The sequence below is a fragment of the Wolffia australiana genome, chromosome 7 (assembly GCF_029677425.1).
Source record: "Wolffia australiana isolate 7733 chromosome 7, ASM2967742v1".
NCBI classification, from domain to species: Eukaryota; Viridiplantae; Streptophyta; class Magnoliopsida; order Alismatales; family Araceae; genus Wolffia; species Wolffia australiana.
Window position 1 is genome coordinate 4,375,906 of NC_135841.1, and position 144,179 is coordinate 4,520,084.

Here is a 144,179-nt window from a genome sequence, read left to right on the forward strand (position 1 = left end):
GAGAGTGGCATTAATGCTAGCTCAATACTATGGCTATAGTAGCATCGGCTCAAACACACGGGAGACAGCTTTTCCACCTTTATTTTATTTGGCCTTTGCTGCTTGTTGGTCATTTTGATGACAATCAACTTTAGTACTATGATGCAAGCTTTTGCTTGTTTATGCGCAGTGCAGCTTTCACTTGATAGTTTGGTGGCGCTTATCCACTACCCATGTGCCGTCCTTAGTAGACCGGCAGCTTATTCCCCCGACGAAGTTATGTATCCTTCATGGGTCAGGGAGCTTCACTCACGTCATAATAATACTGCCAATGAGCTAACACTAACCCTACTCTCCACTAAAGCTAAAAATTTTCGTGCATGTAAGTGCTAACTCAACCCGAGGTGGATGGTGAGGTGAGAGAAGTATAATGGTAATAGATACGACTGTCGTGGTATGGATCGTAGTGCACCTAGCTAGGCTTACTTCACCTAGGATTCCCTAGCTGGCCACTCTTGCATTTCTACCCTTTTGAAAAGAATCGAATTATCATGCATATCATTGGACAATCATCTCCTAAGATCATCAAAAATCCATGGTTTGTGGATGCAAAAACGAAAAAAATTTCATGGATAATGCATGTAAATGCTCCCCTCCCCCTCAATAAAAGGCATGTTCCTACATGACAAATCATAAATGAGAGAAAGGAGAAAGGAATACCAAACCATGGCCGGAAGGGCAGCGATCAGCATGCGTGTTGTCCAGTGGCGTGTTAGGTGGGCGTGGATCGGAGTGGCTGCACGAGAATAGAAACAAAACGCAGAAACAAAAACAAAACAAGGAAAGTAATCAAGCAGAGAATATGAAATGTAGTAAAAACAAAAACTAATCGGATCATGAGCTATCATGCGATGGCTTTTCTAACGTAATATTCATGGGGCTGTGAAGATCTTCTTCTTCTAAGTAGGGTTTGAGCCGTTGCCCGTTCACAGTGAATCGTCTTTGAGGCGTAGGATCTAAAATTGTAACGGCTCCATTCTCAAAAACCTGTTGAACAAGGAAGGGACCATCCCATCGCGTTTTCAATTTACCTGGAAAGAGTTTTAGTCTAGAGTTGTAAAGCCATACTTTTTGATTCTCCACAAAAATTCTTCTCCTCAAGCTCTTGTCATGAAACATCTTCATCTTGGCTTTATAAATCTTTGAATTCTCATAAGCCTCATTTCTTAACTCTTCCAACTCATTCAATTGAAGAAGTCTATGCTTGCCGGCTCTATCCAAATCTAGGTTGAGTTTTCTAATAGCCCAAAGGGCCTTGTGTTCTAACTCAAGTGGTAGGTGACAAGCTTTGCCAAAGATAAGCGGAAGGGAGACATGCCGAGAGGGGTTTTGTAAGCTGTCCTATAAGCCCATAACGCCTGCCTAGCTTCCTGGACCAATCTTTCCCATCTGGACGCACTATTTTCCTCAAAATTTTCTTCACCTCTCTATTGCACAATTCAACTTGTCCATTGGCTTGAGGATGATATGGGGTAGTGACTCGATGATGAACACCAAACTTTTTGAGGAGATTCCTAAAGTTGTAATTTGTAAAGTGTGAACCTCCATCACTAATGATCGCTCGTGGGCATCCATATCTATAAAAAATGTGTTTTTCAATAAAATTGGTCACTACCTTACTGTCATTGGTTTTGGAGGGAATGGCTTCTACCCATTTGGAGACGTAGTCAACAGCCATCAAGATGTATTCATAACCGTTAGAACTAGGAAATGGACCCATAAAATCAATTCCCCATAAATCAAATATTTCCACTTCTAAGATGGGTTGTAGGGGCATTCTATCTTTCCTATTGATATTGATGGATGCTTGGCATGCTAAACAACTGTTATAAAATTTCTGCGTCATGAAATAATGTAGGCCAAAAGAAACCCGATTCAACAATCTTATGAGCTGTTACCTTGGCCGAGTAGTGACCCCCTCCTGGTTTTGCATGGCAGAATTCTAGGATGCTTCGTTGCTCGCTCTCGGGGACGCATCGTCGGAGAATTTGATCTTGTCCTTGGTGAAACAGCTCCGGATCTTCCCAAAAATAAAATCGCGCATCCTTGAGTAGCTTTTTCTCGTGGGAAGTCCAACCTGTAGGAATTTGTCCTGAAACTAAAAAGTTGACAATATGTGCATACCAAGGAACGAATGTTCCTTGTGCAGTTAGGACAAATTCATCAGAAATGCATCATTAATTTGTTCAGGTGGGCGCCTATGATTCGTGAGAGATGGTGGCTACTACATTTTCACACCCTTTCTTGTCTTTGATTTCCAAATCAAACTCCTGTAACAAAAGCACCCATCTAATCAATCTCGGTTTAGCCTCTTTCTTCGTTAACAAGTATCCAATAGCTGCACGATCAGAATAAACAGTTATTTTACTACCTAGTAAATAAGACCTAAACTTTTCTAAAGCAAAAATAATGGCCAGCAGCTCCTTTTCGGTGGTGGTGTAATTCAGTTGTCGTCCACTAAGGTCCTGCTGGCGTAGTAGATCACCACGGGTTTCTTATCAATTCTTTGGCCTAACACTGCACCTACTGCAAAATCCGAAGCGTCGCACATTAGTTCAAAAGGAAGGGTCCAATCGGGCCCTTGCAGGATAAGCGCATTAACCAAAGCTTCTTTCAATTTATAAAATGCATCTTTAGCCTCTAGTGTTAGTTCAAAATCATTATTTTTAGGCGATAAAAGGTTTGTAAGAGGTTTAGAAATTTTAGCAAAATCAAGGATAAAACGTCTATAGAAACCCGCGTGGCCGAGGAAACCCTAAGGGTTTTTAGGTTGGTTGGAGGTGGAAGGCCCTGGATGATTTCGATTTTGGCCTTGTCCACTTCCAATCCACGGTTGCTGACCGTGTGTCCCAGCACTACTCCCTCCTGCACCATGAAATGAGATTTTTCCCAACTTAGGACAAGGTTGGACTCAATGCACCTCTTCAATACTTTGGTGAGGCTTAGGAGGCAGTTCTCAAAGGTAGATCCAAATACTGAAAAATCATCCATAAATATTTCTAAACATTCGCCTACTAAATCAGAAAATAGGGCATTCATACATCGCTGAAATGTGGCGGGCATTGCATAACCCCAAGGGCATACGCCTGAAGGCATATGTCCCTACGGGACTCGTAAATGTTGTCTTCTCTTGATCATCAGGATGGATGTTTACTTGGTTGTATCCTGAATAACCATCAAGAAAACAAAAATATTGCTGCCCTGACAGTTTTTCTAGTATTTGATCTATGAAGGGTAGTGGGTAGTGATCCTTCTTTGTCGCCTTATTTAATTTCCTGTAATCAATGCACACCCTCCACCCTGTGGTCAATCTTTTCTGCACCTCTTCCCTTTTCGTTTCACTTCTACGGTAATTCCAGATTTCTTTGGTACCATGTGTACAGGACTCACCCATCTACTGTCGGATATAGCATAAATTATTCCTGCATTCAACCACTTAATCACTTCTTTCTCAAGAACTTCTCTCATGTAAGGGTTGAGTCTCCTTTGATGCTCTCTACAAGGTTTTGCTTCCTCTTCTAAAAATATCCTATGTTCACAGATCAAAGATGGAATTCCTCTAATATCATCAAAGGTCCAACCTATGGCATTTCTATGCTCCTAAGTACCTCTAGCAAGTCCTTTTCCTGTTCAGAGGATAGTGATGAAGATATGATTACGGTAGGATTTTCTGCTCATCTAGATATGCATATTTGAGGATGAGGGCAAAGGTTTCAATTCTGGCCCTACCTCTACCGAAGGGGGGTCTATGATCTCTCCCTCTAGCTCTCTACCCTCTACTTGTGACAAGTATTCTTTAACCACATCCTCTCCTTCATCTTCTGCACACAATTTTAACTCCTCATTGCTTCCTACAGGACATTTCATCATTTTCGATATATCCAGTTGAACTCTCTCCTTTCCAATTTTAAACTCAACCGTCCCCTTCTCCCAATCCATAATCGTTTTTGCCGTAACCAAGAATGGTCTACCTAAGATGATAGGAGCTAAACTAATGTCTCCGATATCTTTACATCTGTCACTATAAAGTCTACAGGATTTCACAATTCTCTACAGTGATCATGACATCGGTTAACCTTCCTCGGGTTGCCTAACAGTGCCGTCAGCTAAGAGTAGGTCCATATGAATTTCCTCCAACTCTCCAAACCCACTCTCCTCATATAATGCGGTCGGAATGATACTTATGCTTGCTCCCGAATCTAATAAAACTTTAGAGAAGGTGTTTCCTCCTATTTCGCATGTAATGAAAGGGGCTCCGGGGTCTCTCATTTTGATAGGGATGGCATTAAGAATGCTAGAGGCATTTTCAGATAATTTAACCACTTCCCTAGGCTTCTTAATGGTGCAAGAGTCCTTAAGGTACTTCTTTAGGGAAGGTGCACACCTAAGCATATCTTCGACAGTAACAGTCATGGTGGCTTTTCTAAAATTCTCTAGCAGTCGGTTTTCATAATCAAATATCGGTTTTTTTCTATTTAAAGCGGAAGGATAGGGAACATGCTGCCCACTCGTAGAAGGTAGAGGCTCCTCCACGTAGGGGGGGTCCTCTCCTTCTCCCTCTTGTGGTTCCCTTCTTAGAATTCTCTATAGAAGTCGATATGGATCCTGAAGTTCTTTCCCATTTCTCAATTTTGAGATGGCTAGAACCTCAGGATCATCTCTATTAAATCTCATCATGAATGGAATGCTGCACATGATGCAAGTTGCATAGATTGATGGACGGTTTCGTGGGAAGTTTATAAGATGTGCAAGGAGAATCTAACGGTATACCTTGGTGTTCAGATTGGACAGGTCTGAGGCTTTCTAGCATCTTCCTCATCTGCTCTTGAGCATCCAGCATTTGCTTCGTTTGAAACTCCATCATCACTTGCATCCGCATCTCCATTTCTGCCCGCAACTTTTGATTTTGCTTTTCGATCATATCTGAAATGACGGGAGTTAATGTGGAGAAATCAGGTTGAGTTTGCGATGAAACCTGATACTGTTGTGGAGGCCTGTGCTGGAATTGTTGTCTCTGCTGGAACGGGGGTTGAGCTGCCGGCTTGTTTCCTTGGTGGAAGGCCTCTCCGTTTTGGAAATTTGACCGCTTTTGACCCGCCCACGGTTGTTGCGGCTGGTTGAAAGCCTTCACCTCTTCTTCCATGGCTTGGCAAGCTCCATCTTCATGTTCCCTGCTAAAACAGAGAGAGCAGATCTTAGCTTTAATGATGGGAGAGTTACCTAGGAAGACATTCTTCAAGGTAGAGGTGAGCTCCTCCAATTTCTGGTTGGTCTCCCTTAGGCCCGCTTGTAGCTCTCCCTCCTTGGCGTTGACTTGCAGAACTCCTGCTCTCTTGGGCTGCACATTCCTCCCATTCTGATTGGCTCCAATCTCCTGCAAATCAGTTTCTGCAACTCTCTCCAAAATATCAAAGACTTCATCCTCATATGCAGTATAAAACGTTCCACCCGTGGCGAGGTTTACCTTGTTTTTCATAAAATCAGAGAGAGACTCATAAAATATCTGAGCTAGTTGACATTGTTCAATTCCATGGTGAGGGCACTTCCTCAACAGATCATTGAACCTCTCCATGATTCACTAAATGCCTCACCATCATGGGGGTGGAGGTTGTGAATTTCGCTTCTATAAAAGTTAGTTTTGGAGAGAGGGTAAAATTTCTGCAGAAATTTTCCCTGCATCTCTTCCCATGAATTAAAAGTGATTCCTAAATTGCGGTACCAGGAAAATGCTTTATCTTTTAAGGTTAGAGGAAAATATTTCATTTTTAAAATTTCTGTAGATATCCCTGGAACGTTTTGAGATGAACACCTAATGTGGAAATCATCAAGGAATTCTAATGGGTTTTGAGCAGGCAGTCCATTAAATTCAGGTAAGGAATGAATTAATGCATTGTCATATCGAAAGGAAATACCGTCACCGATGTTCAGATTTACATCGGTTTGACGCAAGCTTCCCGACGGTGTGGACCTATCCAGCATAGTCCTCCTCCTCTCATTCTGCTGGTGCATCTCTTCAGCCATATTTCTCTGCTGAATTTCTGGTTCTGTCACTGTAGAATCCGGAGTGGCGTCTCTAATGTCTTTTTCTGCAGACTTTTCACCAGCTCCTGAGCGTGTTACTACCATAAATCTACAGCAAACGGTTAGAATAACAATGAGCTGAGGATTGTCAAGTCCTGCAGCTCTAGAAAAATCAACAAAAATGACTGTAGATTTAGAGAAATGACAGTAGATTCACAAAAATGACTGTAGGTTTAGAGAGATAACTGTAGATTCAGAGAAAATAGAATTTTCTACTGTAATACCGTGCTCCCCGGCAGCGGCGCCAGTTGATAAGCTCAATTTTACTGTGTTTTTTTACTGGTTATTTATCAGTAACATGTGTGAGGATTAAGCTTATTCAACGAATTTATAAACCTCACAAGTTAGGGCGAGTGAGGGTCGATCCACAGGGAGCAAAAGAAAACAGCAGGAAATTCCTTTTCAGTACGTTAAAGTGCAACTTAATCAAGCCGTCTATAGAGAATTTCTTCAGACAGATCCTTTGCCCTTTGGGGCAAGGATCGAACACCTGCGTGCGAGGATAACCTGCGCGCGAGGTGTTGCGTTAAGCGGCCTCTGCGCTGCGCGACTATGCGGCGCGCGGCGCTGCCTATGCGGAATGCCTGCGCGCAAGCGTGCTGCGCGCGGCTGCGTGCTGCGCGCGGCTGCGTGCTGCCGCGCTGCGTGCTGCGCGCTGCGTCTTGCGGCGATGCGCGCAGCGCTGCTGCGTGCTGCGCGGCTGCGTGCTGCCGCGGCTGCGTGCTGCGTCGCGGCTGTGCGCGCTGCGTGCGCGGCTGCACGCGCCTGGCGTGGCTGCACGCGGCTGCGCGCTGCACGCTGCTGCGCTGCGGCTGTGCACGCTTGCTGCGGCGTCTTGGCCGCGCTGCAGCGGCTGCAGCGGCTGCGCGCGCTGTGTGTGCTGCGTACAATTGCAGCGGGTGCACGCGGCTGCGTGCTGCGTGGCTGTGCACGGCTGAGCGGCGGCTTTGCTGCACACGGCGTGGTGGAGATGCGGAGGAGTTCTGTTCTTTTGGAAGATTTGGGAAGACGATTTGAACAACAAAGGAACAAAGTTTAAACTGAAATCAAATCTAAACGAAACAATCCTCGGTTGGGAAACATTGGAAGATCTTGTGACTCTTCCAACCCAACCAAAATTGTCTGAGAAGAGAGGGATTACAGGGCTGAAGCTTGCGATTTCCCACGTCGGGTGTCACGTCCTTGCGGCGGCGTGGTTCTTCAATCCAAGCTATCTTCATCTGTTCTTCCTCTCCAACTCCAAAAGCTCATCAGCTCTGGAGGGTGCAGAAATCCTCTTCTCCAAGCCCTAGTTTCCTTAGAGAAAATTCTGAACACCTAAACTCCTCTCTCAAGAGAGTATTTATAGGTTTTCTCTTAAGTCATGCCCAGGGGCATTTTCGTAATTTTTGCCACTTCGAATTTTTGCCCACTTCTGTTGATCCTCCTCTCTTCCTTGATCTTCTTAACCTGTTTCTGAATGTTCACTAGCCATAAAACGTTAAATATATTCCACTTGATTCAAAGAATCAAGTGGGGTTAGTGATTTCATAAAACAATACATATGCATGAACTTAGCATGAATTCACAAGATAATTGTAATGAATTTAAACTTGAGAACTTGATTATTTGATGACATATTTTAGAGTCATCATATTGAAGTCATCCGCTCTATGGGTCAAGTCGTCATTGACTAAGTCAACTGAGGCAACTGGGTTGACTCGTCCCTCGACGACCGAGCATACCAGTTCAGCTGGGTCGTGGTTGATCGAGTCAACTGGTTTGGCTCAATCACAACTGATCGAGACAACTGGGTTGACTTGGTCATGGTTGACCGAGGCGACCGGCTCGGCTCGATCATGAATGATCAAATCGACCGGTTTTACTCGGTCATGATGGACGGGGACATCTGGTTCGAATCGGCCCTATTTAACCGAGTCAACTAGGTTTGACTCGATCATGGTTGACTGAAGCGAGCAGGTCGGCTTGATCACGAATGATCAAGCCGATCAGGTTGACTCGGTCATGATGGGCTGGGATCTCCAGTTCGAAATTGTCCTATCTACTTGAGTCAACTGGGTTGACTTGGTCTTGTTTTACCGATTCTATCGGTTTGTCTTGGTCATGCTTGGCCGAGTGAACTGAGTTGACTCTGTCATGGATGACCGGGCTGACCAAGTCAACTCGTCCAGGAAAACCTGGTTCGATCGGGTCGACTCAGCCAAGAGTGGCCGGGTCGACTAGGTCGACTTGCCCTAGGGGGACCGAGTCGACCAAGTCTACGTGGCCTGAGATGGCCGGGTCGACTGAGTCGACCCGGCCTGGGTCGGGCAAGTCAACCAGATCGACGCGGGCTGGGGCGCCTGAGCCGACCTGGTCGCCTCGGCCATCACCCGCCGAGTCGACTCGGTCGGACGTGGCGCCCTTAGTCTGCCCTATGAGCGATGACAGGGCAGAAGAGTCCAGTTGGTCCAATAGGACCATCTCAGTGTTACCAGGTGGATTAATGAGGGCACAACTTGGGAGGGCCACGTCAGCGTGGATGTTTAAAAATGGGGGGGGAGTCGACGTGTCTCAATCGCCACCCTCCAATTGGTGTACCACTTGGCGAGGAATGGTCAATAATGTCGGGTGCCGAGAGTGCGGAACAATCAACAATGGCGGGCGGTGGTGAACTTACCGGCAGCATAGTGAATGCGCTGTCAGTTGCGTCAGGTGCGCCGCCCACGTCAGTAGAGTTATCAGATCTGACGGCCTCAGTTTGATCTATCAAGTTGGGAAATTTAATGGAGACCGTCGGATCTGACGTGGCTGAAGGGAGAGCTTCAAGGTGAGAAGATTTTTTAAAAGAGCCGTTGGCTTTTAAAGCCAATGGCTCTTTTTTTTGACCTTTGGTGCGGACCACCGAAGGTCCATCATCTGGACCGTTGTCGGCGCGACACGTGTCTTCACCGACGGTCCAGATTGACAGACAGATAACATTCGCCGCAATGATGGGGGTGGCGAAGTTAAATTTTATTGTGTTTGGGTTTTTTTTAAATATGATTTTTTTTGGTTTTTGATTTCTGTGCTCGTTAGATCCATCCAGACTGTCAGATTTGACACTCTGGATGGATCTCTTGGCTGACGCTTCCAGCTCTCCTAGGTCTGACGTGGCAAGCACGTCAAACAGGTTGTGTGCTGGCGGCGTCTGCCCACCTTGAGGTGTGTGCTGGCCGTTTGACGTGGTTGACACGTCACACAGCCAGCTACATGTGTCTGCTGACTCAGCGGCCTGCATTGGATTGCGGGCCGCGAGTTTTTGTTCCTTTTCTTTTTACGGCGAGGGTGAATTAAACATCAAAATTACATAAAAAAGAGAGAAGTTAAGAAAAAAAAACTATACCTTTATGTTCTACTCCTCAGTATGAACAATCCAAGTCCAAATTTGGTATAATTTGGATTAGGATAGTGGCTAAATATCGTGAAATGAAATTCCAAAATAAAACTTACCTCGAATCCTCAATTTCCTTCAGAATGAGCTATATTGATCCGTTTTCGGCAATCTATGAGTCGATTCCAATAGATTTTGGCCTTACAAATCCAATGAAATCCCTTTCAGCTCAATCTGAGGTTGGATGTAAATGTTATGGGCAAATTGCCTCCGACGGAGGGGAGAGAAGTTCCGCCCGAGGAGAGAGAAAAAATTTAGGTTATGGTTAGGGTTACGGTTAGGGTTAGGGTAAGGGTAAGGGTGAGGGTGAGGGTTAGGGTTAGGGTTAGGGTTATGTTTAGGTTTAGGTTTAGGTTAAGGGTTAGGGTTAGGGTCAGGGTTAGATTTTTCTTTAGGTTTACGTTAACGGTTAGGGTTAGGGTTAGGGTTAGAGTTAGGGTAAGGGTTATTGTTGGGTTGAGGTTTAGGTTAAGGGTTAGGTTTGGGTTTATGTTTAGGGTTATGGATACGTTTAGGTTTTGGGTTATGGTCAGCTTTAGGTTTAGAGTTAGGGTTAAGGTTAGGTTTAGGTTTAGATTTAGGTTTAGGGTTAGGGTGAGGGTTAAGGTTTGAGGGGTATAGGTTTATAGGGTTATAGGGTTTTAGGGTTACGGTTTAAGGGTTAGAGTTTTAAGGTTTGGGTTTTAAGGTTTGAGGGTTTGGGTTTTAGGGTTAGGGTTAGGTTTAGGTTTAGGTTTTGGATTAGGTTCTGGGTAAGGGTTAGGGTTTTAGGCTTAGGGTTAGTGTTTTAGGGTTAGGGTTTTAGCGTCATGATTAGGTTGTTAGAGTTAAGGTTAGAGTTAGGGTTAGGGTTAGGGTTAGAGTTAGGGTAAGGGTTAGGGTTAGGGTTAAGGTTAGGGTTAGGGTTAGGGTTATAGGGTTATAGGATTCTAGGGTTAGGGTGATGCCGGACATCGCCAAAACGTCATCCAGTCATCACCGAGGGTACGGGCTCGGTGTTGTATCAGGGACTAATCAGACTACGTCAGCTGACGTCGTCTGACGGATGCTAATGACAGGTAGGGGTGATGACGTGCAATGCGAAAGTCCTGTGTAGTACGTGCGTGCGCCGATGAGCGGTGGGTGCCGTTCTAGAGAATTGACATGATTGCTCTAAGTAAGGTCAGACGGACCTCCTGAACCTCGCCCGAGAAGGTCGAGGGCGAGTACGTCGCCGAACAGGGAAGCCCCCCTCTAGTGCTCACACACGTCGGGGGAACCCGACTCGTATTGGGCAGGTAAGAGTCTCGTTGAATTTTCCTCATTTTCTCAACCTGTCTCTCGCTCACCTATCTAACCCGAGCGCGGAAGAGGCGAACTGAAAGTGCACTTAAGAAAGTAAAGGACGTAAAGGAGAGTGAGTGAGGGGTACCGTTGTCGCGCTGGCGACAGATATGTGTAACCGGAGATCCGTAGAGACACGGGAGTCCTGAGTGACGGGAAGATGCCAGCAAGAATGTGGGCGCGGGAGTAGACGTCGACGGTGGCAGATCGGTTGTTGACAAGGGGCGTGATGTCGATGCGGTGTGGACCGCTGGAGCCGAGGACTTGTTCCCGTGGGCCGTACGCACGGGACAACTACTATTGGGGTAGAATCGCTCGCGGTGGTGAGTGAATGGTAGTGGGATAAGGTGTCCCGCGCGGGTAGGTTGGGTCGAATGGCGAGGTGAGAGGGGGTGAAAAGTGGACGTAATCAGGCAGCGGGCGCGGAGAAGGAGAGCGTGGGCGCAGGTTGCCCGGCAGTAGAGGGCTACGCGTGACCAGAAAAGAAACCGGCTGCGCGATGTGAGCGGAGGCGGGGTGAGAGAGGGTGCGATGGGGAGTAGGGGTAGGGAGATAGCAATGGCGGAGGCAGGAGAAGTGGAGGCGGGTCGTGCGGGGGAAGCGTGGGCGGCGACGAGTGGGTTAGGGAGGTGGTGTGGGCGTCGGCCAAGGTGTAGAGGACGGCGGGGATGGCAGAGGGAGGTGAAAAGGCGGGGCCGAGAACGTGCGGCGGTAGAGCAGGAAAAGAACGGGTGGGGGAGAGGTTGGCGGTAGGGGTGACGGGGAGCGCGTGGGCGGTGACAAAGGAGGAGAAGGAGGGCGCGGCGATGGCGGGAGGTGCGGGGACGTTGTAGTCGGCGGCGGAAACGGGGAAGGTGGCGCCGGCAGCGTTATAACCGCGGGTGGCGGCTGGGCGGCGGATGGCGACGGCCAGGCGGCGGTCGGCGACGGTCGGGCGGCGGGCGATGGCTCTTCTTCTCCTTCTCTCTTCTTTCCCTTCTTCTCCTTCTTCTTTCCCTTTGATGACTCTCAATAAGTCATCAAATATTTAGACTTTTAAGCATTAAAACATCAAGAATATCTAGTTAATTCATGTGAGTTGTCATGCATATGCATTATTTCTTAAAATTACTAACCCCACTTGATTCTTCGAATCAAGTGGATTATATTTGACATTTTTTGGTTAGTAAGTTCAGAAACAGGTTAAGACAACCAAGTAGGACGTCAAGGATCAACAGGAGCTGGCGAAATCTCAAAGAAGAAGAAAATTCCAAAAATGCCCCTGGGCATGTGTTAAGAGAAACCTATAAATACTCTCTTGAGAGTTCACTTTGAAAGGGTCCAGAATTTTCTCTAAGGAAGATAGGGCCTGGAGAAGAAGGTTTTCTGCAGACCCTCCAAGGCTGATGAGCATTGGAGCTGGGAGAGAGCAAACTGAGGCATACCTGCTCAAGAAGATCGTCGACTCGCCAGACACGGGGTGACACAAAGTCGGTGTGATTGCGTTGGTTCAGTTTGTACTCCTCTCCCTCTTAGACAATCTCTGTTGGGGCTGAAGAATCCTGCAAGGTTCTTCAGCATTTCCCAATCAGAGTTGTTTGGTTTTTAATTCAAAGATTTTCTTCTCGTTTAGAGTTCATTTTCTTTTCCCTCTTAGGTGTTTGATTTCATCGTCATTTCAACCCACAATGCTCAATCGATTCTCTACATAGTATTCTCTCAGGTTTCGTTCAGGCAGGTAGAGCATAGCGGGGGCGGCTAAGGTTTCTGTGTGCAGGATCGATCTGCACACAGCCGGTCGTGCGTGAGAACCGCGCGCGCGAGCAGCACCGTGCGCAGGGATCCCACGCACAAGCTACGCCCGCGCGCAGGCTGCGCCGGCGCACAGCAATAGCCGCGCGCAGGCCACGCCTGGCGTAGCTGCTACCGCGAGCGAGCACACCCCTGCACACAGGGCACCGCCTGTGCGCAGGGTGCTTGTTCTTTTGCCCCAAAGAACAAAAGCAGTACCGTCAACAAGAAAATTTTTGCTGATGGTTCTGCCCATTCCAGTCCTTAAGAACGCTATTTATAAACCTAACTAGAAACAATCTAACTAAAGAATTAGTTGAATCAATATTTGGAAAGTATCTCTGTAATTTGACTGAAGAATTCTTTACAAAGATTAACACTCAGAGTTAGAAACTTAAATAGACTGATTTGCTGGAAAGAAATTCTCTGCTTCCTTTACCGTCTCCCTGTGGATCGACCCTCACTCGCCCTAAGCTGTGAGGTTATAATTTTTTTGTATAAGCTCAATCCTCACACGCATCAACTGATAAGTAACCAGTAAAATCACCTAAAAATCGAGTTTATCACCCTTCTTCTCCTTCCTCTCCTTCCTCTTTTTCTTCTTCCTTTCTTCTTCTTCTTCCTTCTCCCTCATTCTTCTTCCTTTCTTCGTCCTGCTCGCGCGGTCGTGGCTCTTCAAATTCTCATAACTTTATAACTTAAAATTCAAGAGTACTGTTCTTGGGGCGCCCCTCCTCCTTATGTAGGATGGATGATATGGGCCCCCAATAACCGACAACACGGAAAAGGAAAAAAGAAAGGGAAAGAAAACAGAAGGCCTATTATGGCTAGCTAAAGTGCTAGGGGGGGGGGGGGGAAGGAATCCTCATATGGCTTCTTTCCCCTTACACAGATAAGATGAAAAAAAAGAAAGATGCGGCGATAAGATGAAAAACGTGGGCGAGCCGGTGAGCGATCCAGAGGTGGTGGCGGCGCGTCATCATGCTGAATATCAGAATTCGGGGTCGCGCGTCGCTGCAGCGGCTCATCGTGGTGGCTGTGTACGTGTCGGTGGTGGGCTCGATGACGATGGTGGCTCCTCACGCTCTGGCTCGATGATGACCGGCGGTGCTGCGCCATCAGAGGGTTTTAGGATCAAGGTCTTACGATTAGGATTTTAGGATTAGGGTTTTATGGTTCGGGCTTGAGAATTAGGAATTTTTGGTTTAAGGGTTAGTTTTAGGCTTAAGTTTAGTTTTAGGTTTAGGGTTAGGGTTATGGTAAGCATAGGTTTAGGTTTATGATGGCGTAGCCCTCTAATATCTAGTTTTTTTTCCTAGGTTGAGTTAAAGTTTCATGTTTAAATAAACCATGTACTAGTGGTCTTAAGAGGGGACCCTTTCCTAATGGGTTCCCCCTCTTTTAATCCCTCCTTAGGCCCCATTATTCCCCCTACATAAGGGACAGAGAGGGCGCCCGTTCTCCTAAGTCTATTTGGAATTTTTGGAAAAAAAGAAGTCCCATTCCGTTTTGAGAGTAGAGAGTAGGAGAGTGAAGAATGGACGGGACGGGGCTGACTTTGGCCACCCGTCCCGTTCTGCCCCCCCCCCCGTTCCGTCAGGACAGACCAACAGAACCCTAGGTGGCCGCCGCCGTAGGGGTCCTAGGTCGGAGGGGCGCTGCCTGGATCGCGGAGCCGCCGCCCAAGCAGGGGCTGCAGTTTCCTGACCCGCGGCCGCCATCGCGAGTAGCGGCTGCAGCCGCCGAGCGGCGGCTGCCGGTCCCCCAGCGGCCACAGGAGCCCACAGCTGCTGCAGCCCCCGGAGCGGCCACAGCCGCAGCTGCCCGCACTTGTCGGAGCGGCCGTAGCTGCCCGCACCCGCCGGAGCGATCGTAGCAGCCCGCCGCGGCTCCAGTAGCCTAGAGCCACCAGAGCCGCCGTAGCAGCCCGCAGTGGCTGCAGCTGCCAAGCGTCCTTAGCCGCCCTCAATGGCCTCGGCCACCGGATCAGCTGGAGCGATTGCAAAGGCCGCAGCCACCCACCGCCCCAAGAGCGGCCACAGCCACCGCAGCGGCCGCAACCACCCGCAGCTGCTGGAGCGGCCGCAGTAGTCCGCAGCGTCCGCAACCGCCGGAGCAGCCGTAGTCGCCGGAGCAGCTACAGCCGCCCTCAACGGCCGTGGCTGCCGGATCAGCTGTAGCGGTCGCAACGGTCGCAGCTGCCCGCAGCATGAGCAGCCTCAACCGCTTTAGTGAGCGTCACTACCGCGGCGGCCGCAGCGGCCGGAGCCCCTACAGTCGCTGGAGCCACGCACGCCGCCCGCTGCACGGGATCGCACGGTGCCTGTGAGTGTGCCGCGACCCGCGCCTCGGGCCGCTCCCCACACTGGTCAGTCCTCAGCCGTGTCGACTCTGCCTATTGGGCCTGAGCACTGTGGGTCGGTACCCCTATCCCGGCCCAAGGGGCCGACTCAAGAATCCTGCTCCCGCATCCCGAGGTGCCGCATCCTGCACCCCGAAGTGCTGCCGCCACCCTCCGAATCCCCACGAAGTCCAGCTGCCAGCACACGCGCCGAGGCGTCGCAACCGCTCTCAAGGAAGCCCAATCGCCATGCAAGCATCTCGAGGATAGCCCGAGGCCTGTTACCCCGAAGGAGGTCCATTACCGCGGCTCAATATCCTGGCTATTTCCGACCGCCGCCGACGCTCTCTCCGGCTGTCGCCGCCGCCGCCATTGCTAATGACCATCGCCGCTCGCCGCACGACATCGCCCATGGCCGTCGTATGCAGCTGCCAGTTTGCCACCGTCCTCGTCATCTGGCCGGCTGAACCTACCCGCCCACTAGTTGTCAAGTCCATCAACGCCTCAACGACGACCCGGTGGGTGCCGACCAAGTGGAGAACGGTCTCCCTCGGCTTCTGCGAATTGAGGCCCCGCGTAGGACTGACGTAGGACGACTATGGGATGGACGATTTAGGGCGGATGACGAGGCTATGGGTAGGAATGGGTAAGGGATAAAACAATCCACAGAAATCACGGTCGATTCTCGGACTTAAAACCGATGAAATCTGGTGGTGCAGCTCCGACCCTTATCGAGGGCGGGAGTACTGTCTTCCCCCACCGCGATGATGCCTAAGCACCGAAATCAATACCTCGAATTCACGTCGCGAAGAAACACTCGAGAAAAGGAGAGAAGAAGAGGAAATCCAGGTCTAATTCTGATGGCGGTGGAAACTTCCCGAGAAAATACTGAGCGGAGAACACGTCGACACCACAGGGTTCAGGTATACCTCAGCACCGTAGTGCGTGTAGAGGCTGCAGGTAATTCTGCTCGTGGCGACGAAGCGGCGTGATACTGGAATGGCGCTCGGCGTTGTCCGCCCTGGTTGGCGTTATGAAGCGGGGCGCCGGGTGGGCGCGACGAACTCCCAGCGGCGTATCTGGAACAGGCGCTCGCGCTCCGCACTCGGCGCTGCGGCGCCTCAGCTTCGCGCGCTCCGCGCCAGCAGCGCGGAGTGCGCGAGGCGGCGGAGCGCACCTGCGCCGCAGCGCGCGTGGCTTGAGCGCGCCGCGACGGCGCGCAGCGCGCGCGTCGCGGCGTCGCGAGGCGCCAGCGGCGCGGGATGGCACGCGGTGGCGTGCGGTCGCGGCGTGTGACGTCGCGGCGCTGCGCCAGCGGTGATGACGACGGCGGCGTCAGCGGCGGCGGTGGCGGCGGCGGTGGCGGCGGCAGCGACGATGGTGATGACGATGACGACGGCGACAACGGGGAAGGTTAGGGCAAGATAAGGGGTAGGGCAATCCTCCAAGAAGAGTTAGAAAGAAAACTCAATTCTTGAATTATGATTGCCTAATGAGTTCTTGAAACAAATGACCTTATATAGGCCTTGGAGGAAAGAGAAAATAACTAGAAAATAAGACACGCAAGGGAAAACGTGCATCACGTCACGCCAAAGGGCAGTTGTGGATTTGCCTTTGGCGTCGTGTCATGACGCGCATGGAGACGTACGCGGGTGGTGACGTGGCGGATGACGGTTGTGGCGTGTTGACTTCTTCGTTGACTCCTGTTGACCGAGGTGGGTTGACTTCTGTTGACTTCATCTTTGGATCCGTAACGTCTGTGTTGACCCCGACTGCCTGCGGTGACGTGTCCCGGGCTGATGCATTGGCGTCCTCGCCATCAAGGACCTTTCCGGGACTCCCACATAGAGCGGGGCGTCCAAGATGACTGTCCTGGGAGAAGGACGAATGGATGAGTACTCCCACCGCATGACGTCAACAACGTCCGTCCTGCATCAAACGGGTATCAGAGCTAACTGTGGGCGCTCACCTGACGCACGAATAGGATGACGACGCTCGTCACCATTCGAGTCCGGTGCCATTGGAGATGCGACTTGCTGTAGTCGTTGCTGCTAACAACACCCGTGGGCAAAGCTGCCATGGAATGCAACCAACTGCACGATTGAGGCCGCCGGGAGAGTTGCCGCCACCTCGTCCCGATGACGCCCTTGCCGTGCTGCTCAGTGCAGCCGCAGGCAGCTACAAAGGCAGACACTACCACACGAGGCCACCACTCCTCAAAGGCCTCTTCGAGTCCGCCAAGGTATTCCGTCTTCCACAAACTCGACGGAGTAGAGTTCTCCAAGAGGGGAAGGATTGATGGTGTAGCCCTCTAATATCTAGTTTTTTTTCCTAGGTTTAGTTAAAGTTTCATGTTTAAATAAACCATGTACTAGTGGTCCTAAGAGGGGAACCTTTCCTAATGGGTTCCCCCTCTTTTGATCCCTCCTTAGGGCCTATTATTCTCCCTACATAAGGGACGGAGAGGGCGCCCGTTCTCCTAAGTCTATTTGGAATTTTTGGAAAAAAAGAAGTCCCGTTCCGTTTTGAGAGTAGAGAGTAGGAGACTGAAGGGCGGACGGGACGGGCCGACTTTGGCCGCCCGTCCCGTTCTGCCCCCCCCGGTTCCATCAGGACAGACCGACGGAACCCTAGGCGGCGGCCATCGCCGGAGTCCCACGTTGGAGGGGCACTGCCCGGATCGCGGAGCCGCCGCCCGAGCAGGGGCCACAGCCGCCTGACCTGCGGCTGCTGCCGCGACTAGCGGCCATAGCCGCTAAGCAAACGCTGCCCCATGCAGCGGCCGCAGCCGCCAAAGCTGCGGCAGCCGCCCAGGCGATCGCAGCTGCCTGTAGGGCGCGGCCTCGCAGCGGCCTTAGCGCCCGCAGCCACGGGCGGCTGCAGCAGCCCGCACCCGCCAGAGCGGCCGTAGCAGCCCGCCGAGGCTGTAGCCAGCGGAGCGACCGCAGCATCCCGCAGCGGCCGCACCAGCTCGCAGCGGCCGTAGCAGCCCGCAGCGGCCGCAGCCGCCAAGCGGCCTTAGCCGCCCTCAACAGGCGCGATCGCTGGATCAGCCGCAGCGATTGCAACGGCCGTAGCTGCCCGCCGCCGCCAGAGGCCACAACCACCGCAGCAGCCGCAGCCACCCGTAGCCGCCGAGGTAGTCGCAACTGTCGGAGCGGCTACAACCGCTTTCAACGGTCGTGGCCACTGGATCAGGCGCAGCGGTTGCAACGGCCGCAGAGCTGCCCACAGCAGGAGCAGCCTCAAGCACTGTAGCGAGCACCACTATCGCGGCGGCCGCAGCCGCCAGAGCCACTACAGCCGCCGGAGGCGCAACAATCGCTGGAGCTGTGCACGCCGCCCACCGCACGAGATCGCACGGCGCCTGCGCGCGTGCCGCGACCCGCACCTCGCGTCGTGTCGTGCACTGGGCCGCGCCTCGGTCCGTGCCCCACACTAGTCAGTCCTCAGCCGTGCCGACTCCATCCATTGGGCCCGAGCACTATGGGTCGGTGCCCCTATTCTGGCCCAAGGGGCCCACTCGATGATCTGGCTCCCGCATCGTGAGGCGCCGCATCCCGCGCCACGAAGCGCCAACGTCCGCCTCTGAAATTACCGTGAAGTCTAGCCGCCAGCACGTGCCGCGAGGCGCCGCAACCACTCTCTGGGAAGCCCAATCGCTATGTAAGCATCTCGAGGATGCCATGACAGCCCTATGCCCGTTACGGGCCTAATTTAATGGGCCGCCGCAAATCTCAGTGGCCCGCTCTGACCCAAGCCCGAGGCCTGTTACCCCGATATAGGCCCATTACCGCGGTTCAATATCCTGGCTATCTCCGGCTGCCGCCTCTGCCGCCATCTTGGCCGCCGCCATCTCCCGCGGCCGCCGCCGCCATTGTTGCTGACCATCGCCACTCGCCGCACAACGTCGCCCATGGCCGTCGTATGCAACTGCCAGTTTGCCGCCGTCCTCATCATCCGGCCGGCTGAACCTACCCGCCCACCGGTCGTCAGGCCCACCAACAGCTCGACGATGACCCCGTGGGTGCTGACCAAGTGGAGAACAGTCTCCCTCGGCTTCTATGAATTGAGGCACCACGCAGGACCTTTCCGAGACTCCCACATAGAGCGGGGCGTGCCGTCCAAGATGACCGTCCTCAAAGAAGGACAAACAGATGAGCACTCCCGCCGAAGGACGTCGACCACGTCCGTCCTGCATCAGTTTAGGGTTAGCGTTAGGATTTGGTTTAGGTATAGGGTAAAGGTTAGGGTTAGGGTTAGGGTCAGGGATAGGGTTAGGGTTAGGTTTAGGGTTACGGTTAGGGATAGGGTTAGCGTTAGAGTTATGATTGGGTATAGGGATATGTTTTTAGGGATAGGTTTAGGTTTAGGTTTAGGTTTAGGTTTTGGGTTAGGGTTAGGGGTTTTTTTTAATTTTATAGGCAAAAAACACGGTGCCGAGTACGGCCAACCTTACGGTTGTGCCCGTAGACCAGTTCATCCGTGCCCTGGACGCCACTTAGAGGTATTTTATATATAAGTGGAGTGTTTATAAGTCTTTATAGGCATGGAGCGATTACAAATATCCCAATTACACTCGGATCCCATTCGTCCATGCCCATGTTCGGAAAACAAAAAGAGACATATGTGATACCGGGTAGCTGCTCGGAGATGTGCTCGTGTCAACATCCCACCGGAGCCCCCGCGATGATGATGATGAAGTTGTGGAGATGTTCTCGCCTCTGCCAAATGGTATCAATGTAGTGTGTGGCGAGGTCTTAGCCGAGGTGGGCGTAGGCCGTCCCTCTAGCTCTAGGGTTCCACACAATCCTCCATTCCTTCTGGCCTGCCCTTTTGAGATACGCCACGTGCGGAGGGTCGGCATGCCGAGACGGTCGACGCGATAACAGCCCCTAGCTATTAGATGGAGTGCCTGCCAAGAAAGAAATAGGGAAGAAGGGGTTCGTGCATGTACCGTGTGGTTTGCGAGGGCTTCTGCTGTCTGGTTGCCCTCTCGTAGCTAATGTCGATAGCTGGTTGTGCAACGACGGCACCGCATGATGTCCTGCCATACGCGATGGAGCCACCATTGGGAGCATGTACCTACACGAAACATGTCGACTAACACCTGTGAATGCGTGTAGGGGCCGGGGTCACCAGATTGTCATAGGGGCGTAGGAGGTTGCATGTGAGTGCTGATTTGCTGGCTTGAGGGGGAATGAGATGGTGGATGCGCCTGATCCACAACTTAACTCGACGCATGATATCCACGGCGCCAAGTCTTTTTGTCCAGTGGGCCGGTCAACGCCCAGAATCGTCCAGTCTTGCCTCTGCCTGAATTTCCCGCATCCTCTTCATGCACTACGGTGCCGAGGTATGCCTGAACTCTTTGGTGTCAAAGTGTTCTCTGTCCAGTATTCCAGAAGAAGTTTCCACCGCCGCTAGATTAGATTTGGTTTGGATTTCCCCACTTTCTTCCTTTCTTTTGAGAGTCTTCTTCGTGACACAAATTCGGGTATTGAATTTAGTGCTTTGGCATCGTCGCGGTGGGTGAAGACACTACTCCCACCCTCAACAAGGGTCGGAACTGCACCACCAATTTTTCATCGGTTTTAAAGTCCGAATCCGACCGTGTGTATTTCTGTGGGCTGTTTTTTCCCTCCTGTACCCAACCCATCCACTGCCATTCATCCATTTGTAACCTTCCCCGTACTCCAGTCATTGATTCCTTAGTCATCCTACGTCCTTACCCCTCAGCACCATGTAGTCCACGGTATCCCCCCATTACCCGTCGGCCGGAGACAACTACATATGGTGGTAACTCCGCCCACCCGCACTATTACAAATCGGCGCCCGCACCCGCACCAGCACAATACGAGGAGGCCCCGGCATCGTCTCTCGCGGCACCGAGATATGCCGCCGACTACCCTTACGCCCCACCTCTGGAGTACCCACCGGACGAGCCTACCCGACCTAGGAGGACAAACCCCTACCCCCCCACATACAGAGTACGCCCAGCCAACGCCTCCCCTAGCACCACCGAGTCACTACCAGGACTATGGACGTCCGGATGAACGTCCTACTATCCCCAGCTGCATATTATCCGGACCCCCAGGATCATGCTTACCGGCGTGACGCACCCCATCGACCGTCTGCTACTCACAACGAGGATAAACATGAGCAACGGAGAGAGGCGCACCGTGCCATGATCCAGAAGATCATCCGAATAAAGGTGCCAATCTTTGAAGGGTCACGGAACCCGAAGGACTACGCAGATTGGGAATCAGATTTGGAAAGTTATTTCCAATGGTACGACATGGATGATGATCTGTGCGTGTCCTATGCCAAGGCTCGCCTAGGAGGCCAAGCCAAAATTTTTTGGAAGAATGAAAAGGAGGCAGTGCGACAACGAGGAGATCCTCCCTTCACGTGGGATGAGATGTCACGAAAGCTGAAGGATAAGTATATCCCCAATCTCTATATGACTCGTCTCTTGTGGAAATGGATGGATCTTAAGCAAGGGAAGCACAAGGTCAGCGAGTACATTGAGGATTTTGAGGAGTATAGGATGCGGTGCAAATTTGTGGAAAGTTCACAAATACAGATCGCATTCTTTATCCACGAGCTCCGTCCTTATTTGGGAGCATGGGTTCTGACCAGAACTTGACGACCGTAGACCTCGCCTATAGTCTCGTGGAAAGCAATGAGCTTAGCCATGATGATATCGTTCCATTCCCTTCCGTCGTTCCACGAGCGACTACAGCTATAGCACCCACTTCATCGACTACGCGAGCTACATCGACTTGGAACCGCGGAAGCACGATAGTCCCGCACACGGGTACTACTTCAGCGACACCGGTCACTACACATGCAACCCCCACCTCTTTGGCAATATCCACTGCTAGGGCTCCGAATGCCCCTCGAGAGCCCATCCAGTGCTTTAAGTGTAAGGGATTCGGACATCGCCGTTCCGACTGTCCCACCCTCCTCGTCATGGATACACATGGGAATCCGGTGGAAGAACAAACCAAGAATGATCTCGAAGTCGATGAGTACCCAGCTGAATGCCCCCACGGCGAGGATGTGGATGATCCTCTTGGATATATCCAGATCACACCGATCATTCCACCCTCGACGTATCCCCTTGTCACATTGGGAATTCAGCAAGAGACCACCGGTTTGAGGAGCTCCAATATGGCCGCCCAAGCGGCCCCCACTCCCACTATCGCTACGGTGACACCCCAATCGATTAACGTTGCTCAGCGCACGTCCATCTTCTACACATACGTCAAAATTGGTGGGCGTATGTATAAGTTGATGGTCGATAGTGGGAGCTGCATCAATAGGATCTCGGAGGAAACCGCTACACGCTTCGGGTTATCGTTGATTCCACACCTTACTCTGTACAATGTGTCCTGGATAGACGCATCTAATATTCCGGTGAAGATGCAGTGCTACGTACCTATGAAGATGAGTACGTACGATGAGAAGGTGTTGTGTGATGTACTACCAATGAAGATTGGTAGTATTATACTTGGTCGGCCATGGTTATATGACCATGACATTCAGTTGGCAGGACGAGCAAACACATGCTCTTTCATCTACGGCATACGATGACTGATTTGGTACCTGTCGGTATGATAACCGTCATTGCCAACTCAGTCGGCGACGACCCCATCACGCACTACCCCTTCCGCCACCATCACCAATGGCTGCATTTTTCGACGAGAGCTGGAACAGGGCCGCAAGCACATTTTCGTGTGCTATGCTGTGACCCGATCCGACGGAGTCACCAATATAAGTGACAGGGACCTAGCACCGGAGGTCACGCAACTCCTTGATGAGTACGCCGACGTGTTCCCTACGGAGCTGCCGAACGAGCTCCCACCCCTACGGAACATCAAGCACGCCATCGACTTGATCCCGGGAGAAACCCTCCCCAATCTTCCACACTACCGGATGGACCTGGTTAAGTATGCGGAGTTATACGGCCATGTAAAAGAATTACTAGCTAAAGGCTTAGTCCGTGAAAGCCTTAGCCCTTGTGCCGTGCCCGCCTTGCTTGCCCCCAAGAAAGATGGCACTTGGAGGATGTGTTGTGACTCTCGAGCCATCAACAAGATTACGGCAAAGTACCATTTTCCTATCCCAAGAGTCCTAGATCTGTTCAACGAGATGGTTGGTGCATCTATCTTCTCTGAGATAGACTTATGGAGCGGCTACCACCAAGTACAAATCAGACCTGGGGATGAATGGAAGACGGCCTTCAAAATAAAAGATGGCCTATTTGAGTGGAACGTAAGGCCATTCGAATTATCGAATGCCCCTAGTACCTTTCAATGTTTGATGAATGAGGTACTACGACCTTACATTGGCAGGTTTGTCGTTGTATATTTCGACAATATTTTAGTATATAGTAAAACAAGGGAGGAACATGCCCAGCACTTACGACATGTGCAAGAAAAACTCTTTGCACACCCCAAGAAGTGCAGCTTCTTCACCGAGGAGGTCTCCTTTCTTGGTTTTATCTTATCCTCGCGTGGAGTCTCCGCTGACCCCGCTAAGGTCCAAGCTATCACTACTTGGCGTCGGTTAAAGGACATCCAAGACGTCCAGAGCTTCATTGGCTTAGCGACATTCTACCGTAGGTTCGTTCCTAGAGTTAGTGGAGTAAGAGCACTGATTACCGACCTATTGAAAAAGGACAAGTTTGAATGGACCACGGCCATTGAGGAAGCATTCGAGATCCTCAAGAGACTAATGACAGAGGCACCGGTACTACAACGACTGGACTTCAACAAAGTTTTCAAGGTCGCATGCGACGCCTCAGGAGTCAGAATTGGTGGTGTCCTTAGCCAGAACGGACACCCGATCGAGTACTTCAGTGAGAAGCTGAATGATACTCGACGAAGATATGACAACTACGACCAAGAGTTCTATGCTCTCGTACAGTCGCTACGCCATTGGCGCCACTATCTACTCCCCAAGGAGTTTGTATTATTTTCGGATCATAGCACCTTACGCCACTTACACGACCAACGAAAGGTCAGTGATCGACATGCCCGATGGATTGCCTATCTCTAGGATTTCACGTTCGTCATCCGCCACAAGAAGGGGAAGGACAACGTCGTTGCGGACGCCTTGAGCCGACGACCTCTAGTTCTCAACCTGATGAAGACCCAAGTTCTTGGGTTCGAACAGAGTTACGATGACTATGCCGAGTGTCCTGACTTCTCTAAAGTCTTTTCCTCCACGGATCCAGCCATTCCAAAGTCTAAGGACTTTTACATTGATGATGGCTACTTATTCTACGGCAAGAGACTTTGTATCCCTTGGACCTCTATCCGAGATTTTCTTATTTGAGAGACACACGCTAGTGGGCTTAGCGGTCACTTCGGGGTCAACAAGATGATCCTTTCACTCGAGCAGCACTTTTACTAGCCGTCCTAGAAGAGGGACGTTTGAAAGTTTATTTCACGATGTCTCACTTGTTCACGCGCCAAGGTCACCAAGCAGAACACGGGGTTATATACCCCCCCTACCAGTCCCAGATAGGCCATGGGAGGATATCAGCCTCGATTTTGTTTTGGGACTACCCAAAACCGCGTGCCACCACGATTCGATCATGGTCGTGGTAGACAGGTTTTCCAAAATGGCGCACTTTATTCCATGTTCAAAGACAACCAACGCATCCAGGATAGCTCGACCCTTCTTCGAAAACATCGTCAAGCTCCATGGAGTGCCCAAGAAAATCGTCTCCGACCAAGACGTAAAATTCAATAGTTACTTTTGGAAAACGTCGTGGGTCCTCATGGGCACACAACTTAAATTTTCATCGGCCTACCATCCCCAAACAGATGGCCAAACTGAGGTGGTTAACTACAGCCTCGGAAATTTATTGAGATCTATTGATGGCGACAGTGTAGAAGTGTGGGATCAAGTACTCTCTCGAGCGAAGCATGCCTTCAACTACTCGGTAAATCGCACCACTAGGAAGGCCCCGTTCGAGATCATCTATGGTCAACTTCCATGTCGACCCCTTGACCTCATGCCAGTAAATTCACAACATAGTATCTCAGATAATGCTTTAGAACTTGTTGAACAAATTAAGAGCATGCATGACATCATTCATTCATGCATTTCATCCCTAAATGAGCAATATAAGGCAGCTGCTGATAAGGCCGAAGGTCAATCTCATTCTCGAAGGGAGAATTAGTCATGATTAGATTGAGACCTGAGAGGAACTCTCCAGGGTCCCTATGAAGCTCCATTGATGGCGAGGACGCCAACACATCACCGTCGAACGCGTCGCCACGGTCAATCGGAGTCAACACGCCTAATATGGACCCAACGACACGGTCAACCGGAGTCAACACACCTGATATGGACCCAATGGCCAAGTCAACTGCAGTCAACCCGCCACGGTGAACCGAAGTCAACACCAAAGTCAACACGACGCACCCATCGACAAGCACGTCTCCACCCGCGCACGTCCCTACGCGCGGCATGACACGACGCCAGAGGCAGATCCACAACTGCCCTTTGGCATGATACGACACACGTCTTTAATTTCTCGTCTCTAATTTCTCGTCATTTACTCTTTCCTCCAAGGCCTATATATAGGCCATTGTTTTCAAGAAACATTAGGTAGTCATAATTTCAAGAATTGAGTTTTGTTTAACTCTTCTTGGAGGACTGCCCAACCTCCCATATCCCTCCTAACCCTAGCCGTCACCGCAACCGCTGCCATCGTCGTCGCATCGCCGGCCACCACCTCTCCCCTTCCATCTTCTTCTCTTCCCTCTCTCTCCCACCCTCTCTCTTTCTCTCTCTCGTCTGCCTCAAGCGCCCTTCCAAGGCCGCCGAAGGCAGCCTCACAAGACGCCCAGGGCTGCCGCCCAAGGCCGTTAAACGCTGCCGCATCAGGCCGCCTCGGGCTGCCGCCCAAGGCCTTCCAAGGCAGCTGCCTCCAGCCGCCTAGGGCTGCTGCCCAAGGTCGCCCAAGGGCAGCCGCCCAGGCCGCCTAGGGCAGCCTCCCAAGGCCGCCTAGGGCCACCCTTCCTGACCGTCCAATGGCCACCATCCTTGGCCGCCCAAGGACGCCCAAGGGCACCCAGGACCGTCGCAAGGCTCGCCCTCTCAGGCTGCCTAGGGGCCGCCCTCTCAGGTTGCCTAAGGGCGCCCAAGGACGCCCCTTGGCCGCCCCTTGGCTTGCCCTCTCAGGCCGCCCACGGGCCGCCCTCTCAGGCTGCCTAAGGGCGCCCAAGGACGCCCCTTGGCTGCCCCTTGGCTCGCCCTCTCAGGCCGCCCTGGGGCCGCCCTCTCAGGCCGCCTAAGGGCACCCACGGATGCCCCTTGGCCGCCCTCCCAGGCTACCGAAGGACCGCTCCCTTGGCCGCCCTCTTGGCCGTCCCCCTTGGCCGCCCTCTTGCTCAGGGGTCGCCCCTTGGCTGCCCTTCACAGGTTGCCCCTTGGCTGCCCACTCTCGCCGTCATCGGACCGCTCCGGAACTGAGCTTGGGCCACTCGCTCTCTGCCAGGGCTTCACAACGCCCGGAACGCCCAGATCCTCATCGTGCAGTGGGCTGCTCAACGCCCGGATTCGCCCAGCCTCGTCACGATTGGAATTTCCCGCACAATCTTCACGTACAACGATGCCGAGGTACGCTTGAACCCTTGGGTGTCGAAAATGTTCTCCATCCAATGTTTTCTCGAGAGGTTTTCACCGCCTTCAGAATTAGTTTTGGTTTGAATTTTCCACCTCTTCTCCCTCTTTTTGGAGTGTTTTCTTGCGACGTGAATTCCGGTATTGATTTCGGTGGTTAGGCATCGTCACGGTGGGGGAAGATAGTACTCCCGCCCTCGATAAGGGTCGGAGCTGCACCACCAGATTTTCATCGGTTTTAAAATCCGAATCCGACCATGTGAATTTTCTGTGGGCTGTTTTATCCCTCCATTACCCATTCCTTCCTAGCCGTCATCCTACCGTAGCCAGCCCCACTAATCCAATCGTCCATTCCTTAGTCATTCATTCTGTAGCCATCCTACGTCAAATTGGTATCAGAGCCTAACCTGTAAGCCCAGTCATTGTCGCCATCGTAGACGTCTCCATTCATCATTTGTCATTGCATGCATTTGTGTTCAGGCAAATGAGTCTCCGCTCCGATGACAGACCAACCCCAAGACAGTCGTGAGGTGTCCATCCCCGTCCATGAGTTGTCATTGTCTACCCCACTAACCTCCTCTCGAGGAGACATCGATCATGTATTAGACGCTGTCTAGAATGGTTTTCGTGATGTCAACACATGAATCACCAATATGGACAAACGTCTAACCAGTTCAATCGATGCGATGAGCGAACGGACTTACCAACTCGAGAATAGAGGTCTGGATGGACATCGCCGTGATTGCAAGAACCACTACCCACCTGATCCTAGAACTCGAGAGCGTGATAGGAGTCATCGCGACCAGGACAATCCTATACGACCCCAGGATAGATCCGGGAGCCGAAATCAGTATCGTCCCGAGCAAGACGATCAGATTCCTCCTGAGATTCGTACTCCGGTCCATGATAGAAATCATCGAGACGATTACTATCTGCCTGAGCCTAGGGCCCCAGGCCAGGATAGGAATTGTCCCCCACAGAACGACCCCTATCCACCTGTGGATGGAGCCCTGGTGCATGATGGAAATTGTTTACCCCGAGACAATTTCCATCCACCGGAGGAGAGGATCCTAGAGCGCGATAGGAATCATCTCCCACGGAATGATCCTTATCCGCCTGACAATCGGCATCGTGGATGGAATGGAAATCGTCTGAACAGGGACAATCCTTATCCACACGAAGATGTTGTTCCCCCTTGTGATCAACGCCATGTAGATCACGACAAACCAGTGGCAGCAGATTCAGCGTAGCGTCAAAGTCGATGTTCCATACTACGAGGACTCTAGGGACCCTAAGGAGTATCTTGATTGGGAATCCAAATTAAACAGTTATTTTAAGTGGTATAATAGGTTAGAGTGGCAGAAAGTCCAGTATGTCGAGATGAGATTAGGGGGACAAGCAAAAATCTTTTGGGAAAATCTCAAATTTTTGATGTATAACCGTCCTGAGGCACCCATAGATACTTGGCCCCAAATGAAGGACAAACTGCATGAGAAATACGTTCCACTAGCTTACATAGACAATCTCCTAGATCAATGGCATAAACTACAGCAGGGTAGATGTCCAGTTTCCGAGTACATTACCCAATTCGAAGAATTCTATATGAGGTGTCGAGCTGAGGAGAATCCCCGAGTCGTTATTTCTCGATTTAGAAGTTGTCTTAACCCTTATCTTGAGACGGAACTGCTAGTCCACAAAGCCGCCACCCTAGAGGAGGCTTATCAGATTGTAGAAGACCTAGAGCTTTGTCAGAATTTATATCATACTCCCGTGTACAATCGCCCTGTTCTCACCGATCGGTCGCACTTATCTAATCCTTCTTATTCCAACCGTGCGACCCAGCATAATCCTCCCTTAGCCCTCCCAGCACCACCACCACCAGTTCCTACTGCCACTCGTACTCCCACCAAATATCGTCCACCCCCACCGATTCAGTCATCTACTACACCAAATCCTCATACATCACCTTCTTTCGAGTCCACCGCTAGGGCCCCTCCTCAACCCAATTTCGCACAACTCGGTCCTTCCGGCTTGACTTGTTTTAAATGCTAGGGTTGATGTCATAGAGCTTCCCAATGTCCATCACGAGCCTTACACATAGGACAGGAGCCCCTCGATAGCAACCCCACCCTAGATGAGCCACCTATTGAGGAGGAGTATAGCGTTGAGAGTTATGTTGTCGATGAATTTGTGCATTATGATGGACTAGTGAGTTTCATTGGCATCACGGACTGCCCACCATCTCTTCCTCGTCGCGACCCATCTATGTCAGTTAGGGGAATTGTCTGCTGCAACCTTACTCAGCCTTCCACTGATAATTCTGCATTGAGGACATCCATATTTAACACATATTCTAAAATTGGTGATAAGATGTGTAAGGCAGTCATAGACAGTGGTAGTTGTATTAATGTCGTCTCCGATGCTATGACATCACGTTTGGGATTACATTTGATTGATCATCCTCGCCCCTATTTTGTGTCTAGGATCGATGCTACCTCAATCCCTGTGAAGAACCAATGCCGTCTCCCTTTGAAGGGTCAATCCTACGAAGAGGAGATACTGTGTGATGTCTTACCCATGAAAGTGGGCAGCATTATCCTCGGCCATCCTTGGTTGTATGATAATGATGTACACCTCTATGGACAGAGCAATACTTGTTCTTTCATCCATCAGGGCAAGAAGATCACACGGCATCCTTACACTCATAGTCCACAGAGAACATCACCAAAATCTCCATCCGTAGGCTTGTGCGTCATTAGCGGTTATCAATTTCAAAAGGAACTCGATAGTGAAATGACTATGTGCTTGGCCATTGTACCTGATCACTCCTCCGAGGGTTCCTCTACCCCACCTCCTGAGGTTTCTCAGCTACTCGAGGAATTCGCAGGTGTTTTCCCTAATGATTTACCCAATGCCCGACCTCCGATGTGTGATATTCAGCACGCTATTGATTTCATTCTAGGGTTTTCATTACCCAACCTCCCTCACTATCGGATGGACCCCTATGCAGTACAAGGAATTACAGCGCCAAGTCCAAGAACTCTTGGACAAGGGGTTCATTCGAGAGAGCCTTAGCCCGTGTTCCGTTCCTTCACTACTAGCTCCCAAAAAGGATGGGAGTTGGTGCATGTGCATTGACAGTAGAGCTATAAATAAGATTACGGTCAAGTATAGGTTTCCTATTCACCGCATCAACGACATGTTTGATATGATGGCAGGCTCAACAATTTTCCCCAGGATTGATCTTAAAAGCGGTTATCACCAAGTTTGTATCCGACCAGGAGACGAATGGAAAACCGCCTTTAAGATCAAAGACGGACTATATGAGTGGAAGGTTATGCCCTTTGGCTTATCGAACGCACCTAGAACCTTTCAGCAATTGATGAACCACATACTTAGACCGTTCATAGGAAATTTCGTCGTCGTATATTTTGATGATATCCTTATCTATAGCAAATCCACACCCGATCATCTCCATCACTTGCGTTTAGTTTGCGAAGTATTGAAAACCGAGCAGTTGTATGCTCACCAAAAAAAAAAATGTTCCTTCCTTGTCAGTCATGTTTCATTCTTAGGTTTTATCCTATCTGGCCAAGGTGTATCCGTTGATCCGGCCAAAATTGACGCTATAACCCAGTGGCCAACGCAAAGAAATACCCATAATGTTCATAGTTTTCACGGTCTTGCAACTTTCTACTGGTGATTCATATCCAACTTTAGCACCATCATGGCATCCTTGACTGAATGCCTTAAGGAAAATAATTTTAAATGGACGGTAGATGCGCAAAAATCCTTTGAGGAGATCACACTTAGAATGACTCAGGCCCCTATTCTGTGTTTACCTGATTTTGATGAAGTATTCGAGGTCGCCTGTGATGCTTCAGGGTTAGGAATAGGAGGAGTTCTAAGTCAAGAAAATCATCCCATCGCCTTCTTTAGTGAAAAGTTGAATGACGCTAAGCTTAAGTATTCTATCTACGACAAATAATTTTGGCGATTGTCCAATCCTTACGTCATTGGCGTCATTATCTACTCTCTAAGGAATTCGTCCTCTACTTTGACCATGAAGCCTTAAAGTATCTCCATTCCCAGCAGAAATTAAACTCTAGGCACACTAAGTGGGTCGAATTCATTCAGTCTTATACCTTTGTCCTTAAACATAAGAGGGGAGTCGAGAACTAAGTCGCAAATGCTTTGAATAGAAGAGTCCATTTGTTGAATATTATGAAAGTTGAGGTTATTGGGTTTGATCAGATGAAGGACCTATATCCTGATTGCCCGGATTTTGCTCCCATTGTACAGATCTTAGGCAAGTACCCGAACCCTAATAACCAAGATTATATCTTAGAGAATGGATTCTTATTTCATGATCGTCGCCTATGCATCCCACAGTCATCTCTTAAGGATTTTCTTATGTGGGAGACACATGCAGGAGGCCTTAGTGGTCATTTTGGGAGAGATAAAACAATTGCTATGGTTGAGCACAGATTCTACTGGCCATCCCTTAAGCGAGACGTAGCTAACATAGTCTCCCAATGTCGTGTATGTTCCCTTGCCAAGCAGGTTAAACAAAACACCAGCCTCTACACCCCTCTTCCGGTCCCCGAAAAACCTTGGGACGATGTGAGCATCGACTTTGTGCTAGGGCTTCCGGGACGAACCAATGCCATGATTCCATCATGGTGGTTGTGGATCGTTTCTCGAAGATGGCTCATTTCATTCCTTGTTTTAAAACTTCTGATGCTTCTCATGTCGCTCAATTATTTTTCAATGATGTAGTGCGTCTCCATTGACTTCCAAAAAGCATAGTATCGGACAGAGATGTCCGATTCACTAGCTACTTTTGGAAGACCCTTTGGCATCTTTTGGGGACGAAGCTCAAATTTTTCACAGCTTTTTACCCCCAAATTGATGGACAGACCGAGGTCGTTGGTAGGAGTCTCCGCAACCTATTACGATCGCTGGTGGGAGACAACCTCAGGTCTTGGGATTCTGTCATTCCGCGTGCCGAGTTTGCTTATAACGCATCAGTCAACCGTACTACCGGTATGAGTCCATTTGAGATTGTGCATGGTCATCTTCCTCATACCCCTACTGACCTCATACCTATGTTACCACATGCTAGAGTCTCAAATGGCAGTCATCAGTTTGCTGATCATATTAGAAGTTTGCATGAGGAAATCCGTACACATATCATAAATAGTAATGCCTTATATAAACAGTCCGCAGATTTGCAGTGTCGTTTTTTCAAATTTAAAGAAGGTGAAATGGTGATGGTGAGGATTAGGCCGGAAAGATTTTCCTCCAAACGGGCTACTAAGCTTCATGCTCGTAGCGCCGAGCCGTTTCCGATGCTCAAACGAGTTGGGGAAAATGCCAATGCCGTCAACATATCCTCCTCGTGGGGAATAAGCACCACTTTCAATAACTCGGATTTAGTTGCGTTTAAAGCCCCACCTCCTTCATCTAATAGCCCTGTTCTACCGTCGGACTTTCTGGTGAGCGAGTTTGGCTTGTCCACTCCCCCATCACTACCCTCTGACTGGCATGAAATCATCGAGGAAATACTAGACGAGGTAATCACCTTCACCAAAGGTAGAACGGTACGAAAGTTTCTTCTTCGTTGGCAGGGCAAAGCATCGACGACCGACACATGGATTACGGAGGAAGACCTGGCTTGCCTACGCCCTGACTTGGTGATCCTGCTGGAGCATTCAGACGCCTACTCCACTGAGTCGAGTTCTCCGCACCACGAGGGAATTGATGGCGAGGACGCCAACACATCACCGTCGAACGCGTCGCCACGGTCAACCGGAGTCAACACGCCTAATATGGACCCAATGGCACAATCAACTAGAGTCAACACGCCTGCTATGGACCCAACGGCGAAGTCAACCAAAGTCAAACTGCCACGGTCAACTCAAGTCAACACCGGAGTCAACACGACGCAACCGTCGACAAGCACGTCTCCACCCACGCATGTCCCTACGCGCGTCATGACACGACGCCAAAGGCAGATCCACAACTGCCCTTTGGCATGACACGGCGCACGTCTTTAATTTGTTGTCTCTAATTTCTCGTCATTTTCTCTTTCCTCTAAGGCCTATCTATAGGCCATTATTTTCAAGAAACATTATGCAGTCATAATTTAAAGAATTGAGTTTTGTTTAACTCTTCTTGGAGGACTGCCCAGTGATGACTCTCAATATGTCATCGATTATTAAGAATTTCTTGAGCATTAAAGTATCATTTGCATCAATTTAATCCATATTGGTTATATTCCATGTACATTATTTTCATACTTACTAACCCCACTTGATTCTTTGAATCAAGTGGATTAGATCTCACTTATTGGATTTAATGAGTTCAGATATGGATCAAGCATCAAGAGAAATGCATTTGACTAAGAGGAGCTGGCAAAAAACTCTCAGAAAGAAAAAGCCCTAAAAATCCCCAAGAGGCACAAATGAGAGAAACCTATAAATAGCCTCTTGAGGGTTCATTTTAGGTTGTCCAGAATTTCCAAGTGAACAAGCTAGGACTTGGAGAAGAAGGGTTCTGCACCCTCCAAGAGCTGATGAGCATTGGAGCTGGGAGAGAAGCAAACTGAGGAATAGTTGGAGCACGACGATCACCATCTCGCCGGAAGGGTAGTGACACCAGGTGGTGTGAGGGTTCTAATTTCAGTTCTAGTCTTCTTCTTCTCCCTTCAAAGACAGTCGAATGTGGGACTGGAAGATACTCAACAGTATTTCCAGTCGTTCCAGACAAGATTGTTCTTTGTTCTAGCTTAATTGCAAGTTCGTTGTTGTTCAATTCGATTTTTCCCTTTGTTTCACTCTTTATCAATCATCCACCCTCTGCATCTAGTTTGAAATCATCTTCTGTAGCAGCTAAGGCAACCAGCAATCAAGGCCACAGCCTAAGTTGCTAGCAGCCAAGGCCACCAGCAGCATAAGCTGCTAGAAGCCCAAGCCGCCAGCGACCAAGGCCTCAGCCTAGGTCGCCTGTAGGCCAGGCCGCCAACATCATTAGCTACCAGCAGCCAAAGCCGCCAGCGACCAAGGCCTCGACCTAGGTCGCTAACAGGCCAGGCCGCCAGCAGCAGCACCAAGCGGCGCCCGGCTGCGCCGCGAGCAGGCCTCGCCCGCGCGCAGCAGAGCTACGCCCAGCTGCGTCGTGAGCGAGCCTCGCCCGCGCGCAGTAGAGCTGAGCCCAGCTGCGCAGCGGGCAAGCCTCGCCCGCGCGCAGCAGAGCTGTGCTCAGCTGCGCCACGAGCAGGTCTCGCCCGTGCACAGTAGAGCTGCGCCCAGCCGAGCCCGCGCACAGGCCCATCCTGCGCGCAGCAACCGCGCGCAGGTGCATCCCGCACGCAGAGGCTGCCGTGCAGAGGACGCACCCGTGCGTGTAACCGCCGGGTGTTTGTTGAATTGACAGACCCACAGACGTGACTCTGTGGGTAAAATTTGTGAACGTCTGTGACTTAACTCTGAGAAAGAATCTATTAGTCCTCTGAGAAATCATCTTACATAACTTTTATGAGGAAATTCAATGAAATTTACTGAAGATAATTTCTTTTATTGTTAAGATGGAATATTCAGAACTGATAATCTAAAGTAAAAAGAAAAGATTTGCTATTGTTCACCTGCTCCCTGTGGATCGACACCTTACTCGCCCTAAGGCTGTGAGGTTATAAATATTGGTGCATACGCTCAATCCTCACACGATTAACCAGTAATTAACCAGTAAAATAAACCATAAATTGAGCTTATCACTCAGCCTCCCCTATCCCTCCTAACCCTAGCCGTCGCCGCCGCCACCACTGCCATCGTCGCCGCCGCCACCGCCGCAGCCGCGTCGCCAGCCACCACCTCTCCCCCTCCATCTTCTTCTCTTCCCTCTCTCTCCCACCCTCTCTCTTTCTCTCTCTTGTCTGCCTTAGGCACCCTTCCAAGGCCACCCAAGGCAGCCTCCCAGGACGCCTAGGGCTACCGCCCAAGGCCTTCCAAGGCTGCCGCCTCAGGCCGCCCTAGGCTGCCCTAGGCTGCCGCCCAAGGCAGCCGCTTGAGGCCGCCTAGGGCTGCTACCCATGGTCGCCCAAGGGCAGCCACCCAGGCCGCCCAGGGCAGCCTCCCAAGGCCGCCCAAGACGGCCATTTTAGGCCGCCCAGGGCCACCCTTCCTGACCGTCCAAAGGCCACCATCCTTGGCCGCCCAAGGACGCCCAAGGGCTCCCAGGACCGTCGCAAGGCTCGCCCTCTCAGGCTGCCCAGGGGCCGCCCTCTCAGGTTGCCTAAGGGGTCAAGGACGCCCCTTGGCTCGCCCTCTCAGGCCGCCCAGGGCCTGCCCTCTCAAGCTGCCTAAGGGCACCCAAGGATGCCCCTTGGACACCCCTTGGCTCACCCTCTCTAGCCGGCCAAGGGCCGCCCTTTCAGGCCGCCTAAGGGCGCCCATGGATGCCCCTTGATCGCCCTCCCAGGCTACCCAAGGACCGCTCCCTTGGCCGCCCTCTTAGCCGCCCTCTTGCCCAGGGGTCGCCCCTTGGCTGCCCTCCACAGGCTGCCCCTTGGCTGCCCACTCTCGCCGTCATTGGATCGCTCCGGAAATGAGCTTGGGCCACTCGCTCTCTGCCAGGGCCACACAACGCACGAAATGCCCAGATCCTCGTCATCTAGTGGCTGCTCAATGCACGAATTCATCCAGCCTCGTCACGATCGGAATTTCCTGCACCCTCTTCATGTACTACGGTGTCGAGGTACGCCTAAACCCTTGGGTGTCGAAAGTGTTCTCCGTCTAGTGTTTTCTCGAGAAGTTTCCACCGCCATCAGAATTAGTTTTGGTTTGGATTTTCCACTTCTTCTCCCTCTTTCTTGAGTGTTTCCTCACGACTTAAATTGGGTATTGATTTCGGTGTTTAGGCATCGTCTCGGCGAGGGAAGACAGTACTCCCGCCCTTGATAAGGGTAAGAGCTGCACCACCAGATTTTATCGGTTTTAAAATCTGAATCCGACCGTGTGAACTTTCTGTGGGCTGTTTTATCCCTCCATTACCCATTCCTTCCTAGCCGTCATCCTTCCATAGCCAGCCCCGCTAATCCAATCGTCCATTCCTTAGACGTTCATTCTGTAGCCGTCCTACGTCATCCATGCTTGTAGCGGCGGGCCTTTCCCGATAGCCCAAAAGATCAATGACAATGCCTACGTTGTGAGCATCCCGCCTACTTGGGGGATCAGTTCCACATTTAATGTCAGCGATCTACTCCGATACCAACCCTTGCCACCAGTTGAGGAACCTTACAGCCACTCGAGCCTTCGTAGTCTAGAGAGCAAGGTTAAACCAATTTCTCCTCCATTCCCTACCCTTGTACGGCACGAAGAGATAGAAACGGTACTACAGAAGGTAATTCATGCTAAGGGGGAGCGGGTAGATCATACTTTTCTAGATCACTAGTAGGGACGGCCTTCATTGGATGACACCTGGATTACTGAGGACAATCTACGATGACTCCGACCTAAGGTGATCCAGCCACCCGAGGACATCGTGGAGCTTCACTCGCCGGAGTCGAGTTCCTCCCACCCCAGAAGAATGATGGGGGACCATCCAGCTGACGTCGAGACGGGACGAGTCCAACCACGATGGGCTTCTCGCGCCGATGCTCACCATCCGGGGTATAAGTACTCTGTGTAAGCATCTTTATTTTTGTCTTTTTATTTGTTTTGTCTTTATGTTATTTTTGTTCTTGGATTCTATGGACTGGGCCGCTGTTTTGGGCCTCGTCCATGTTATGTTTTTTCTTGCTTGTAACCGTTGAAGAGAGGCCAAACCACGTCTCGCGACGATTCGTCCTCTCCATGATCTCACTTGGCACCTATCCTCACTATATAAGGGGATAGCATGCCCAAGTGAAAGGCAGACAATTATTGAAAGAAAATTCTCAAAGTTGTCTCCTCGTTATCCTAGCATAGATAGGAATTAGAGTGTAGAGAGAGAGGTGGTTGATCTCACCCCACGTCGAGATTACTCTGTGGGTTAGAGCCCACGCCTTCACATCGAGACCACTCCGTGAAGACATGTTTCAACGCCTCGTCGAGACTACTCCGAGGTCGCCTAAAGATCCAAGAAACTCGTCATTTCTTCAAGCCAGAAGACTCCTCCATTGAGATTACTCCAAAGGTGTTCGAAGATTCAAGAAGTGCCGTCGTCACTTTCCGCCAAGATCCCGCCAACCGCCATCAAGAATCCCCGACAGGTCAAGAACTAGCCATTCCCTTTGGCATTCTTGGCTGGTTATCCTTCAAGAAAAATTTTCTTGGAGGCTGCCGTCCACTCCGCGCCATCGCCATCACCTGCGCCCGCCGCCGACGACCACCGTCGCCGGTGTCTCACCCCATCGCCTCCTCAGCAAGGTCTGATCGTGCGCTGATCCGCCCTTGCCCTTGTGCCTGGCCACGCGCACCGCGTCCTATCACGCGCGTTCGTGTGCGCGCGGCCAGCCCTGCGCGACGTCCGCCCCCCCGCGCTGCGTGCAGCGTGCCTGATGTAGGACGTAAGCCCAGGATGTTGTCCCGTCGTCACCGAGTATGATGGCACAGCGACGATAACGGATGTGTATCGGGAGCGGCGATGTGTCGTCCGATGATATCCTAATGGGTATGTAACTACGTGGATGTAGGATTCCCTACGTGTCGTACGTGCAGGCTCCGACTCGAGGGAGGCGCAGAGCTCCAAGCTTGGACGAGAGTCGCCGGGTGACGGTGACGGTGGCCTCTCGAACCTCGTCGGAGAGACGGAGGCGTCTACGGCCGAACGGACTCAGTCCGTAGGGCTCGCACATGACGGACAGACTCGTCTGCACTGGTAAGACACTCAAATCGTAGTTTTCTCTCGTTTTACCACACTCACCTACCTAGCCCGAGCACGGTGGAATCGAAACGAAAAGATACTACAAGGAATAAATAAACGAGTGTTAGAGAGTACGGCGTACCTCGACGACAGGCTCGAAGTGCAGGAATTCGACGATGGCCGATGCCGGAGCGGGTTGGATGACGGGTGCTGGAGAGATCACGACGGCTCGACGGGCAGCGACGGTGCCGGAGCAGCTGGTAAAGATCGGTCGTTGAGGTCTAGGCGTCGGAGTGCCTAACTAATGGAGTGGCGGTGACGCGCGGATGGCACGGAGCGGTGCAGGGCAGCGTGGTCGTCGGCGAGCGGCGCGAGCACGGCGGCGGTGTTTTCGCGGTCAGACGTCGACGGTCACGGCTGGCGCACCACGGGGCGACGGCCTGGCGAGGGCATGAGCGAGCGGCGGCACAGTAGTGCGGCGGCAGGCAGCACGGCGGCGCGGCAGCGGCGAGGATGGCACGGCAGCGGCGAGGATGGCACGGCGGCACGAGCAGCGACGGCAGCAGCGCAGCGGTAGCGCAGGCGGCGGTGGCACAGCGGCGCAGCGGCAGGTGCGGCGGCGCGTGGCAGGTGCGCGATGGCGCGCGGTGAAGCGCGCAGGTGGCACGCTCGCAGCGGCGGGCGCGCGGGTGTCTCGCGCGCACAGACGGCGGCGGCGGCGTGCGCGATCGATGATGGCGCGCGGGGCGGCGCTTGACGACGGCGGTGTCGGAGCGGCGGCGCGAGTGGCGGCTGCGTGAGGGCGGGCGGCGCATGACGACGGCGGCGGCGGCAGCCCTCCTTCCCCTTCCTCTTCCTCTTTCCCTTCTTCCCTTCCCTTCCTCTTCCTTCTCCTTCTTCCCTCTTCTTCCTCTTCTTTCTGTTCTTCTCAAACGAGGAATATAGACCCACAACCTGTTCGATAAAATGCCTTACTGAAAGAAAATGGGTCTCCCTGACCTAGGGCGCCCTCTCTTCCTTTATAACGGGGAGAAGAGTTGGGCCCTAAGTGGGCCATCATGGGTCCGACTTGGGGGCCCTTCTAAATGGGCTCCCCTTAACACATACAAGACAGAACTGAAGAAAATAAAGGGGAAATGAGGGGCAATTTGGGGGAAGAAACGAAGGGAGAAGGGTGGATGGAGACATCCATCCCCTCGGTGGAAAAACAACGAGACACGACCATCGCGCGAGCGACGAAACAGGACAAAAACGGTAGAAAGAGACGGGGTAAAACAAAACATGAACGAAAGAGAACGGACAGCAAGGACGATAACCGGAGCAAGGCCACCCGGTCTTCAACGTCGTGGGCACGGGGCGTGCGCCATAAGTGCCTGATCGCGTGCCCTCTCGCACTTCTCCGCGCCCAGCCACGCGCCCCGCGCACCCGGCCACGCGCGCCGCGCGCCCGGCCACACACGTCACGCGCCCTCCGCCACGTACGGCATGCGCCCACCACAAGCGTGCATGTCCGGTCATGCCGGAACCTCGCCGCTCGCACAACCCACTGTGTGCACGTTGACCGTCCTCCTACGCCCCTCTGGTTACGCTCCGCCGTCAATTCTGCATACGGTGTCTCATACGGCTTGGCTCCAACACGACAACTTTGAGACCCGTCATCGCCTAGACCTTGGAGTTGGGATACGCCGCCGTGGATTATCGACTGCAAGGTACCAGGTCGTCTCCCCTCCATTATTTCCCAGCATCATTACATCTTTCAGTGCCGTCTCCCACTATCTCTTCCTCTGCCTTGGTTTGCTTCGATAATTGCCATAGGATAGCCACCGTGTCGAGAGATAGGACTTCTCGTGGTAAAGGCTTAGTCGTTGACTTATACGTTGAACACTTTTGGGTCGTCAAACACCCTTCACTCGTAGGCCTCGTAGCTGGTCTTCGAAGGGTCATTGGGAGTTTAATCAGATCAATATCTTTTCTAAGTAGACGACGTTGATCTTCCCCCCTCATTCGTAGTCGTCTCCTATTGCTCGTTAAGGGTTTCTAAACGTACATTCATTAATATACTAATTACAAGCTCATTCATCATTGTCCTGTGATGTCATACGAGACGTCTGATTCTGGCACCCCCATCGTATTACACACACATCGAGCAGCTCATGCCGATGTTCGCGACCCCGTATTCAAGTATTTGGCATGATGACTCGTAAGTATTCTTCTTTATTTGGTTTTAGTTTGTGATTTTTGGAACAATTGGGCTAGGACGTTGTTTTGGGCCACGTCCGTTATTTTGTTTTCTTCAATGTAGTACTTGTAAAGAAGAGGACCTCATCGTGCGACGGTTTCCTCCTCCACGAACGGCCACTTGGCACCCATCCTCCCTATATAAGGGGATGGCATGCCCAAGTGATGGATACACTTGAGAAAAAATGGAATCAGATATTTCTTGTTTCTTTCCTCCTTTGTTGAGAGAAATAGTTAGTTAGCGTACAGTAAGATCGTGGAGATCGTGCTTCTCGTCATCGAGCCGCATACACGTCAAGACCACTCCGTGTCCTGCCCGATCGATGAATGGTTCTTTACCCTTTGATTCTTGGAAGTTCTTTTTCAAGATCTGCATCTTCTTGGCGGTTAGTCATCAAGAATCGCCAGAATTCATTGTGAAAAGCTTAGTTCGTTGCACCATCATCATCCAAGCGTGCTGCCACACAAACGACCCCTTCGCTGTCCGACGCCATCTCTTTTTGACCGCCAACGACACCCGCCCTGCCGCCCTTCGGTCGCCCATGGCCCTGACTGGGCGTCTGCGCTGATCGTGCCGCCAAAGGCCGTGTCGAGCCTGACCGCGCACATCTGCGCAGCCCGCGCCATTCCTCGGCCGTGCTGCCCTATCAATCGCCCACGGCGCTGATCGCGCCGCCCACGATCATGCCCAGTTCTGTTCACGCACGTCCGCACGGGCCGCGCCGCTCCACGGTCGATCGACGCCCTGCCGCACGCCCGCGCTGCCCGCCTTGCTCGTCGGTTGCGCATTGCCCCGCTCTCAGGTCCGTGCGGACAACGCCGTCCCACGATAGTGCATAGCCCTGCCGCGCCCTGCGCTGGACACGATGCCCTTCAACCGCACACCACCCTACCGTGCCCCGCCTGACTGTTTTCGGCATCACGCGTCGCCCACAACAAGTATCATCGGGACGTGAGTTCTAGGTTCTATTTTTGATTCCCCCTTTATCTTTCAGTATCATTACTTCTTTTAGTGCCGTCGTTCGCTATCGTTTTCCGCTGCCGCCTCTATTGATATCGTTGGATAGGATAGCCACCACTTGTTGAGAGATAGGGTATTCTTGCGATAGACAACTAGGTCTTTGATATTAAAGGTGCAACGTCGATGGGCCGTCAAACGCCTCTCTCGATATATTCATTCTAGTAGATTCTTGGGGTCATCTAGAGTCTGCCAGCCTATTCCCCTCTTCGACAGACCGTCCTTATTGCTCCACTTGAGTCCCTTAAAATTTGCATCATTCATCATCTATAATTTCATTCCTCTCGCATCTCTGTGACGTAATACGTGTCGTCCGGTCCAGGCAAACATCGTATTACATCATATGGGTATCAGAGCCGGTCGTGTTAGCACTTGCTTAACACGGTCGGTAGTATATCATTTGAATTTTATTTCTATTACGCACGTCATATCTTGAAAATTATCTGCATTATAACTCATCATTTCATTGCATATCATCATACCATTTGATACCGTAATTGATTGTAAGCGAAGTTGACCATAGGATGGTTCGTACGCGAGCCCGAATGCGGAACACCAATGCGGTGGAACATGATGTGGATCATGAATTTGATCCCATCATAGGAGATCTTCCTCCCGAAGATTCTGTAGATACATCCTATCACGAGGAACTCTTAAAGAACGTGACGCAGGACGACAAAGGAAAAAGGGTGACTGAGGAGATGGATTGATGACGACGCATAAAGGGTGGTAGACCGGTTTGTAGGGAAGGATAAAACAACCCATAGAATTCACACGGTCGGATTCGGACTTTAAAATCGATGAAAATCTGGTGGTGCAGCTGATAATCCCTGATTTAGGTGTTTTTAAATAATGATTTTAAGACTTGTTTTATCTTTTCAATGTGTGAGGTCTAGAGATTATTCAACAATTAATTTACCTCATTGACCTAGGGTAAGTAAGGGTCGAACCACAAGGAGCAGGCTAGTGCAAATTTTTTCAATTCAGTAATTTCTGTTTTATTTTCTTAATTCAATATTTATTTTAAAGTTTAAACAGGTTTAAGATTGGATCAATAACTAAGATTTCAATTAATTATATTTTTTTAGTTTTAATTATTAGATTTCAATTTGAGATTTATTAATCTCAAATTGAAATTTAAAATTTAAAAGTTAGACAGATCTGGACTAAGTCTCAGATCTGTCCACGTTTTGTGGAAGCTAGGTGCTCCCGTGCGCAGCGCTATGTGGTCGCCGATCGCGGCTGCACGCAGTTGTGCGCGGTAGCGGCGACTGATCAGCGTGCTACCGCACGCGGCTATGTGCAATATCGGCCAACGGCTGTGTACAATGCGTGCACCAGTAGTCTGCCACTGCACGCTATGCATGGCGTGAGCGGAAGCAGCCTGTGGCTGCGCACAGCTTGTGCGCTGGTTGTGTGCGATGGCTCACAACTGTTCACATGTGTGTGCAGCAATGGCTGCAGCCATGCATAACTTGTGCGCTGGTTGTGTGCGATGGCGCACAACTCCTCACAAATGTGTGCGACGATGGCTGTGGCTGTGGTTAGTTGTCGTGCACAATTTTGTGCAACAACAACTAACTCAATTACACAAATCTAAGAACGGTTTTAAACAGATCTAATTGGATAAGTTAGAAATCTAAATTTCTAACTGATAAGCCAAAAATAGGGGTGAAAATTACGCAAAATTTTTAGCCCTTGTCGTTGTGAATTTTTGGCTTATGCAATAAAATTTATAAAACTCTACTCAATATGTATAGTGATAAGTATGAGTGTTGTCCAAGGGAGGCAAGTAAGAATTTCAATTTGATTTTATTTTTGGTGTTTTAGATCCTAATTAGAGTGAATTTGATCTTTAATGAGGATCAAGTCACCCTAATTAGGTGAGAATTTAGAGAGGGGGGTAGAAGAGATGAGATGAAAAGAAGAAATGTGGGCTCTAGATTGAATTAATTGATCCAATTGGATGGATCAAAGAATTCAATCAGAGAGGTTGAAAGAAATTTTTGATTTAAGTTTTGGTTGGTTTTGAGAATTTGCTAAATCAGAAATAAAAAGGGAAATCTTAATCTCCTAAGAATTAAAACTAAATTTTTAGAGTTTTCTTTTGGAATGCAATTGAATGCCAAGGTAAATCCCTCAATTTCTCCTCTCAATCCTAATCAGGGCTTGTACATGCCGCTCAAGCCAAGCGATTTAGAAGTTCAGATCAGAATAGAGATGAAGAAACAAACAACTTAACCTAATTCATTCAAAATGCATAAAAGTTCAAATACAATCAAGGAAAAAGTACCAGATAACTTGATCCAGGGTGGGACTCCTCTCTGTCTTGCAGCTGTGATAGAGAACCATCAAGAATGAGCTCCCCCTCTCGAAATTTAGCTTTTATACTTAGGTTATAGGGTAAAAATCACCATTTTACCCCCGTTTAGTACTTAATATTTATCTATCAATGTAGGCTAGATCTGAATGATCTAACCATACAGATAGAAAGAGGGGATCAAGGCGAACAAATCCAAAAAAAAATCATCTCAATCGGACTTCAGGATCAAAAGTTATTAATAAATCAATTTTAAACCAATTTAATCCATTGGATTTAAAATTGATTTATTTATTAGTTTCGTTTTTAAACACGCAATGACGTGTCGCTCTCTCATTGGCTGGCGCATTTTGAATCCTCCTTTTTGCAGAAAAGTCATTTAAAAGCCTGGAATTGCTTTTGGACGCCGCCCAAAAGTAATTGCGTATATGCCCCTGGTGCACTCTCTCTCCTCCGATTTCTCCTAAAACATTAAAAATATATATTAAAAATTGCAATAAAACCCTGAATGATTTTAAATAGGATCTTTACGCCTGCAGTGGCGACTGAGAGCTGTTTTCAGGGTCTTTTGCAACGAAACCTTGCAAAAAGGCCCCGAAAAGTCTAGAAATTGCATAAATACATTTTTTTCTCTTATAAATATGCCCTTTTTTCATAGAATAAATGCATTTCTTCTTGAAATAAATCCCAGAAAATTCCTAAAAATTCGTAAAAAATTCTTGAAAATTCTAGAAAATTCCCTGATTAATTCCCATGTTGATAAATGTCGAAATAAACTTTTTAATGTGCCATTTTCATCCAAAAATAATTATTTCGAGCTTCAATAAATCCTTAAAAATTCATATAATTAACAGAAAATTAGGGAAAAATCAGAAATTACTTGGAAGCATTATTTTTGTGTAAATATATGATAACAACCCAAATTTAAGCCTTTTAAATGCATAAATCATGCTAATAACATGAAATAAAGACCGAAATTAGGGTGTTATCACTAACCCAACCTGATCTGTCTCAAAATTGTCTCAAAAATTGAGAAATCAGACTTACCTTGTGTCACGCCCCTTCATGGCTAGGAAATGATCCTTCTTCTTGGAATCTTCTCAGCCTTGTTGTCTCACTTGGCTCAATTGCTCATCAGCAACAGAGGGACTATAGAACTTTTATTGCAAACAACACTCCACTCTTCCATTGGTTTTGAGAGAGTATTTATAGGATCTCTTCTCTTTAAACTCCTTGGATCATTTGAATGGTCTAGTTTGACTTACGATAGCCATTTGACTTGGTTCATTTGTATGCATAACTGCCCTTTGGACTTTGTCCAGGCGCCCCTCCTGATCCATAGCTTATCTTTGACTTGGTCCAGGCGCGCCCCTTGATCCATAACTGGTCTTTTTGACTTGGTCTTGGCGCCTTCCTTGATCCATGTACATTATCTCTAACTAAGTATCTGTACTTATTTAAACAAAGATGAGATCTAATCGCATGAATCAAGTGGGGTTAGTCAAAAGAAACATATATTGAATAGTAATACATAAAAAACTCATCACAATATATGCTTAAATAATGACAAAATTACATTTATGAAATACCCCCCAACTTAGATCATTACTAGTCCCATAGTAATGAAACATAAATAAAGATAAATGATGATCGTCCATTGACTCCTTGTTTTTGATAGCTCTTGCTTTTAGCTCATCAAGGGAAGTCCTTTGTCAATTGAACATGGTCAGCTTTCAGAGAAATTCCCAAAAGATATATTTCAGCCTTAACCAAAACTAATTGCACTTCTGATCTATGAAATACATATCAGTAAGTAAATGTATATGGAATAAGGTTGAGTTAACACCCCAAGCGCATTACTGAATAGGGCGTGGAGAGCAGTGCTAGTATTTTCTCTTTACTAACGGCTATAATACAATCGGCTCAAGCATATGGGAGACAGCTTTTCCACTTTTCTTTGATTGCACATTTTTCTGCATTTTTCTCCTTTTTGGGATGACATATCACTTTTGTGCAGCTTTTCTTTATTTCTAAATTTTTAGTTGCGCTTATCCACCACCCATATGCTGTCCTTAGTAGATCGGCAGCTTATTTCCCCAAATAGGTTTTGTATCCCTCCATAGCTTAGGGAGCTTCACTCACATCAATATTTAATACTGCCTTTGAGTCAACACTAGCCCTTCTCTCCACTAAAGCGAAAATTTTCATGCATGTAAGTGTGAACTCAGCCTGAGGTGGGTGATAAGGTGAGAAAAATATAATGCTAAGAATTGTGAAATCAAACTAGTATGAACATCCTTGCACTTAGTTAGGCTTATTTCACCTTGGGTTTTCTTCGGCCGTCAAGTCTTTTAACTCCAAACATCCTTGACAAGATTTTAAGTACTCAATCTATCATTACTTAGATATCAACAAAGATCATCATCCTTCTTCAGATAAATAATTTTATGATACCCCCCACCCTCTCTAAAACATGGCGTGTTCCTACATGCTTTATGAATAATATAATTAAAACAATGCGAGAGAAGGAAACTAACCGAGGATGTGAAGTTTGTGGAGATAGTGGATTGAGTTTGTGGAGATAGTTGGTGAAGATGTTGTCTCATCCGTTATTCAGTTGATGCTTTGGAAAATTAAACCTGAAAATTTAATGAAAGAAAACAAAACAAAAAAAAAAGAAAACAGTAAAAACTAAACCATGCTAGCATTATTTGGAGATTTATCTAAAGGTATATTGATAGGTCCATGTAAATCCTCATTTTGCAAATAGGGCTTAAGTCTTTGTCCATTTACTGTGAAGTATTTTTGAGATTGGCAATCTATAATTACCACTACTCCATTCTCAAAGACTTCCTTGACAATAAAAGGTCCATCCCACCTAGTCTTTAATTTTCTACGAAATAATTTGAACTTTGAATTATAAAGCCAAACTTTCTGATTTTCAACAAATATCCTTCTCCTAAGATTTTTATCATGAAATGCTTTCATTTTGGCTTTATATATTTTAGAATTCTCATATGCCTCATTCCTAATTTCTTCCAGCTCATGTAATTGAAGTATTCTATGCTTTCCTGCTTTATCCAAAGAAACATTAAGCTTCCTAATTGCCCACAAAGCTTTATGTTCTAATTCCAAAGGTAAGTGGAAAGATTTTCCATAAATCATTCGAAAGGGAGACATTCCTAAAGGAGTTTTATAAGCAGTCCTATAAGCCCATAATGCCTCTTCCAATTTCTTTGACCAATCCTTCCCATCAGGACGTATTATTTTTCTAAGTATTTTCTTGACCTCTCTATTACTCAACTCTACCTGACCATTAGCTTGAGGGTGATAAGGAGTTGTGACTCGATGATGTACTCCAAACTTCTTCAAAAGATTTCTGAAATTATAATTTGTAAAATGAGAACCTCCATCACTAATTATAGCTCTAGGACACCCATATCTATAAAAGATATTCTTTTCCACAAAATTCACCACTACTTTACTATCATTGGTCTTGGTAGGTACAGCTTCCACCCATTTTGACACATAATCAACTGTCATCAAAATATACTCATAACCATAAGAGTTTGGGAATGGCCCCATAAAATCTATTCCCCATAAATCAAAGATTTCTACTTCCAGAATAGGCTTTAAAGGCATTCGGTCCTTCTAATTAATATTAATCGAGGCTTGACATACTAAGCATGTGGTGTAAAATTTTTGAGCATCATGAAATAAAGAAGGCCAGAAAATTCCTGATTCTAAAACTTTATGAGCTGTTACCTTAGCAGAGTAGTGTCCTCCTGGTTTTGCATGACAAAATTCCAAAATACTTCCCTGCTCTGTTTCAGGTACACACCTTCTTCAGATTTGATCGATTCCTTGATGAAATAATTCTGGCTCCTCCCAAAAATAAAATCTGCTGTCTTCGATAAGTTTCTTTCTTTCATGTGATGTCCATCCTGTAGGTATTTTTCCTGAAACAATAAAATTCACCATATGTGCAAACCAAGGAAGCTCTGTTCCTTGTGCTATTAGAACATTCTCATCAGGAAAATAATCATCTATTAAAGATGGTTGAATACCACTTATCCTAGACAGGTGATCAGCAACTACATTTTCATACCCTTTTTTATCTTTTATTTCTAAATCACATTGCTGTAGTAATAGAACCCATCTAATCAATCTAGGTTTTGCTTCTTTCTTTGATAACAAATATTTAATTGTTGCATGATCAGAAAATACAGTAATTTTACTTCCTAAAAGATAAGATCTAAACTTTTCTAAAGCAAATATAATAGCTAGTAATTCCTTTTCTGTAGTTGTATAATTAAGTTGTGCATCCATCAAGGTTCTACTAGCATAATAAATGGCCACATGTTTCTTATTTTTTCTCTGGCCTAAAACTGCTCCTACAGCATAATCAGAAGCATCACACATCAATTCAAATGGCAAGGTCCAGTGAGGACCTTGCAAGATGGGTGCTTGTATGAGTGCTTCCTTTAATTTTTCAAAAGCAGCTTTTGCCTCGACATTTAATTCAAAATCATTATTTTTAGATGATCGAAGATTCGTAAGTGGTTTTGAAATTTTTGCAAAATCTAAAATGAACCTTCTGTAGAAACCTGCATGGCCGAGGAAACCCCTAAGGGTTTCTAGATTGGTTGGAGGTGGAAGGCTCTGGATGATCTCTATTTTTGCTTTGTCCACTTCCAGTCCACGATGTCTTACTAAGTGTCCCAGCACTACTCCCTCCTGCACCATAAAATGAGATTTTTCCCAACTTAGTACAAGGTTAGATTCAATACACCTTTTCAAAACTTTAGTGAGGTTTAACAAACAATTCTCAAATGTACTCCAAAAGAGAGAAAGTCATCCATGAATATTTCTAAACGTTCTCCTACTAAGTCTGAAAATAAAGCATTCATGCACCTTTGAAATGTTGCTGGAGCATTACACAAACCAAAAGGCATACGCCTAAAAGCATAAAATCCTACAGGACTACTAAATGTTGTTTTCTCTTGATCTTCAGGATGAATGTTAACTTGATTGTATCCTGAGTATCCATCAACAAAACAGAAAAAAATTTGCCCATATAATTTTTCTAACATTTGATCAATAAAGGGTAATGGACAATGATCTTTCTTAGTAGCTTTATTGAGTTTTCTATAATCTATGCATACTCTCCATCTATGCATACGTTTCTGAACCTCTTCTCCTTTCTCATTTACCTCAACAGTAATTCCAGATTTCTTTGGTACCATATGAACAGGACTTACCCATTTACTATCAGATATGGCATAACTAATCCCTGCTTTTAACCATTTCAAAATTTCCTTCTCAAAGACTTCTCTCATGTAAGGATTTAGCCTTCTCTGATGCTCTCTACATGGCCTAGATTCTTCTTCAAAAAATATTCGATGTTCACAAATAGAAGGTGGAATCCCTCTTATATCATCAAATGTCCATCCTTAAGCATTCCTATGATCTCTAAGAACCCTAAGTAGGTCGTCTTATTGAGTTTGGGAAAGAGATGCAGATATAATCACAGCTTAAGTCCTCATGGAATCTAAATAGGCATATTTAAGAGCAGATGGTAAAGGCTTTAGTTCTAAAGGAGTTTCTATTAAAGTGGTTTTTGTATCCACTTCTTCAATACTCAATAAGTATTCCTCTATTTCCTCAATATCTCCATTTTCTTCTTCATAGAATTTTAATTCCTCACTACTTCCCAATGGGCATTTTATCATTTTGGAAATATCAATTTTAACTCTTTCATTCCCTATTTTAAATTCAATAGTCCCCTTATCCCAATCCATAATTGTACTAGCTGTCACTAAAAAGGGTCTTCCTAAAATGATGGGAGCTAAACTGATATCTCCTTTCACTTTCACATCTCTAACAATGAAATCTACAGGAATTTCACAATTCTCCACATTAATCATGACATCCATCAATTTGCCCTCAGGTTGTCTAACTGTTCCATCAGCCAATAATAGATCCATACTAATTTCCTCTAATTCTCCAAATCCGTATTCTTCATACAAAGCTATAGGGATAATACTAATACTTGCTCCAGTATCTTGTAAAACTCTAGAAAATATTTTTCCTCCTATCTCACAAGTAATAAATGGAGCTCCTGGGTCTCTCATTTTTATAGGAATAGAATTCAAAATACTAGAAGCATTTTCAGATAATTTCACTACCTTCCTAGGCTTTCCACTAGTACATGAATCCTTAAGATACTTTTTTAATGAGAGAGCACACTTAATCATATCTTCTACAGCTACTGACATGGTGGCTTGCTTAAAATTTTCTAAAAGCCTAGTTTCATACTCACAAATAGGTTTCTTTCTATTTACAGCAGAGGGATAAGGGATGTCTTGAGTATGAGCTGAAGGTAAAGGTTCTTTCTTGGGAGAAAGCTCCTTATATTCATCCTCATACTCATTTTCATTTCTAGAATTTTTTAAAGATACATGAGGATCTGGAAGTTCTTTTCCATTTCTCAGTCTTGAAATTGCTAGAATTTAAAGATCCTCATGATTCTCTGCTTCATGAAAAGACTCTTCTATATGAAATAAATTACATGGATTGATACTAGGTTGAGTTGGAAATCAACCTTCTTGGGAGTTATAGTCAACTCCCTTACCTCCATGTTCAAGTGATCCCATTCTGAAGCTCTATAATAATCTTCTGGTTTGCTCTTGAGATTCTAACATTTGCTTGGTTTGGAAATCCATCATCATTTGCATACGCATTTCCATCTCTGTTCTAAGCTTTTGGTTTTGTTTTTCTATCATGTCTGAAATTACAGGACTTAGTGAAGAAAAATCTTGAAGGGGTTGTGATTGAACCTGATAGGGTTGTTGAGGTCGAGTCTGATACTGGAGTTTTGGTTGAAATTGCGGTTTACTTCCTTGGTTGAAGCTTTCTGCATTAAAGTTGTTTCTCTTCTGTCCAGCCCAAGAAGGTTGTTGTTGATTGAATGCATTAACTTCTTCTTCGACAGGCTGACAAGCTCCATCCTCATGATCCTTGCTGAAACAGAGAGAGCAGATTTTAGTTTTAACAATAGGAGAATTATTTAGAAAAGCATTTTTCAAGGTTGAGGTTAGTCAGATTCCTTGGTGTTGACCTGCAAAGACCTCCTCCCTTTGGTTGTGAGTTCCTTCCATTGTGGTTTGCTCCTATTTCCTGCAAGTCAGTTTCTGCTACTCTCTCTAACATATCAAAAACTTCATCTTCATAAGCAGTATAAGAGGTTCTTCTAGTAGCTAGATTTACTTTAGTTTTCATAAAATCCGACAATGATTCATAAAATATTTGAGCTAATTGACAATTTTCAATACCATGATGAGGATATTTTCTAATTAAATCATTAAATCTTTCCCATGCCTCACTAAATGCCTCATTTTCATGATAATGAAAATTATAAATTTCTCTTCTATAAAAATTTGTTTTGGAAAGAGGATAAAATTTTTGTAAAAATTTATTTTGCATTTCTTCCCAAGATCTAAATGTAATGCCTAAATTTTGATACCATGCAAAAGCTGTCTTTTAAAGTTAATGGAAAATATTTCATTTTTAAAGATTCGGAAGATAGACCTGGTACATTTTGAGAAGAACATCAATTATGAAAGTCATCTAAAAATTCTAAAGGATTTTGTTAAGCATGACCATTGAATTCTGGTAAAGAATTTATTAAAGCATTGTCATACATGAACATGACTCCTTCTCCCACATTTATATTTGTATCAGTTTGCCTTATGCTTCCTGATGGTGTTGATCTATCAAGCATCGTTCTCCTTCTATCTTGATGAGTATGTCCTTCTTCTGCCATGCTTTGCTTCTCTTGATCTTGCTTTGTGATTGATGAGTCTTGAAATGAGTACCTTGGTTGAGTCACCTCTCCTTCTATTCTTCCACAAGCTTTATATCTTGTTATTACCATAAATCTCAAACCAAGATGTTCGAAATAAAATGAGCTGAGGGGTTTTAACCCTTCAGCTTATAAACAGAAATAATTGAACATAAATATTTTTCACTGATTAACCGTGCTCCCCGGCAACGGCGCCAGTTGATAATCCCAGATTTAGGTGTCTTTAAATAAAATTGATGGCGCGTCACCACCGGACGTCATCGAGCCAGCAGCAGAGGAGCAGCAGGACTTCCCCGACCCAACACCCGAGGAGCCGGCACTACCCAGCTCGCCACCGAGACGAGTCCAGCCACCACGGCGAGCCGCCGCAGCAACACGGGATTCCGCATTCCGTTACTCGGCATGACGCGGACGCCGACCACCGGAGCACACCGACACCTTCGGCTAATTTATCTTATAGTTTTCCCTTTATTCGTATTGTCGTGTAGCGGGGGAAGGGCCCATGGGAGGAACCCTTTCCCCCCTTTTTCTTATGTTGGGCCTGACAAGCCCGTTTCCTATTTTCTTGCTTATTTTCTCTCCCTTTTATTTTGTGTTATTGGACTTAAGGAAGGGCCATCTTCACCCATATATAAGGGGAAAAGGTGGGCTCTTCCCTTACCTTTGACCTAAATTTTGAAGATTGGTATTTTGAGAAGAAGGTCAGGTCGTGGAGAAGAATAGAAGAAAGAAGAAGAAGAGGAAGAGGAAGAAGAAGAGGGGAGGAAGAGGAGAAGGGGAGAGGAAGGAGGAAGGGCAGCCGCCGCCGCACGCCCGCGCCGCCACGCCGCCCGCCACCCGCCCGCGCCACGCCGCCCGCGCTCGCCGCCGCGCGCCGCCGCCGCGCCGACGCTGCCCTGCGCGCGCACCGCTGCCGCGCCGCCGCGCCCGCGCGCGCCGCGACCGCTGGCCGCCGCGCGCCGTCGCGCGCACCGTCCAGCGCGCCGCTGCGCGCGCTCACCGCCGCGCGCCCGCCGCGCACTGGCGCGCCCGGTCGCGTGCGGCCTCGCGTGCCCGCCGCGCGCGCGCCATCGCCAGCGCGCCCACCGCCCCGCGCTTGTCGCCGCGCCACCGCCGCGCGCCCGCCGCCAAGCGCCACCGCCCGCGCCACCGCCGCGCCGCCAGCCGCGCCGCTGCGCCCGCGCCGCCGCCCGCGCGCCGCCGCGCGCGCCCACCGCCCGCGCCGTCGCGCTGCCCAGCGCGCCGCGCGCGTGCCTGCCGCCCGCGCGCCGCGCCGCCCGTCCGCGCTGACCACGCGCCCGCCCGCCGCGCCAGCGCGCCCACCACCGTCGACCACATCTCCCGCGCCGCTCCGCGCTGACTGCGACCGCCCCTCCGCGCAGTCAACCTCCGCGCACCCGACAACTCCCTCCTCCGGAACCAGTTGGTGCGAAAATCCGTCGCCAGCGCGAAGGTACTCTGCTTTCCCTAGCCTCTTTCGTCATTTATTTCCGTCAGTATTCTTTCGTATTGCCTCCACCGCGCTCGGGTTAGATAGGTGAGTGGGACAGATTGAGAGAACGACGAAACAAAGACGGCGTCTTTCCTGTCGATGCAGTCGGGACGCCCCGACGCGTGTGAGCATTCCAGTGGGAGTTGCCCCATTCGACGGCGTGCGTGCCCTCGACCCACCTCGGACGACTTGGAGGGCTGGACCGACCCAGCTTGGCGACCCCGTCCCCGCTCCGGGTTGGCTCTCGTAGCTTGTCGGCGCATTGCACGTACCGTTGTAGAATCATCGTCCTCGTCATCGTCATACATATATTTCTGTTCTCCGCATATCCATCGGTTGACGTCGTGGACGTAATCCGATCAGTTAGCGATACGACACCGAGTTCCTTCCTTCGGTGACGGTCGGACGCCGTTGAGACGACGTCCGGCATCAAAAATGATTTAAAGACTTTTTTTATCTTATCAATGTGTGAGGTCTTGAGATTATTCAACAATTAATTTACCTCACTAACCTAGGGTAAGTAAGGGTCGAACCACAAGGAGCAGGCTAGTGCAAATTTTTTCAATTCAGTAATTTCTGTTTTATTTTCTTAATTCAATATTTATTTTAATGTTTAAACAGGTTTAAGATTGGATCAATAACTAAGATTTCAATTAATTATACTTTTTTAGTTTTAATTATTAAATTTCAATTTGAGATTTATTAATCTCAAATTGAAATTTAAAATTTAAAAGTTAGACAGATCTGGACTAAGTCTCAGATCTGTCCACGTTTTGTGGAAGCTAGGTGCTCCCGTGCGCAGCGCTATGTGGTCGCCGATCGCGGCTGCACGCAGTTGTGCGCGGTAGCGGCGACTGATCAGCGTGCTACCGCACGCGGCTATGTGCAATAGCGGCCAACGGCTGTGTACAATGCGTGCACCAGTAGTCTGCCACTGCACGCTATGCATGGCGTGAGCGGAAGCAGCCTGTGGCTGCGCACAGCTTGTGCGCTGGTTGTGTGCGATGGCGGAAAACTGCGCACAAGTGTGTGCAGTAGTGGCTACAGCCACGCACAACTTGTGCGCTGGTTGTGTGCGATGGCGCACAACTGCGCACAAGTGTGTGTAGCACTGGCTACAGCCGTGCACAACTTGTGCTCAGGTTGTGTGCGATGGCGCACAACTCTGCACAAATGTGGGCGACGATGGTTGTGGTTGTGGTTAGTTGTCGTGTACAATTTTGTGCAACAACAAGTAAGTCAATTACACAGATCTAAGAACGGTTTTAAACAGATCTAATTGGATAAGTTAGAAATCTAAATTTCTAACCCAACCTGATTTGTCTCAAAATTGATTTTCACAATAACTGGTTTCTAAGAGCAGTGCTAACACCCCAAGCGCATTACTGAATAGGGCGTGGAGAGCAGTGCTAGTATTTTCTCTTTACTAACGGCTATAATACAATCGGCTCAAGCATATGGGTGGGAGTACTGTCTTCCCCCATCGCGACGATGCCTAAGCACCGAAATCAATATCCGAATTCACGTCGTGAAGAAACACTCGAGAAAGAGAGTGGATAACCAAACGAAATCAAATTTTGACGGCGGTGGAAACACTAGACGGAGAACACTTTCGAAACCAAAGAGTTGAGGCATACCTCGGCACCGTAGTGCATGAAGAGGATGCGGGAAATTCTGATCGTGACGAGGCTGGGTGAATCCGGGCGTTGAGCGGCCCACTGGTCGAGGAAGATTCTGGGCGTTCCAGGCATTGAACGGCCCTAGTAGAGAGTAGATGTCGTTGTCGTAGAGTCGGGTGTAGGCGAATACCCGCGCGCGCGAAGCGCACGTAGAATGCGCGGACCACACGGAGCGCGTAGAGAAGCGCGCGGCACTAATGAGTGGAGCGCGCAAAGTGCGCGGATGGCGTGCAGCGCACCCAGAGCGCACATAGCGCGCGTGGCTCAAAGCGTCAGACAGCGTCGACGACAACTAGCACCGCCGGTGCTGAAGTCTTGCGGAGCGACCTAGGCAGCCCTTGCTGGGGCGGCCCCAATCGGACAGCCGTGGGGCAGCCTTGGCAGGGGCGGCCTGGGCGGCCCTGGTTGGGGCGGCCTGGGCGGCCTTTTGGCAGCCCCAAGCGGGCGACCTGGGGGCGGCCTTGGCAGCCCTGGTTGGGGCGGCCTGGGCAGCCCTGGTTGGGGCGGCCTGGGCAGCCCTGGTTGGGGCGGCCTTTGGGCAGCCCGAAGCGGGCGGCCTAGGGGTGGCCTTTGGCATCCTTCGAAAGGAGAGAGAGAGAGAGGGAGTAAGAGAGAGAGAGGATGGAGAGAGAGGATGGAAAGAAAGGATGGAAGGTCAACGTCGCGCGGCGACGGCGACGGCGGCGCTAGGGCTGGTGAGATAGGGAGGCTTGGGCAATCCTTCAAGAAGAGTTAAATAAAACTCAATTCTTCAAAGATGACCGCCTAAGTGTTTCTTGAAAATAATGGCCTTTATATACAGGCCTTGGATGAAAGAGAAAATGACGAGAAATTAGAGACGAGAAATTAAAAACGTGCTTCATGTCACGCCAAAGGGCAGTTGTTGATCTGCCTGTAGCAACGTGTCATGACGCGCGTAGGGGCGTGCACGGGTGGAGACGTGTGCGATGACGGTTGCGGCATGTTCGTGGCAGAGATGTTGAGTTCGGTTGACTTCGCCGTTGTGTCCGTAGCGGAGATGTCGACCTTGGTTGATGGCGGCGGCGCGTTCGGTGTCGAAGCATTGGCGTCCACACCATCAATTCCTCCAGTGTGCGAAGAACTCGACTCTGTCGAGTAAGCGTCCGGATGCTCTAGTGGGGTCACCAAGTCTGGGCGCAGGTGAGCCAGGTCTTCTTTCGTAATCCATGTGTCGTCCATCGATGCTTTGCCTTGCCAACGAACAAGAAACTTTCCCACCTTCCCACCTTTGGTGAAGGTGATTACCTCGTCTAGTATTTCCTCAATGATTTCATGCCAGTCAGAGGATAGTGATGGGGGAGTGGACAAGTCAAACTCACTCATCAGAAAGTCCGAGGAAAGAGTAGGGCCATTGGATGAAGGAGGTGGGGCTTTAAACAGGACTAAATCTGAGATATTGAAAGTGATGCTTATTCCCCACGAGGAGGGTATGTCGACGGCATAGGCATTTTCCCCAACTCGTTTGAGGATCGGAAACGGCCCGACATTACGAGCATGAAACTTAGTAGCCCGTTTGGAGGAAAATCTTTCCGGCCTAATCCTCACCATCACCATGTCACCTTCTTTAAATTCGCGAAAACGATAGTGCAAACCCGCGAACTATTTATATAAGGCATTACTTTTTATGATACGTGTACGGATTTCCTCATGCAGACTTCTAATATGATCAGCAAACTCATGACCGTCATTTGAGACTCTAGCATGTGGTAACATAGGTATGAGGTCGGTAGGGGTAGGACGAAGCTGACTATGCACAATCTCAAATGGACTCATACTGGTAGTATGATTGACTGATGCGTTGTAAGCAAATTCGGCGCGCGGAATGACATAATCTCAAGACTTGAGGTTGTCTCCCACCAGCGATCGTAATAGGTTGCCGAGGCTCCTATTAACGACCTCGGTCTGTCCATCAGTTTGGGGGTGAACAGCCATGGAAAATTTGAGCTTCGTCCCCAAAAGATGCCAAAGGGCTTCCAAAAGTAGCGAGTGAATCAGACATCTCTGTTTGACACTATGCTTTTTGGAAGTCCATGGAGACGCACTATTTCATTGAAAAATAATTGAGCGACATGAGAAGCATCAAAAGTTTTAAAGCAAGGAATGAAATGAGCCATCTTCGAGAAGTGATCCACAACCACCATGATGGAATCATGGCATTGGTTCGTCCTCAGAAGCCCTAGCACAAAGTCGATGTTTACATCGTCCCACGGGTTATCGGGGACTGGAAGACGGGTGTAGAGGCTGGTGTTTTGTTTAACCTGCTTGGCAAGGGAACATACACGACATTGGGAGACTATGTTAGCTACATCTCGCTTAAGGGATGGCCTGTAGAATCTGTGCTCGACCATAGCAATTGTTTTATCTCTCCCAAAATGACCACTAAGGCCTCCGGCATGTGTCTCCTACACAAGAAAATCCCTAAGAGATGATTGTGGGATGCATAGGCGACAATCAGAAAATAAGAATCCATTCTCTAAGATATAATCTTGGTTATCTGGGTTCGGGTATTTGCCTAAGATCTGTAAAATGGGAGCAAAATCCGGGCAATCAGGATATAGGTCTTTCATATGATCAAACCCAACAACCTCGACTTTCATAATACTCAACAAATGGACTCTTCTACTCAAACCATTGACGACTCGGTTCTCAACCCCCCTTTTATGTTTAAGGACGAAGGTATAAGACAGAATGAATTCAACCCACTTAATGTGCCTAGAGTTTAATTTATGCTGGGAATGGAGATACTTTAAGGCTTCATGGTCACAATAGAGAACAAATTCCTTAGAGAGTAGATAATGATGCCAATGACGTAAGGATTAGACAATTGCATAAAATTCATTGTCGTAGGTAGAATACTTAAGCTTAGCGTCATTCAACTTTTCACTAAAGGCGATGGGATGATTTTCTTGACTCAGGACTCCTCCTATTCCTAACCCTGAAGCATCACAGGCGACCTCAAATACTTTATCAAAATCAGGTAAACGCAGAATAGGGGCCTGAGTCATTCTAAGTTTCATCTCCTCAAAGGATTTCTGTGCTTCTATTGTCCATTCAAAATGATTTCCCTTAAGGCATTCAGTCAAGGGTGCCATGATGGTGCTAAAGTTGGATATGAATCGCCGGTAGAAAGTTGCAAGGCCGTGAAAACTATGAACATCATGGATATTTCTAGGCGTTGGCCACTAGGTTATGGCGTCAATTTTGGCCAGATCAACGGATATGCCTTGGGCAGATAGGATAAAACCTAAGAACGAAACATGACTGACAAGGAAGGAACATTTTTTTTGGGTGAGCATACAACTGCTCGGTTTTCAATACTTTGCAAACTAAACGTAAGTGATGGAGATGATCGGATGTGGATTTGCCATAAATAAGAATATCATCAAAATATACGACGACGAAACTGATGTGAAGCGACGACGTCCGGGATCGATCTGCGCGTATCACGTCACAGGGTTATGAAGCGAATGTAAGGGATGTAAGCCAAATGATGAGAAAATACGAAGGAGCAGATAAGGACTTGACGGATAGCTACGTCGGCCGTACCGATCAACGAGAGAGGAGTGATCCTAAGATCAAACTCCCAATGACCCGCTCGACCTACTAGACGTCTACTAAGTGAGGGGCGTCTAACAGCCCCGGAGCGTTCGGTGTCCAAGTCGGATGACAATCCGTCTACCGCAAGAATCCCTACGCTCGACAAAGTGGCTAGTCCTATCCGATGATGTTCGAGAATATCACGGTAGCAAACGCGATAGGGGAAGACGAGACTGTCGAAGATAATAATACTGGAGTTTATGGAGGGGAGACGAGACTGACCTTTGTATCGCTTAGTCCAAGGCGTCAAAGTCGTCGAGCGGATGCTTAGTGTCGGGTCGTGCGGACAAGTGTCGTTGACGAGGATGAAACTGAGTGTGGACGGTGCGATCGTAACTACCAGCAGAGAGCTGAGTCCACGGGTGGTGTGCAGCAAGAGTCGGAGCAGAGGGCGCACAAGGCGCGTGCTTGGCTGGCGCACGGCGTAGTCGTGTGGACGGGCAAGACAGCGAACCAAGTATCGTGGGAATAGCCGTGTGGGTGGGGCAGAAAACCAAGTAATTGGTTATGGCGTAGAGGGTGGGAATCAAGAAATCAAGAAAGATGAGGGCGAGGGGAGGGCGAAGGGGAGGACGAAGGGGAATCAAGGAGATATGGTGAGATCAAGAAATCAAGAAATCATGAAATCAAGAAATCAAGAATTCAAGAAATCAAGAAATCAAGAAATCAAGAAATCAAGAAATCAAGAAATCAAGAAATCAAGAAATCAAGAAATCAAGAAATCAAGAAATCAAGAAATCAAGAAATCAAGGGGAAAGAAAGGTGGGCAATCAAGAAAGACAAGAGGAGGCGGTTGGGAATCAATAAACGATGGGGAAAGGAGGGTGGGCGATCAAGAAAGGCAAGACGAGGCGGTTGGGAATCAAGAAATGATGGGGAAAGGGGGGTGGGCGATCAAGAAAGGTAAGACGAGGCGGTTGGGGAATTAAGAAATGATGGCGAAAGGAGGGTGGGCAATCAAGAAAGGCAAGACGAGGCGATTGGGAATCAAGAAACGAGGGATATGGTCAAGAAGCGGGGGAGGAGGGGTGGCGTCCAAAGAAAGGTGGGCGAGAGGGGCTGGATGAAGGAGAAGGGACGGGTGGATGTAGAAGAAGAGGGGCAAGGGATCAAGAACCTGGCTGGCGTCGGGTTCTTGATGGTCGGGACAATGCTCCCTCGATGGAGCGGATTCCCAGCTTGGTCGCGGCGTCGATGACGTTCAGGAACCTCCAAGAATTCCCGGAGTGATCTTGACAGAGACTCTTCTCAGCCCTGAAGGACAGCGACTTCTTGAAAATCTTTAACCCGTGCCGGAGTGATCTCGACGGCACGCTTCAGCACGATCCTCCCGGAGTGATCTTGACAGAAGAAACATGGGCTCTACCCACGGAGTGATCTCGACGTGGGGTGGGGCTAGCCAAACCCCCTACACTATAACTACGATAGGGGGAAGATCAATTGCAACTCAATTTTCAACAATGATTTACCAAACGTTCCTTGGGCATGCCATCCCCTTATATAGGGAGGATGGGTGCCAAGAGAACGTGGGAGAGGACGAACCGTCGCAAGACGTGGTTCGGCCTCTCCTTACAAATTCAAATACAAACATGAAAATAAAAGGAAATGACGAAGGACGGGGCCTAACACTGGCCCAATCCAAAAATCCAGAAATATAAGAAAACAAACATAACTGAAAATGCATACTTACCCCGAGTACTTAAACCCCGGGTGGCGAGCGTTGGCACGAGCTGCTCGACGTGGCTGTCATCCTCCCGTCGCATCATCCTCAATATGGCTCCTCATCTTCACGGCGTCATCCTCGAGATGGTCCTCCATCAGAAACTTCCTATGAACGGTCTAAGTATGTGGTTCATCAATCCCTGAAAGGTGCTAGGTGCGTTCGATAAACCAAAGGGCATGACTTTCCACTCATAGAGTCCGTCTTTGATCATAAAGACGGTTTTTGATTCGTCTCCTAGTCGGATACGAACTTGGTGATAACCGTTTTTAAGATCAATCTTAGAGAAAATTGTCGAGCCTGCCATCATATCAAACATGTCGTCGATGCGGGGAATAGGAAACCTATACTTGACCGTAATCTTATTTATAGCTCTATTGTCAATGCACATGCGCCAACTCCGATCCTTTTTTGGGAGCCCGTAGTGTAGGTACGGCACACGGGCTAAGGCTCTCTTAGATGAAGCCCTTGTCCAAGAGTTCTTGGACTTGGCGCTGTAATTCCTTGTTCTGCGTAGGGTCCATCTGATAGTGAGGGAGGTTAGGTAATGACGACCCCAGAATGGAATCAATAGCGTGCCAAATATCACGCATCAGGGGTAGGTCATTGGGCAAATCATTAGGGAAAACACTTGCGAATTCCTCAAGTAGCTGAGAAACCTCGAGAGGTGGGGTAGAGGAATCTTTGGAGTGATCAGGTATCATGGCCAAGCACATAGTCATTTCACTATCGAGTTCCTTCTGAAATTGATAACGCCTAACGACGCACAAACCTACGGATGGAGATTTTGGTGAGGCTCTCTGCGGACTATGAGTGTAAGGATGTCATGTGATCTTTTTGCCCTGATGGATGAAAGAACAGGTATTGCTCTGTCCATAGAGGTGTACATCATTATCATACAACCAAGGGTGCCCGAGGATAATGCTACCCACCTTCATGGGTAAGACATCACCCAGTATCTCCTCTTCGTAGGATGGAACCTTCAAAGGGAGATGGCATTGGTTCTTCACAGGGATTGAGGTAGCATCGATCCAAGACACAAAATAGGGGTCAGGATGTTCAATCAAAGGTAATCCCAAACGTGATGTCATAACATCGGAGATGACATTAATACAACTTCGACTGTCTACGATCGTCTTACACATCTTATCACCAATTTTAAAATATGTGTAAAATATGGATGTCCTCAATGCAGAATTATTAGTGGAAGGCTGAGTAAGGTTGCAGCGGACAATTCCCCTAACTGACATAGATGGGTCGCGACGATAAAGAGATGGTGGGCAGTCCATGATGCCAATGAAACTCACTAATCCGTCATAATGCACAAATTCATCGACAACATAACTCTCAACTCTATACTCCTCATCAATAGGTGGCTCATCTAGGGTGGGATCGCTATCGAGGGGCTCCTGTCCTATGTGTAAGGCTCGTGATGGACATTGGGAAGCTCTATGAACTCGACCCTAGCATTTAAAACAAGTCAAGCCGGAAGGACCGAGTTGTGTGAAATTGCGTTGAGGAGGGGCCCTAGCGGTCGACTCGAGAGAAGGTGATGTACGAGGATTTGGTGTAGTAGATGACTGAATCGGAGGGGTTGGACGATGTTCGGTGGGAGTAAGAGTGGCGGTAGGAACTAGTGGTGGTGGTGCCAGAAGGGCTAAGGGAGGATTACGCTGGGTCGCGCGGTTGGAATAAGAAGGATTAGATAAGTGCGACCGATCAGTGAGAACAGGGCGATTGTACACGGGAGTATGATATAAATTCTAACAGAGCTCTAGGTCTTATATAATCTGATAAGCCTGCTATAGGGTGGCGGCTTTGCGGACTAGCAGTTCCGTCTTAAGATAAGGGTTAAGACCACTTCTAAATCGAGAAATAACGACTCGGGGATTCTCCTCCACTCGACACCTCATATAGAATTCTTCGAATTGGGTAATGTACTCAGAAACTGGACATCTACCCTACTGTAGTTTATGCCATTGATCTAGGAGATTGTCTAAGTAAGCTAGTGGAACGTATTTCTCACGTAGTTTGTCCTTCATTTGGGGCCAACTATCTATGGGTGCCTCATGACGGTTATAAATAAAAAATTTGAGATTTTCCCAAAAGATTTTCGCTTGTCCCCCTAATCTCATCTCGGCATACTGGACTTTCTGCCACTCTAACATATTCTACCACTTAAAATAGCTGTTTTATTTGAACTCCCAATCAAGATACTCCTTAGGGTCCCTAGATCCCTCGTAGTATGGAACATCGACTTTGACACTACGCTGAATCTGTTTCCATTGGTTGTCGTGATCTACACAGTGGTGATCATGAGGGGGAACCACATCCTCGGGTGGATAAGGATCGCCCTTGTCTTGACAATTCCCGTTCCATCCACAATACCTATCGTCAGGCGGAATAGGATCATTCCATGGGGGATGACTCCTATCGCGCTCTAGGATCCTCTCCTCCGGTGGATGGTAATCATCTCAGGGTAAACGGTTTCCATCATGCACTAAGGCTCTATCCACAGGCGGATAGGGATCATTTTGTGGAGGACGATTCCTATCCTTGCCTGGGGTCCTAGGCTCATGCAGATAGTAATCGTCTCGACAATTTCTATCACGGACCGGAGTGCGAATCTCAAGAGGAATCTGATCGTTTCGCTCGGGATGATTCTGATTTTGGCTCCTCAATCTATCCTTGGGCCGTATAGGATCATCCTTGTTGCGATGACTCCTATCACGAGCTCAAGGTCTGGAATCAGGCGAATAGTGGTCTTCGTGATCCTGGTAATGGCGGTCACGACCTCTATTATTGCGTTGGTAAGTCCGTTCACTCACCGCATCGATCAAACTTGTTAGACGGTTATCCATATTGGTAATTCGTGTATTCACATCACGAAAGCCATTCTGGACAGTGTGTAACACGCGATCGATGTCCCCTCGAGAGGAGGTTGGTGGGACGGACGATGACAACTCATGGACGGGGACGGATACCTCACGAGTGTCTTGGGGTTGGTCTATCATCAGAGTGGAGCCTCGTTTGCCTGAACGCAAATGCATGCAATGGGACTGACAAATGATGACGTCTACGATGGCAAAAATGACTAGGCTGACAGGTTAGGCTCTGATACCAATTTGACATAGGACGAAAAAAGGGTGACTGAGGAGATGGATGGATGACGACATGTAAAGGGTGGTAGACTGGTTTGTAGGGAAGGATAAAACAACCCACAAAATTCACACGGTCGGATTCGGACTTTAAAACTGATGAAAATCTGATGGTGTAGCTCCGACCCTTATCGAGGGCGGGAGTATTGTCTTCCCCCACCGCGACGATCCCTAAGCACCGAAATCAATATCCAAATTTGTGTCGCGAAAAACACTCAAGAAAGAGAGAGAAGAAGTGGAAAACCAAACCAAATCTAATTCTGATGGCGGAGGAAACTTCTCGAGGAAACACTGGACGGAGAACACTTTTGACACCAAAGAGCTCAGGCGTACCTCGGCACCGTAGTGCATGAAGAGGATGTGGTAAATTCCGATCGTGACGAGGCTGGGCAAATCCGTGCGTTGAGCGGAACAATGGTCGAGGAAGATTCTGGGCGTTCCAGGCGTTGAACAGCCCTGGTAGAGAGTAGATGTCATTTTTGCAGCGTCAAGCGTAGGCGAATACCTGCACACGCGAAGTGCGCGTAGGGTGTTCAGGGTGCATGGAGCGTGTGGAGCAGCGTGCGGGCGCTGACGAGGAGAGCACGTGGAGTGCGCAAAGGGCGTGCAGCGCACCTAGAGCGCGCGTAGCGCGCCTGGCTTGAAGCGTCGGACAGCGTCGACGATGATTGATGCCGTCGGTGTCGAAGTCTTGCGGGGCGGCCTGGGCAGCCTAGGTGGCGTTGCCTGGGGCGGCCCCAAGTGGGGAGCCTAGGGGTGGCCTTGGCGGCCCTGGTAGGGGTAGCCTAGGCGACCCTGGTTGGGGCGGCCTAGGCGGCCCTAGTTGGGGCGGCCTGGGTGGCCCCAAGTGGGCGGCCTGGGAGTGGCCTTGGCGGCCCTGGTCGGGGCAGCCTGGGCGGCCCAAGGGGGCGGCCTGTGGGCGGGCTTGGCAGCCCTAACAGGGGCGGCCTGGGCGGCCCTAGTTGGGGCGGCCCTGGTTGGGGCGGCCCTGGTTGGGGCGGCCTGGGCGGCCTTTGGGCGGCTTGAAGCAGGCGACCTGGGGGTGGCCTTGGGCGTCCTTCGAAAGGAGAGAGAGAGAGAGAGAGAGAGAGAGAGAGAGAGAGAGAGTAAGAGAGAGAGAGGATGGAGAGAGAGGATGGAAGGTCGATGTCGCGAGCCGGCGGCGGCGGTGGCGCTTGGGCTGGCGAGATAGGGAGGCTTGGGGCCACCCAGGCCTTGGAGGAAAAAACTCAATTCTTGAAATATGACTGCCTAAGTGTTTCTTGAAAACAATGGCCTTTATATACAGGCCTTGGAGGACAGAGAAAATGATGAGAAATTAGAGACGAGAAATTAAAGACGTGCTTTATGTCATGTCGAAGGGCAGTTGTTGATCTGCCTCTAGCAATGTGTCATGACGCGCATAGGGACGTGCGCAGGTGGAGACATGTGTGATGACGGTTGCGGCATGTTCGTGGCGGAAATGTTGACTTCAGTTGACTTCGCCGTTGTGTTCGTAGCGGAGATGTTGACCTTGGTTGATGGCGGTGGCGTATCCGGTTGTCGAAGCATTGGCGTCCATGCCACCAGAACATGGAGGTAACTTCACCTCCTCCTCCTCCGGTTAGAGAACCCGTCACTCAGGTTCCCACTCCAAACAATGGGTCAGCGATTCCCGCCCAACATGCTAGATCCGAAGATCGTATTTCTGTCACTGCGGTGCCTAGCCCTAGAGCCCCATCAAATGGGCATGTGGCTACTAATTCGGCAACCGATGTCGCTCGCCGCCCCGGCAAGGCTCCTATGCCGAGCAGTCCTGCTCCAGCCCCAACCTACGTTGCTCAAAGACCAGCGACACCGGGTCCTTGTGCCTAGCATACCTACCAACCACATCATTACAAGCAACGGAGTTCAGAGAACCAACGAAGGAGATCGCCACCACCAGAAGGGTATTGCAACCAGCGATACCATGATGACTGTTCCTATCCACCCAATAGGAACTATTATCCCACAGAGGCAAGAACACCTCCTCACTATGAGCAACATGGTCAACAATATGAAATAGCACCAACACTGATTCATCCTTCTACACCATATGCGCAAACTTATCTGATAGCATCGAATGGAGTAGCATACGCTACCAGTCCTCAACCTGCACCGGTCCCTTGTGGACCCAACCCTAGTCCTCAGTCGTATTACAGCTTGACACATGTGCCCGTAGTCCCACCACAGGGTACTGTATCACCTCCATCTATAGCGCCGCAGCAGTATCCTACGGGATATCTGCCAGCACCTCAGCCCGTGTATCCCTTAGGTGCACCTATTCAACCAACCCTAGCGACCGCTTATCCTACGGCAAGTCAACCAAACCATACCCCAAGCACGGAGAGTACCATACCCACCTTACGGGTACGCCGAAGATGGAGGTTATTATCCCCAACCGGCCCCTCCGGTTGCTCCTATCAAGGATCAGTTAGGTCACGTAGGCCCACCGGAAATTCCCTGACCACCACCTGCTCGTCACAATGATGACGAACGAGAGAGACGACGAGAAGTGCATCGCGCCATGATTAAGGAAAGCATACTGATGGGGGACCATCAAGCCTTAAGGAGTTATCTTTCTGTTTTTGTGTTTGTTTGTTTGTTTCATCTTCCCTAACAAACTTGGGCTTCCCCTTCTTCCCTATAAAAAGGAAGGTTGCCCCTTGTAAGAACCCTGAGCAATTGAAAGAATTTGAGAAAATGTAGCCCTTTGTTCTTTTGAGTTTTTTGCATTTTTAGAAGATTGTTTTTTGAGAGTTTTTTAAGTGTTTTTTTGAAAGTTGGGCGAAATTATGGAAATGCCATCAAGAAGGTCCGTTAGGTTTACCACCCGAAGAATCTAGCAGCTTAGGGTGTTCTATCAGGGTGGCACAGCCACCCCTCGACCTCCTCTGGAGCCCCTAACCTCTGGTCGTCTTGGGCCGCCCGGCCCGATATGAGTCACCGTGGGTGGTGCCTCGACCGCCTGCGTCAGCCACCTCAGGCAGTGTCGGCCACCCGTAGACTCCTCTAGTCGCGTCGGCCATCAATGGCCGCCTTGGCCGTCTGCGGCAGTGCGTCTGATTCACGACGGCCTACGGCCAATCGCGGCTCGTTCGGCCATGGCCGTAGGCTGCTTTCACTGGCCCACGGCCGGTTCTAGTCATCCTTCGGCCGCCTTTGACCATCGACCGGCCTCGGGCACGACGCTCGCTTTCACTAGTCACGGCTTTTGGTGCCTTGACCATGTCGGTGAGGTAGTCTACGTCGGACAGTCACGGCCAGCACGGTCGCCTGAAGCACCACATCCGCCAGAGTCCGCGTGCAGGCCTCTACAACTCGACCGTCATCAGCCTCCTGGCCATCTGGGCAGCCTACGACTGCCTCTACCCCGTCTAGCATCATCCACCACTACCAAGCCGCCACGGCCACAATACTGGCCGACCGTCCTCAGGCCTTCGCCCGTCGTCAGCTACCCTTGGTTGTCCTACCGCTGTCGGTGGCCCCCTGGCCGACCAACCGCCGCCGGCGGCCTTTGGCTATCCAACCCCCGTCGGCCACCCGACAGCCCTCACCGCTTAGCTGTCTTTGGTCAATCGAACTACCTCGTTCTCAACCGTCCGGCCTCTTTGGCAGCCTCTGGTCGTCGCAGTCTTGACGGCTATTGCCCACCAATCTCAACGGCTGCGTGCGACCCACAAGGCTGCCTCGTCAACCTTGGGCTGCTCTGGTCCCACCTCTGGTCGCCTTTTGATCGTCACGGGCCACCTCGACCTCTATAGCCACCTCCAGCCGAATCAACCACCACCAGTCGTCTATAGACTCCTCCTTGGCCCCCTCTACTACCATCCACCTTTGCCTCATCCGCCCTTAGCCGACCCGACCTCCATCGCCTGCCTCTGCCACCCTAGATCATCGTCCGTTGCCTTCGACATCCATACCGCGCATGATTTTGAGATCCGTAACCGCGCCTACCTACGGCATGGTGTCCACCCACGCCATATGCACACCTTAGAGTCCGTTAGAGTAGTTTCGAGAAGAGTAGTTGCCGTTAAAAGACTGTTGGGTTCTAAGGGCCTTGACTTGGATGACTAAATCTAGAACGATGCGCAGCGGAAGTCTCTTTGCGAATCGAACGGCATCAACAAAAACATTGAAACGGTGTACCTTTGCACGAATCTCATTCGCAATTTCTTCGATCCCGGAGTGAGACGAGTCGAGCTGCTCAAGTGTGCAGCCTATAGACATATCCAAGCGGTCCTCGGCGCGTCGGATCTCCTCCTTCTCGTTGACGAGCCCCGTTCTTTCTCCGTCGGCGTCGTTACGTCGTCCCGATCACATCAGGGATGGAGAGGGGGTGCGGGGAGAGTGGAGAAGAAGGGGAAAGGCCCCTGAACAATTCTGGCCTGGGTGAATTTCGTTCAGGGCCTTCCCCTATTTATACTAAGCGGGTATTTTTCATAAAAACCCCCAAAACTTAAGTATATCTTCCAACGTCCAAAAGACCATTTGTGTGTGACCCTCTAGGCCCATGTATCAGTCAAGTTAACGACTCCAGCGGCCAAATAACCTTTATTGGCCTTCCAAATGAATTAACTATATCATCATATAGATTAATTAACTTCGGATCGATTTAACCCAATCGATAGGTCGAGACTCCGACAAGTGGGCTGCCAAGCTACACCTCGTGTCCTAGAAGATACAAAGGAGTGTGTATCGACTCACTCATGGAACCTGTTCATCATCGGTTACCGTGTATGTATAATCCCTCATCCACTTGACGCTCCTCGGACGACTTAGGGTATGGTCAACTGTCAAACCCTAATCGATCATCCGAGTTAGTACTGATGCATTCGGAAATCATCGGAGAACTCTTCCCCGATATTTCACTGCCTTGGCCAAGGACTTCGTTGCATCATCTTCCTGGAGCTGTCACCTCTTACACCGAGGGGGGACGATCCCATCTTGACCACTCAATCACCTTCGTGTACTTCTTGATGCACCCGAACGAAGACCGTTTAGAATCCTATGATTAGAGACTCGTTGGCCATAGCCAAAGTACAACCCTCCGTCCACAAGATGTCTTTGGTGTCTCAGGTCTAAGGACCACTTACACAATCGTGACGTGAATCAACCTGATTGACAGTTTGGTATAATACCATTCAGGGATTCGTACAGATCAATTCAGTGAACTCTTTCCACTAAAGGGCACCCACTATCTATCCTTAGTGTCGCCACACTAATGGCTACGGGACCGGCCATACTCATCATATGAGTGAGGCTAGATAGTGCTATTCTATCCGGATACTTTGATGTCCTTCTCACGTATCCTTTGAATAGGAATGTTTACAACACATGCTTAAAGACTAGTGATCTCCGTATTACGATCTCATCATAATTCACTAAGTCCGATCATGTATTCATGGACTTCATTATGAGCATCACACGTGCACTATAATGAATATGTTCTATTAATGAATATGGAATGAGATGCGGAATGTGTGATTGGCTTGCCGGCCACATATATTTCCATCAACGACATGCCGCCGCCGATGGTCGCGTTTGTCCATTCGTAGCTAGTTAGTGCCCGTCTTAGTTACAGCCTTCATAGTTAAGCCTTCTATGTCTACCGATAGATTGTAGAGGCAGCTGCCTTATGCCGTTGTGTCGTCCATAGCCACTTACCCGTCACTCGGGTCTCCTAGAAAAGCTTCTGATGAGGTGGTCATTGGATGACATGTCGTCGCTTGTTTACCGCTGCGAAGCACATGCCGCAGTAGGATACAAAGCCGCCGCTCCGCACCGTCGACGCTTATCTTTGTGATGACTCTAAAATATGTCATCAAATAATCAAGTTCTTAAGTTTAAATTCATTACAATTATCTTGTGAATTCATGCTAAGTTCATGCATATGTATTGTTTTATGAAATCACTAACCCCACTTGATTCTTTGAATCAAGTGGAATATATTTAACATTTTATGGCTAGTGAACATTCAGAAACAGGTTAAGAAGATCAAGGATGAGAGGAGGATCAAGAGAAGTGGGCAAAAATTTGAAGTGGCAAAAATTACAAAAATGCCCCTGGGCATGACTTAAGAGAAAACCTATAAATACTCTATTGAGAGAGGAGTTTAGGTTGTTCAGAATTTTCTCTAAGGAAACTAGGACTTGGAGAAGAGGATTTCTGCACCCTCCAAGAGCTGATGAGCTTGTGGAGCTGGGAGGAGAAGCAGGCTGAAGGATACCCGCTCAAGAAGATCGCCAACTCGCCGACGGGACGTGACACGAAGTTGGAGTGATTGAGCTGGTTCACATCTGTTCTCTTCTCCCCTTTTGACAATTTCAGTTGGTTGAAGTAACCTTCAGGTTCTTCAGCAGCTCAACCAGAGATTGTTTGATGCTACTTTGATTCGCAGTTCATAGTGATTTTGATTTCGCTTAACGTTTCACCCCTCACCTCACCGTTCATCAATTTGTCATCGAGCGACACCCAACCAACCTGCATTTCCAGTTTCATCCAGCAGAGGGTGCGCAAGCAGCGAGCTGCAAGGCAGAACCACGCTCAGGGGAGCATCCCTGCGCGTAGTACCCGCCACGCACAAGGATCCCCCGCGCGCGGCAGCAGCCTTGCGCGCACACGCGTCCGCGCGAAGGAGCCGGCGCGCACGGCATTCGTGCGCAGACACCTCCTGCGCGGGACGCACAGGAAGGGCTGGGCACACACCGCTACGCTAGCCGCTGCGAGCAAGCCATCCCGCGCGCGGAAGCGCAGCAGGCCGCTTTCTCGCGTGCAGCCAAGCGCGTAGCGGTGCTTGCCTGCGCAGTGCGTGGCTCTTAAGCCACGCGCAACTGAGCACCCTACGCGCAGGTAATTCTGCACGCAAGGTGCTCGATCTTTTGCCCCAAAGGCAAAAGATCAGTCAACAGAGAAAAGTCTCTATTGACAGAACAGATTAGGAAATCTTGACTAAAAAATATATACATATCCTCAATCGAATATCTTTTACAGAGACCCGTTTAAGAAACCAACTGAGAACAGATTAACTAGGTAAAAGGACTGAACTAATTAATTGAATTGTGATTTGAATCAAAACACAGAAAGATAAAAAATCGTCCTGCTGTTTTCTGCTGCTCCCTGTGGATCGACCCTCACTCGCCCTACGCCGTGAGGTTTATAAATTTGTTGCATAAGCTCTAAACCTCACACGTCTGAACTGCTAAATAACCAGTAAAAAACACATAAAGTCCGAGCTTATCAACTGGCGCCGCTGCCGGGGAGCACGGTATTACAGTAGAAATTTTTATTTTCTCTGAATCTACAGTTATCTCTCTAAACCTACAGTCATTTTTGTGAATCTACAGTCATTTTTGTAAATCTACTGTCATTTCTCTAAATCTACAGTCATTTTTGTTGATTTTTCTAGAGCTGCAGGACTTGACAATCCTCAGCTCATTGTTATTCTAACCATTTGCTGTAGATTTATGGTAGTAACACCCTCATGAGCTGGTGAAAAGTCTGTAGAGAAAGACATTAGAGACGCCACTCCGGATTCTACAGTGACAGAACCAGAAATTCAGCAGAGAAATATGGCTGAAGAGATGCACCAGCAGAATGAGAGGAGGAGGACTATGCTGGATAGGTCCACACCATCGGGAAGCTTGCGTCAAACCGATGTAAATCTGAACATCGGTGACGGTATTTCCTTTCGATATGACAATGCATTAATTCATTCCTTAGCTGAATTTAATGGACTGCCTGCTCAAAACCCATTAGAATTCCTTGATGATTTCCACATTAGGTGTTCATCTCAAAACGTTCGAGGGATATCTACAGAAATTTTAAAAATGAAATATTTTCCTCTAACCTTAAAAGATAAAGCATTTTCCTGGTACCGCAATTTAGGAATCAATTTTAATTCATGGGAAGAGATGCAGGGAAAATTTCTACAGAAATTTTACCCTCTCTCCAAAACTAACTTTTATAGAAGGGAAATTCACAACTTCCATCCTCATGATGGTGAGGCGTTTAGTGAATCATGGGAGAGGTTCAATGATCTGTTGAGGAAGTTCCCTCACCATGGAACTGAACAATGTCAACTAGCTCAGATATTTTATGAGTCTCTCTCTGATTTTATGAAAAACAAGGTAAACCTCGCCACGGGTGGAACGTTTTATACTGCATATGAGGATGAAGTTTTTGATATTTTGGAGAGAGTTGCAGAAACTGATTTGCAGGAGATTGGAGCCAATCAGAATGGGAGGAATGTGCAGCCTAAGAGTGCAGGAGTTCTGCAGGTCAACGCCAAGGAGGGAGAGCTACAAGCGGGCCTAAGGGAGACCAACCAGAAATTGGAGGAGCTCACCTCTACCTTGAAGAATGTCTTCCTAGGTAACTCTCCCATCATTAAAGCTAAGATCTGCTCTCTCTGTTTTAGTAGGGAACATGAGGATGGAGCTTGCCAAGCCATGGAAGAAGAGGTGAAGGCTTTCAACCAGCCGCAACAATCGTGGGCGGGTCAAAAGCGGTCAAATTTCCAAAACGTAGAGGCCTTCCACCAAGGAAACAAGCCGGCAGCTCAACCCCCGTTCCAGTAGAGACAACAATTCCAGCACAGGCCTCCACAACAGTATCAGGTTTCATCTCAAACTCAACCTGATTTCTCTACATTAACTCCCGTCATTTCAGATATGATCGAAAAGCAAAATCAAAAGTTGCGGGCAGAAATGGAGATGCGGATGCAAGTGATGATGGAGTTTCAAACGAAGCAAATGCTGGATGCTCAAGAGCAGATGAGGAAGATGCTAGAAAGCCTCAGACCTGTCCAACCTGAACACCAAGGTATACCGTTAAATTCTCCTTGCACATCTTATAAACTTCCCACGAAGCCGTCCATCAATCCATGCAACTTGCATCATGTGCAGCATTCCATTCATGATGAGACGAATAGAGATGATCCTGAGGTTCTAGCCATCTCAAAATTGAGAAATGGGAAAGAACTTCAGGATCCCTATCGGACTTCTATAGAGAATTCTAAGAAGGGAACCGAACCACAAGAGGAAGAAGGAGAGGACCCCCCCTACGTGGAGGAGCCTCTACCTTCTACGAGTGGGCAGCATGTTCCCTACCCTTCCGCTTTAAATAGAAAAAAACCGATATTTGATTATGAAAACCGACTGCTAGAGAATTTTAGAAAAGCCACCATGACTGTTACTGTCGAAGATATGCTTAGGTGTGCACCTTCCCTAAAGAAGTACCTTAAGGACTCTTGCACCATTAAGAAGCCTAGGGAAGTGGTTAAATTATCTGAAAATGCCTCTAGCATTCTTAATGCCATCCCTATCAAAATGAGAGACCCCGGAGCCCCTTTCATTACATGCGAAATAGGAGGAAACACCTTCTCTAAAGTTTTATTAGATACGGGAGCAAGCATAAGTATCATTCCGACGGCATTATATGAGGAGTGTGGGTTTGGAGAGTTGGAGGAAATTCATATGGACCTACTCTTAGCTGACGGCACTGTTAGGCAACCCGAGGGAAGGTTAACGGATGTCATGATCACTGTAGAGAATTATGAAATCCCTGTAGACTTTATAGTGACAGATGTAAAGATATCGGGAGACATTAGTTTAGCTCCTATCATCTTAGGTAGACCATTCTTGGTTACGGCAAAAACGATTATGGATTGGGAGAAGGGGACGGTTGAGTTTAAAATTGGAAAGGAGAGAGTTCAATTGGATATATCAAAAATGATGAAGTGTCCTGTAGGAAGCAATGAGGAGTTAAAATTGTGTGCAGAAGATGAAGGAGAGGATGTGGTTAAAGAATACTTGTCACAAGTAGAGGGTAGAGAGCTAGAGGGAGAGATCATAGACCCCCCTTCGGTAGAGGTAGGGCCAGAATTGAAACCTTTGCCCTCATCCCTCAAATATGCATATCTAGATGAGCAGAAAATCCTATCTTCATCACTATCCTCTGAACAGGAAAAGGACTTGCTAGAGGTACTTAGGGAGCATAGAAATGCCATAGGTTGGACCTTTGATGATATTAGAGGAATTCCATCTTTGATCTGCAAACATAGGATATTTTTAGAAGAGGAAGCAAAACCTTGTAGAGAGCATCAAAGGAGACTCAACCCTTACATGAGAGAAGTTCGTGAGAAAGAAGTGATTAAGTGGTTGAATGCATGAATAATTTATGCTATATCCGACAGTAGATGGGTGAGTCCTGTACACATGGTACCAAAGAAATCTGGAATTACCGTAGAAGTGAATGAAAAAGGGGAAGAGGTGCAGAAAAGATTGACCACAGGGTGGAGGGTGTGCATTGATTACAGGAAATTAAATAAGGCGACAAAGAAGGATCACTACCCGCTACCCTTCATAGATCAGATACTAGAAAAACTGTCAGGGCAGCAATATTTTTGTTTTCTTGATGGTTATTCAGGATACAACCAAGTAAACATCCATCCTGATGATCAAGAGAAGACAACATTTACGAGTCCCGTAGGGACATATGCCTTTAGGCGTATGCCCTTCAGGTTATGCAATGCCCCAGCCACATTTCAGCGATGTATGAATGCCCTATTTCTGATTTAGTAGGCGAATGTTTATAAATATTTATGGATGATTTTTCAGTATTTGGATCTACCTTTGAGAACTGCCTCCTAAGCCTCACCAAAGTATTGAAGAGGTGCATTGAGTCCAACCTTGTCCTAAGTTGGGAAAAATCTCATTTCATGGTGCAGGAGGGAGTAGTGCTGAGACACACGGTCAGCAACCGTGGATTGGAAGTGGACAAGGCCAAAATCAAAATCATCCAGGGCCTTCCACCTCCAACCAACCTAAAAACCCTCAGGGGTTTCCTCGGCCACGCGGGTTTCTATAGACGTTTTATCCTTGATTTTGCTAAAATTTCTAAACCTCTTACAAACCTTTTATCGTCTAAAAATAATGATTTTGAACTAACACTAGAGGCTAAAGATGCATTTTATAAATTGAAAGAAGCTTTGGTTAATGCGCCTATCCTGCAAGGGCCCGATTGGACCCTTCCTTTTGAACTAATGTGCGACGCTTCTGATTTTGCAGTAGGTGCAGTGTTAGGCCAAAGAATTGATAAGAAACCCGTGGTGATCTACTACGCCAGCAGGACCTTAGTGGACGCACAACTGAATTACACCACCACCGAAAAGGAGCTGCTGGCCATTATTTTTGCTTTAGAAAAGTTTAGGTCTTATTTACTAGGTAGTAAAATAACTGTTTATTCTGATCATGCAGCTATTAGATACTTGTTAACGAAGAAAGAGGCTAAACCGAGATTGATTAGATGGGTGCTTTTATTACAGGAATTTGATTTGGAAATTAAAGATAAGAAAGGGTGTGAAAATGTAGTAGCCGACCATCTCTCACGAATCATAGGCGCCCCACCTGAACAAATTAATGATGCATTTCCTGATGAATTTGTCCTAACTGCACAAGGAACATTCGTTCCTTGGTATGCACATATTGTCAATTTTTCAGTTTCAGGACAAATTACTACAGGTTGGACTTCCCACGAGAGGAAAAAGCTACTCAAGGATGCGCGATTTTATTTTTGGGAAGATCCAGAGCTGTTTCACCAAGGACAAGATCAAATTCTCCGACGATGCGTCCCCGAGAGCGAGCAACGAAGCATCCTAGAATTCTCCGGCCAAGGTAACAGCTCATAAAATTGTTGAATCGGGTTTCTTTTGGCCTACATTATTTCATGACGCGCAGAAATTTTATAACAGTTGTTTAGCATGCCAAGCATCCATCAATATCAATAGGAAAGATAGAATGCCCCTACAACCCATCTTAGAAGTAGAAATATTTGATTTATGGGAATTGATTTTATGGGTCCATTTCCTAGTTCTAACGGTTATGAATACATCTTGATGGCTGTTGACTACGTCTCCAAATGGGTAGAAGCCATTCCCTCCAAAACCAATGACAGTAAGGTAGTGACCAATTTTATTGAAAAACACATTTTTTATAGATATGGATGCCCACGAGCGATCATTAGTGATGGAGGTTCACACTTCACAAATTACAACTTTAGGAATCTCCTCAAAAAGTTTGGTGTCCATCATCGAGTTACTACCCCATATCATCCTCAAGCCAATGGACAAGTTGAATTGTGCAATAGAGAGGTGAAGAAAATTTTGAGGAAAATAGTGCATCCAGATGGGAAAGATTGGTCTAGGAAGCTAGACGAGGCGTTATGGGCTTATAGGACAGCTTACAAAACCCCCCTTTGGCAAAGCTTGCCACCTACCACTTGAGTTAGAACACAAGGCCCTTTGGGCTATTAGAAAACTCAACCTACATTTGGATAGAGCCGGCAAGCATAGACTTCTTCAATTGAATGAGTTGGAAGAGTTAAGAAATGAGGCTTATGAGAATTCGAAGATTTATAAAGCCAAGATGAAGATGTTTCATGACAAGAGCTTGAGGAGAAGAATTTTTGTGGAGAATCAAAAGTATGGCTTTACAACTCTAGACTAAAACTCTTTCCAGGTAAATTGAAAACGCGATGGGATGGTCCCTTCCTTGTTCAACAGGTTTTTGAGAATGGAGCCGTTACAATTTTAGATCCTACGTCTCAAAGACGATTCACTGTGAACGGGCAACGGCTCAAACCCTACTTAGAAGAAGAAGATCTTCACAGCCCCATGAATATTACGTTAGAAAAGCCATCGCATGATAGCTCATGATCCGATTAGTTTTTGTTTTTACTACATTTCATATTCTCTCTGCTTGGTTATTTTCCTTGTTTTGTTTTTGTTTTCTGCATTTTTTTTTCTGTTCTCGTGTGCAGCCACTCCGATCCACGCCCACCTAACACGTCAGTGGACAAGACGCATGCTGATCGCCGCCCTTTCTTCCATGGTTTGGTATTCCTTTCTCCTTTCTCTCATTTATGATTTGTCATGTAGGAACATGCCTTTTATTGAGAGGGGTGGGGAGTACATTTACATGCACTATCCATGAAAATTTTTTCGTTTTTGCATTCACAAACCATGGATATTTGATGATCTTAGGAGATGATTGTCCAATGATATGCATGATAATTCAATTCTTTTCAAAAGGGTAGAAATGCAAGAGTGGCCAGCTAGGGAATCCTAGGTGAAGTAAGCCTAGCTAGGTGCACTACGATCCATACCACTACAGTCATATCTATTACCATTATACTTCTCTCACCTCACCATCCACCTCAGGTTGAGTTAGCACTTACATGCACGAAAATTTTTAGCTTTAGTGGAGAGTAGGGTTAGTGTTAGCTCATTGGCAGTATTATTATGACGTGAGTGAAGCTCCCTGACCCATGAAGGATACATAACTTCGTCAGGGGAATAAGCTGCCGGTCTACTAAGGACGGCACATGGGTAGTGGATAAGCGCCACCAAACTATAAAGTGAAAGCTGCACTGCGCATAAACAAGCAAAATCTTGCATCATAGTACTAAAGTTGATTGTCATAAAAAATGACCAACAAGCAGCAAATGCCAAATAAAATAAAGGTGGAAAAGCTGTCTCCCGTGTGTTTGAGCCGATGCTACTATAGCCATAGTATTGAGCTAGCATTAATACCACTCTCTACGCCTCGTTCAGTAGTGCGCTTGGGGTGTTAACTCGATCTTATTCCATATACTATGTACTTACTATATGTACTCCATAGATCATGTGCACTTAGTTGAGGTCTAAGGCTGAGATAGATCCTAAATTTGTTCTACGCTGGTCAATTTTAATTGCTGAAAATACTCCTTGAGAAGAGCATGAATCAAAGTTATCGGAAGTCAAAATTCACCATGAGATCATCTTTTATTCTCACCTGCATGTCATTACTAAGGGACTAGTAACGATCTAAGTTGGGGGGTGTTTGATGACTCTAAAATATGTCATCAAATAATCAAGTTCTTAAGTTTAAATTCATTACAATTATCTTGTGAATTCATGCTAAGTTCATGCATATGTATTGTTTTATGAAATCACTAACCCCACTTGATTCTTTGAATCAAGTGGAATATATTTAACATTTTATGGCTAGTGAACATTCAGAAACAGGTTAAGAAGATCAAGGAAGAGAGGAGGATCAAGAGAAGTGGGCAAAATTTTGAAGTGGAAAAAATTACGAAAATGCCCCTGGGCATGACTTAAGAGAAAACTTATAAATACTCTCTTGAGAGAGGAGTTTAGGTTGTTCAGAATTTTCTCTAAGGAAACTAGGACTTGGAGAAGAGGATTTCTGCACCCTTTAGGAGCTGATGAGCTTGTGGAGCTGGGAGGAGAAGCAGGCTGAAGGATACCCGCTCAAGAAGATCGCCAACTCGCCGACGGGACGTGACACGATGTTGGAGTGATTGAGCTGGTTCAGATCTGTTCTCTTCTCCCCTTTTGACAATTTTAGTTGTTTGAAGTAACCTTCAGGTTCTTCAGCAGCTCAACCAGAGATTGTTTGATGCTACTTTGATTTGCAGTTCATAGTTATTTTGATTTCGCTTAACGTTTCACCCCTCACCTCACCGTTCATCAATTTGTCATCGAGCGACACCCAACCAACCTGCATTTCCAGTTTCATCCAGCAGAGGGTGCGCAAGCAGCGAGCTGCAAGGCAGAACCACGCTCAGGGGAGCATCCCTGCGCGTAGCACCCGCCACGCACAGGGATCCCCCGTGCGCGGCAGCGGCCTTGCGCACACACGCGTCCGCGCGGAGGAGCCGGCGCGCACGGCATTCGTGCGCAGACACCTCCTGCGCGGGACGCACAGGAAGGGCTGGGCACACACCGCTATGCTAGCCGCTGCGAGCAAGCCATCCCGCGCGCGGAAGCGCAGCAGGCCGCTTTCTCGCGTGCAGCCAAGCGCGTAGCGGCGCTTGCCTGCGCAGTGCGTGGCTCTTAAGCCACGCACAACTGAGCACCCTGCGCGCAGGTAATTCTGCACGCAAGGTGCTCTATCTTTTGCCTCAAAGGCAAAAGATCAGTCAACAGAGAAAAGTCTCTGTTGACAGAACAGATTAGGAAATCTTGACTAAAAAATATATACATATCCTCAATCGAATATCTTTTAAAGAGACCCCTTTAAGAAACCAACTGAGAACAGATTAACTAGGTAAAAGGACTGAACTAATTAATTGAATTGTGATTTGAATCAAAACACAGAAAGATAAAAAATCGTCCTACTGTTTTCTGCTGCTCCCTATGGATCGACCCTCACTCGCCCTACGCCGTGAGGTTTATAAATTTGTTGCATAAGCTCTGAACCTCACACGTCTGAACTGCTAAATAACCAGTAAAAAACACATAAAGTCCGAGCTTATCACTTTGCCACTTGATAGCAGAACGACGACGGGTCCACCCCGCCATCACTGAATCACCGCCGCCAAAGTCTCCGGCCGATGTTGCCTCTCCACTACTCTGCTTGATAAACTCAATTTTTGGGGTGTTTTTTACTGGTTATTTAGCAGTTAATACGTGTGAGGATTGAGCTTATCTAACACAATTTATAACCTCACAGCTTAGGGTGAGTGAGGGTCGATCCACAGGGAGACGGCAAAAAACAGCAGAAGAATTCTTTCTATCAAATCAGTTCTTTTGGATCTCAATACTCGAGTATAAACTCTGGTAAACGATCTTCGGTACAAACGACAGAGCTTTCTTTAAAAGTCTCGGTGCAGCAAATCTTCAGTAAGGCTTTCCTTACTGAGGATTTGCCTTTGCCCTTTGGGCAATTTCACAAACACCCAGCGGGTCTTTGTGCACGCGCGAGCGCCTGCGCAGGCGATCCTGCTCGCGGCGCTGCTGCGCGCGGCGCTGCTGCGCGGCGCTGCTGCGTCTTGGCGCTGCTGGGCGCGGGCGAGCCTGTGCGCGGCGTTGCTGCGCGCGGGTGAGCCTGCACGCGTTGCTGCGGCGCGCGGCGAGCCTGCTCGCGGTGCTGATTCGCGCGGGCGAGCTTGCTCGCTGCTTGGATTGCTGGCAACCTAGGCTGAGGCCTGGGTTGCTAGCAGTTGGAAGTTCTGCAGGGAAGGAGTTCACAATCGGATGCGAGAACAATGAAATTTTTGCTAGACAGAATGGAAAACGATTCAATCAACTATGGGATTCGAAATCAAACGTAACCAAAGGAACAACAGAAATTGGAAATGCTGAAGACACAGCTTGTGATCTTCAGCCCAACCCTGACTGTCTTAAAAGGGAGAAGAAGATTGTACCAAAACCGAAACGCTCACGCCTCCTTGCGTCACTCCTACCGGGCAAGGCGACGATCGTCGTGCTCCAGCTACTCCTCGGCTTGCTTCTCTCCCAGCTCCAATGCTCATCAGCCTTGGAGGGTCTGCAGAAATCCTTTCTCTCCAAGCCCTAGCTTCCTTGAGAGAAATTATGGACAACCTAAAATCAACTCTCAAGAGAGTATTTATAGGTTTCTCTTAAGTCATGCCCAGGGGCATTTTCGTAATTTCTGCTTCTTTGCATTTTTGCCCGCTCCTCTTGATCCTCGTCTCTTTCCTTGATCTTCTTAAACTGTCTCTGAATGTTTACTAACCATAAAATGTTAAATATATTCCACTTGATTCAAAGGATCAAGTGGGGTTAGTGATTTTACAAAATGATGCATATGCATGATATTAGCATGAATTAACATTATAATTTTGATGAATGAGAACTAAAAAGTTTAATTATTTGATGACATATTTGAGAGTCATCAAACACCCCCCAACTTAGATCATTACTAGTCCCTTAGTAATTGATGTGATACGACGACGGCCGGGATCAATCGGCGTGTTTCACGTCACAGGGTTATGGATCAGGAATGTATGGGATGTAAGCCGAATGATGAGAAAATACGAATGAGCAGATAAGGACTTGACGGATAGCGACGTCGGCCGTACCGATCAATGAGAGACGAGTGAACCTAAGATCAAACTCCCAATGACCCGCTGGACCTACTAGACGTCTACTAAGTGAGGGGCATCTAACAGCCCTGGAGCGTTCGGCGTCCAAGTCGGATGACAGTCCGTCTACCACAAGAATCCCTATGCTCGACAAGGTGGCTAGTCCTATCCGATGATGTTCGAGAATATCACGGTAGCGGACGCGATAGGGGAAGACGAGACTGTCGAAGATAATAATATTGGAGTTTATAGAGGGGAGACGAGACTGACCTTTGTATCGCTTAGTCCAAGGGGTCCAAGTCGTCGAGCGGATGCTTAGTGTCGGGTCGTGCGGACGAGTGTCGTTGGCGAGGACAAAACCGGGTGCGGACGGTGCGGTCTTAACTACCAGCAGAGAGCTGAGTCCACGGGTGGCGTGCAACAAAAGTCGGAGCAGAGGGCGCACAAGGCGCGCGCTTGGCTGGCGCACGGCGTAGTCGTGTGGGCGGGCAAGACAGCGAACCAAGTATCGTGAGAATAGTCGTGGGGGTGGGGCAGAAAACCAAGTAATCGGTTATGGCGTAGAGGGTGGGAATCAAGAAATCAAGAAAGATGAGGTCGAAGGGGAGAACGAAGGGGAATCAAGGAGATATGGTGAGATCAAGAAATCATGAAATCAAGAATTCAAGAAATCATGGGGAAAGAAAGTGGGTGATCAAGAAAGACAAGAGGATGCAGTTGGGGATCAAGAAACGATGGGGAAAGGAGGGTGGGCGATCAAGAAAGGCAAGACGAGGCGGTTGGGAATCAAGAAACGATGGGAGAAAGGAGGGTAGGCGATCAAGAAGGGCAAGACGAAGCGGTTGGGAATCAAGAAACGATGGGGAAAGGGGGGTGGGCAATCAAGAAAGGCAAGACGAAGCGGTTGGGAATCAAGAAACGATGGGGAAAGGAGGGTGGGCGATCAAGAAAGGCAAGACGAGGCGGTTGGGAATCAAGAAACGATGGGAGAAAGGAGGGTAGGCGATCAAGAAGGGCAAGACGAAGCGGTTGGGAATCAAGAAACGATGGGGAAAGGGGGGTGGGTGATCAAGAAAGGCAAGAGGAGGCGGTTGGGAATCAAGAAACGATGGGGAAAGGAGGGTGGGCGATCAAGAAAGGCAAGACGAGGCGGTTGGGAATCAGGAAACGATGGGGAAAGGGGGGGGGGTGATCAAGAAAGGCAAGACGAGGCGGTTGGGAATCAAGAAACGATGGGGAAAGGAGGGTGGGCGATCAAGAAAGGCAAGACGAGGCAGTTGGGAATCAAGAAACGATGGGGAAAGGGGGGTGGGCGATCAAGAAATGGTGGAAGGGTGGAAAAAGGTACCAAGAAATGGCTTTCTTGAACTGTAACAACCAAGAACCCTCCAAGAAAGAGGAGTTCTTGACGGATCTGGGGTGTGCTCCCTCGACGGAGCAGATTTTCCCGGTTGATGGCGTGTCGGCGACGCTTCTTGAATCTCCCAAGACCCCCGGAGTAATCTCGACGAAGGCCTCTTTCGATTCTTGATGGCGGCGGCTTCTTGAAACTCTTTCCTCCCACCGGAGTGATCTCGACGGCGCGCTTTAACACATCTCCCTCGGAGTGATCTCGACGGGGAGACATGGGCTCTACCCACGGAGTGATCTCAACGTGGGGTGGGGCTAGCCAAACCCCCTACACTACTCTCTACGATAGGGGGGGAGACGAATTGTGAATAAACTTTTCAACAATGACTCCAAGGTGTTCCTTGGGCATGCCATCCCCTTATATAGTGAGGATGGGTGACAAGTGAACGTGGGAGAGGACGAACCGTCGCGAGACGTGGTTCGGCCTCCCTTACAAATTCAAAATACAAACATAAAAAGTAAAAATGACGAGGACGGGGCCCAACAACATTGGCCCAGTCCACGAATCCAAAAATACAAACACACATGAAAATGAGCATAAGTAAAAAGATAAAAGTTCTTACGCGGGGTACTTAAACCCCGGGTGGCGAGCGTCGGCGCGAGCTGCTCGGCGTGGCTGACGACATCCCGTCGCGTCATCCTCGAGATGGTTCTTCGTCATCGTGGCGTCGTCCTCGAGATGGTCCTCCATCAGTAATGAAATGCAGGTGAGAATAAAAGATGATCTCAAGTTGACCCTCGACTTCCGATAGCTTTGATTCATGCTCTTTTCAAGGAGTATTTTCAGCAATTGAACTTGACCAGCATAGGAGAAATTTAGGATCTATCTCAGCCTTCTACCTCAACTAAGTGCACTTGATCTACGGAGTACATATAGTAAGTACATAGTATATGGAGTAAGGTCGAGTTAACACCCCAAGCGCACTACTGAACAAAGCCTGGAGAGCGGTGCTAATGGTAGCTCAATACTATGGCTATAGTAGCATCGGCTCAAACACATGGGAGACAGCTTTTCCACCTTTATTTTCTTTGGCATTTGCTACTTGTTGGTCATTTTTTATGACAATCAACTTTAGTAACTATGATGCAAGCTTTTGTTTGTTTTTGCGCAATGCAGTTTTCACTTTATAATTTGGTGGCGCTTATCCACTACCCATGTGCCGTCCTTAGTAGACCGGCAGCTTATTCCCCTGACGATGTTTTGTATCCTTCTTGGTTCAGGGAGCTTCACTCACATCATAATAATATTGCCAATGAACTAGCACTAACCCTACTCTCCACTAAAGCTAAAAATTTCGTGCATGTAAGTGCTAACTAAACCCGAAGTCGGTGGTGAGGTGAGAGAAATATAATGGTAAGAGATGTGGATGAAATAGTACGTATCATAGTGCACCTAGCTAGGCTTACTTCACCTAGGATTTCCTAGCTGGCCACTCTTGCACCTCTACCCTTTTGAAAAGAATCGAATTATCATGCATATCATTGGACAAGCATCTCCTAGGATCATCAAATATCCATGGTTTGTGAATGCAAAACGAAAAATTTTAATGGATGATGCATGCAACTGTACTCCCTCCCCAATAAAAAGGCATGTTCCTACATGACAAATCATAATTACGAGAAAGGAGAAAGAGAGATCAAACCATGGAAGGAAAGGCGGCGATCAGCATTCGTGTTGTCTAGTGACGGTGTACCTAGCTTGGATAGGAGTAGCTGCACACGAAGACAGAAACAAAAACGAAGAAAACAAAAACAAAACACAGCAAAATAACAAAACAGAGAAAATAGGAAATGGAAGCAAAAACTAGTCAGATCATGAGCTCTCGTGTGGCTTTTCTAAAGTAATAGTCATGGGGCTATTAAGATCTTCTTCGTCTAAGTAGGGTTTGAGACGTTGCCCATTCACAGTGAATTGTCTTTGAGATGTAGGATCAAAAATGGTAACCGCTCCATTCTCAAAAACCTGCTGAACAAGGAAGGGGACATCCCATCGCTTTCAATTTTCTTGGAAAGAGTTTTAATCTAGAGTTGTAAAGCCATACTTTTTGATTCTCTACAAAAATTCGTCTCTTCAAGCTCTTATCATGAAACATCTTCATCTTGGCTTTATAAATCTTCGAATTCTCATAAGCCTCATTTCTTAACTCTTCCAACTCATTCAATTGAAGAAGTCTATGCTTGCCGGCTCTATCCAAATCTAGGTTGAGTTTCCTAATAGCCCACAGGGCCTTGTGTTCTAACTCAAGTGGTAGGTGACAAGCCTTCCCAAAGATAAGTCGAAAGGGAGACATGCCGAGAGGAGTTTTGTAAGCGGTCCTATAGGCCCATAATGCCTCGTCTAGCTTCCTAGACCAATCTTTCCCATCCAGACGCACTATTTTCCTCAAAAATTTCTTAACCTCCCGATTGCACAATTCAACTTGGCCATTGGCTTGAGGGTGATAAGGAGTAGTGACTCGATGATGGACACCAAACTTCTTGAGGAGGTTCCTAAAGTTGTAGTTTGTAAAGTGGGAACCTCCATCACTAATGATAGCTCGTGGGCATCCATATCTATAAAAGATGTTTTTCTCAATAAAATTAGTCACTACCTTACTGTCATTGGTTTTGGAGGGAATGGCTTCTACCCATTTCGAGACATAATCGACAGCCATCAAAATATATTCATAACCATTAGAACTAGGGAAGGGTCCCATAAAATCGATTCCCCATAAATCAAATATTTCTACTTCTAGGATGGGTTGTAGGGGCATTCTATCTTTCCTATTTATGTTGACGGATGCTTGGCATGCTAAACAAGTATTATAAAATTTCTGGGCGTCATGAAATAATGTAGGCCAAAAGAAACCCGATTCAACAACTTTATGAGCTGTTACCTTGGCCGAGTAGTGTCCCCCTCCGGGTTTGGAATGACAGAATTCCAAAATGCTTCTTTGCTCGCTCTCGGGGACACACCGCCTCAAAATTTGATCTTGGCCTTGATGGAATAGCTCCGGATCTTCCCAAAAGTAAAATCGTGCATCCTTAAGCAGCTTCTTCCTCCCATGAGACGTCCATCCTGTGGGAATTTTTCCTGAAACCAAAAAATTGACAATGTGAGCGTACCAAGGAAGCGATGTTCCTTGTGCGGTTAGGACATATTCATTAGGAAATGCATCATTTATAATCTCAGGTTGGGTGCTCATGATTCGAGAGAGATGATCTGCTACTACATTTTCACACCCTTTCTTATCTTTGATCTCTAAATCAAATTCCTGCAATAAAAGCACCCATCTAATCAACCTAGGTTTGGCCTCCTTCTTCGTTAACAAGTATCTAATAGCTGCATGGTCAGAAAAAACAGTAATTTTATTACCTAACAAGTAAGATCTAAACTTTTCTAAAGCAAAAATAATGGCTAGCAGTTCCTTCTCAGTAGTAGTATAATTTAGCTGCGCGTCCACTAAGGTTCTGCTGGCGTAGTAGATAACCACGGGTTTCTTGTCGATTCGCTGACCTAACACTACACCTACTGCAAAATCAGAAGCATCACACATTAGTTCAAAAGGAAGGGTCCAATCGGGCCCTTGCAAGATAGGCGCATTAACTAAGGCTTCCTTCAATTTATAAAATGCATCTTTAGCTTCTAGTGTTAGTTCAAACTCATTGTTCTTAGACGATAAAAGATTTGTAAGAGGTTTGGAAATTTTAGCAAAGTCAAGAATGAAACGTCTATAGAAACCCGCGTGGCCGAGGAAACCCCTAAGGGTTTTTAGGTTGGTTGGAGGTGGAAGACCCTAGATGATTTCGATCTTGGCCTTGTCCACTTCCAATCCACGGTTGCTGACCATGTGTCCCAGCACTATTCCCTTCTGCACCATGAAATGGGATTTTTCCCAGCTTAGGACAAGGTTGGACTCAATGCACCTCTTCAATACTTTGGTGAGGCTTAGTAAGCAGTTTTCAAAGGTAGATCCAAAAACTGAAAAATCATCCATAAAGATTTCTAGACATTCTCCTACTAAATCAGAAAAGAGGGCATTCATACATCGCTGAAATGTGGCGGGGGCATTGCATAGCCCGAAGGGCATACACCTAAAGGCATATGTCCCTACGGGACTCGTAAATGTTGTCTTCTCTTGATCATTAGGATGGATGTTTACTTGGTTGTACCCTGAATAACCGTCAAGAAAACAAAAATATTGTTGCCCCGACAACTTTTCTAATATTTGATCCATAAAGGGTAGAGGGTAGTGGTCTTTCTTGGTTGCCTTGTTTAGCTTCCTATAATCAATACATACTCTCCATCCAGTGGTCAATCTCTTCTGCACCTCTTCCCCTTTTTCATTCACTTCTACTGTAATTCCAGATTTCTTTGGTACCATGTGTACGGGACTCACCCATCTACTGTCGGATATGGCATAAATAATTCCTGCATTCAACCACTTTATAATTTCTTTCTCAAGAACTTCTCTCATGTAAGGGTTGAGTCTCCTTTGATGCTCTCTACAAGGTCTTGCTTCCTCTTCTAAAAATATCCTATGTTCACAGATCGAAGATGTAATTCCCCTAATATCATCAAATGTCCAACCTATGGCATTTTTATGCTCCCTAAGTACATCGAGCAAGTCACTTTCTTGTTCAGGAGTGAGTGATTAGGAAATGATTACCGGTAAGATTTTCTTCTCATCTAGATATGCATAATTGAGAGATGAGGGTAAGGGTTTCAATTCTGGTCCTACCTCTACCGAAGGGGAGTCTATGATTTCTTCCTCTAGCTCTCTGCCCTCTACTTGTGACAAGTATTCCTTAATCACATCCTCTCCGTCACCCCCTGCACACAATTTTAACTCCTCATTGCTTCCTAAGGGACATTTCATCATTTTTGATATATCAAGTTGAACTCTCTCCTTTCCAATTTTAAACTCCACCATCCCCTTTTCCCAATCCATTATCGTTTTTGCCGTAACTAGAAATGGTCTTCCTAAGATAATAGGAGCTAAGCTAATGTTTCCCGATATTTTCACATCAGTCACTATAAAATCTACGGGTATTTCACAATTCTCTACAGTGATCATGACATCGGTTAACCTTCCCTCGGGTTGCCTAACAGTTCCATCAGCTAGGAGTAAATCCATATGTATTTCCTCTAATTCTCCAAACCCATACTCCTTATATAATGCCATTGGGATGATGCTTATGCTTGCTCCCGTATCTAATAAAACTTTAGAGAATGTGTTTCCTCCAATGTCACATGTGATAAAAGGGGCTCCGGGGTCTCTCATTTTGATAGGGATGTCATTAAGGATGCTAGAGGCATTTTCAGATAATTTAACTACTTCCCTAGGCTTCCTAATGGTGCAAGAATCCTTAAGGTATTTCTTTAGGGAGGGTGCACACCTAAGCATGTCCTCTACAGTAACAGTCATGGTGGCTCTTTTAAAGTTCTCAAGTAATCTATTTTCATAATCAAGAGTCGGTTTTTTTCTATTTAAAGCTGAAGGGTAAGGAACATGTTGCTCACTCGTAGAAGGTAGAGGTTCCTCCACGTAGGGAGAATCCTCTCCTTCTTCCTCTCTTGATTCATTCCCCTTCTTAGAATTCTCTATAGAATTCTGATAAGGATCCTGAAGTTCCTTTCCATTTCTCAATTTTGAGATTTCTAGAACTTCAGGATCTTCTCCATTCGTATCATCATGAATGGAATGTTGCACATGATGTAGGTTGCATGGATTTATTACCGGTTTCGTGGGAAGTTTATATGATGTGCAATGGGGTTCTAGAGTTATACCTTGGTGTTCAGGTGGTGCAGGTCTGAAGCTCTCCAATAGCTTCCTCATCTGTTCTTGGGACTCCAACATCTGCTTCGTTTGGAACACCATCATGACTTGCATGCGCATCTCCATCTCCGCTCTCAACTTCTGATTTTGCTTCTCGATCATATCTGAAATAACCGGGGTTAGTGTAGAGAAATCAGGTTGAGTTTGAGAGGGAACCTGATACTGCTTTGGTTTCTTGATTGAAACTGCTGCTTCTGCTGAAATTGGTGTTGAAAAGGAGCTTTGTTCCCTTGGGTGAAGCTCTCTCCGTTTTGGAAATTTGGCCTCTTTTGACCTGCCCACGGTTGTTGCGGCTGGTTGAAGGCCTTCACCTCTTCTTCCATGGCTTGGCAGGCCCCATCTTCATGTTCCCTACTGAAGCAGAGAGAGCAGATCTTAGCTTTAATGATAGGAGAGTTGCCTAAAAAGACATTCTTCAAGGTGGAGGTGAGCTCCTCCAATTTCTGGTTAGTCTCCCTTAGGCCCGCTTGTAGCTCTCCCTCCTTGGCGTTAACCTGCAGAACTCCTGCTCTTTTTGGCTGCAGGTTTCTCCCATTCTGATTGGCTCCAATCTCCTGCAAGTCAGTTTCTGCAACTCTCTCCAAAATATCGAAAACCTCATCCTCGTATGCGGTGTAAAACGTTCCACCCGTAGCGAGATTTACTTTGTTTTTCATAAAATCAGAGAGAGATTCATAAAATATTTGGGCTAGTTGACATTGCTCAATGCCATGGTGAGGACATTTCCTCAACAAATCATTGAATCTCTCCCATGACTCACTAAAGGCTTCTCCGTCATGAGGATGGAAATTGTGAATTTCTCTTCTATAAAAATTCGTTTTGGAGAGAGGGTAAAATTTCTGCAGAAATTTTCCTTGCATCTCTTCCCAAGAATTAAAAGTGATTCCTAGATTACGATACCATGCAAACGCTTTATCTTTAAGAGTTAGAGGAAAATATTTCATTTTTAACATCTCCGTAGATATTCCAAGAACATTTTGAGAAGAGCATCTAATATGAAAATCATCAAGGAATTCTAACGGATTCTGTGCAGGTAATCCGTTAAATTCAGGTAGAGAATTGATCAATGCATTATCGTATCGAAACAAGATACCTTCACCGATGTTCAGATTTACATCGGTTTGTCGTAAGCTTCTGGATGGTGTAGACCTATCCAGCATAGTTCTTCTCCTCTCATTCTGCTGATGTATCTCTTCAGCCATATTTCTCTACTGAATTTCTGGTTCTGTGACTCTAGAATCTGGGGTGGTGTCTCTACTAATTTTTTCTGCAAACTTCTCACCAGCTCCTGAGCGTGTTACTACCATAAATCTTCAACAAAATGTTAGCAGACGATGAGCTAAGGATTTTGAAGTCCTTCAGCTTAAGAGGATAATAAAGAATGACTGTAGATTCAGAAAAACAAAAATTCCTACTGTAATACCGTGCTCCCCGGCAACGGCGCCAGTTGATGAGCTCAATTTTAGGGTGTTTTTTACTGGTTATTTATCAGTTGAATTCGTGTGAGGATTGAGCTTATGCAACGAAATTTATAACCTCACAGCCTTTGGCAAGCAAGGGTTGATCCACAGGAAGCAAAGAAAACAGCGGAAAATTCTTTTCTATTAAATCAGTCTATTCAGTTCTCTAATTCCAAGTGTTAATCTCTGTAGAAATTTTCTTCAGAATAAGTTGCAGAGAATTCCTTAAAAGTATGGATTCAGCTAATTCTTCAGTCAAATTATCTTTAGTTGAGTTTTACGGAGATATCTTGGCAAACTCAATTGAGTAGAACCGTCAGCAGAGAAATTTTCTTTGTTGACGGTTCGCTTATGCCCTGTGAGGCAATTGAGCAAACACCCTACGGGTGTTTGTGTACGCGCGAATGCCTGCGCGCGGCGCTGCTGCGCGCGGGCGAGCCTGCTCGCGGCGCTGCTGCGCGCGGGCGAGCCTGCTCGCGGCGGTGCTGCGTGGCGAGCCTGCTCGCGGCGGTGCGCTGGCGAGCCTGCTCGCGGCGCTGCTGCGCGGGCGAGCCTGCTCGCGGCGCTGCTGCGCACGGGCGAGCCTGTGCGTGGCGCTGGTGCGCGCGGGCGAGCCTGTGCACGGCGTTGCTGCGCGCGGGTGAGCCTGCACGCGTTGCTGCGGTGCGCGGCGAGCCTGCTCGCGGTGCTGATTCGCGCGGGCGAGCTTGCTCGCTGCTTGGATTGCTGGCAACCTAGGCTGAGGCCTGGGTTGCTAGCAGTTGGAAGTTCTGCAGGGAAGGAGTTCACAATCGGATGCGAGAACAATGAAATTTTTGCTAGACAGAATGGAAAACGATTCAATCAACTATGGGATTCGAAATCAAACGTAACCAAAGGAACAACAGAAATTGGAAATGCTGAAGACACAGCTTGTGATCTTCAGCCCAACCCTGATTGTCTTAGAAGGGAGAAGAAGATTGTACCAAAACCGAAACGCTCACGCCTCCTTGCGTCACTCCTTCCGGGCAAGGCGACGATCGTCGTGCTCCAGCTACTCTTCGGCTTGCTTCTCTCCCAGCTCCAATGCTCATCAGCCTTGGAGGGTCTGCAGAAATCCTTTCTCTCCAAGCCCGAGCTTCCTTGAGAGAAATTCTGGACAACCTAAAATCAACTCTCAAGAGAGTATTTATAGGTTTCTCTTAAGTCATGCCCAGGGGCATTTTCATAATTTTTGCGTCTTTGAATTTTCGCCCGCTCCTCTTGATCCTCGTCTCTTTCCTTGATCTTCTTAACCTGTCTTTGAATGTTTACTAACCATAAAATGTTAAATATATTCCACTTGATTCGAAGGATCAAGTGGGGTTAGTAATTTCATAAAATGATGCATATGAATGATATTAGCATGAATTAACATTATAATTTTGATGAATGAGAGCTAAAAAGTTTAATTATTTGATGACATATTTGAGAGTCATCACTGCCCTCCACTCCTTGTGGTTTTAACGCGAGCCGCTCGATCCCAGCAGGTCGTGTTACATCACGTATGCATAGAAGTACCAATCTTTGAGAGATCACGGAATCGAAAGGATTACTCGGATTGGGAATCAGATCTGGAAAGCTATTTCCAGTGTTATGAGATGGATGACAATCTATGCGTATCTTACGCTGAAGCTCGTCATGGAGGGCAAGCTAAAATTTTCTGGAAGAGTGATAAAGAAGCTGCTTGTTGTCATGGAGACCCACCCATGACTTGGGACGAGATGTCCGTAAAGCTTAAGGATAAATATATCCCAAAGATTTATATGATCGCCTATTGCTTAAATTGATGGATCTAAAGCAAGGTAGGCGAAAGGTTAGTGAATATATCGAAGAATTTGAGGAGTATCGTATGCGATGCAAATCTGTGGAAAGCCCACAAATTCAGATTGCCTTTTTTATCCATGGACTCCGATCAGATTTAGGAGTCAGGGTTTTGGAGCAAAACCCTAGCACAATAGACGTAGCTTACAGTATAGCCGAGAGTAATGAATACTCTCATGAAGATGTAGTTGCGCCGAATGCGGTTGCACCCCGAGCGAGTGCTACCAACTCATCTACGAGTATGACTACTCGAGCCACATTCGGATGGAACCGAGGAGTTAACCTGACACCGTGTCCAGCAGCACCCACGCATACTCTGGTCCCCATTCCGACAACGCCAACACCCTCCATTGTGTCGATAGCTAGAGCCCCGATAGCTGCCCGTGAACCCATGCAATGCTTTAAATGCAAAGGATTTGGACATCGCCGCACTGAATGTCCATCACTCTTGCATATAGACATCTATGGGAATCCACTAGATACACCGCCGGAGGACGATTTAGGGGTTGACCAATATCCGAGAGAGTGCCCCAAAGGGTAGGAATTGGAAGAACCCCTTGGTTATATCCAAATAACCTCGGTTCCCCCGATTCCTGCTCAACCTGTTGTGACATTACGTATCCAACAGGGCATCAGGTGGGGAGCTCTAGTGCCCGTTCAGGCTTAGTTACCTAGACACCACCGGGATCGAACTCCATCGTTATCGTCATTCCTAGGACAAGCACGCAACCTCCCGGTCCCATTGCGACGACTACACCCCACGCCTCTACCACATCGTCGAAGCCATCTCTTACGAAGAATGCTGATGTTACTCGGCGTACATCTATTTTCTACTTGTATGTCAAAATTGGGGGACGTACCTACAAGCTCATAGCAGACAGCGGGAGTTGTGTCAATGCCATTTCCGAGGACAAAGCTCACAAACTTGGACTCACGTTGATACCGCACCCTATGCCGTACAACTCGTCTTGGATTGACGCATCCACCCTACCGGTGAGGATGCAATGTTATGTTCCATTGAAAATGAGCAAATACGACGAACAGGTACTCCGTGATGTTGATGTAATACGATGTCAGCCGGGATCGACGACACGTATTACATCAGAGTAAGGCACGATGAAGATATTAATGAGAATGAAATATGCAATGTAAGAAAACTCTAACGAGCGATAAGGACGGACCGGCTAGGGTGAACAATACAATACATCCTCGAATAGATGATTAGATCAAGTAGACTCTAGATAACCCTCGGAATTCATGAGCAAATCTACGACGGAGGGGCGTTTTACGGCCCGCCGGAGTTAAACCCTTGACGCCAGCAATCTAATCGCCAATCGAAAGAAATCCCTACCTCTCAACAATGGTGGTTATCCTATCCAGTCTTTATCAATAAGGTCGACAGAGGAAAAAGATAGCGGGCAATGGCGCTGTAAGAAGTAATAATACTGAACAGAAGGGGAATTCAAAGGTAGAACCTGGAATTGCGCGATCTGATGATATTTGTAGAGGATGACACGTAGCGGCGTGGACTGGTACAGCTGGGGTTGGCGTGATCAGCGGGGAGCACGATAGGGTCGTGGAGCAGTCGAAGGACAGGGCGCGGCCGTGAGCAATTCAATAAGTGGGCAGCGCGAATCTTGCCAGTGGGCGGCCAAAGGTTGGCACGGCTTGGGGGGGGGGGGTGTGCGCCGTCTACGCGGGGCCGTGCGGGCAGGACAGGGTGCGGCCGTGAGCGGAGCGATCTGCGGGCAGTGCGGGTTGTGGCCGTGGGCAGAGCAATCTTCGGGCAGCATGGGCTGTGGCCGTCGGCGGCCAAAGATTGGCACGGCCGAGGGGCGTGACGTCTGCGCCAGACCGCACGGACAGGGCTGGGCCCGGCCTTGAGCGGCGCTGTCAGTAGGGCTGCGCAGTCTTTGGCTGAGTGCGGCCAAAGGCCAGCGTGGTCGAGGAGCACACTATTGGCGAGGGGTTGAGCGGATGGAACTGGGCATAGCCAGAGAGGCGTGGTCAGTCAGATTCGATGAAGACGGGCGATGAACCAAGCTTCTCCAACGATTCTTGCGGTTCTTGATGAATAATCGCCAAGAAATGCAAATCTTGAAATGATCTTTCAAGAGCAAAGTAACAATAACCTTTTCATCGTTCGACAGACACAGAGTGATCTTAACGTGTTACAGCTCAAAGACAAAGGCACAATCTCCACGATCTCACGCTAAGAAATCTAACTACTTCTCCCAAAATCGAAAGGAATGGAACAAGAACGATACGTTTTCAAATTTCTCAAGTCTGTCTATCACTTGGGCATGCCATCCCCTTATATAGGGAGGATAGGTGCCAAGTTGTTGTTCGTGGAGGAGGAAATCGTCGCAAGACGAGTTCCTCCTCTTTAAAAGCATTACATTTGATGAAAAGGAAATAATGGACGAGGCCCAAGACAGTGGCCCAATGCAATTGTTCATAAAATTACAACTAAACCAAATAATGAAGAAAAGTTACAAATCATCATGCTGAATACTTGAATCCGGGGTCGAGGACATTGGCACGAGCTGCTCAGTGTGGTAGAGCTCGTCTTGTGTCGGTGTCGGTGCGATGGTCCCCTATCATCCTCTCGAGGTGGGAAGAGCTCGACTCCGGCGAGCAAAGCTCCACAATGTCGTCGGAGATCTTCTTCGGTGATCCATGTATCATTCAATGTAAGTCATCCCTGCCAATGTACAAGAAATGTACGTTCCACTCGATCCCCTGCAGCGTTAATTACCTCCTGTAGTACCGTTTCTATCTTTTCTTGCCACATAATGGTAGATAATAGAAGTGGAATGTGTGTACTCTCACTCTCATTACTATCAAGTTTCAAGTGGCTGTGAGGCTCTTCAATGGGTGGCAAGGGATGATATCGGACTAAATCCCTGACGTTAAAGGTTGAACTAATTCCCCAACTTGGAGGAATACTCACGACGTATGCATTGTCGTTGACTCTTTGGGCTATCCGGAAAGGCCCGGCACTACGAGCGTGTAGCTTCATAGCGACCCCTGGAGAGTGTCTCTCCGGCCTCAATCTAACCATCACTAGTTCACCTTCCGGGAAAATACTGGACCTTTGTCCTTTGTCGACGGCAGCCTTATATTGCTTGTTTAGAGATGATATGCGTGTATGAATATGATCATGCATGTTCCTAATTTCATTCCCAAAATCATATGCTTCATCAGAATATTTACTATGTGCATCTAATGGAATGAGATCAAGGGGTTTCCTCAGAAGTTGACCATAAAATATTTCGAAAGGAGCTTTCCCAATAGTGCAGTTCACCGAGTGGTTAAACGCAAACTCAGCGCGGCACAAAGTTTGATCCCATGTTTTAATGTTGTCCTCAACTAATGATCTAAGTAGATTTCCAAGACTACGGTTGACAACCTTGGTTTGACCATCCCTCTGTGGGTGTTACGCAGTAGAGAATTTCAATTGGGTTCCCATGAGGACCCAAAGTGTCTTCCATAAATAACTAGTGAACTTCACGTCTCAATCTGAGACGATAGTCTTGGGCACCCCATGCAATTTGACTATATTATCATAGAAAAGTTGGGTGACCCGGGATGCGTCGGATGTCTTTGAGCACGGACAAAATGTGCCACCTTTGAGAAATGATCAACCACAACCATGACACAGTCGTGGTTCCTAGACATCCTAGGTAACCCTAAGACAATATCGATACTAATGTCCTCCCATGGCTTGTCGGGAACGGGTAGAGGAGTGTAGAGTGCGGTGTTTTGCTTGGTAAGCTTGGCCTTAGCGCATGTTAGGCATCGAGAAATGATCTTTCCTACATCGCATTTAAGAGATGGCCAAAATAATTGTTGCTCCATGGCTTGAATGCTTTTGTTTACTCCAAAATGTCCACTTAACCCGCCGGCATATGTCTCCCATATCAAGAAATCACTTAGTGAGGTTCGGGGAATGCATAGCTGCTTGCCATGGAATAAATATCCGTCGTCAACGTAGTAATCCCGCGATTTTGGGATTGAGTTTTTGCGCACTTGCGTAAAAATTTTCCCGAAGTCGGGACAGTCGATATAGTCATCTACTTAATGCGTTGGCCGTGACATTGTCTTTGCCCTTCTTGGGACGAATAACAAAGGTAAAATCCTGTAAGTATGCTAGCCAACGAGCATGGCGATCGCTAACCTTGCGTTGGTCATGTAGGTGACGTAATGCGCTATGGTCTGAATATAAGACAAACTCTTTCGGTAGAAGGTAGTGGCGCCAATGGCGTAGTGACTGTACCAATGAATAAAATTCCCTATCATAATTATCATATCATTTTCGCGTATCATTCAACTTTTCACTGAAATATTCTATCAGATGTCCCTCCTGACTGAGGACTCCTCCTATTCTAACACCAGAAGTGTCACATGATACCTCAAAGACTTTGGCAAAGTCGGGTAATCTTCGTATCGGTGCTTTTGTCATAAGCTTCTTGATGAGCTCAAAGGTGTTATGATGGGGGACCATCCAGCGGACGCGAAGACGGGACGACTCCAGCCACTCCAAGTTGCTCGTGCTGATGCTCGCCACCCGGGGTTTAAGTACTCCGCGTAAGCATATTATCTTTTCTTTATTTTATTTGTTTTGTCTTTGTTTTGTTTTTGTTCTTGGATTTTACGGACTGGGCCGGTGTTCTGCGCCTCCTCCGCATTATGTTTCCTTTGATTTTAACTGTTAAAGAGAGGCCTGATAATCTCAGTTTTGGGGTGTTTTTACAGGGTATTTATCGGTCTAATCGTGTGAGGACTGAGCTTATCGAACACAATTTATAACCTCACAGCCTTAGGGCAAGTGGGGTGTCGATCCACAGGGAGCAGGTTCCTTTTTTTTAATTCGAAGTATATTAAAACTCAGACTGCTAAGTTCAGTTCTATAATTCAGTTAAATTGTTATCAGTTAGTTTCTACAAGTAAACTTTATAGAATTTAACTGAGTAGGTCAGTCAGCAGAGAATTTATCTGCTGACAGTGTATCTTTGCCCCTTATGGCAAATAAGCAAGCACCCTGCGTGCAGGTAGGCCTGAACACAGGCTCTTACTTGCGCGTAGGCTTGCACGTTGCCACCTAGCGCAAGCGAGCGCTGCTCGCGGCGCTACTGCGGGCAGGCAAGCCTGCTCGCGGCGTCTCAGCGCGCTGGTGTGCCTGCTGCAGTGCTGCTGCGCGCGGGCGAGCTCTGCTCGCTGCGCTGCTGCGCGCGGGCGAGCTTGCTCGCGGCGCTGCTGTGCGCAGGTGAGCTTGATTGCGGCGGTGCTGCGCGCGGGCGAGCCTGCTCGCGGCGCTACTGCGCGCGGGCGAGCTCTGCTCGCTATGCTGCTGTGCGCGGGTGAGCCTGTTGCACGCAGCGCTGCTGCGTGCGGCGTTGTTCCCCGCGGCTTGGATTGCTGGCAACCTAGGCTGTTGCCTGGGTTGCTAGCTGCTTGGAAGTTCTGCAGGGAAGGATTTCACGATCTGATGTGGAGAACGATGGAATTTTTGCTAGAACAGAATGGAAAACGATTCAATCAACTATGAGATTCGAAATCAAGCATAACCAGAGGAACAACAGAAATTGGAAATGCTGAAGACACAGCTTGTGATCTTCAGCCCAACTCTGATTGTCTCAGAAGGGAGAAGAAGATTGCACTAAAACTGAAACGCTCACACCTCCTTGTGTCACTCCTTCCGGGCAAGGCGACGATCGTCGTGCTCCAGCTACTCTTCAGCTTGCTTCTCTCCCAGCTCAAATGCTCATCAGCCTTGGAGGGTCTGCAGAAATCCTTTCTCTCCAAGCCCTAGCTTCCTTGAGAGAAATTCTGGACAACCTCAAAATCAACTCTCAAGAGAGTGTTTATAGGTTTCTCTTAACACATGCCCCGGGGGCATTTTCGGAATTTTCTTCTTCTTGAATTTTCGCCAACTCCTCTTGATTCTTGTCGTCCTCCTTTGGTTGTCTTAACCTGTTTCTGAACTTACTAACCAAAAAATGTCAAATATAATCCACTTGATTCGAAGAATCAAGTGGGGTTAGTAATTTTATAAAATAATGCATATGCATGACAACTCACATGAATTAACTAAATATTCTTGATGCTTTGATGCTTAAAAGTCTAAATATTTGATGACTTATTTAGTGTCATCAAACACCCCCCAACTTAGATCATTACTAGTCCCTTAGTAATGAAATGCAAGTGAGAAAAAATGATGATCTCTAGTTGACTTTTGACGTTTGATAACTTTGACTCATGCTCTCGTCAAGGAGTGCTTTCATCAATTGAGCTTAGCCAACTTAGGGGAAAACCATAGGATCTATTTCATCCCTTCTACCTCAACTAAGTGCACTTCTGATTTATGGAGTACATATAGTAAGTACTTATTATATGGATTGGGTTGAGTCAACACCCCAAGCGCACTACTGAACGAGGCGTAGAGAGCAGTGCTACCGCTGGCTCAATACTATGGCTATAATAGCATCGGCTCAAACACATGGGAGACAGCTTTTCCACCTTTATTTTCATTAACATTTGCTGCTTGTTGGTCATGTTTGATGACAATCAATTTTTGGTTTCTATGATGCAAGCTTGTGCTTGTTTTGCGCAGTGCAGCTTCCACTTTGCATTTTGGTGGCGCTTATCCACTACCCATGTGCCATCCTTAGTAGACCGGCAGCTTATTTCCCCGAAGAGGTTTGTATCCCTCTTGGTTCAGGGAGCTTCACTCACGTCTTAATAATATTGCCAATGATCCAACACTAACCCTACTCTCCACTAAAGCTAAAAATTTCGTGCATGTAAGTGCTAACTCAACCCGAGGTGGATGGCAAGATGAGAGAAATGTGATGGTAAGATATGGGACCGTAGTAGTACGAATCATTGTGCACCTAGCTAGGCTTATTTCACCTAGGATTCCCTCACTGGCCAGTCTTTAAATTCTAACACCCTTGAAAAGAGCCTTATTATCATGCAAATCATTGTACAAGCATCTCGTAAGATCATCACATATCCATGGTTTGGTTGATGCAAAACGAAAAAAAATTTCATGGATGATAGAGTAGTTATGCATGCAACTCTATTCCCCCCCCCCTCCATAAAAAAGGGCATGTTCCTACATGACGGGAAGTAAATAAGAGTAAGGGGAAATGGAGATCAAACCATGGAATGGAGAGCGGTGACCGGCCTTTGAGTTGTCCGTCTACGGTGTAGGTGAGCTTGGATAGGAATGGCTGCACATGGCGACGCAAACAAAAACGAAGAAAACAAAAGCAGAACCAAATAACAAAACAGAGAGAATAAGAAAGGAAAAAAAATACGAATCAGATCATGTTGCTACCATGCGGTGGTTTCTCTAAAGTGATATTCATGGGGCTTTGTAGATCTTCCTCTTCTAAATAAGGTTTGAGCCGTTGCCCATTAACAGTGAAATGCTTTTGAGATGTAGGATCTAAGATTGTGACCGCACCGTTCTCAAACACTTGTTGGACAATAAAGGGGCCATCCCATCTAGTTTTCAATTTCCCTGGGAAGAGTTTCAACCTAGAGTTGTAAAGCCATACTTTCTGGTTTTCTACAAAGACTCTTCTCCTTAAGCTTTTATCATGAAACGTTTTCATTTTGTCCTTGTAAATTCTCGAATTTTCATAAGCCTCATTTCATAATTCTTCCAATTCATTCAACTGAAGAAGTCTATGTTTGCCGGCTTTATCTAGTTCCAGATTGAGCTTTCTAATAGCCCAAAGGGCTTTGTGTTCTAGCTCAAGAGGTAGGTGGCATGCCTTCCCAAAAATAAGTAGAAATGGGGACATGCCTAGATGGGTTTTGTAGGCTGTCCTATAGGCCCATAATGCCTCGTCTAGCTTCCTAGACCAATCTTTACCATCAGGATGCACTATTTTTCTCAAGATTTTCTTGACTTCTCTATTGCACAATTCGACTTGGCCATTGGCTTGAGGGTGATAGGGCGTAGTGACTAGATGGTGGACACCAAACTTCTTAAGGAGGTTCCTAATGTTGTAATTTGTAAAATGGGAACCTCCATCGCTAATGATGGCTCGTGGGCATCCATATCTATAGAAAATATTTTTCTCAATAAAATTGGTCACTACCTTACTGTCATTGGTTTTGGAGGGAATGGCTTCTACCCATTTGGAGACATAATCGACAGCCATCAAGATATACTCATATCCATGAGAGTTAGGAAAAGGACCCATAAAATCAATTCCCCATAGATCAAAAAATTCTACTTCTAGGATGGGTTGTAAGGGCATTCTATCCTTCTTGTTCATATTGATGGAGGCTTGGCATGCTAAACAGGTATTGTAAAATTTATGGGCGTCTTGAAATAAGGTAGGCCAAAAGAAACCCGATTCGACAATTTTATGTGCTGTTACCTTCGCTGAGTAGTGTCCTCCTCCGGGCTTTGCATGACAGAATTCCAGAATGCTTCGTTGCTCATTCTCGGGGACGCACCGCCTCAAGACTTGGTCTTGCCCTTGGTGAAACAGCTCCGGATCTTCCCAGAAATAAAATCTTGCATCTTTCAGCAGCTTCTTTCTCTCGTGGGATGTCCAACTTGTAGGAATTTTTCGTGCAACAAGAAAATTGACAATATGCGCGTACCAAGGAACCAATGTTCCTTGTGCGGTTAGGACGTGTTCATCAGGAAATGCATCATTTATTAGTTCAGGTTGGGCGCCTATGATTCGGGAGAGGTGATCGGCTACTACATTCTCACACCCTCTCTTATCCTTGATTTCCAAATCAAACTCCTGTAATTAAAGCACCCATCTAATAAGCCTAGGTTTGGCCTCCTTCTTTGTTAACAAATATCTAATAGCTGCATGATCAGAAAAAACAATAATCTTACTACCTAGTAAATAAGACCTAAACTTTTCTAATGCAAAAATAATAGCTAACAGCTCCTTCTCGGTGGTGGTATAATTCAGTTGTGCGTCGACTAAGGTTCTGCTGGCATAGTAGATGACCACGGGTTTCTTGTCAATTCGTTGACTTAACACTGCACCTAATGAAAAATCAGAAGCATCGCACATTAGTTCAAAAGGAAGGGTCCAATTGGGCCCTTGCAAGATAGGCGCATTTACTAAAGCTTCTTTCAATTTATCAAATGCATTTTTAGCTTCTAGTGTTAGTTCAAAATCATTGTTCTTAGACGATAAAAGATTTGTGAGAGGTTTAGAAATTTTAGCAAAGTCGAGAATAAAATGTCTATAGAAACCCACATGGCCAAGGAAACCCCTAAGGGTTTTTAGGTTGGTTGGAGGTGGAAGGCCCTGGATGATTTCGATCTTGGCCTTGTCCACTTCCAATCCACGGTTGCTTACCATGTGGCCCAGCACTACTCCCTCCTGCACCATGAAATGAGATTTTTCCCAACTTAGGACAAGGTTGGACTCAATGCACCTCTTTAATACTTTGGTGAGGCTTAGGAGGCAGTTTTCAAAGGTAGATCCAAATACAGAAAAATCGTCCATAAAGATTTCTAAACACTCTCCCACCAAATCGAAGAAGAGTGCATTCATACATCGCTGAAATGTGGCTGGAACATTACATAGCCCGAAGGGCATACGCCTAAAGGCGTATGTCCCTACAGGACTCGTGAAGGTCGTCTTCTCTTGGTCATCTGGATGAATATTCACTTGGTTGTATCCTGAATAACCATCTAGAAAACAAAAATATTGTTGCCCCGATAGTTTGTCTAGTATTTGATCCATGAAGGGTAGTGGATAATGATCTTTCTTGGTCGCTTTGTTTAATTTCCTATAGTCAATGCACACCCTCCATCCTGTGGTTAATCTCTTCTGCACCTCCTCCCCTTTTTCATTCACTTCTACTGTCACTCCAGACTTCTTTGGAACCATGTGTACGGGACTCACCCACCTACTATCAGAGATAGCGTATATAATTCCTGCATTTAACCACTTTAAAATGTCTTTCTCAAGGACTTCTCTCATGTAAGGGTTGAGCCTTCTTTGATGCTCTCTACAAGGTCTAGATTCCTCTTCCAAAAATATCCTATGTTCACATATTGAAGATGGAATTCCTCTAATATCATCAAACGTCCAACCTATGGCGTTCTTATGCTCTCTAAGTACCTTGAGCAAGTCTCCTTCCTGTTTAGGAGTTAGTGATGAAGAAATGATTATAGGTAGGGTTTTCTTCTCATCTAGATATGCATATTTGAGGGATGAGGGTAAAGGTTTTAGTTCTAGGCCTACCTCCACTGAAGGGGAGTCCATGATCTCTTCATCTAGCTCTCTACCCTCTACATGTGAGACATATTCCTTTATCACTTCCTCCTCTCCTTCATCTTCTGTACACAGTTTTAATTCTTCATTGCTTCCTAAGGGGCACTTCATCATTTTTGATATGTCAATTTGAACTCTCTCTTTCCCAATCTTAAATTCTACTGTCCCCTTCTCCCAATCCATAATTGTTTTCGTTGTGACTAAGAATGGTCTTCCTAAGATTATAGGAGCTAAACTAATGTTCCCCGATATCTTCACATCAGTCACTATAAAATCTACAGGTATTTCACAGTTCTCTACAGTGATCATGACATCAGTTAACCTTCCCTCAGGTTGCCTAACAGTTCCGTCAGCTAGGAGTAAGTCCATATGTATTTCCTCTAACTCTCCAAACCCACACTCCTCGTATAAGGCTGTTGGAATGATACTTATGCTTGCTCCCGTATCTAATAAAACTTTAGAAAATGTGTTTCCTCCCATTTCACATGTAATGAAAGGGGCTCCGGGATCTCTCATTTTGATAGGGATGGCATTCAAAATGCTAGAGGCATTCTCAGAAAGTTTAACTACTTCCCTAGGCTTCCTAGTGGTGCAAGCATCCTTAAGGTATTTCTTTAGGGAGGGTGCACACCTAAGCATGTCTTCTACAGTAACAGTCATGGTGGCTCTTTTAAAATTCTCTAATAACCTATGTTCATAATCAAGGACAGGTTTTTTTCTATTCAAAGCTGAAGGGTAAGGAACATCTTGCCCACTTGTAGAAGGTTGAAGTTCTTCCGCGTAGGGAAGATCCTCTCTTTCTTCCTCTCTTGGCTCATTCCCCTTCCTAGAATTCTCTCCAGAATTCTGATAAGGGTCCTGAAGTTCCTTTCCATTTCTCAACTTTGAGATTTCCAGAACTTCAGGATCTTCTCCATTCATCTCATCATGAGTGGAGTGTTGCACATGATGTAAGTTGCATGGGTTAATTACAGGTTTCGTGGGAAATTTATAAGATGTGCAAGGGAGTTCTGTAATTATACCTTGGTGTTCAGAAGGTGCAGGCCTAAAGCTCTCCAACAGCTTCCTCATTTGTTCCTGGGATTCCAACATCTGCTTCGTCTGAAATTCCATCATGACCTGCATCCGCATCTCCATCTCCGCTCGCAACTTTTGGTTTTGCTTCTCTATCATATCTGAAATGACGGGGGTGAATGTAGAAAAATCAGGCTGGTTGTGAGAGGGAACCTGATACTGCTGTTGGGGCCTGGACTGGAACTGTTGTCTTTGTTGGAATGGAGGTTGAGCTGCCGGCTTACTCCCTTGGTGGAAGGTCTCTCCATTTGGAAAATTCGGCCTCTCTTGCCCTGCCCATGGTTGCTGCGGTTGGTTGAAGGCTTTCACCGCTTCTTCCATGGCTTGGCAGGCTCCGTCTTCATGTTCCCTGCTGAAACAGAGAGAGCAAATTTTGGCCTTAATGATGGGGGAGTTACCTAAGAAAACGTTCTTCAAGGTGGAGGTGAGCTCCTCCAATTTCTGGTTGGTTTCTCTTAAACCCGCTTGCAGCTCGCCCTCCTTAGCATTAACTTGCAGAACTCCTGCTCTCTTGGGCTGCAGGTTCCTCCCATTCTGACTTGCTGTAATCTCCTACAGGTCAGTTTCTGCAACTCTCTCCAAAATATCAAACACTTCATCCTCATATGCGGTATAGAAAGTTCCCCCGGAGGCTAAGTTAACCTTATTTTTCATGAAATCTGATAAAGATTCATAGAAAATTTGGGCTAACTAACAGTGTTCAATTCCATGACGGGGACATTTCCTCAGCAACTCATTGAACCTCTCCCATGACTCACTAAAAGCCTCACCTTCATGGGGATGAAAGTTATGAATTTCTCTTCGGTAAAAATTAGTTTTAGAGAGAGGGTAAAATTTCTGCAGAAATTTTCCCTGCATCTCTTCCCAAGAGTTGAATGTGATTCCTAGATTGCAATACCATGAAAATGCTTTATCTTTTAAGGTAAGAGGAAAATACTTCATTTTCAAAATTTCTGTAGATAGTCCAGGAACGTTTTGGGAAGAACATCTAATATGAAAATCATCGAGGAATTCTAAAGGATTCTGTGCAGGTAGTCCGTTAAATTCAAGTAAAGAATTAATCAAAGAATTATCATATCTGAATAAAATACGTTCACCTATGTTCAGGTTGACATCGGTTTGTCGCAGGCTTCCCGACGGTGTCGACCTGTCCAGCATTGTTCTCCTTCTCTCATTCTGCTGATGTCTCTCTTCTGCCATTGTTTCCTGCTGAATTTCAGGTTCCGTAACTGTAGATTATGGAGTTACGTCGCGTGCAACGTTCTCTGTAGATCTTTCACCAGCCCTTGAATGAGTCACTACCATAGAACTTCAGTAGAGAATTAGAAAGACAATAAGCTGAGGATTTCAAGTCCCGCAGCTTTAGGAGAAGGAATTATAGATAACTGAAAACACAGAAACAAAAATTCTACTGTAATACCGTGCTCCCCGGCAACGGCGCCAGTTGGTAATCTCAGTTTTCGGGTGTTTTTACGGGGTATTTATCAGCCTAATCGTGTGAGGACTGAGCTTATCTAACACAATTTATAACCTCACAGCCTTGGGCAAGTGGGGTGTCGATCCACAGGGAGTAGGTTCCTTTTTTTTAATTCGAAGTATATTAAAACTCAGACTGCTAAGTTCAGTTCTATAATTCAGTTAAATTGTTATCAGTTAGTTTCTACAAGTAAACTTTATAGAATTTAACTGAGTAGGTCAGTCAGCAGAGAATTTATCTGCTGACAGTGTATCTTTGCCCCTTATGGCAAATAAGCAAGCACCCTGCGTGCAGGTAGGCCTGAACACAGGCTCTTACTTGCGCGTAGGCTTGCACGTTGCCACCCAGCGAAGCGAGCACTGCTCGCGGCGTCTCAGCGCGCTGGTGAGCCTGCTGCTGCGCGCGGGTGAGCTCTGCTCGCTGCGCTGCTGCGCGCGGGCGAGCTCTGCTCGCTATGCTGCTATGCGCGGGTGAGCCTGTTGCACGCAGCGCTGCTGCGTGCGGCGTTGTTCCCCGCGGCTTGGATGGCTGGCAACCTAGGCTGTTGCCTGGGTTGCTAGCTGCATGGAAGTTCTGCAGGGATGGATTTCACGATCTGATGTGGAGAACGATGGAATTTTTGCTAGAACATAATGGAAAACGATTCAATCAACTATGAGATTCGAAATCAAGCATAACCAGGGGAACAACAGAAATTGGAAATGCTGAAGACACAGCTTGTGATCTTCAGCCCAACTCTGATTATCTTAGAAGGGAGAAGAAGATTGCACTAAAACTGAAACGCTCACGCCTCCTTGTGTCACTCCTTCCGGGCAAGGCGACGATCGTCGTGCTCCAGCTACTCTTCAGCTTGCTTCTCTCCCAGCTCCAATGCTCATCAGCCTTGGAGGGTCTGCAGAAATCCTTTCTCTCCAAGCCCTAGCTTCCTTGAGAGAAATTCTGAACAACCTCAAAATGAACTCTCAAGAGAGTATGTATAGGTTTCTCTTAACACATGCCCCGGGGGCATTTTCAGAATTTTTGCCAACTCCTCTTGATTCTTGTCGTCCTCCTTTGGTTGTCTTAACCTGTTTCTGAACTTACTAACCAAAAAATGTCAAGTATAATCCACTTGATTCGAAGAATCAAGTGGGTTTGTAATTTTATAAAATAATGCATATGCATGACAACTCACATGAATTAACTAAATATTCTTGATGCTTTGATACTTAAAAGTCTAAATATTTGATGACTTATTGAGAGTCATCAAGGCCGAACCACGTCTCACGATGGTTCGTCGTCTCCACGATCTCACTCGGCACCTATTGACGTAGGATGGCTACGGAATGGATGACTGGGTTGACAGGACAGACTACGGGTAGATGGACGACAAGGGATGGATCGAATACTGGAGGGATAAAACTACCACAAAAATCATTCAATCAAATTTGGACTTTAAAACCAATGAAAATCTGGTGGTGCAGCTCCAACCCTTATCGAGGGCGGGAGTACTGTCTTCCCCCATCGTCGACAATGCCTAAGTACCAAAATCAATATCCGAATTCGCTTCGTGAAGAAACACTCAAGAAAGAGAGAGAAGAAGTAGAAATCCAAACCAAATCTAATTCTGACGATGGGGGAAACTTCTCGAGAAAATAGTGAACGGAGAACACTTCGACACCAAAGAGTTTAGGTGTACCTCGGCACCGTAGTGCGTGAAGAGGATGGGGGAAATTCTGATCATGACGAAGACAAACAAATCCCAGCATTGAGAGGCCCACTGGACGACGGGATCTGGAGGTTCCGGGCGTTGAATGACCCTGGTTGAGACTCGGCCTGGTTGCTCAAAGGTCGGAGTGCTTGGGCGTGGGCATTGTTGGCAGGACGACTGACGGGCGCTACGACAGGGTGTCGTGGAACTAAATCTAAACGGTGTGCACCACTGTAAGAGGCTTAGAGGGCGTCCAGAAGTGCGGGTGATAGAAATGCGGCGTGCACGGGGGGACCCTAGGCGGCCTGGGGTGGCGCCTTGGGCGGCCTAGGGCGGGCTGCCCTGGGCGGCCTAAGGTGCACCCTTGGGCGGCCTGGGGCGGGATGCCCTGGGCGGCCTGAGGTGCACCCTTGGGCGGCCTGGGGCGAAATGCCCTGGGCGGCCTAGGGTGCAGCCTTGTGTGGCCTGGGGTGGGGTGCCCTGGGCAGCTTGGGGTGCAGCCTTGGGCGGCCTGGGGCGGGATGCCTTGGGCAGCCTGGGCGGCACAGGGCGGGATGCCTGGCGGCCTAGGGGGCAGCCGTGGGCGGCCTAGGGCGGGGGGCCCTAGGCGCCCTGGGGTACAGCCTTTGGCGGCCTACGGCGGGATGCCCTGGGCAGCCTGGGGTGCAGCCTTGGGCGGCCTGGGGCGGGATGCCCTTGGCGGCCTGGGGTACAGCCTTGGGCGGCCTACGGCGGGATGCCATGGGCAGCCTGGGGTGCAGCCTTGGGCGGCCTGGGGTGCAGCCTTGGGCGGCCTGTGGCGGGATGCCCTGGGCGGCCTGGTGTGCAGCCTTGGGCGGCCTGGGGCAGGGTGCCCTAGGCGGCCTGGGATGTAGCCTTGGGCGGCTTGGGGCGGGATGCCTTGGGTGGCCTGGAGTTCCTACCCTGGGAAGGTGTGAGAGAGAGAGAGAGAGAAGCGAAGAGGATGGAAGAGAGGTGATAGGCCGAAGACGCGCTGGCGGCGGCGGCGACGGCTAGGGTTAAGAGGGATAGGGGAGGCAGTCCTCCAAGAAGGGTTAAACAAAACTCAATTCTTTAAATTATGACTGCCTAAGTGTTTTGTTGATAACAATGGCCTATATATAGGCCTTGGAGGAAAGAGAAAATGACAAAAAATTAGAGACGAGAACTCGACTCAGTTGAGTAGGCGTCTGAAAGCTCCACCGGGATCACCAAGTCGGGGGACAGGTGAGCCAGGTCTTCATCCGTAATCCATGTGTTGTCCGTCGATGTTTTGCCTTGCCAACGAACAAGAAACTTCCGCACCGTTCCACCTTTGCTGAAGGTGATTATCTGATGTCGGACGTCACCAAGACGTCTTCTGGTCATCACTGAGGGTATGGGCTCGGTATCGAGTCATGGTCTAGTCAGACTACGTCGAAGGGTGTCGTTCGACGAATGCTAGTGACAGGTAGGTATGATGACGTGAATGAATGAGATCCTACATATAGTACGTGCGTGCGCCGATGAGTGGGGATGCTGTTCCAGAGAATTGACGGGTTCGCTTTGAGTGGGGTCGGACAGACCTCCTGAACCTCGTCCGGGAGGGTCGAGGGCAAGTACGTCGTCGAACGGGAAAATCCCGCTGAAATGCTCACACGCGTCGAGAGAACCCGACTTGTACCGGGCGGGTAAGACTCTCGTGCAATTTCCGTCGTCTTCTCAACCTGTCTCGCTCTCACCTATCTAACCCGAGCGTGGAAGAGGCGAACCAAAAGTGCATTGAAGAAAGTAAAGGACGCAAAGGGGGGCGAGTGAGGAGTACCGTTGTCGCGCTGGCGACGGATATGCGTAACTAGAGATCCCTATGACTGTAAGAGTCCAGATTGACGGGAGGGCGCCGGCAAAGGGCTCGGGGGGTTTGACGGGCAGGGCGCCTAGTGGAAGTCGAAGTCGTTAGCAGATAATTCCAGGCGCTATCGGGTTGTCGGCGGGATGGGTGAGCTGGGCATGCGGAGATGGACGGGGCCGCGCTGGCATCGGGCGCAGCGGGCACAATCGGCAGCTCATGCTGTTGCAGCGAGGCAGGACGCTGGCGCTAGCTGCAGCGTTCACAACTGGCGTGCGACAGGCCAAGGGGGAGGCCAGCGGACGGCCGTAATGTTGGCACGCTGGCGATGTGCATAGCGTGCGCGGCCGGCTGCTCCTCGGCCGCACGCCAAGCGCTCGTCCGGCGAGGCTGCGGCGCTCGCAGTCAGCGAGCGGCTGGCAGCGGAGGAGACCCCGGAGAGTAGATCCGTGGACTGGGGGGAAAAGGATGGAATGGCAAGGGAGTGGTCGGCGGGAAGAATGGTGGGAGGCCGGTGGAATGGCGGGGTCGTAGAGGCGGATGGGAACGCAGATGGGCGGTGGAAGGACGGTGGATTGGTGGAGTCGGAGAGGCGGACGGGAATGGAGATGGGCGGTGGATGGACGGTGGATTGGTGGAGTCGGAGAGGTGGACGGGAATGCTGATGGGGCGGCGGGTGGATGGTGGATGGTTGGGACGAGAGAGAGAGGATCGAGGTCATCGGCGGGCGAGGGGCGATCGAGGCGGTTGGGCGGCGATCAGCTGCAGGGGCAGCAGCGGCTGGTGCGGCGGTTGACGGCGGGGACATCGCTGGGCGGACGGCGGGAGGTGAGAGGGACGGGCGGCGTCTCCCTGCTCTTCTTCCTTCTTCCTCTTCTTCTTCCTCCTTATTCTTCCTTCTTTTCCTCCTTCCTCCTTCTTCTTTCTTCTTCTTCTTCTTCTTCTTCTTCTTCCTTTCTTCTTCCTCTTCTCACGTACGTGACACTTCAAATTCTCAACATTTCATAACATAAAATTCAAGCGTACCTTTGGGGGGGCGCCCCCCCCTCCTTATGTAGGAAGGAAGAAATAGGCCCCCCTTTGAACAAAAAAAAATAAAAAGAGGGAAAAGAAAAGGCCTGTGAAGGCCCACTAGAGTACTTGGGAGGGGAAGGAATCCTCATATGGGTTCTTCCCCTCCTTACAAAGACAAAATGAAAGAAAGATGAGAGATGAAAACGATGGCGAAAGGTAAGCGATCCGATGGTGGTGGTGCGTGCATCATGCCGAGTATCTGAACTCGGGGTCGCGTGTCGCTTCTGCGGCTCTTCGTGTCGGCTGGACACGTGTCGGTGGTGGGCTCGGTGACGACGGTGGCTCCTCGCGTGACGGCTCAATGGTGTCCGGCGGTGCTGCGCCATCATTACCTCGTCCTGTATTTCTTCGATGATTTCATGCCAGTCATAGGGTAGTGATGGGGGAGTGGACAAGTCAAACTCGCTCACCAGAAAGTCTGAGGGTAGAACAGGGCCATTAGATGAAGGAGGTGGGGCTTTAAACGCGACTAAATCTGAGATATTGAAAGTGGTGCTTATTCCCCATGAGGAGGGTATGTCAATGGCATAGGCATTTTCCCCAACTCGTTTAAGGATCGAAAATGGCCCCGCACTACGAGCATGAAGCTTAGTAGCCCGTTTGGAGGAAAATCTTTTCGGCGTAATCCGCACCATCACCATTTCACCTTCTTTAAATTTGCAAAAACGACGGTGCAAATATGCGGACTGTATATATGAGGCATTACTATTTATGATACGTGTACAGATTTCCTCATGTAGACTTCTAATATGATCAGCAAACTCATGATCGTCATCTGAGACTATAGCATGTGGCAACATAGGTATGAGGTCGGTAGGGGTATGAGGAAGATGACTATGCACAATCTCAAAGGGACTCATACCGATAGTACGGTTGATAGACGCGTTGTAAGCAAATTTGGTACGCGGAATGACAGAATCCCAAGACTTGAGGTTGCCTCCCATGAGCGACTGTACTAGGTTGCCGAGGCTCCTATTAACGACCTCGGTCTATCCATCAGTTTGGGGGTGAAAAGCCGTGGAAAATTTGAGCTTCGTCCCCAAAAGATGCCAAAGGGTCTTCAAAAAGTAGCTAGTGAATTGGACATCTCTGTCCGACACTATGCTTTTTGGAAGTCCATGGAGACGCACTATTTCATTGAAAAATAATTCAGCGACATGAGAAGCATCAGAAGTTTTAAAGCAAGGAATGAAATGAGCCATCTTCGAGAAGTGATCCACAACCACCATGATGGAATCATGGCGTTTGTTCGTCCTCAGAAGCCCTAGCACAAAGTCGATGCTCACATTGTCCCAAGGTTTTTCGGGGACCGGAAGAGGGGTGTAAAGGCCGGTGTTTTGTTTAACCTGCTTGGAAAGGGAACATACACGACATTGGGAGACTATGTTAGCTACGTCTCGCGTAAGGGATGGCCAGTAGAATCTGTGCTAGACCATAGCAATTGTTTATCTCTCCCAAAATGACTACTAAGGCCTCCGGCATGTGTCTCCCACACAAGAAAATCCCTAAGAGATGATTGTGGGATGCATAGGTGACGATCATAAAATAAGAATCCATTCTCTAAGATATAATCTTGGTTATTAGGGTTCGGGTACTTGCCTAAGATCTGTAAAATGGGAGCAAAATCCGGGCAATCAGGATACAGGCCTTTCATTCGATCAAACCCAATAACCTCGACTATCATAATATTCAACAAATGGACTCTTCTACTCAAAGCATCGGCGACTCGGTTCTCAACTCACCTCTTATGTTTAAGGACAAAGGTATAAGACAGAATGAATTCGACCCACTTAATGTGCCTAGAGTTTAATTTATGCTGGGAATGGATATACTTTAAGGCTTCATGGTTAGAGTACAGAACGAATTCCTTAGAGAGGAAATAATGACGCAAATGATGTAAGGATTGGACAATCGCATAAAATTCTTTGTCATAGGTAGAATACTTAAGCTTAGCGTCATTCAACTTTTCACTAAAGAAAGCAATGGGGTGATTTTCTTAACTCAACACTCCGCCTATTCCTAACCCTGAAACATCACCGGCAACCTCGAATACTTTATACAAATCAGGTAAACGGAGAATAGGGGCCTGAGTCATTCTAAGTTTCATCTCCTCAAAGGATTTCTGCGCTTCTACCGTCCATTCAAAATGATTTCCCTTAAGGCATTCAGTCAAGGGTGCTTGATGAGGGACCATCCTGGATACGTTTTGGCTGGACGACATCAGCGACGCTGAGCAGCTCGCGCTGATGCTCATCAGCCGGGGTTCAAGTACCCCGCGTAAGCATCTATATCTCACTTGCATTTGTTCATGTTTTGTTTGTATTTCTAGATTTCATGGACTTGGCCGGTGTTGGGCCTCATCCTCATCTTTTCGTTTTATTTTTCAGTTGTATTTTCAATTTGTAAGGAGAGGCCGAACCAAGTCTCGTGATGGTTCGTCCTCGCCCCCACGTTCACTTGGCACCTATCCTCACTATATAAGGGGATAGCATGCCCAAGGAACATTTGAGTCATTTGTTGAAAACAAAATCCAACTTGTGTCTCCACTATCGTAGAGAGCAGAGAGTAGAGAGGTCAAGCTAGCCTCGCCTACGTCGAGATTACTCCATGGTTAGAGCCCTCGTCATCCCGTCGAGATCACTCCGTGACGACGTGTCCAAGCATTCCATCGAGATTACTCCAGGATGAGTAAAGAATCCAAGAAGTCATCGCCGTCTGGAGCTGAAGAAACCTTCATCGAGATCACTCCGAGGGAGTCCAAGGCTGCAGGTTCGACGTCGATCATCGCCCTCCACGGGGTTACTCAAGATCCCACCATGGTTCCCAAGAAAACCCCAAGAAACCATCTTCTTGAAGGTTTCTTGGGGGGGGTTAAAGCTCAAGAAATACCCCTCCTTGGGCTCAAGATCTGCTCTGCCGCCACCGCGTCCGCCCCCGTCGCCGTCCACCGCCACCGACCTCGGCTCCTGCCAGCGCCCTCTCCCGCACCGCGCCTGCATCCGCACGCTGCCCGCGCCCGCGCCCTGCTAGCGCCCGCGCGCTGCCTCACCTGCATGCCACCCGCACCTTGTGCCAGCCGCAAGCTCCGCTCGCGCCGTGCACCATCGCGCGCCGGCGCCGCCGCGCCCACGCCCACGCCCGCGCCTCCTTGCCCACGCGCCTCCTTGCCCGCGCGCCCGCGCGCCGCACGCCGCCGCTCGCGTGCCACCCCGCTCGCACACTGGCCGTGCCAACACGCCGCCGCGCCCGCGCGCCGTCGAGCTCACACGCCGCCGCGCTAGCATGCTCCTACGCCCGCGCGGCCCCGTGCCCGTGCGGTCCTCATGCGCACGCGCACCCGCGCCCCATTTGTCCTCAGTTCCGCCCATCCGGCTCTGACCGTCCACCTATCACGTCCATCGTCCAGCACCTCTCCAATCGTTGTTCCTTACCATCGACACCGGCTCGAACACAACGACGCTGTGGACAAACGACGAATCGGGTACTTACTCGTCTCCCCTCCATCTTACCAGTATCATTACTTTCTACAGTCTCGTCATCCCCTATCTCGTCCGCTGCCCCATTACTACACTCGTCAGTAGGATAGCCACTTTCGTTGAGAGGTAGGATCTTCTTTGTGGTACGGGGTAATTACCGACTTAGACGAAGAACTCCACCCGGGCCGTCAAACGCCCCTCTCTTCTCAGTCGTCTAGTTGGTCAACAGGGTCATTGGGAGTTTGATGTGGGATCAATATCTTCCGCTTGATTGACGAGGGTCTTCTTCCCCATTCGTGAACGACCGATTCATTGCTCATTCTACGTTTGAGCATCAGCATACTTTCATATCTTTCACAAACTTACTCATCTATTCCTGTGGCGTACTACGAGCCGACCGATCCCGGCAGGTCGTATTACATCATAGGTCTAATGGTCGACGGGGTGCCTGGCCATAGGCAATCTCAAAGGGGCTCAACCCTGTTGTACGGTTCACTGAGGAGTTGTATGCGAACTCAGCGCGTGGTATGATAAGATCCCACGACGCGAGATGTTCGCCAACCAGGGAACGAAGAAGGTTGCCCAAACTTTGGTTGACTACCTCTGTCTGACCGTCGGTCTGCGAATGGTAGGCAGTCAAAAATTTGAGCTTCGTGCCCAAGAGGCTCCACAAGGTCCTCCAGAAGTAGCTTGTGAAGTGTACGTCACGATCGGACACGAAGATGGGCGCACAATCTCCCTAAAGAAGAGCTGGGCGACCTTCACGGCGTCCGATGTCTTCGCGCAAGGCATGAAGTGTGCCATCTTCGAGAACCTATCCACAACTACCATGATAGAGTCGTGGTGCCTCGCGGTGCGAGGCAATCCTAGGACGAAATCCATGCTCATGTCGGCCCAAGGACGCTTGGGCGTCGGTAGCGGGGTATACAACCCGGCGCTCTTCTTGACCTGCTTAACCAAGGCACATGCGCAGCAATCGGCAACTATGTTGCCGACATAGCGCTTCAGCGAAGGCCAATAGAACTGGTATTCTACGGCCGCAATCGTCTTGTCGCGGCCAAAATGGCCGCTAAGTCCTCCTGCGTGACACTCCCAAGTGAGGAAGTTACGCAGCGACGTGCGAGGCACGCATAACCTGTTCTTATAGAACAGGTATCCATCCGTGATGACGTAGTCCCAATACTCATGGGACGGGCCTCGTCGGACCTTGGCAATGATCGAGCTGAAATCGGGCCAGCTGTCGTACCCGTCTCGGACCGTCTCGAAACCTAGGACTGTCACCTTCATGACGTTTAGCACATGGGCTCTCCGGCTAAGGTGTCGGCGAGGACGTTGTCCTTGCCCTTCTCGTGCTTGATGATGAACGTGTAGTCCTGTAGGTACTCGACCCACCTGGCGTATCAGTCGCTCAATTTCTGTTGTGAGTGTAGATACTTGAGTGCCTCGTGGTCCGAAAAGAGGACGAATTTTGAAGATAGGAGGTAGTGCCGCTAGTGCCGTAGGGCCTGTATGACGGCGTAAAACTCCTTATCGTATGTGAAGTAACGCAGCTTGGCATCATTTAGCTTCTCGCTGAAGAACTCGACGCGGCGACCCTCCTGGCTAAGGACGCCACCAATACTGATGCCCGAGGCGTCACATGTGACCTTGAACACCTTCCTGAAATCTGGTAGACAAAGTACTAACGCCTGTGTCGTCATGAGCTTTATCTGTAGGAAAGCTCATTCTACTACCAGTGTCCAGGTGAACGACTCCTCCTTGAGGCAGTCGGTGATGGGAGCCGTGACGGAACTAAAGTTCTGTATGAATCATCGGTAAAAGGTCGCGAGACCAATGAAACTCCTAACGTCGTGCATATTGGCCGGTGTCGGCCACGACGTGATGGGCCAGACCTTCTTTGGGTCGGCGGCAATGCCTTGAGCGGAGACGATAAACCCAAGGAAGGCGACTTCCGAGGTGAGGAAGCTGCACTTCTTGGATTGAGCGTATAACTGCTCGCGCTGTAGGACGGTGCAAACCTGCCGGAGGTGGTCGAGGTGCTCGTCTATCGATCGCCTGTAGGTGAGAATGTTGTCGAAGTAGATGACTACGAATTTTCCTATGAACGCGCGTAGTACCTCATTCATGAGGCGCTGGAATGTACTAGGCATGTTGAAGAGGCCGAATGGTATTACTCTCCACTCATATAAACCATCCTTTATCTTAAAGGTGGTCTTTCATTAGTTGCCGGGACGAATCTGAACCTGATGGTATCCGCTCCTCAAATCTATCTTGGAGAAGATAGTAGATCCCGCCATCATGTCAAATAAGTCCTGGACTCGGGTGGGAAAACGGTACTTGACCGTTATCTTGTTAATGGCACGACTATCGCATCACATACGCTACGTACCATCCTTCTTCAGAGCTAAGAGTGTCAGAACCGCACATGGGCTAAGGCTCTCCTAAATAAGGCCCTTCTCTAAGAGCTCCCTGACCTGCCCACGTAACTCCTCGTACTTCGGCAGTTCCATGTGGTAATACGGTAAGTTCGGTAGTGACGCTCCAGGGGCAATCCACCTGGTAGCTCATCCGGGAAGACATCTCCGAACTCTGATATGAAAGCCTCGACCTTCGATGAACAAAGTGTAACTAGGGGGTCGGCGGGGACGTCGAGGGTGATGGCGAGACACAAGGGCGTGTGATGTAACACGACCTGCTGGGATCGAGCGGCTCGTGCAAACATCACAAGGAGTGGAGGCAGAGCAGCGGAGCGGTGGCACGAGGCAGACGCTTTGACAGTGGTTGTGGAGTGGGCCCGGCTTTGTTCTGCTATCGAGCGGCAAAGAAAGGCGTCGTCGGTGCATAGCGGCGGCTGTATATCCTATTGAAATCATCTAGTTGCAGCAGTAAACTAGCGGCGGCGTGTCATCCAATGACCGTCTCCTCTGAAGCTTCTCTACGAGACCGGAGTGACGGGAAGTAGCTACGGACGACACAGTGGCATAAGGCGGCTGCCTCTACATTCTATCATCGGACTACGAAGGCTCTAACTAACTACGAAGGATGTAACTAAGAGGGCTGTAACTAGTTACGGACGTATCGGCGGCAATGGGTCATCCGAGGGCTACTCTTCTCGAAACTACTCGAAGGGGCTCGAAGGCGCGTACGACGCTGGTAGCTATGGTGCCGTAGGTAGGCGTGGGTAAGGAAATCTAAAACGTGCACGGTATGGATGGGAAGACGATGCACGATGATCTAGGATGTCACAGGTAGGCGATGGAAGTTGGGTTGGCTAAGGGTAGACGAGGCAGGGGTGGGCAGTACGGGCGACTATGGCGGCTAAGGATGCGGGGGTCGAACGAAGTGGCCGAGGGCCATGGGATGAGCAACGGCTATCTAGGTGGCCGAGGGTGGCCAGGGCAGCCTTGGTATGCTGGGGAATGCTGGGGCGGCCGAGGAGGCCATGGCGACCGGAAGGCAACCGGAGGCGAAAAGAAAGGGCCAGAGGCGGTTGGACGAAGTCGGTGGCTGGCGTTGGCCACCGGAGATGCCAGGGTTGTCGGAGTTGGCGTGAGGCAGCCGCAAGCAACCGGGAATACCGTGGCGTGTCGCGGAGACCGTGGGGGCTACAAAGGCCACGAGAGGCTGAAGGGGGCCGATGCGACCGGGGTGGTCGAGGCCATGTCCCGTCCAAAATCACCGCCGCGGCCAAGGCCAATCAGGCAGTCGAAGATTGCCGAGAAATGGCCAGAACCAATCCGGGGCCGTCGGAGGGGGCCCACGGCGGTTAGGCAGTGGCTAGAGGGCCATGTTTGGCCGTGGACGGCCAAGACTCAGACGCTAGGCTGTAAACGGCCAAGGCGGCAGCTGGGGGGGCCGACGCGGACGGAGATCGCCGTGGTAACCCTTGACTAGAAGGCAACCAAGAGGGAAGTCGACAGGCCGAGAACGACCGAGGAACATCCAAGGGGCCAGGGATGACGTCCGGGGTTGCCAGGAGGCTGGAACAAGGCCGAGAACGGTCGAGGAGCTTGCGCGGTGGCCGAAACATTGATCATGGCTTTCTGAGGAGGTTGAAAACCCGTGTATACCGGAGGGGAGACTCAAGCTCCAAGGAGGACGGCTGAGGGAGTCTCCTAGAAGCTGAGGCAGCGGGCAGGGCGGCGCTAGCAAAGTCGACGCCGGAGCTCCAGCGAAGTCGACGGAAATGCCCTAACGACAATTCTTGGTGGCAAAATCGTAATTCTTCCCAACTTTAAAAAACACCGACTAAGAACTCTCAAAATTCTCAGAAAAATGACTAGAAACTCAAAGAAACAAAAGGACTACATTTTCAATTTTGATTTCACTTATTGGTCTCCTTCATACATGGGGCAACCTTCCTTTTATAGGGAAGGAGGGAGCCAAATCAGTTATGGAAGATGAAACAACCCACAAACAAATAAAAAACAAACAAACAAAAAAAAAAAACAAGGAAGATAACTCCTTAAGGATTGATGGTCCCCCATTAGCGTGTCGTCACCCTCATGACCCAAGTCACGAGCGAACAAGGGCCCTCTGACGACCATTAACCCTACGGGTTTGGTCGCGGCCGGCTTGCCCGCCGGCTTCATGGCATATGGGTGCCATGTAACCCGTCATCCCTGGTACATGAACGAACAGGTATTCGCACGCCCAGCTAAGGTGACATCGTTGTCATACAACCAAGGATGGCCTAGGATGATGCTCCCCACTCTCACGAGGAGTACGTCGCAGAGGACGTCCTCGGCGTAGGCACTCACCTTCAGCAGAACACGACATTGACGCTTTAGTGGTAGTGAAGAAGTGTCGATCCATGAAATGTCGTAAGGGGTAGGGTGATCGATTGTGGCCAACCCTAGTCTGGTGACCATCGTATCAGAGATGGCGTTGATGCAACTCCCGTTGTCCACGATCAGCTTGCACGCCTTTCCATTGATCTTGACGTACGTATAGAAGATCGATGTGCGGAGGGCCGCATCAACGAACGATGCCGGCTGTGATGCCGCCGGAGGGATCCTAGCGGGGTTGGTAACCCCCGATGAAGGTCGTGCTCTGCTAGTGCTAGATGTGTTGACGGCGATGTTGGCCAATGGCCTGTTGGACGCACAGGATGCCACGGAGGGTGTCTCTCGTGCCTCAATAATCTGTCTGTACCCGACCTGACCATCGGGCTCCTCATACTCGAGGGCGCATTCCTCGTCTCCGTGGTAGTGATCCTCCTACGGTGTGTCCGCTCCATCGATGTGATCCTATTCGACGTCTCCGGCGTCAATCAAAAGTGCTGAAGAAGGACATTGATTGGCCCTGTGTCCTCTTCCTTGGCACTTGTAGCACGTCATGTGCGCTTTACTAACGGCACTGCTCCGGGTCGGTAAATCGCTAGTGGTGGCCCGAGCTAGTGGGGTGGATCTCACAGAGGTGATGGGGGTGGGTCCTTGGCCCCCGGTGGTCGACGTGACCCGTGACATCGCGGGTGGTGTAGTACGAGCGGGAAGGGTCTGGATGGGTGGTGTCCGGGGCGCAGTGTTCACGCTAGGTGCTGGGGTGTTGTCGGCGGGAGGATCCATATGCTCCACTTAGTGATAGGCCTCGTCGACTTTGGCCGGTTGGCACTCGAGGACCTTGCTGCACAAAGCAGGTCGGAGGCCATGGGTCAAAAGTCCGATGATGACACGTGGGTCCTCCATGAAGTGGCAGTGCATCCGACATTCCTTGAAGGCTTTGATGTACTCTGTCACCGCGAGTCGACCTTGCTTGAGGTCGAGCGACGAGAGAAAGAGGGACATCTGGTACTGCCAAGGAATGTACTTGCTCCTTAGCTTCTGTGCCATTTCCACCCAAGACGTGATGGGTCGTCCTCGTCGCTTGGCAGTGACTCGCTCATTCTCCCAAAAGATCTTGGCCTGTCCGCCAGGTTGTGTCTCCGCGTACTCGACACAGAGGTCATCATCCATGCGATACCACTGGAAATACGAGTTCATGTTCGACTCCCATTCAATGAACTCCTTGGGCTTCCGAGAGCCCTCCAAGACGGCAACATCGGGGCGCACGCTCCTTTGGATGCGTGCACGATGCTCCTCACGTCAACGTTCATCGTCGTCCAAGTGCCATTCGAGCACGGGGTAGTCTCCACGTCGCAGCTCTATGTGGCGACGGGGTGGAATCGGTTCATAACCGCGGTCATCCCAAAGGTGGGGAGGACCATCCCGAGGTGCGCGGTCGATGTGCATCACGCGATGTGGGGGTAGGGGGACATCATCAACCCCATAGTGTCACGGTAAGGGCGGCCGGAAGTAGTCGTCACGGCATGCCGACGGATCAATCATCAGCCTAGGATCGCGTGGCTGGACGGGGTTGTATCGACAGACCGGATAGTCGTGGTCCACGTCGCGATCATACCGACGGACGTAAGGGTCTGGGCGGACCGGTCGGTCGGTGTCATACCTGCGGATGAGGTCATCCCGCGGGTGCTGCATACCCCAAGCACAGATATCCTGGGGCTCTCGTGCTGGTTCTTTGATCAGGCGCCCCTATGGAGGGACGCCGTCGGAATGGTGGTCAAAACCCTCGTAATTATCATCAAGGTCGTGGATGAGTCTCCCATGGGGTTCTTGTCGAGTAGCCCATGACAGGTTGCGTGGTCGCCCTTGGGCGGTCGGACCCACATCAGCTCCGTGCTCGGACGTCTGTTGGTTGGCGAACATGCGCTCCATGCGTTCCATCCTAGCAGTGATGGCACGTAAGTAGGATCCCTACTCGTCCGGTAGCTCCTCTCGAAGCGGATGCTGGCGTAGTGCCCCTCCCCGTCCTCGTCCTTGACCCCATGTGGGGGTCGCTCGGGGGGTGTACTCGACAACGAGAGACTTCCCGTGGGGTCGTCGACCTACGGTCGCCCTATCCTCGTAATCACTAGGCGATGCATCGTCGAGGAATCGTGGTGAGCCGTTGTAGAGTGTTGCGGCTCACGGGACGCGCCGGAAAGTTCCGGTGGGCCCGATGTACCGCGAGCACCCGTACCGTCGGGTGTGGTCCGCGTGGCCTCGACATGCGGTAGGATGGGGTCGGCTATCGGGGTCGCAGGTTGGGGTCCCGAGATGGCAGTATCATTGCCCCTCTCATCATGCGACGCTTCGGTTCGTCGCGGGAGGTAGAACCTCCGCGTTATGCCATTCATGCGGATCGCATCTCTACGGCCATTCTTGGGAATCCTATATGAATATTTGAAAAGACGATGCGATGTGGATGCAACTAAATGTGGATGCGAAGTCGGAGACGTGCTGTGGGTGACCACAGCTGGGCTCTAATACCAATTTGATGCCGGACGTCGTCAAGACGTCATCTGGTCGACACCGAGGGTAGCGGCTCGATATCGACGCAGGACCTCAATTAGACAACGACGAGCAGCGTCCTTCGAGAATGCGGATGGGCAGGTATGTATGATGACGTGGATGTAGGAAATCCTATGTGTCGTACGTGCGAGTGCCGAGATGCGGAGTTGCCGTTCCAGGGATTGACGGGGTCACTATGGGTGAGGTCAAACAGACCTCTCGAACCTCGCCCCAGAGGGTCGAGGGCTAGTATGTCACCGAACGGGAATATCCCGCTAATATGCTCCCACTCATCGGGCTCCTCCGACTCGTACCAGCCAGGTAAGACTCTCGTTGAATTCGTCATTTTCTCAACCTGTCTCACTCTCACCTACGTCTAACCCGAGGGCGGAGGAGGCAATACAAAAGTGCACTGAAGTAGATAAGAGACGTAAAGAGCAGGGTAAGGGGGTACCTTCGTCGCGCTGGCAACGGAAATTTTGTACCAGAAAGATCTGGAGAATGAGGGGGTCGAGAGTGGACGCCGGAAGAGGCAGGGCAACTAGAGGCGACGATGCAGCGATGGTGGGGTGGACAACGACGTGCTGGGCGCCGAATGGAGATCAGGCACGGCGTGGAGTAAGGTGGCGCGCGGGCGAGTGCCACGCAGGGCGTGCGAAGCGCACGGCATCACGGCTCAAGGCGATCATGACGCGCTAGCGAGCTCGACGCCCGGGCAGCACGGTGCGTGGGGCGTAGCGCAGGCAGAGGCTAGGCACCGCACCAGCCGTGACGCAGGATCAACACACCCTGCACGACACAAGGCTAGGAGGTAGCAGGGGAGGGTGGACGGTGGTAGTGAACGGTTGAGCCAGGCGGGTGGCTCCGGGCGCCGGCGTGATCGAGACTGGCAATGGTTCTGGGCTGGTGAGGTCGGCGGGCGTCGGTGGGACATGAAACGAAGGCGCGCAGTCGTTGTGAGCGGCGGCGCGCGACCGGGCCATCCGAGGCTGGCGATGGTACGCGGTCGTCGGGCTACGATGTGATGGCCTGGCGGATCGGGGTCGACGGGCGGCAGCAGGACTGGATGGCATCGTCGGGGCTGAGGCGGTTATGGCGGAGCAGACTGGATGACTGAGACGGTGGGCCGAACGGGGGAAAGGCGGCAAGGCCGGCAAAACGGCGGCGGTCTGGTGGCGACGGCGGGCTGGCAGAACAGCGGCGGTCCGGCGGCGACGGCGGACTTGTAAAACGGCGGTGGCCCGGCGGTGGCGCGGCTAGCGGCAGTTTCCCTCTTTTCCCCTCTTCTTCTTCTTCTCCCTCCTTATTCTTCTTCTCCTTCTTCCTTCTTCTTCTTCTTTCTTCTTCTTCCTCTTCTCACGATCGTGACTCTCCAACTTCCAAACGATAATTTCAATGAAAAAGTCCAAGAGTACCTTGGGGGGGCGCCCAATCCTCCTTTATATAGGAAAGATGAACTGGGCCCCCCTTAAACTACGAAGGGGAAAAAAGAAAGAGGAAATAAGAAGGGCTTGTCAGGCCCACTAAGGAGATAAGAAGGGCTTGTCAGGCCCACTAAGGTAAGTGGGAGGGGAAGATATCCTCATATGGGTTCTTCCCCCCGCTACAATGACAAAACGATAAAGATGAAACAATGACGAGAAAATAAGAGACAAGTGAAATGATCTGAAGGTGGCGTGGCTTCACGCCGTATATCTGAATCTGGGGTTGCGCGTTGAGGCTGCTGCTCGTCGTGTCGGCTGGACACGTGTCGGTGGTGGGCTCGGTGACTGTACTGGCTCCTCGCGTGACGACCCTGCGGTGTTGAACGGTGCCGCGCCATCACGATCCCATCGAAGCTCTAGAACATCATAACTGCAAATCGGCACTTGCACGTACTACAGTTAGGTCTTTTGCATTCCCGTCATTTATCATATCTGTTCATCATCAGTTTCGGATGACACTTCCCATCATTGTCCGATAGAGAAACTTATTCGATACCTTATTCGATACCAAGCCACTACCCTCGGTGATGACCGGATGACGTTTCCACGACGTCTGGCATCAGTTTTTAAATTGCTATTCATCTCATATAGTAACTACAAGTTCAAACCATTATCATTCCTGTGACGTAATATGAGCCGTCTGATCCCGGCACGCTCATCGTATTACATCATATTGGTATCAGAGCCGGCCGTGTTAGCTTTCGTTTAACATGGTCAGTGACATATCACTTGAGATTTTATTGAATTACACACGTTAGTGGCATATCACTTGAGATTTTATTGAATTACGACCGGACGACGTCCGACATCAGTTTCTAAATTGGCATTCATCTCATTTAGTAACTACAAGTTCAAGCCATTATCATTCCTGTGACGTAATACGAGCCGTCCGATCCCGACACGCTCATCGTATTACATCATATTGGTATCAGAGCCGGTCGTGTTAGCTTTCGCTTAACACGGTCAGTGGCATATCACTTGAGATTTTATTGAATTACATTCCGTCACCGTGGCACCTACCAATAGGGCCTCGGTGATTGAGTTTCATATTGATCCCTTGATAAACTCAATTTTTTGGGGTGTTTTTTTTACTGGTTATTTAGCAGTTAATACGTGTGAGGATTGAGCTTATACAACGAAATTTATAACCTCACAGCTTAGGGTGAGTGAGGGTCGATCCACAGGGAGACGGCAAAAAACAGTAGAAGAATTCTTTCTATCAAATCAGTTCTTTTAGATCTCAATACCCAAGTATAAACTCTGGTAAACGACAGAGCTTTCTTTAAAAGTCTCGGTGCAGCAAATCTTCAGTAAGGCTTTCCTTACTGAGGATTTGCCTTTGCCCTTTGGGGCAATTTCACAAACACCCAGCGGGTGTTTGTGCACGCGCGAGCGCCTGCGCGGGCGAGCCTGCTCGCGGCGCTGCCACGCGCGGGCGAGCTTGCTGCACGCAGCGCTGCTGCGTGCGGCGTTGTTCCCCGCGGCTTGGATTGCTGGCAACCTAGGCTGTTGCCTGGGTTGCTAGCAGTTTGGAAGTTCTGCAGGGATGGATTTCACGATCTGATGCGAGAACAATGGAACTTTTGCTAGAACAGAATGGGAAACGATTCAATCAACTATGAAATTCGAAATCAAGCGTAACCAAAGGAACAACAGAAATTGGAAATGCTGAAGATACAACTTGTGATCTTCAACCCAACTCTGATTGTCTTAGAAGGGAGAAGAAGATTGTACTAAAACTGAAACGCTCACGCCTCCTCGTGTCACTCCTTCCGGGCAAGGCGACGATCGTCGTGCTCCAGCTACTCCTCAGCTTGCTTCTCTCCCAGCTCCAATGCTCATCAGCCTTGGAGGGTCTGCAGAAATCCTTTCTCTCCAAGCCCGAGCTTCCTTGAGAGAAATTCTGGACAACCTAAAATCAACTCTCAAGAGAGTATTTATAGGTTTCTCTTAAGTCATGCCCAGGGGCATTTTCATAATTTTTGCGTCTTTGAATTTTCGCCCGCTCCTCTTGATCCTCGTCTCTTTCCTTGATCTTCTTAACCTATCTCTGAATGTTTACTAACTATAAAATGTTAAATATATTCCACTTGATTCAAAGGATCAAGTGGGGTTAGTAATTTCATAAAATGATGCATATGCATGATATTAGCATGAATTAACATTATAATTTTGATGAATGAAAGCTAAAAAGTTTAATTATTTGATGACATATTTGAGAGTCATCATCCCTCGGCCAGCAAGGTTCCCCAACGTCTTGGCAAGGCCCCGATGTTGGACATTCCCGCTCTAACGCACCGACCGCAGCATCCACCGCTGCATCCACCCCACTACAGCTGGCGAGAAGACTGGGAGAATGACTACGGGGAATGACGAAGAAGTCCTACGCCCCTGGAAGAGTACCATGCGTTGAGATATTAAGACGATCGTTCCTATCCACCGGATAGGAACTACTACCCACCCGAGAATAGGAGTTCCCGGCATCATGACCTTCATGGGCATCCCCACGAGATAGCCCAAAATCCGAACCGGATCCCTGTACCACACGCTCCCCATTACTCCTGAGCACCGTGCAGTCCACGTTATCCCCCCATTACCTGTCAGCCGGAGACAACCACATATGGTGGTAACTCCGCCCACCCGCACTATTACGGATCGGCGCCCACACCCGCGCTAGCACGATACGAGGAGGCCCCGGCACCGTCTCGCGTGGCACCGAGATATGCCGCCGACCACCCTTATGCACCACCTCTGGAGTACCCACCAGACGAGCCTCCCTGACTTAGGAGGCCAAACCCCGGCCCGTCCAAAGTACGCACAGCCGGCGCCTCCCCCACCACCACCGAGGCACTACCAGCACTATGGATGTCTGGATGAACGTCCATACTATCCCTAGGTAGGTTCTCCAGCTGCATATTATCCTGAGCCCCAGGATCATGCTTACTGGCGTGACGCACCCTGTCAACTGCCTGCTCATCACCACAACGATGAACACGAGCGACAGAGAGGCGCACCACGCCATGATCCAGAAGAGCGTTCGAATAGAGGTGCCGATCTTTGAAGGGTCACGGAACCCGAAGGACTACGCAGATTGGGAATCAGACTTGGAAAGTTATTTCCAATGGTATGACATGGATGATGATCTGTGCGTGGCCTATGCCAAGGCTCGCCTAGGAGGCCAAGCCAAAAATTTTTGGAAGAACGAAAAGGATGCAGCATGACGACGAGGAGATCCTCCCTTCACGTGGGATGAGATGTCACGAAAGCTGAAGGATAAGTATATCTCGAAGCTCCACATGACTCGTCTCTTGCTGAAATGGATGGATCTCAAGCAAGGGAAGCGTAAGGTCACTGAGTACATCGAGGATTTTGAGGAGTATAGGATGCGGTGCAAATTTGTGGAAAGTCCACAAATTCAGATTGCATTCTTTATCCACGGACTCCGTCCTGATTTGGGAGTACGGGTTCTAGACCAGAACTTGACGACCGTAGACCTCGCCTATAGTCTCGTGGAAAGCAATGAGCTTCGCCACGATGACATCGTTCCATCCTCTTCTGTCACCCCACGAGCGACTCAGACCACAGCGCCCGCTTCATCTGCTACACGAGCTACATCGACTTGGAACCGCGGGAGCACGACAGCCCCACGCACTGTTGCTCCTTCAATGACACCGGTCACTACGGTGGTGCCTCCCACCTCCTCGGCTATATCCACCGCTTAGGGCTCCGATCGGCCCTCGAGAACCCATCCATGCCTTTAAGTGCAAAGGGTTCGTACATCGATGTTCCAATTGTCCCACCCTCCTCGTCATGGACATGCATGGGAATCCGGTGGAAGAACAGCCTGAGGATGATCTCGAAGTGGACGAGTACCCTGCTGAATGCCCCGACGGCGAGGATATGGATGATCCTCTTGGATATATCCAGATCACACCGATCATTCCACCCTCGACGTATCCCCTTGTCACATTGGGAATTCGGCAGGAGACCACCAGTGTGAGGAGCTCTAACATGGTCACCCGGGCAGCCCCCACTCCCAGTGCCGCTACGGCGACACCCGGACAGGTTGATGTTGCTCAGCGCATGTCCATCTTCTACACTTACATCAAAATTGGTGGGCGTACATATAAGTTGATGGTCGATAGTGGGAACCGCATCAACGGTGTTGAACTAAGAGGGGGTGAATTAGTTCTACTTCTTTTATTTATATAGATTCCTTCTTTAACTCTCTCTTACTTCACTCAAGGGACAATAAATTTTTACCCTGCTTCGGGGCACTAATGTACCCTTACTGCAGTCGCGCCTCGCCTGAGGAGTCGCTCTGACTCCACTAATCACTTAGGCAAATGCAAAGTGAAAAAAACTGTTCGCGATGTACAATCGCTCGCACTGATCTCAAGTAATCACACACTAAAAACTTTTGCTCGGTGCCGACGTCTTCCTCGACCTCAATCGAGTGCCTTCTCAGCTTCCAGCAACGTTCTGAGCCTCTCCTAAGTCCACTCTGTGCTGACGAAGTCCTCACGTCTCAGGGCACCATCCCATGTTCAAGTGGATGTGATCTTTCTCTTGTTAGTTCACTTCCCTAGAAAGCAATATAATGACAATATCTTTGTTGACCTTAAGTCAACTTTTCTCCTAACCCTAGTTTTCTCCTAAATTCTGTTTTTCCACTTTCAAGTCACAAATCGTGTATCAAATGTCAATTGATGTCAACTACCAATGGATATGATCAAATGCAGTCAAAATCTAAACTTATATCAACTGGTAATAATTATTCTCAATTGTAATAAGATAGTCCAATGAGATCAATTGATGTTTACTGATATCAGAAATATTCAAAGTAGACAATCAGATCAATCAATATTAAAGATCAATTGTCTTAACTCAAGTTAAATGTGATTTAACAAATATCAATTCAAATAAAGTAATTATAGTGAGTCTTATCGAATTTGATTTAGAAATCTCAAATTAAATGAAACAATTTCACTGTGTAAATCCTGATCGAATGTGATTTAGAAAATATCAATTCAAATCAAATAGTTATATCAATTCTGATCCAATGTAGTTAGATGATATCAATTTAAATCAAACACTTATATCAATTCCAATCCAATGTAGTTAGATGATATCAATTTAAATCAAACACTTGTATCAAATCTGATCAGTTATAACAAAGATATATCAATTCAAATCCAATAGGTATATCAATTATGATCGAATATATATATATGGGAGATATCAAATTTATTTGAATTTGCGAGTTAATGCATTCAAGATATCGATTTAGATAGTTATTTAAATTTCATCCAATCTAAAATTCAAATTCAAGTTTACAAGATGAATGAATAATTTTTTAATTGAATTTCTTATATCTGAAGAAAACTGAATTTCAAGAACGTTATTTAAAATAAATTAGAATTAGGGCGCCTAAAACATTCCAGAATTTTGAAATCGAATTCAAAACTAATTTGAATTAATCAAAGAATTCAAATTGATTTAAAGCTGTCAATATATTCAATAATCAAGAAGTTCAAGAAAGTTGGTTATATGATTTCAAATAATTGCAAACATCAAAATCGAATTGAATTTTATATCAATTAACTATGTAGTAAAAAGCGATTTAATCTTTAATCTTTATCAATCAAGATTTCAATTAGATTTTATATTTGATTTTACATAATCAAGAAACCGAAAACAACTTGTTATTTAGATTTCAGAAATCCAAGATCAAAATCAGTTTTTCAAATTATGAATGTTGAAATTTCGATTTTAGATTCTAACTTACGAAAGTCAATGAATTTCAAGAACCCTCAAATTAATTTCAACAGGAATCAAGAAATTGGTATCTTGATTTCAAGAAATCAAGAAACTGGTATCAAGAACCTTCAACAAGATATGGAACAATCTAACCCGGATTTTCATGAAGAATCAGTAATCACAAACATGCAGACGATAACGTCAATTAATTTCAACAGAAATCAAGAAATTGGTATCTTGATTTCAAGAAATCAAGAAATTGGTATCAAGAACCTTCTACAAGATATGGAACAATCTAACCAGGATTTTCTTGAAGAATCAGTAATCACAAACATGCAGATGATGACGTCCACCAGTCTTGAATTTCCTCACCACCAGCCAGAACTTTCAAGAACTTTCAGTTGAGAGAGAGAGAGAGAGAGATCACGATTTTTCAAGAGATGAGAGAGAATGAGCACCAAAAAGAATTCCTTAGAAAAAGGCTACATTGGATATTTATAGCCTTCAACTGTTATTGGGGCCAATTTTCCTTGTCTTATTGGGCTTCTACCTTAATTATAAACTTATTATCCCTAATATACTCCATCACATATTTATCTAATAAATGTCTATATAATACTATACTATTCTGGTGAAGATGCAGCGCTACGTACCTCTAAAGATGAGCACGTACGATGAGAAGGTGTTGTGCGACGTACTACCAATGAAGATTGGTAGTATTATACTTGGTCGGCCATGGTTATATGACCATGACGTTCAGTTGGCGGGATGAGCAAACACATGGTGTTTCATTTACGAGGAACGACGATTGATTTGGTACCCATCGGTCCGACTACCGTCGTTACCATCTCAGTCCATGACGACTCCATCGCACGCTACCCCACCCGCCATTATTACTAGTGGTTGCATCTTCCGGCGAGAGCTGGAACAGGACCGTGAGCACACCCCCATGTGTTATGCGGTAACCCTATCCGACGGAGTCACCAATTTAGGTGACGAGGACCCAACACTGGAGATCACACAACTCCATGATGAATACGCGGACGCGTTCCCTATGGAGCTGCCAAACAAGCTCCCACCCCTACGGAACATCCAGCACACCATCGACTTAGTCCTGGGAGCAACCCTCCCCAATCTTCCACACTACCGGATGGACCCGGTTAAGTATGAGGAGTTATACGGCCAAGTAAAGAAATTACTAGCTAAAGGCTTAATCCGTGAAAGCCTCAGCCCTTGTGTCGTGCCGGCCTTGCTTGCTCCCAAGAAAGATGGCACTTGGAGGATGTGTTGTGACTCTTGAGCCATCAACAAGATTATGGTGAAGTATCGTTTTCCAATCCCAAGAGTTCAAGACCTGTTCGACGTGATGGTTGGCGCATCTTATTGATTTATGGAGCGGCTACCATCAAGTACAAATCAGACCAGGGGACGAATGGAAGACGGCCTTCAAAATAAAAGATGGCCTTTTTGAGTGGAATGTGATGCCATTCGGATTATCGAATGCCCCTAGTACCTTTCAACGTTTGATGAATGAGGCACTACGGCCTTACATTGGCAGGTTTATTGTCGTATATTTTTACAATATTTTAGTATATAGTAAGCCAAGGGAGGAACACTCCCAGCACTAACAACAAGCGTGTATTACATTGCAGCCAGAAAGACTCTACGCCCACCCCAAGAAGTGCAGCTTCTTCACCGAGGAGGTCTCCTTCCTCGGCTTTATTTTATCCTCGCGTAGAGTCTCCGCTGATCTCGCCAAGGTCCAAGCTATTACTACTTGGCCTCAGTTAAAAGATATCCACGACGTCCGGAGTTTATTGGCTTGGCGACATTCTACCATAGGTTCATTCCTAGATTTAGTGGAGTAACGGCACTGATTATCGATTTTTTGAAGAAAGACAAGTTTGAATGGACCACTGCGGCAGAAGAAGCCTTTGAGATCCTCAAGAAACTAATGACAGAAGCACCGGTGCTAAAACTACCGGACTTCAACAATGTTTTCGAGGTTGCATGTGACGCCTCAGGAGTCGGAATTGGTGGTGTCCTTAGCTAGGATGGACACCCGATCGAGTACTTCAGCGAGAAGCTGAATGATACTCGACGCGGATATGACAATTATGATCAAGAGTTCTATGTTCTCGTAAAATCACTACGCCATTGGCGTCAGTACTTACTCCCCACAGAGTTTGTATTATTTTCAGATCATAGTGCTTCACGCCACTTACACGACCAACGAAAGGTCAGCGATAGACATTCCCGATGGATCGCCTATCTCCAGGATTTTACATTTGTCATCCGTCACAAAACGGGAAAGGACAACGTCGTCGCCGACGCCTTGAGCCGGCGCCCCCTAGTCCTTAACCTGATGAAGACCCAACTTCTTGGGTTCGAGAAGATACGTGATGACTACACCGAGTGTCCCGACTTCTCCAAAGTCTTCTCCTCCGTCACAGATCCGGCCATCCCAAAGTCTAAGGACTTTTACATTGATGACGGCTACTTATTTTGTATCCCTCGGACCTCTATCCAAGATTTTCTTATTTGGGAGATACACGCTGGTCGGCTTAGTGGCCACTTCGAGGTCAACAAGACGATCCTTTCCCTCGAGCAGCACTTCTACTGGCCATCCTTGAAGAGGAACGTAGGAAAGTTTATTTCACGATGTCTTACATGTTCCCATACCAGTCCCATATAGGCCGTGGGAATACATCAGCCTCAACTTCATTTTGGGATTTGATGGAGGACCATCTCGAGGACGACGCCACGATGACGAAGAACCATCTCGAGGATGACGCGACGGGATGTCGTCAGCCACGCCGAGCAGCTCGCGCCGACGCTCGCCACCCGGGGTTTAAGTACCCCGCGTAAGAACTTTTATCTTTTTACTTATGCTCATTTTCATGTGTGTTTGTATTTTTGGATTCGTGGACTGGGCCAATGTTGTTGGGCCCCGCCTCGCTATTTTTACTTTTATGTTTGTATTTTGAATTTGTAAGGAGGCCAACCACGCCTCGCGACGGTTCGTCCTCTCCCACGCTCACTTGGCACCCATCCTCACTATATAAGGATGGGATGCCCAAGGAACACCTGGAGTCATTGTTGAAAAGTTTATTCACAATTCGTCTCCCCTATCGTAGAGAGTAGTGTAGGGGTTTGGCTAGCCCCACCCACGTTGAGATCACTCCGTGGGTAGAGCCCACGCCTCCCGTCGAGATCACTCCGAGGAGATGTGTTAAAGCGCGCCGAGATCACTCCGGTGCGAGGAAAGAGTTTCAAGAAGCCGCCATCAAGAATCGAAAGAGGCCTTCGTCGAGATTACTCCGGGGGTCTTGGGAGATTCAAGAAGCGTCGCCGACACGCCATCAACCGGGGAAATCTGCTCCGTCGAGGGAGCACAACCCAGATCCGTCAAGAACTCCTCTTTCTTGGAGGGTTCTTGGTTGTTACAGTTCAAGAAAGCCATTTCTTGGTACCTTTTTCCACCCTTCCACCATTTCTTGATCGCCCACCCCCCTCTCCCCCTCATTTCTTTATTCCCAACCGCCTGCCTTGCCTTTCTTGATCGCCCCCCCCTTTCCCCATCGTTTCTTGATTCCCAACCGCCTCGTCTTGCCTTTCTTGATCGCCCCTTTCCCCATCGTTTCTTGATTCCCAACCGCCTGCCTTGCCTTTCTTGATCGCCCACCCTCCTTTCCCCATCGTTTCTTGATTCCCAACCGCCTCGTCTTGCCTTTCTTGATCGCCCACCCCCCTTTCCCCATCGTTTCTTGATTCCCAACCGCCTCGTCTTGCCCTCCTTGATCGCCTACCCTCCTTTCTCCCATCGTTTCTTGATTCCCAACCACCTCGTCTTGCCTTTCTTGATCGCCCACCCTCCTTTCCCCATCGTTTCTTGATCCCCAACCGCATCCTCTTGTCTTTCTTGATCGCCCACTTTCTTTCCCCTTGATTTCTTGATTTCTTGATTTCTTGATTTCTTGAATTCTTGATTTCATGATTTCTTGATTTCTTGATCTCACCATATCTCCTTGATTCCCCTTCGTTCTCCCCTTCGCCCTCATCTTTCTTGATTTCTTGATTCCCACCCTCTACGCCATAACCGATTACTTGGTTTTCTGCCCCACCCCCACGACTATTCCCACGATACTTGGTTCGCTGTCTTGCCCGCCCACACGACTACGCCGTGCGCCAGCCAAGCGCGCGCCTTGTGCGCCCTCTGCTCCGACTTTTGTTGCACGCCACCCGTGGACTCAGCTCTCTGCTGGTAGTTACGACCGCACCGTCCGCACCCGGTTTTGTCCTCGCCAACGACACTCGTCCGCACGACCCGACACTAAGCATCCGCTCGACGACTTGGACGCCTTGGACTAAGCGATACAAAGGTCAGTCTCGTCTCCCCTCTATAAACTCCAGTATTATTATCTTCGACAGTCTCGTCTTCCCCTATCGCGTCCGCTACCGTGATATTCTCGAACATCATCGGATAGGACTAGCCACCTTGTCGAGCATAGGGATTCTTGTGGTAGACGGACTGTCATCCGACTTGGACGCCAACGCCCAGGGGTGTTAGATGCTCCTCACTTAGTAGACGTCTAGTAGGTCCAGCGGGTCATTGGGAGTTTGATCTTAGGTTCACTCGTCTCTCATTGATCGGTACGGCCGACGTCGCTATCCGTCAAGTCCTTATCTGCTCATTCGTATTTTCTCATCATTCGGCTTACATCCCATACATTCGCATCATAACCCTGTGACGTGAAACGCGCCGATCGATCCCGGCCATCGTCGTTTCACATCAGGATTACCCAAAACTGCGCACCACCACGATTCGATCATGGTCGTGGTCGACAGGTTTTCCAAAATGGCGCATTTTATTCCATTCTCGAAGACAGCCGACACATCCAGGATAGCTTGACTCTTCTTTGACAACATCGTCAAGCTCCATGGAGTTCCCAAGACAATCGTCTCAGACTAAGACGTAAAATTCACTAGTTACTTCAGGAAAACGTTGCGGATCCTCATGGGCACACAACTTAAATTTTCGTTAGCTTACCATCCCCAAACGGATGGCCAATTTGAGGTTGTTAACCGCAGCCATGGAAATTTACTGCGATCTATTGTTGGCGACTACGTTGCCACGTGGGATCAAGTCCTCGAGCGGAGTTTGCCTTCAACTACTCGGTAAATCGCACCACTGGGAAGGCCCCGTTTGAGATCATCTATGGTCAACTTCGACGTCAACCCCTTGATCTCATGCCAGTAAATGCACAACATAGGATCTCAGATAATGCATTAGAATTTGCTGAACAAATTAAGTGCATGCATGACATCATTCATGCACGCATTTCATCCCTAAACGAGCAATATAAGGCAGCTGCTGATAAGGGCCGAAGGTCGATCTCAATTTCTGTGGGAGAATTAGTCATGATTAGATTGAGGCCCGAGAGATACTCTCTAGGGGTTGCTATGATGCTCCACGCTCCTAGCGTCGGGCCTTTCCCGATAGTCTTGAAGATCAATGACAATGCCTACGTTGTGAGCATCCCGCCTACTTGGGGGATTAGTTCCACGTTTAATGTCAGCGACCTAATCCGATCCCAAGCCTCGCCACCAGTTGAAGAACCTCACAGCCATTCGAGCCTTGGTAGTGCAGAGAGTGAGAGCAACCTGATTTCCCCTCCGTTTCCTACCCTTGTACGGCACGAAGAGATAGAAACGGTACTACAGGAGGTAATTTATGCTGACGGGGAGCGAGTAGACCGCACATTCCTAGTCCATTGACAGGGACGGCCTTCATCAGACGACACTTGGATTACTGAGGATGACCTACGATGACTCCGACTGAACCTGATCCAGCCACTCGAGGACATCGTGGAGCTTCACTCACTGGAGTCGAGTTCCTCCAACCCCGAGAGGATGATGGGAGACCATCCAGCTGACGCCAGGACAGGACGAATCCAACCACGCCAGGCTGCACGTGCTGACGCTCGTCATCCGGGGTTTAAGTACTCCGCGTAAGCATTTCATTTCCGTCTTTTATTTGTTTTGTCTTTATGTAATTTTTGTTCCTGGATTTTACGGACTAGGCCGGTGTTTTGGGCCTCATCCGCGTTATGTTTTCCTTCGCTTGTAACCATTCAAGAAAGGCCGAACCACATCTCACGATGGTTCATCCTCTCCACATTCTCACTTGGCACCTATCCTCACTATATAAGGGGATATCATGCCCAAGCGAAGGTAGGCAATTGTTGAAGGAAAATTTCTCAAAGTTGTCTCCCTATCTTAGTGAATTAGAGTGTAGAGAGGAAAGGCTATCCTCGCCCATGTCGAGATTACTCCGTGGAGTAGAGCCCGCATCCCCCCACGTTGAGACCACTTCGTGGGAGCGTGTTCAATTGTCCTCGTCAAGATTACTCCGAGGACACGTAAACATACAAGGGTCGCCACTTCGAAAAGACAGGAGATTCCTTCATCGAGATCACTCTGAAGGTGTCGTGAAGATTCAAGAAGGCACCTACGTTGGGAAGGGTGTTGCCGACAATCCTCGTCGAGACCACTCTGGGTACGCGTCGTCCACATTCCATCCAAGATTTCCCCAACCACCAGCAAGAACCCGCATCCAGATCAAGAAAACACCATCTTCTTGAGGTTCTTGGGGTGGTTAGTTTTCAATAAGTCCCCTTCTTGGGAGCTATCGCACCGCCCGCGCGCCAAGCCGCGGCCGCTCGCCTTGCCTCGCCCGCGCGCCAGCATCTCGCGCGCATGCCCACCCCTCTTGCACGCCTCTGCTTGGCCACATCCGCCGCCCGCCCTGCACCGGACGCGCGCAGGCACCCCGCCCCCGCGCTCAACCCCGCTCCCCCCCTTGCACGCCTCTACTAGGCAATCTCCGCCACCTGCCTTGCACAGGCAGTGCGCAGGCACCCGGCCCGCGCGCTCTGCACCGCCCTTCCCCCTTGCACGCCTCCGACAGGCCACCTCTGCCACCCACCCTACACAGACCGTGCGCAGGCACCCCGCCCACGCGCTCAGCCCCCCCCCCCCCCCTCTTATGTGCCTCCGCCTGACCGCCTACGCCGCCCGCCCTGCACAGACCGCGCGCCGGCACTTCACCCGTGCGCTCAGCCAGCTACCCCGGCCCACCTCCGCCTCACCGTCTCCACCTCGCCATCTCCGCCGCCCGCTCTGCACAAGCCGCGTGCAGGCATCTTTCCCGCGCGCCCTGGCCATCGTCTGCCACCTACTAGCCGCCAACGCAGACACCATGCCGCGCGCGCCCAGCCCACCTCCGCTCGTGTCCCTCCAACTCGCACGTAGATGACAGCCTGCGTGGCCGACTCCACCTCTGCCCATTCCACCCGCTGCCGTGCGCAGACACCCTGATCCGCTGCCAGCGTGTCGGTCCATCTTCATCGCCAGCCTCCTGAACACTTACTACGCCATGGACTATCGACAACAAGGTACCTATTCGTCTCCCCTCCATTAATTCAAATATTATTACCTGCCTCCAATGCCGTCACTTGTATCTCTTCCAGTGCCTTGTATTGCTCCGATAATTCTATAGGGTAGCCCCGTGTCGAGAGATGGGATTTCTTGCGGTAGAAGGTTACTCGTTGATCCTTAGAGTTGGGACAACTCCGAGCCGTCTAACGCCCCTCAGTCCTAGACGTCATAGTTGGTCTCACAGGGTCATTGGGAGTCTCATCTGATCAATATCTCTTCTGTGGACGTCATCGTCTATCAAACCTCATTGGGAGTCGTCTAGTATTGCTCAGCGAGGGTTTTTAAATTGGCATTCATCTCATATAGTAACTACAAGTTCAACCCATTATCATTCCTGTGACGTAATACGAGCCGCCCGATCCCGGCACGCTCATCGTATTACATCAACGACCTATATCGGATGATACATGGATCACCGAAGAAGATCTACGACGACATCGGCCAGACTTGATCCAACCCATCGAAGACGTCGTGGAGCTGTGCTGGCCGGAGTTGAGCTCTTTCCACCCCAGGAGGATGATGGGTGACCATCGCACCCACACCGACACAAGACGAGCTCTACCACATCGAGCAGCTCATTCCTATGTCCACGACCCCGGATTCAAGTATTCAGCATGATGACTCGTAAGTATTCTTCTTTATTTGGGTTTAGTTTGTGATTTTCAGAACAATTGGACTAGGCCGTTGTTTTGGGCCACGTCCGTTATTTCATTTTCTTCAATGTAATACTTGTAAAGAGGAGGACCTCATCGTGCGATGGTTTCCTCCTCCACGAACGGCCACTTTTCACCCATCCTCCCTATATAAGGAGATGGCATGCCCAAGTGATGGACAGACTTGAGAAAATTTGAAATCAGATGGTTCTTGTTTATTTCCTTCTTTCTTGAGAGAAATAGTTAGATAGCGTAGAGTAAGATCGTGGAGATCGTGCTTCTCGTTATCTAGCTGTATACACGTCAAGACCACTCCGTGTCCTGCCCGATCGACGAATGGTTCTTTACCCTTTGATTCTTGGAAGTTCTATTTCAACATATGCATCTTCTTGGCGGTTAGTCATCAAGAATCGCCAGAATTCATCATGAAAAGCTTAGTTTGTCGCACCATCATCATCCAAGCATGTTGCCGCGCCGACGGCCCCTTCGCCATCCGACGCCATCTCTTTTGGACTGCCAACGCTATCTCTTTTCGGTAGCCCACGGCCCTGACCCCACATCTACGCAGCCTGTGCCGTTCCTCGGCCGTGCTGCCTTGTCAATCACCAACGGCCCTGACCGCGCGACCGCGCTGATCGCGCCGCCCACGATCGTGCTCAGTTTTGTTCGTGCACGTCCGCACTGGCCGCGCCGCTCCACGGCCGATCAACGCCGTGCCGTGCACCTGCGCTGCCCGCCTCGCTTGTCGGTTGCGCATAGCCCTGCTCTCGAGTCTGTGCTGAGAACGCCGTCCCACGATAGTGCATAGCCCTGCCGCGCCCTGTGCTGGACACGACGCCCTTCAACCGCGCACCACCCTGCTGTGCCCAGGCTGATTGTTCTCAGCATTACACGTCACCCACGACAAGTATCATCGGGACGTGAATTCCAGGTTCTATTTTTGATTTCCCCTTTATCTTTCAGTATCATTACTTCTTTCAGTGACGTCGTTCGCTATCATTTTCCTCTGCTGCCTCTATTGATATCGTTGGATAGGATAGCCACCACTTGCTGAGAGATAGGGTATTCTTGCGATAGACGACTAGGTCTTTGATATTAGAGGTGCAACATCGACGGGCTGTCAAACGCCTCTCTCGACATATTCATTCTAGTAGATTCTTGGGGTCATCTAGAGTCTACCAGCCCTATTCCCCTCTTCGAGGACTTACCGTACCGTTCACCTTAGCCGGACCGTTGTTATTGCTCCACTAGAGTCCCTTAAAATTTGCATCGTTCATCATCTATAATTTCAATTGTCTCGCATCCTTGTGACGTAATACGTGTCGTCCGGTCCCGGCAAACATTGTATTACATCACACTCCATCTTCTCCATCAGCCCACAGCCTATCACCCTTGACCCATTCACACCCACCCTCAGATATACTATCCTCCATGCCCAACCTCCATCCATCACATATACCTTCTGAGCCGGTGGAATACTTGAGAAACCGTCAAGCTTCTGTCACTAGTTCGGGGGACACATGTGGAGGTACTAGTGGTCGGGCATCCACAGAGGAGGATGACGATGATGTCTCTCTCTTAGAGGATTCTGACATGGATATCTCTCCCTATTTGAGGCACCGTTTGGATGCCTTGCCCTCACGTCGCATATACAACACCCAATATCGGGTGCGTCACGCGAGACGATAGGTTTATGATTCCAAGTCTTATTTGGAATTGCAAAGGGATTGGCAACCCTCTAACACAGACACATCTCCCTTCCCTTATTAATAAGCATAACTTAGGGATTGTTGGGCTCATTGAACCGATGACTACATCAGATCATTCCTACTCCATCGCGAGGAAACTCGGAATGGATTATGTTTATTGCCATTGATGTATCCTCTTCTACGCTGCGAACCACTACGGCGGCCAAGCCCGTAACAGCTCAGCCTTCCCTTCCTACTTCATAGTGGGTGAAGAAGGCCGCTAATAAGTGCCCCAAAACCCCACCACGAGCTAAAGGCAAAGAGGTTAGTGTATCCACGCTGACCTCGAATACTTTCGCCCTTTTGGAGATACTAGAGGGACCAGAGGCAGACAATTATGTGCAGGCTGGGCAGAGTCTTCTGATGACTTTAATTATGTCATAAAATAATCAGGGATTTGCCAGTAATCAAAGCATTATTTGCATACATTAATTCCATATTTACCATTATTTGCATCCATCATTTCCATATTTACCATTATTTGCATGCATCATGTCCGTATTTACTAACCCCACTTGGTTCAGAGAATCAAGTGGATTAGATCTCACCTTTCAGCTCAATGAGTACAGATGTGGATAAAATCTAATGAAGAAGGCACCTGATTAAGAAAGCCTTGCAAAATTTGCAAGAACAAGCCCTAAAAAGTCCAAGAAGCCCAAAATACCCAAGAAGCACAAGAGAGGAACCTATAAACAGTCCTTCAAAGAGTCATTTAGGGCTGTCTAGAATTTTAGTCTAAACAGGTTAGGGCTTGGAGAAGAAGAGTTCTGCAGACCCTCCAAGAGCTGATGAGCATTGGAGTTGGGAGGAGAAGCAAGCTGAGGCATAACCTGAGCAAGACGATCACCACCTCGCCGGAAGGAACGTGACACAAGGTTGGTGTGATTGTTCGAGTTTCAGAGAGTGTGTTCTTTTCCCTCTAAGACAATCTAGGTTGGATTTGAAAGCATCAATCAGTGTATTTCCAGCATCTTTCCAGCTGAGATTGTAGTTTGTTCTAGTTAATCTGAATTTTCTTCATCAATACATTATTGTCATTCTCCCATTTCCATCCATCTTCCATTTCCATCTATCTCCCATTTCCATCCATCTTTCATTTCCATCCATCTTCCATTTCCATCTATCTCCCATTTCAATCCATCTTTCATTCCCATACATCTTCCATTTCCATCTACCTTCCATTTCCATCCATCTTTCATCCTCTATGTTTGTCAGCTCACTAGAAGGCTTAAACAGAACTAGCAACAGCACTGCACGTGGGCAAGCCGCACGCAAGCCGTGGACAAGCAATCCCGCATGCAGTTGAGGCCGTGCGGAAGCCCGCGCCACACGTAGACCGCGCGCGGGCACGCTCACGCATAGCTAAAGCCGCGCACAAGACAGCGTCGCACAGGCAACGCTATGTGTAGCTCAGGCTGAGCGCAAGCCCGCGCCACATGCAGGCTGCGCGCAGGCACGCTCGCGCGCAGCTGAGGCCGTGCGCAAGACAGCGCTGCAAGCAGGCTGCGCACAAGCAAGCCCGCGCGCAGCTGAGGCCGCATGCAGACATCTGATGGAGGACCATCTCGAGGACGACGCCACGATGACGAAGAACCGTCTCGAGGATGACGCGACGGGATGTCGTCAGCCACGCCGAGCAGCTCGCGCCGACGCTCGCCACCCGGGGTTTAAGTACCCCGCGTAAGAACTTTTATCTTTTTACTTATGCTCATTTTCATGTGTGTTTGTATTTTTGGATTCGTGGACTGGGCCAATGTTGTTGGGCCCCGTCCTCGTCATTTTTACTTTTTATGTTTGTATTTTGAATTTGTAAGGGAGGCCGAACCACGTCTCGCGACGGTTCGTCCTCTCCCACGTTCACTTGGCACCCATCCTCACTATATAAGGGGATGGGATGCCCAAGGAACACCTTGGAGTCATTGTTGAAAAGTTTATTCACAATCGCCTCCCCTATCGTGAGAGTAGTGTAGGGGTTTGGCTAGCCCCACCCCACGTTGAGATCACTCCGTGGGTAGAGCCCACGCCTCCCGTCGAGATCACTCCGAGGAGATGTGTTAAAGCGCGCCGTCGAGATCACTCCGGTGCGAGGAAAGAGTTTCAAGAAGCCGCCATCAAGAATCGAAAGAGGCCTTCGCCGAGATTACTCCGGGGTCTTGGGAGATTCAAGAAGCGTCGCCGACACGCCATCAACCGGGAAATCTGCTCCGAGGAGCACAACCCAGATCCGTCAAGAACTCCTCTTTCTTGGAGGGTTCTTGGTTGTTACAGTTCAAGAAAGCCATTTCTTGGTACCTTTTTCCACCCTTCCACCATTTCTTGATCGCCCACCCCCCTTTCCCCATCATTTCTTGATTCCCAACCGCCTCGTCTTGCCTTTCTTGATCGCCCCCCCCCCCTTCCCCCACGTTTCTTTATTCCCAACCTCCTCGTTCTGCCTTTCTTGATCGCCCCCTTTCCCCATCGTTTCTTGATTCCCAACCGCCTCGTCTTGCCTTTCTTGATCGCCCACCCTCCTTTCCCCATCGTTTCTTGATTCCCAACCGCCTCGTCTTGCCTTTCTTGATCGCCCACCCCCCTTTCCCCATCGTTTCTTGATTCCCAACCGCCTCGTCTTGCCCTCCTTGATCGCCTACCTTCCTTTCTCCCATCGTTTCTTGATTCCCAACCACCTCGTCTTGCCTTTCTTGATCGCCCACCCTCCTTTCCCCATCGTTTCTTGATCCCCAACCGCATCCTCTTGTCTTTCTTGATCGCCCACTTTCTTTCCCTTTGATTTCTTGATTTCTTGATTTCTTGATTTCTTGAATTCTTGATTTCATGATTTCTTGATTTCTTGATCTCACCATATCTCCTTGATTCCCCTTCGTTCTCCCCTTCGCCCTCATCTTTCTTGATTTCTTGATTCCCACCCTCTACGCCATAACCGATTACTTGGTTTTCTGCCCCACCCCCACGACTATTCCCATGATACTTGGTTCGCTGTCTTGCCCGCCCACACGACTACGCCGTGCGCCAGCCAAGCGCGCGCCTTGTGCGCCCTCTGCTCCGACTTTTGTTGCACGCCACCCGTGGACTCAGCTCTCTGCTGGTAGTTACGACCGCACCGTCCGCACCCGGTTTTGTCCTCGCCAACGACACTCGTCCGCACGACCCGACACTAAGCATCCGCTCGACGACTTGGACGCCTTGGACTAAGCGATACAAAGGTCAGTCTCGTCTCCCCTCTATAAACTCCAGTATTATTATCTTCGACAGTCTCGTCTTCCCCTATCGCGTCCACTACCGTGATATTCTCGAACATCATCGGATAGGACTAGCCACCTTGTCGAGCATAGGGATTCTTGTGGTAGACGGACTGTCATCCGACTTGGACGCCGAACGCTCCAGGGCTGTTAGATGCCCCTCACTTAGTAGACGTCTAGTAGGTCCAGCGGGTCATTGGGAGTTTGATCTTAGGTTCACTCGTCTCTCATTGATCGGTACGGCCGACGTCACTATCCGTCAAGTCCTTATCTGCTCATTCGTATTTTCTCATCATTCGGCTTACATCCCATACATTCGCATCATAACCCTGTGACGTGAAACGCGCCCATAGATCCCGGCCGTCGTCGTATCACATCAACATCGCTGCGCGCAAGCTCGCGTGCAGCCTGCCCTCGCCCCTGATTACAGGCATAGGCCTGTAAAGGAATAGATACAAGCGAGAGCTTGTAACTGAACGAGGCCGAAGGCCCTTCAGCATTTTCTATAATCTAATCTTCTACAGAAGGACCAAGAAGAAGTTAGTTAAGATTTCTGTAAAATCAATTTATCTGCTTGAGTTCTTGATAAATTGATTTACTGGATTATTTTACAATGTTTTACTGAAGATCTTTAAATTGATTCTTAGAACAAATTATAGAGATCTGATAACATAAATTAAATTGAAGAGGAATTACTACTACATTACTTGCTCCTTATGGTTTGACACCTTACTCGCCCTAAGGCTGTGAGGTTGATTTTTATTGTTGATTAGTTCAAATACTCACACAACTAACTAGTAAAAAACTAGTAAAATACAGGACAATTTGAGCATATCAACTGGCGCCGTTGTCCACTAACTTCTTTTCAGTTGTTATTGATTCATTCTCTTAAAGCTGCAGGATTAAAACTCCTCAGCTTATTGTATTTCTAACAGTTCTTTGAGGTCTATGGTAGTTGGAGAATCGAAGAGGACGTTACACAACCGAGCGACTTCACTCCAGAATCTTCAGTCACACAACAAGATAACCAGTAGCAAAGTATGGCACAAGAGGGACGTCAACATCAGGACAGAAGAAGAACCATGTTGGACAAATCAACTCCCTCAGGAAGTTTGAGGCAAACCGACGTGAACCTAAACATAGGTGAGGGTATAATGTTCAGGTATGATAATGCGTTAATACAGTCTTTACTTTAGTTTAATGGTCATTCTGCACAAAATCCCTTGGAATTCTTAGATGATTTTCATATTAAGTGTTCTTCACAAAATGTGCCAGGATTATCTACAGAGATATTAAAGATGAAGTATTTTCCTCTAACCTTAAAAGATAAAGCCTTTGCTTGGTATCGTAACTTAGGAATTACCTTCAACTCCTGGAATGAAATGCAGGGAAAGTTTCTACAGAAATTTTACCCTCTATCTAAAACACACTTCTATAGAAGGGAAATTCACAAATTCCTCCCCCATGCAGGCGAAGCTTTTAGCGAAGCCTGGGAGAGATTCAATGACCTCTTGAGGAAATGTCCTCATCACGGAATTGAAAATTGCCAGCTGGCCCAAATTTTTTATGAATCTCTGTCAGATTTCGTGAAAAATAAGGTGAACTTGGAAAATGGTGGAACTTTCTATACTGCATATGAAGACAAAGTTTTTGATATTCTAGAGAGCATAGTAGAGACTGACTTGCAGGAGATTGGATGATGTAACACGACCTGCCGGGATCGAGTGGCTCGCATTAACACCATAAGGAGTGGAGGGCAGAGCGGCGGAGCGGCAGCACGGGGCAGATGTTCCAGCAGCGGTGATTCGGTGATGACAGGGTGGGCCCGTCTTCGTTCTGCTATCAAGCGGCAAAGTTAGGCGTCATCAGTGCGGAGAGGCAGCTCTATATCCTACTGCGGTCATGTACTTGTAGTGGTAAACTAGCAGCGGCGTGTCATCCTACGATCGTCTCCTCTGAAGCATTTCTAGGAGACCGGAGTGACAGGTAAGTGGCTATGGACGACGCAGTGGCATAAGGCGGCTGCTTCTACATTCTATCAGCGAACTACAAAGGCTTAACTACGAAGGTTGTAACTAATATGGCTCTATCTAAGAATGCTATAGCTAACTACGAAGGACTACGCTTCTCAAAACTCTTCTCGAAACTACTCTAACGGATACTAGGCACGGGTCGTTCAACGACCACTCTACTCAAATCTACTCTAAGAATGCTAGGTTGGCATATGGCACAGGTGGACACTACGGCACAGGTAGGCACAGGTGCGGATCTCTAAATCGTGCACGATATGGATGACAAGGCGACGCACGATGATCTAGGATGACGGAGGCAGGCGATGGAAGTCAGTTCGGCTAAGGGCGGATGAGGCAGAGGTAAGCAGTAGAAATGTCTGTGGTGGCTACGGAGGCGGAGGGCAAACGAAGGCGACAAGGGACAGCGTCTGGTGGATGATGCTAGATGTGTCCATAGATGGTTGCCAGTGGTTGGCACTAATGGAGGTGGCGATCGGAGTCGGGCCATGATGATCATGAGGCGGACTTGTGGTTGCAAGCAACCGAGGAGATTGGCGAGCAACGGTCGTCGAGGCTAAGGTGTCCGGAGGCTGCCAAATTGGCTGGACTATCGAGTGAGGCCACGCGGGCAAGACCGTGGTGAGGGGCCGAGGAGGCCAAGGTGGTTGAGGTGGTTGAAGGCGGTCAAGGCCGCCGAGGGTGACCGAAGGAACCGTAGGTGGCCAGAGGAGGTCGAAGATGGTATGGACGAGGGCAGGCTTGGCGGCCAGCGGACGGCCATGGGCGGTTTGGTGGCCGGGTGGCCGAGAGGGCGGCCGCGTAGAAGGACGAGGGCGGTCAGACAGCCGTGGCAACGGAATCGCCGAGGGACGACCGAGTCAGAGACTACCGGTGGAGGCCGCAGGCAGTGGGAGGGGTCAGTGGAGGTCTGGTTGACCGAGGGCAAAATGGTAGCAGGGCGCTTGTGGTGACAACTGTGGGCCAGGCGGCCGTGGAGGCGGGGAGGCCGCAGCGGCCGAGGATGCTGCGGCGCCCGCGGCGGCCTTGGATGTCGTGGAACCCACGGCGGCCGTGGATGCCGTGGATGCCGTGGCAGCTGCAGACGGCTGGGGAAGCCATGGTGGTAGTGGGCGGTCGAGGAGGCGAGACGGCCAAGAGGGTCTTGGCAGACTTGGGCGGAGGAGGCGACCGAGGGATGAGAAAAGGGCTCCTCCATGGCGCGGCTCAGAACGATCCCGATGGCTCATTGGAGATGGCAGCGCCGACGGAGATGCCGGTGTTGGTGATGGCGATGGCGGTGCTCCGACGACGTGGAAAGGGCAATAAGCCCCAACGAACATTATCGATGGCATTCTCATAAATTTGTCCAACTTCAAAAAATGCACTAAAACTGTCAAAAAGTCTTCTAAAAATGCCTTAGCTCAAAGAAAACAAAGGGGCTACATTTTCAAACAGTTTCAATTTCACTTGGCTCTTCAACATGACAAGGGGCTACCTTCCTCTTATAGGGAAGAAGATGCCCAAATCTGTTAGGGGAGATACAAACAAACAAACAAACAAAACAAACAAAACAAACAAACAAAACAAACAAAACAAACAAAACAAACAAAAACAAAAAATCAACAATGGGCATGATGGTCCCCCATCATTGGATCAAATCAAAATGGGATAAATGTGCAGCCTAAAAGAGAAGGAGTGCTGCAGGTCAATGCCAAGGATGTGAAGCTGCACGCAGGGCTCAAGGAGACAAATTAGAGATTGGACGAGCTCACTTCCACATTGAGAAATGTTTTTCTTTACAATTCTCCAATAGTTAAAGCTAAAATATGCTCTCTATATTTCAGCAGGGATCATGAAGACGGAGCTTGTCAGCCCATGGAGGATGAGGTAAAAGCCTTCAACCAACAACAACAACCTTGGGCTGGATAGAAAAAGACCAACTTCCACAATGGAGAAAGCTTCAATCAAAGGAGCAAGCCCCCGTTTCAATCCCAATTTCAGCAAAAACAGCAATTCCAATCTAGACCCCAGCAACCTTACCAGGTTCAATCCCAACCCCAACCAGATTTTTCTGCACTAACCCCTATTATTTCAGATATGATAGAAAAGCAAAATCAGAAGTTGAGAGCAGAAATAAAGATGCGGATGTAGGTGATGATGGAGTTTCAAATAAAGCAAATGCTGGAGTCTCAAGAACAAACCAGAAGATTGCTAGAGAGCCTCAGAATGGGAACTGCTGAACCTGGAGGTAAGAGAGTAGAACATAACTGTTAATCTAGTAGATTCCCTACTCAACCTATGATTAATCCATGCAATTTACTCTACATAGAACATTCTGTCCATGAAGAGATCAATCAGGCAGATCTTGAAGTTCTAGCAATCTCAAAATTGAGAAGTGGGAAAGAACTTCAGGATCCTTATCAGAATTCTGCAGAGAATTCAAAGAAGGAAAATGAGCAGGGTAGTGAAGAGAGGGAACCTTGTTATGAGAGGGAACCTCTACCTTCAACTCATGCTCAGGATGTTCCTTACCCCTCCGCTTTAAATAGAAAGAAACCTGTTTGTGATTATGAAACTAGGTTGTTAGAAAACTTCAAACAGGCCACTATGACCGTGACTGTAGAAGATATGCTTAAATGTGCTCCCTCCTTGAAGAAGTATCTTAAGGATTCCTGCACTAGCAGGAAACCTAGAGAAGTAGTGAAGCTTTCAGAGAATGCTTCCTATCAAGATGAGAGATCCAGGAGCTCCGTTCATCACATGTGAAATTGGAGGGAAAACTTTTTCCAGAGTTCTATTAGATACCGGAGTCAGCATAAGTATCATTCCTACAGCTCTATACGAGGAATATGGATTTGGGGAATTAGATAAAATCCATATGGATTTGCTTCTAGCTGATGGCACCGTTAGGCAACCCGAGGGGAGATTGACGGATGTCATGATTACTATAGAAAATTGTGAAATCCCTGTAGATTTCATAGTAATGAATGTAAAAATATCTGGGAATATTAGTTTAGACCGTATCATTCTAGGGAGGCCATTTTTAGTAACGCCAAGGACAATCATGGATTGGGAAAAGGGGACTATAGAATTTAAGATTGGGAACGAAAGAGTCCAAATTGATATATCAAAAATGATGAAGTGCCCCTTAGGGAGCAATGAAGAATTAAAACTTTGTACAGAGGATGAAGGATAGATTGAGGTGATGAAGGAGTATTTATCACACATATATGGGTTCAATTCAGAAGATGAAATTACAAACACACCTTCAGTAGAAGTTGATCTAGAGTTAAAACCCTTACCATCCTCCCTCAAATATGCATATTTAGATACCATGAAGACCTTACCTGTGATCATATCTTCATCACTTACCCAATACCAAGAAGATGATCTACTTAAGGTACTTAGAGATCATAAGAAGGCCTTAAGGTGGACGTTTGATGACATACGAGGGATTCCCTTCTCAAATTGTCAACATAGAATATTCTTGGAGGATGCATCTATACCTAGTTGTTAGGCCCCTAACTAGGCGGCATTCCTTGCCCAGAGGCCTGAG

At 48.4% G+C, this 144,179-nt stretch overlaps 1 protein-coding gene and 2 non-coding genes across 3 annotated transcripts; 2 read left to right on the plus strand and 1 right to left on the minus strand.

The window, feature by feature from the left end:
• Nucleotides 1-50,362: 50,362 nt before the first annotated feature.
• Nucleotides 50,363-50,463, plus strand: LOC144706253 (small nucleolar RNA R71). The gene has a single exon (XR_013582220.1). It is a non-coding gene; the product is annotated as a small nucleolar RNA R71 (small nucleolar RNA).
• Nucleotides 50,464-64,341: 13,878 nt separating this feature from the next.
• LOC144705446 (uncharacterized) lies at nucleotides 64,342-112,183 on the minus strand. Its single transcript, XM_078578121.1, has 2 exons — nucleotides 111,845-112,183; nucleotides 64,342-64,626 (listed from the first exon to the last, which is right to left on the minus strand). Exons 1-2 carry the CDS (start codon nucleotides 112,181-112,183, stop codon nucleotides 64,342-64,344), a joined length of 624 nt encoding a protein of 207 aa, XP_078434247.1.
• LOC144706243 (small nucleolar RNA R71) lies at nucleotides 87,404-87,512 on the plus strand. Its single transcript, XR_013582211.1, has one exon. It is a non-coding gene; the product is annotated as a small nucleolar RNA R71 (small nucleolar RNA).
• Nucleotides 112,184-144,179: the final 31,996 nt, after the last annotated feature.

Excerpts from the sequence above, each read along its gene's own strand:
- LOC144705446 (XM_078578121.1), bottom strand. The coding sequence starts at position 112,183 with ATGAAGGTGACAGTCCTAGGTTTCGAGACGGTCCGAGACGGGTACGAC. Across the intron at positions 64,627-111,844 it reads CATGTGCCTTGGTTAAGCAG|AAGGATGAATCAGTGTTGGT; the intron begins GTCAAGAAGAGC and ends CATATGGTGTAG.